At 45.3% G+C, this 144,179-nt stretch overlaps 3 protein-coding genes and 1 pseudogene across 5 annotated transcripts; 2 read left to right on the forward strand and 2 right to left on the reverse strand.

Moving 5' to 3' along the window:
• The first annotated feature begins 9,858 nt into the window (after positions 1–9,858).
• On the forward strand, positions 9,859–36,543 carry LOC136577904 (carboxypeptidase O-like). Its single transcript, XM_066577821.1, has 10 exons — positions 9,859–9,957; positions 13,655–13,779; positions 15,151–15,265; positions 19,712–19,813; positions 23,174–23,278; positions 27,182–27,289; positions 30,939–31,029; positions 31,750–31,952; positions 34,987–35,071; positions 36,254–36,543. Exons 1-10 carry the CDS (start codon positions 9,859–9,861, stop codon positions 36,541–36,543), a joined length of 1,323 nt encoding a protein of 440 aa, XP_066433918.1.
• Positions 36,544–40,158: 3,615 nt separating this feature from the next.
• On the reverse strand, positions 40,159–87,239 carry FAM234A (family with sequence similarity 234 member A). 2 transcript variants are annotated; one of them, XM_066576114.1, is made up of 12 exons: positions 87,150–87,239; positions 84,922–85,215; positions 81,263–81,376; positions 80,719–80,910; positions 72,101–72,231; positions 71,760–71,892; positions 71,029–71,176; positions 60,200–60,340; positions 50,958–51,036; positions 45,635–45,787; positions 43,918–44,011; positions 40,159–43,280 (listed from the first exon to the last, which is right to left on the reverse strand). In XM_066576114.1, the coding sequence occupies exons 2-12, from the start codon at positions 85,187–85,189 to the stop codon at positions 43,075–43,077; spliced, it is 1,659 nt and encodes a 552-aa protein (XP_066432211.1). In that variant the 5' UTR covers positions 85,190–85,215; positions 87,150–87,239; the 3' UTR covers positions 40,159–43,074. The 2 variants fall into 2 exon arrangements, with proteins under 2 accessions (XP_066432211.1, XP_066432210.1); XM_066576113.1 differs by having other exon boundaries at positions 87,074–87,215.
• Positions 87,233–119,368, forward strand: LUC7L (LUC7 like). Of its 2 annotated transcripts, XM_066576115.1 has the most exons (10): positions 87,233–87,371; positions 97,854–97,953; positions 105,538–105,632; positions 107,765–107,863; positions 110,134–110,244; positions 111,974–112,117; positions 113,480–113,656; positions 115,417–115,505; positions 116,656–116,840; positions 118,595–119,368. In XM_066576115.1, the coding sequence occupies exons 1-9, from the start codon at positions 87,369–87,371 to the stop codon at positions 116,816–116,818; spliced, it is 981 nt and encodes a 326-aa protein (XP_066432212.1). In that variant the 5' UTR covers positions 87,233–87,368; the 3' UTR covers positions 116,819–116,840; positions 118,595–119,368. The 2 variants fall into 2 exon arrangements, with proteins under 2 accessions (XP_066432212.1, XP_066432213.1); XM_066576116.1 differs by lacking the exon at positions 97,854–97,953 and having other exon boundaries at positions 87,235–87,371.
• Positions 119,369–137,825: 18,457 nt separating this feature from the next.
• On the reverse strand, positions 137,826–138,855 carry LOC136577556 (hemoglobin subunit beta-2-like; annotated as a pseudogene).
• Positions 138,856–144,179: the final 5,324 nt, after the last annotated feature.

Raw genomic sequence — 144,179 nt, forward strand, 5'->3', positions numbered from 1 at the left:
TTAATGCAGGTGGGCTTCGGCCCACACTGCATGCCCCAGTCAGACTGGGGTTCTTTACAAGTGGACACATGTAGGTTACACTCCGTGTGCACCTACAGCATGGGTGGCTCCCTGGAACCCACCGGCGATACACAAAAATATCCCATTGCATTGCCCAACACAGCGGATGTAACGTCAGCTGTAATGCAGGTGGGCTAAAAATTCATTTGATTACACTGTAGGCGAGGGCCCACAAAAATTGCTGTATCAACAGTACTAATGTACATCCAAAAAATTGGCCATGGCCAGCCAAGAGGGCAGGTGAAACCCATTAATCGCTTTGGTTAATGTGGCTTAAGTGGTAACTAGGCCTGGAGGCAGCCCAGTTTAACGAAAAATTGGTTCAAGTTAAAGTTCCAACGCTTTTAAGCGCATTGAAACTTTTAAAAATTGTTCATAAAAATTATTTGAGTGAGCCTTGTGGCCCTAAGAAAAATTGCCCGTTCAGCGTGATTACGTGAGGTTTCAGGAGGAGGAGCAGGAGGAGGAGGAGGAATATTAGACACAGATTGATGAAGCAGAAATGTCCCCGTTTTGGATGGTGAGAGAGAACGTAGCTTCCATCCGCGGGTGCAGCCTACGTATTGCTTACGTATCCTTGCTGTCCGCTGGTGGAGAAGAGAAGTCTGGGGAAATCCAGGCTTTGTTCATCTTGATGAGTGTTAGCCTGTCGGCACTGTCGGTTGACAAGCGGGTACGCTTATCTGTGATGATTCCCCCAGCCGCACTAAACACCCTCTCCGACAAGACGCTAGCCGCAGGACAAGCAAGCACCTCCAGGGCATACAGCGCTAGTTCAGGCCACGTGTCCAGCTTCGACACCCAGTAGTTGTAGGTGGCAGAGGCGTCACGGAGGACGGTCGTGCGATCGGCTACGTACTCCCTCACCATCCTTTTACAGTGCTCCCGCCGACTCAGCCTTGACTGGGGAGCGGTGACACAGTCTTGGTGGGGAGCCATAAAGCTGTCCAGGCCCTTAAAGACTGTTGCACTGCCTGGGATGTACATGCTGCTCGATCTCCGCACCTCCCCTGCTACCTTGCCCTCGGTACTGCGCCTTCTGCCACTAGCGCTGTCGGCTGGGAATTTTACCATCAGCTTGTCCGCAAGGGTCCTGTGGTATAGCAACACTCTCGAACCCCTTTCCTCTTCGGGAATGAGAGTGGGCAGGTTCTCCTTATAGCGTGGGTCGAGCAGTGTGTACACCCAGTAATCCGTTGTGGCCAGAATGCGTGCAACGCGAGGGTCACGAGAAAGGCATCCTAACATGAAGTCAGCCATGTGTGCCAGGGTACCTGTACGCAACACATGGCTGTCTTCACTAGGAAGATGACTTGCAGGATCCTCCTCCTCCTCCTCCTCCTCCTCAGGCCATACACGCTGAAAGGATGACAGGCAATCAGCCGGTGTACCGTCAGCAGCGGGCCAAGCTGTCTCTTCCCCCTCCTCCTCATCCTCCTCATGCTCCTCCTCCTCCTCCTGTACGCGCTGAGAAATAGACAGGAGGGTGCCCTGACTTTCTAGCGGCATACTGTCTTCCCCCGCCCCCGTTTCCAAGCGCAAAGCAGCTGCCTTTATGCTTTGCAGGGAATTTCTCAAGATGCATAGCAGAGGAATGGTGACGCTAATGATTGCAGCATCGCCGCTCACCACCTGGGTAGACTCCTCAAAATTACCAAGGACATGGCAGATGTCTGCCAACCAGGCCCACTCTTCTGAAAAGAATTGAGGAGGCTGACTCCCACTGCGCCGCCCATGTTGGAGTTGGTATTCGACTATAGCTCTACGCTGTTCATAGAGCCTGGCCAACATGTGGAGCGTAGAGTTCCACCGTGTGGGCACGTCGCACAGCAGTCGATGCACTGGCAGCTTAAAGCGATGTTGCAGGGTGCGCAGGGTGGCAGCGTCCGTGTGGGACTTGCGGAAATGTGCGCAGAGCCGGCGCGCCTTTACGAGCAGGTCTGACAAGCGTGGGTAGCTTTTCAGAAAGCGCTGAACCACCAAATTAAAGACGTGGGCCAGGCATGGCACGTGCGTGAGGCTGCCGAGCTGCAGAGCCGCCACCAGGTTACGGCCGTTGTCACACACGACCATGCCCGGTTGGAGGCTCAGCGGCGCAAGCCAGCGGTCGGTCTGCTGTGTCAGACCCTGCAGCAGTTCGTGGGCCGTGTGCCTCTTATCTCCTAAGCTGAGTAGTTTCAGCACGGCCTGCTGACGCTTGCCCACCGCTGTGCTGCCACACCGCGCGACACCGACTGCTGGCGACATGCTGCTGCTAACACATCTTGATTGCGAGACAGAGGTTGCGGGGGAGGAGGAGGAGGAGGAGGAGGGTGCTTTAGTGGAGGAAGCATACACCTCCGCAGATACCACCACCGAGCTGTGGCCCGCAATTCTGGGGGTGGGTAGGACGTGAGCGGTCCCAGGCTCTGACTCTGTCCCAGCCTCCACTAAATTCACCCAATGTGCCGTCAGGGAGATGTAGTGGCCCTGGCCGCCTGTGCTGGTCCACGTGTCCGTAGTTAAGTGGACCTTGCCACTAACCGCATTGGTGAGGGCGCCTACAATGTTGTGGGAGACGTGGTCGTGCAGGGCTGGGACGGCACATCGGGAAAAGTAGTGGCGACTGGGAACTGAGTAGCGCGGGGCCGCCGCCTCCATGATACTTTTGAAGGCCTCCGTTTCCACAAGCCTATACGGCAGCATCTCAAGGCTGATGAATTTTGCTATGCGGACGGTTAACGTTTGAGCGTGCGGGTGCGTGGCGGCGTACTTGCGCTTGCGCTCCAACAGTTGCGCAAGCGACGGCTGGACGGTGCGCTGAACTACACTGGTGGATGGGGCCGAGGACAGCGGAGGTGAGGGTGTGGGTGCAGGCCATGAGGCGGTAGTGCCCGTGTCCTGAGAGGGGGGTTGGATCTCAGTGGCAGGTTGGGGCAGAGGGGGAGAGGCAGGGGTGCAAACCGGAGGCGGTGAACGGCCTTCGTCCCACCTTGTGGGGTGCTTGGCCATCATATGTCTGCGCATGCTGGTGGTGCTGAGGCTGTTGGTGTTGGCTCCCCGGCTGAGCTTTGCGCGACAAAGGTTGCACACCACTGTTCGTCGGTCGTCAGGCGTCTCTGTGAAAAACTGCCAGACCTTAGAGCACCTCGGCCTCTGCAGGGTGGCATGGCGCGAGGGGGCGCTTTGGGAAACAGTTGGTGGATTATTCGGTCTGGCCCTGCCTCTACCCCTGGCCACCGCACTGCCTCTTGCAACCTGCCCTGCTGCTGCCCGTGCCTCCCCCTCTGAAGACCTGTCCTGTGTAGGCGTTGCACACCAGGTGGGGTCAGTCACCTCATCGTCCTGCTGCTCTTCCTCCGAATCCTCTGTGCGCTGCTCCCTCGGACTTACTGCCTTTACTACTACTTCACTGCAAGACAACTGTGTCTCATCGTCATCGTCCTCCTCACCCACAGAAAGTTCTTGAGACAGTTGGCGGAAGTCCCCAGCCTCTTCCCCCGGACCCCGGGAACTTTCGAATGGTTGGGCATCAGTGACGATAAACTCCTCTGGTGGGAGAGGAACCACTGCTGCCCAATCTGAGCAGGGGCCCGAGAACAGTTCCTGGGAGTGTTCCCGCTCCTGAGCATGTGTCATTGTAGTGGAGTGAGGAGGCTGGGAGGAAGGAGGAGCAGCAGACAGAGGATTCGGATTTGCAGCAGTGGACGGCGCAGAATTGTGGCTGGACGATAGGTTGCTCGAAGCACTTTCTGCCATCCACGACAGGACCTGCTCACACTGCTCATTTTCTAATAACCGTCTCCCGCGTGGACCCATGAATTGTGCGATGACTGTCGGGACGCCAGAAACGTGCCTGTCTACTAATCGCGCAGCAGACGGCTGCGATACACCTAGAACAGGAGTTCGGCCTGTGCCCACACCCTGACTTGGCCCTCCGCATCCTCGGCCGCGTCCACGTCCTCTAGGCCTACCCCTACCCCTCAGCATGCTGTATTACCAGTAATTTGATTTCACAGGCAGGAAATAAATTGGCGCAAGACTGCAGGCCAAATATAATTTTTTCCCTTTTTTGAAAACGAAACGCCCCACTGCCTCTAGTGAATGAATAATCTAAGTTTTATAACTGTGCTGTGGCCCTGCTAATGTGTCACAGAACTTGAGGGTAGCAGAGTTATTAACTCTGGCAGAGCAGGTATTTTTTTCCCAATTAAGGAAAGCAAATGGCGAAGCCAGCAGTAAACCGTAGCTGGGTGCGTCTGATTTTTTAACGTTGTACACGCAGCTCACACGTGTCCACAGCCCTTAGGACGGACAGAGGCAGGACAAATAGATTTCTTTTCCCTTTTTTTACACCAAAAGGACCCACTGCGTATATTCAATGAACATGAGAAGTTTTATAACTGTGCTGTGGCCCTGCTAATGTGTCACAGAACTTGAGGGTAGCAGAGTTATTAACTCTGGCAGAGCAGGTATTTTCTTCCCAATTAAGGAAAGCAAATGGCGAAGCCAGCAGTAAACCGTAGCTGGGTGCGTCTGATTTTTTAACGTTGTACACGCAGCTCACACGTGTCCACAGCCCTTAGGACGGACAGAGGCAGGACAAATAGATTTCTTTTCCCTTTTTTTACACCAAAAGGACCCACTGCGTATATTCAATGAATAATAACTGTGTTGTGGCCCTGCCTACACAATTCTTTCCCTGTAGTATCAATGGAGGGTGCAATGCTCTGCAGAGGCGATTTTGAGAAAGAAAAAAAAATGCAGCACTGCTAACAGCAGCCTGGACAGTACTGCACACGGTTAAATATGGCCCTAGAAAGGACCGTTGAGGTTCTTGAAGGCTACACTCACTCCTAACACACTCCCTGCCTATCCAACACTTCTGTCCCTAATGCCGGGTGCAACGCTCTGCAGAGGCGATTTTGAGAAGAAAAAAAAAAAAGTCACTGCTAACAGCAGCCAACACACAGCTATCAGTGGCCCTAATAAGGACCTTTGGGGTTCTTGAAGCCTACACTAACTGCTATTTCTCTCCCTACAGCAGCTCCGGTACCAGCAGCACTGTCCCTCATCTAACTCACAAGGCATCTGAGGCGAGCCGCGGGAGGGGCCGACTTTTATATTCGGGTGACATCTGATCTCCCCAGCCACTCACTGCAGGGGGGTGGTATAGGGCTTGAACGTCACAGGGGGAAGTTGTAATGCCTTCCCTGTCTTTCAATTGGCCAGAAAAGCGCGCTAACGTCTCAAGGAATGAAGTGAAAGTAACCCGAATACCGCATGGTGTTCGTTACGAATAACGAACATCCCGAACACCCTAATATTCGCACGAATATCAAGCTCGGACGAATACGTTCGCTCATCTCTAACCATTAAGTATTAACAATGGCATTTGGCCTGACAATCTGCACATTTGTGCTGTTCCTACAAAAATACCTGCAAATATATGAAAATAGTCAAAATTACAGCACATACTTATCAGTCAGCGCTTAAGGACTGGACAGCCGACTTCTTGGTTTTCTGTGTGATTTGCTTTCATGACCTAAAGCAACAGTCCTTCTTCTTCGTCATTAGTAATAAAAAACCTGAAAATACGTGGTCTTGGAGCACAACCTTGTCGTAGACATAAGAACCTGAAGCTCTGCCCCAAATAAAGGTTTGTTACAAGGAAATAAATTAGAGGGTGTCTTGCCTTATAGTTGAAAGTTGAGTTTTTTGGGTCACACTACTATATACTCTATGTCTTCAGACCTTTATAAATACCTAAAGCTATCTGACTGAGTCATAGCAGTCTTTGTCGCAGTTTCAGAGAAGAAACACTACCTTTTCCTTCACTAAGGGTGCCTTCCCACGAACGTGTTTATGTGCGTGCATACGCACACACAAAAACACGCGTCTATTACAACCACTGCATTCCCTATAGTGTGTTCACATGTCCGTGTTTTACAGGCAAGCGTCTGTAAAGATAGGACATGCGTGCACCATAGGGAATGCACGCATTGCCTTCAATGGAGCCGCAGGTGCTGCCGGCGGCTCCATCGAAGTCAATGGTCTGCCGGCAACACTAAAGTGATTTTCAGAGTATAGCTTTAAGTATAAACTCTTCCCTGAAAATCATCCCTTTTAGTGTAAAAAAAAGTATGCCGCTGCTGTGTCTGCCGTGGGGATGAAGAACACATCTGCCGCATGCTTTAAATATAAGCCCTTCCCTGAAAAGCAAGCCAAACTAGTGTAAAAAATAAAAAAAACATACTTCCCTTCCTTCAGCTGCTGGGGCTCAACTGCGTCCTGTCTCCGCTGTCCCCGGCTCTGCACTGAAGTTCTCTTGCCTGTCATTCATTCATTCCCACAGGGGACACGGCAGCGGCGGACAAATAAGTATATATATATATATATATATATATTTTCTTTTTTTTTTTACATTAAAAGGGATGATTTTGCAGGGAAGAGCTTATATTTAAAGCTCTTCCCTGAAAAACAATTAAGGGGTGCCAGCAGATCATTGTTTTTGTGCGTACAGGGGTGCGCGTCTATGTATGCACCTATGTACACACGTTCGTGTGAAGCCACCCTCATGCTAAAAAAATCATGGCTTTGAAAATATTCCTATACCTCCAAGAGTTTTCCAAGTAACAACTCTTTATATTTTTTTATAGATTTTCACAGGGAGTCCATCTGGCCCAAGTGCTTTCTCAGGAGGCATAACAGTTAACACCTTAATCTCCTATTTTAATATTAAAGATTTCAACATTTCCTTTAGATTTTAACCTTGAACATTGGCCAAATTCAGCTATCTTATGTTCTATGCTGTTCTGCAAAATTGCTGTAAGCTCATTGTATATCACCCCATCACCATCTCCAATGGTCTCAATACAACATGGTTCTTTATTGAATTTTATAATTTCAGCTAATTATTTACTCTTTATGAAGAAAGTCATGGTTGTCAAATCTGTCAAATATCAATGATTTTAAGCCATCAGCGCTGTTTAGTTATTGTTTTGGTACAAAATATCCTGTTGAGTGAAAAGAAAGATTTCAAAAGTGATAGGTTTGAACCATGAAGTACAACCCCAATTCCAAAAAAAGTTGGGATGCTGTGTAAAATCTAAATAGAAGTAAAGGAAAAAAAGAACGCAATGAATCGGAAATTGTTTCATAATTTTTCACAGAACCTCTGATCATCTTTGCTTCTGAGAGCCTCTAACATGCTCTTTTAATACACAAGCACGGGATTTAGTAGAAAGTAGCTATTTTTCATAATATCACATACTTCCCAACTAGAGATGAGCGAGCACCAAAATGCTCGGGTGCTCGTTACTCGGGACGAACTTTTCGCGATGCTCGAGGGTTCGTTTCGAGTAACGAACCCCATTGAAGTCAATGGGCGACCCGAGCATTTTTGTATATCGCCGATGCTCGCTAAGGTTTTCGTTTGTGAAAATCTGGGCAATTCAAGAAAATGATGGGAACGACACAGCAACAGATAGGGCAGGCGAGGGGCTACATGTTGGGCTGCATCTCAAGTTCCCAGGTCCCACTATTAAGCCACAATAGCGGCAAGAGTGGGCCCCCCCCCCCCCCCCGCACTGTCAGCATAAAGATCGTTCTCCTCTGCCATAGCTGTAACAGCTGTGGAAGAGAAGAACGATGTTTGCCCATTGAATTCAATGGAGCCAGCAATACAGCAGGTTCCACTGAAAGCAATGGGCTGCCGGCGATCGCGGGATGAATTGTCGGGAAGGGCTTAAATATATAAGCCCTTCCCTGCAATTCATCCAGAAATGTGTTACAATAAAAATATATACCGGCGTATAAGGCGACGGGGCGTATAAGACGACCCCCCAACTGTCACCTTATACGCCGGGAATACAGCGGAGCAAAGAATAAAAATCATTACTCACTTCACCGGGCGTTCTGCGGTGCTGCTGCAGGCTGTCGCTCCCTCCTGGTCCCCGGCAGAGCATTGCTTTCTGGACGCAGTGGTTGAAATCCCCGCCTCCAGAAACACACGTGCCTTCAGCCAATCACAGCCATTCAATGACATCATTGTCATTGGCTGTGATTGGCTGAAGGCACGTGTGTTTCTGGAGGCGGGGATTTAAAGCCCTTCGTAGAGAAAGCAATGCTCTGCCGGGGACCAGGAGGGAGCGACAGCCTGCAGCAGCACCGCAGAACGCCCGTGGAAGTGAGTAATGATTTTTATTCTTTGCTCCACTGTATTCCCGGCGTATAAGGTGACAGTTGGGGGGTCGTCTTATACGCCCCGTCGCCTTATACGCCGGTATATATTTTTATTGTAACACATTTCTGGATGAATTGCAGGGAAGGGCTTATATATTTAAGCCCTTCCCGACAATTCATCCCGCGATCGCCGGCAGCCCATTGCTTTCAGTGGAACCTGCTGTATTGCTGGCTCCATTGAATTCAATGGGCAAACATCGTTCTTCTCTGCCACAGCTGTTACAGCTGTGGCAGAGAAGAATGATTTGTCTTCTATATGTTCTCAATGGGGTCGGCGCTGCTGCCGCCGGCCCCATTGAGCGCATATAGAGAAGAGAACAGGAATCGCAGATCGCACATAGGTGCGATCTGCGATTTCTATGGTCTAAGAAGGACCGTTGGGGTTCTTGAAGCCTAAAATAACTCCTAACGGTCTCCCTATAGCAGCAGCACTTTCCCTGATTTATGTCAGAATGCATCTGTGGCGAGCCGCGGGAGGGCAGATTTTAATACTCGGGTGACACCTTATCTCGCCAGCCACTCACTGCAGGGGGGTGGTATAGGGCTTGAACGTTGCAGGGGGAAGTTGTAATGCCTTCCCTGTCTTTCTATAGGCCAGAAAAGCGCGCAAATTTCTCAGGGAAGAAAATGAAAGTAACCCGAACATCGCGTGGTACTCGTCTCGAGTAACGAGCATCTCGAACACCCTAATACTCGAACGAGTATCAAGCTCGGACGAGTATGCTCGCTCATCTCTATTCCCAACCTTTTGTCACCTCTCTCCCAACTTCTGTGTTGCTGCCATCAATTTCTAAATGAGTTATTTTTTTTATGAAATGGAAAAATGTCTCCCATTCACCTTCAGATTTGTGTTCTATGTTCTATTGTAAATAAAATGTGGTTATATGAGATTTTTAAATCATTGCATTCTGTTTTTCTTTATATTTAGTTACATTTTACAGAGAGTCAAAAGTTTTTTGGACTTGGGGTTGTAAATAAAATCTGAAAAGTTGAGTTATTTGTGCAAATATGTGTATTTCTTGTTCAATCCAAAAGAAACAAAGAAAGAAACATGAAAAGCAATGACAAACCCATTTTCTTGGGGGTTGTTGGAGTTAATAAAAAAAAATAATGCTCTCCATGCTTAAAAATAATAAAAGATCATATACTCACCTCTCCTGGGTCCTTGCAGCACCAGTCTCTTTTATAACACTGTGTTTACAGGCTGCAGCAGCCTGTGAATGTACCAGCCAAGCACAGGCTTCAGCGTTGAGCTCGTGATGTCCTGTATACAAAGCTGCCTGCAGCCTGTCAACACAGACTGGCACAGAAAATGAAGCTGCAGGGAGCCAGAAGAGGTGAGTACATGATCTTTTATTAATCTTTTAAGCAATGGAGCGTGAATTAAAAATAAGTCTGACAACTCTTTTGAATATTTTCTTGCAATAATTTACAATTACAAAGTTGACCAAGATGTTTACATATGGTCAATCAATAAATGCTTTTTAGAAAATGTTTTAAATACATTCACTTTTTTATTAAACTGATTATTTATATTTAGTAAATTGTTCATCATTATTGTTTTATGAGTAAATAATGGCGTGTTTTTATTATCTTAGTGATCAAGTACTAAAAGTCACACCACAGACAATACAGCAAGTACAGTACCTACAGGAACTGGTAACACAATGGCGGGTAAGATATAATGCTTGTACTTCCTTTTTTCAGTAAATATACATTTTTTTTGGAAGAACACATTTTAAAAAATACTAAAGTGATCTCTACAGGGAGTTCACTTATTTAGCATTTTAAGGGCGAGCACCCACTGGCGTTTGCGTTTTCCGCGGGGAAAAAATGCAGCGTTTTCGCCGCGTTTCCCGCGATTTTTCCGCGCGTTTTTCGCGGCGTTTTCGCGGCTTTTCCATTAATTTCCATTGACTTTCATGGGTGCATTAGGAGAAAAATAAGGACACATATGCAACTGACAGTTCCTATGTTAAAAACGCAAACACAACACAAAAAAACGCCAGTGGACAGGAACACATGTTATCTCTATGCCTGTGCAGGAAAAACGCAAAACGCAGGTAAAAAAACGCCAGTGGGTGCTCGCCCTTAAAATGAATATGTAGTCAACATTCTATGTTAAATATTAGAGATGAGCAGGCATGCTTGTCGGAGCTTGATGCTCGTTTGAGCATTAGCATACTCGAAAGTACTCGTTACTCGAGCGAGCACCACGCGGTGCTCGGGTGCTCAAGAAAATTTCACCCTCTCTTCCCCACATGTTTATTTTTTGCTAAAGTGTATGCAAAATAGTATTTTGCATACACTTTAGCAAGAAATAGACAGTGTAAAATGAGTACAGTCTTGTTATATAGTGCAGATGGACACACTAAATTGTTTTCAATGGAGCGGCTCCATTGAAAATAATAGTCTGTCGGCACCCCTGAATTGTTTTTCATGGAAGGGCTTTACATATAAGCCCTTCCCTGAAAAACAATCCTTTTAGTGTAAAAAAATAAATAAATTAAAAAAAAACATATCTCTCCGCCTCTGCCGTGTCCCCCGCAGGGATGCAGAACACATTTGCCGCATACGGCAGATGTTTCCTTCATTGCCGCTAGTAAAACGAATTCCCTGCTGCTGCACCTGCCACATCTGTGACAGATGCAGCAGAGGAATTCTTCAATTCCCTACCGCAGCTGCCAAACAATTCAGGGGTGCCGGCAGACCATTGTTTTCAATGGAGCCGCCGGCAGCAGCCGCGGCTCCATTGAAAAATGCTCAGACTCCCATTGACTTTAATGGGGTTCGTTACTCGAAACGAGCTCTCGAGCATTAGAAATAGCTTGACTCGAGTAACGAGCACCCGAGCATTTTGGTGCTTGCTCATCCCTATTAAATATATATCTTTTTAAGATTGTGGTGATGCTTTTTTTCAATTGTTCATGCCACTGTCTATATTAAAATAAAACTGAAACCTTGCAGTTTCAGTAATACAGTAACCTCCACTCTAACCACTGAGCCTTATAATAGACTGACACTTTCTGTTCTGTAAAATTCACTTTTCAGTACTCAGCTCATTATCATCACAGCCAGAATTACTGAACAGGACATTTATTATAAAGCTGGAAGCAGGTAAAACAGGACTCAGCTTTGACAAGAGGCGATAATCACAGCTTCTTCTCCTTGCTCAAGGGTCTCTGCACAGGTCACAAAACATGTCTAGAAGTCAATGAGTCTTGTCCAGTCTTCAGGTTACTATGGTCCAGGTGGCAAGTGTAAGGCATATCTTTGAGTGCTGTTACACATTTTCTTTAAATGCTTCTAAACATGTTATGCATTTCAAGCATTTTTATAGCATTTTTTTTTACAAGTGCTTTTGGGACATTTTTTATTCTGTTACATTCCTAACATACTTTTTTTAACCTGGTGTTTTTTTAAATAAATAAAATAAATCTTGGTATTTGTATAGTGCCAACTTATTCCACAGCTCTTTCAGGTAATTATTACTTATTCCCCCCACCAAGCTGGGTTCTCATTTTACCGACCTCGGAAGGATGGAAGGCTGAGTCAACCTTGAGATCCTATTAAGAAACTTTTGGGGAAAATGCCAAGGAGAAAATCTCATACGCAATTTAAAAAATGGATCCCGGGCATAATGCTCAAAATGCATCTACCTTCAGCTGCCAAGACTCTCTATTTTTTCTTAGATGGAGGTGTATGAGAAGCGCTAGGGCAGGGGTGTCAAACTCCTTTTCACCGAGGGCCACATCAGGCTTATAGTGACCTTCAAAGGGCCGATTGTAGGGCCACCTGCAGATGGCCGGGTCGGATCCCGACCCAAGCCTCTGCAGGGACCAGCGCGGCACTCACCTCTTCCGTGGCTCCAGCTCTTTGATGTGCTGGCTGCCGGCCAGCCGGCGCATGAGCAGAGCGAAGCCAGCGGCCGGGGAGTGACATTTCTGTGTTGGGCTCTGCGAGCCCCGCACAGAAATAGAGTATGCCGCGCTTTGTTTTCCGCGCGAGATTTCGTGTGGAGAAATCGCCGCTGTCTGCATAGGATTGCGTTTTCTAATGCAATCCTATGGCAGCTTACACGGGCGTAAATTCTGCGGGAAATCCCGTCGCAGGGGGCCTAAGACAGTATAGTAAGGGCTCGTTCACACAAGCGTATTTGCATACATAATATGCAGTGAATAGAAGACATTGATTTTAATGAGTTCATTCACATGATGTTTATTTTCACACAGCATGACCTATTTTGTTGTGTACTACGCACCCCAATAGGCCATTGAAGTGAATGGGCCGTGCAAATATGTGGTGAATGCGCAGGAAACCGATGTATTCACTGCATATTTGCGCACCATTTCAGTGGGCCCATCTGCGTTCTTTTTTGTGTACGCAAATATACAGGCATAAGCGATTTTCAATTGCGCAAATACGCAGCGCATTTCTGCTAATAGTGACCCCTATAGTGGTCCCAGTAAAAATAACGACCCCCACAGTGGCCCAATTAGTAATATTAACCCCCTCAGTAGTAATACCCCCATAGCAACATTAATCCCCCTCAGTAACAATATTAACCCCTCTCAGTAATAATTATAAGCCCCCCTCAGTGATAATAAGCCCCCCTCAGTAATAATAAGCCCCCCTCAGTAATAATAAACCCCCCTCAGTAATAATAATAAGCCCCCCTCAGTAATAATAATAAGCCCCCCCCTCAGTAATAATAAGCCCCCCTTCAGTAACAGTAATAAGCTCCCCTCAGTAATAATAAGCCCCCCTCAGTAATAATAATCCCCCCCTCAGTAATAATAATCCCCCCTCAGTAGTAATAGTCCCCCCCCCCCATATACTTACCTCCTCCTAGCTGTCAGCATTGCTCCCCCTCTGCTCTCGCTGAGCCCGGATGCATACTGATATCAGTGTGTACGCCCAGCACGCTTCCTCCCCGAGTCCTCTCCTGCGAAACTGAAGAGCAGGGGACTGAGGGGAGGAAGATCCCGGCTGTACACTGATGTCAGTGTGCGCCGGGATCAGCAGTAACAGCGCGATTACCAGCGGGGAGCTGCGGCACCCCAGCTGGTAATTGCTGCAGTGGTGAGCGGCGTCGGCACACCGCGGGCCACATAACATGAGGCAGCTATCCGGATCCGGCCCGCGGGCCTTGTGTTTGACACATGTGTGCTAGGGCATTATCTTAGGGAATTGTAATCTGATAAGTGTTACTGAGAAGACATAACTAACGCAATGAGTCATAGATATGCATCATGCAACATAATATGTCATGAATACTGTACAGTAATTAATAGCAATACATAAATCTGATAAAACGTATGTGTTAACAAAACAATTTGGTTAAATGTTTTAAAATGTTATATTTATCTAGCTTGACTTGTGGAAGCCAGACATCATTCAAGAAATATATCCCGGAAGAGACGTATACGTCCGTGTCCAATTTTCCTATGTGCAGCAGATGAAAGAAAACCTTGTGCAGCAAAATATACCATTCAAGTAATATTTATTGAACAACTCTGTATTTATGCTATTTACAACTTGAACTCGGATATCACCTTCTTAAGCATTTATTGCATATCAACAGAATATGCCACAAATACTTGACAGGAGCAAAATTTCCTCTCTAAAAACACCTGCTTGCTAGTACCCAAGTACTGCAGTGTGCATTCAGTTTAGTGGAGAGCTGGCAGCCCTTGCCTGCAGTGCTTTCCACTAAAGTTGATAAAAGTTCCAGAAAGAACAAAGCAAACATCATCCTTGACTGTAATCGAAAAATGCAATGCAGAACTCAAGATAGAACATATACTGTCAAATCATATAACGCACACTGCTCTTTGCCTTACTTTCTCCAATTAATATTGGCAGGAGTAATAGGTATTTGATTCAACATATTTTTGTGCATCTATGATAACGTTCCTGATGAGTCAATCATATGACGGAAACGCGTCGAACATATAAAATTTAATATTCTGGTCGTCTGAATCCAACTTACGGTTTCTTTCTGTACCTACCTCATCTACCCTCTGAATAGTAGCACTGAGATTGATAATCCAGCTGTATAGGAGGATTAAATCAGCACATCCATTTTGGCTAGATGATCTGGGTTTTCATTATTCAGGGATACCAATAAACCCTAATTGATCATTGCATTTAAATCTGGCCATCAGGATTATCAACCAGCTACTACTATTTTTTATTTTCCATTCTTTGGTCTGTTCAGGTACCTCAGCATATGCTAAATTGATTTTTGTTGGGTGTTACATTATCGGTTACCCATTTAAATCACACCTAGATCCTTCATGACCCATCTATTCGCATATCACAGGGACTATATCTACCGGTTCCTCCATGGAATAAGCCCTGTGCATATATCCTCTTGTATTCCAGAGGACCGTTAGAATTGATTCTTCTAGTTCATCAGACCAGAGAATTTACGTTGTGTGTGTTACGTTTTTTTCGTTTTGTGTGTCTTTGGGGCATCATATATTTTAAACAAATTAATAAAAGTTAATTTTTAGGGGATTACTTCAGTGATTAATTTTCCGATTTTGGTGACCCCTCTGCCGCAGTCATTTGTTTCTGAAGAAAAAATAGGGCCGTAAAACCACCACCTGGGTAAAATCCCTAAAAATGTCTGGTCCTTTAGGACTGAAACACCCTGCTCCTTAAGGGGTTAATAAAGATATTATTTTGTGCTCATACATATTATTTTAGTGCATTTTGTCCGTATGTAAATGTTCTACAAACAAGTCAAGTTCAGACTATTTGCAGGTAGTAGAGCCCTGTATTAAAATAACAATCATTCTTGGTGAAAAGAAAATGGAAATGTCATTTCTGTGTAACGCTTTTGAAATACTTGTTTACCAGAATCATGATTCAAGACGTGCAGAAGCTAATAGATCAATCAAGTGCGAGTCAGAAAAACACTGGGCCAATATCTCTGGAAAACTATGATTATGCAGCGTATCACCCAATGGATGAGGTATGTAAGCAAGTGAAATATACAGAAGAGCTATGCCTTGAGGAGAAAGCAACTTCATGGCAATACAGTGTGATAAAGATAAACATATACGGCTGCAGTAAAGGTTGATTACTGCGAAACCAAGTGACATGTCATAACTGCATATATTGTTATTGGGTTATAAAGTGATGGCATATGGTTAGAATATAGCATCATTTTATGATTATTGGGCATCCGACCTCTGGGAAGCCCACCGATCCTGAAAGATAAGTAGCAGCAGCACTGATGTAGCATTGCATCCTATTCTAAGGCTGTGCAAGAAACTGCAACATATCTACATTTACTGCTGGAAAACAGTGATGGGGATACAGTGCTAAATCAATGCTGTGGTCCCTCTTTCTTAGGCCGCCTGCAGACGAGCGGGTCGGATCCGGCAGCGAGAATTCTCGCCGCGGGACCCGACCCGAGAGCCTGCAGGGACGAGCGCGTACTCACCCGCGCCTGGCGGCCCCGGCTCTTTCATGTGCCGGCTGCGGCGCAGCCAGCGCATGCGCAGACCGGAGCCGGCGGCCGGGTGAGTACGTGTCCCGCACAAAAATAGGACATGCCGCGGTTTGTTTGCAGCGCGAGATTTCGCACGGCCAAACCGCGGCCGTCTGCATAGGAGTGCGTATTGTAATGCACTCCTATGCAAACTTTCAGTGGCGGAAATCCCGCGGGAAATACCGCCACGGGATTTCCGCCCGTGTGCAGGCGGCCTTAGACCGCAGTTTAGGATGATGAAGGGACCACTTGTCACATTGCTAAAGATTGGGGTTGTAAGGCCGCCTGCACACGAGCATTCCGGATTCCGCTAGCGGATTTTCACGCGCGTATGGTACCTAAATGTGCTTGCGGATAGGTGCGGATGCGTGAAAAATCACGCGCGGATATACGCGGATGTGTTGCGGAAAAAAAACGCACAGAAAAACCAGCAGCCGCCCCTTATTGTAAACCCAACCCCTAGAGAACTGCCCATTCCTTGGAAAACAGCTTAAAAACCAACACCCAGACTCCGTTTTGTCCCTCTTGCTTGGGCGAGCACCGTTAAATTATTCTGGCAACATGCTTTCACCCGGTGAGCAGATGTCTTTGTGGGCATGGTTGATCTATGTAACTTTTTTCGGGCACTTCTCCAGCGTGACTTTATTTCAGTCACTGCAAAAAAATTCACAAGAGGAATTCATTACTACAGATTTTGCATTCTTACATCCTGCATTGGCAAGAAATACTACCTATCTCCCTCTACACATTGCGGGTGTCTGCTGAACAAGGCTATTAACCCAATAAATGCCGCTTCAATGGCACCAGTGGAAAATACAACTGTTCCCGCAAAAAACAAACAGGGAGGGATTAGTAACTTGGGCGCATCCTGGCGGCTGATGCACCCGTCTTCCTGCACAAGACGACCGCAATGCAGGATGGACGTCTTTCCACAGTGCTGGAGGAAAGAACACATGTCCGGCAATGGAGCCCGTCATGTGCTCTTTTCTGCCAGCGTTGCGGAGAGTCACCCGTCCTGCAGTGTGACCGTTTTGGTATCGCTGCATCTGTAAAAGTCTGATCTATCAAAGTAATGTATGATTTACCCTGCACAGTGAATGTGGTAAAAAAAAATAAAGAAACTACGCCAGAAATGCACTTTTTCGGTCACCCTATTTCCGAGAAAAAATGTAATAAAAGGCGATCAAAAAGTCAACTGTATGCGAAAATGGTACCAACAGATACGTCAGGAGATACCGCACAAAATGAGCCCTCACACAACTATGTCGCCAAAGAAATAAAAAAGTTATTGCACGCAGAAAATGGACACAGAAAATAATTTTAAAAAATTTAATATCTTAAAAAAAAAAATACAAGTACTATAGCAAAAAAAAATACTATATAAGTGTGGTATTGTAGTAATCGTACTGACCCATAGAATAAAAATATCAGGTCGTTTTTGTTGCACTTTGCGCGCTGCAGAAACAGGACGCACCGAAAGATGGTGGAATGTCTTTTTTTTCTCTCCGATTACAATTTTTTAAAGGTTTTTCAGTAAATTATATGGTACAATAAATAGTGCCATTGCAAAATACAACTCGTCCCGCAAAAAAACAAGCCCTTATACAGCGACGTCGATGGATAAATAAAGGAACTACGATTTTTTTAGGGAGTAGGGGGAAAAAAAGGAAAAAAGCAAAAAAGCTCCGTCACTAAGGGGTTAAAAGTGGGGATGGAAAAAAGCACAATAAAAACAAAAGTAAAACTGCTTGGCCACTAAGGGGTTAAAATGGAAAAAAAAAGGACATTTGACGCAATAGCGAATAATACTCACGCAAGTTCTTCTTTTCCGCTTCTATTGCGTTCGTCCAGGCATCCCCATAAACCTGAGCGGAGAGCTGAAGCCAGGATTGTTCCTTTCGATTCTTGTTTAAGTACTCTGGGGAGTTACTGTCCCATATGCTAGGGAAGTCCTGCATCATTGCGACAAATTTGCCCATGTTGATCATTATTCGTTACGCCTGGTGGCTGCAGTCTGGTGGCTGGTGGCTGCAGGCTGGTGGCTGATGGCTGGTGGCTTGTGGCAGGCTGGTGGCTTGTGGCTGCTGTCTGGTGGATGAGGTGACTGGAAGGACAGTGCTGCTGCTGAAATTTGCCTGTGAAGCTCTGTGCTGTGTGTTGGGACGCCTCCTACCATGCCTACTTCCTGTAGTCATAGCAACCAGTGACTCCGTCCGCAGCTGCACTGCGGATGTACTGCGTGAAAAAATGCACCCATTCACTTGTATTGGAGGCTTCACGCGCAGAATCCGACCCAAATTAGAATAGGTCGCAGATTTTTTCAAGCGCGTGAAAAAACGCGATACAAATCCGTCTGTCTGGGGACAACTGCGGATCCTCATAGGAGTATATTGGCTGTGGTCTGGGGCAGATAATGTGCCTAAAATAACGCGCTAGAAATTCCGTTCGTGTGCAGGCACCCTGCAGCCGGCGCATGCGCAGACCGGAGCCGGCGGCCGGGTGAGTGCGTGCCCCGCACAAAAATAGTACATGCTGTGGTTTGTTTGCCGCGCGAGATTTCGCGCGGCCAAACCGCGGCCGTCTGCATAGGAGTGCGTATTGTAATGCACTCCTATGCAAACTTTCAGTGGCGGAAATCCCGCGGGAAATACTGCCGCGGGATTTCCGCCCGTGTGCAGGCGGCCTAACAGTTAATTGTAACATCCTTGATGCTCTAAGATGGTGGCGGGGGAATTCCTGTCACTATATACTGGATTAAAACATCATTGATGGTCTAGACTGATGAAAAGGTTGAACATAACATCCCTAGTGTTCAAAGGTAGCATCCATAAAGATTAATTAAAGCCATTTTCAACATTCCATCATATGAACATTGCAACTTTTTCTTTTACTTACCTGAGCCTGTAAAATATTCTTTTAAAGTCCCAGTGTGCCTGTATGTTCCACTGAAAGAAATGAGACTAAGACCGCCTGCAGACGGCCGGGTCGGATCCCGCTGCAAGACCTGACCCGAGCCCCTGCAGGGACCAGCGGCTCTCGCGACTCCGGCTCTTTGATGTGCCGGCTGCCGGCCAGCCGGTGCATGCGCAGAGCATAGCCGGCGGCCGGGGAGTGACATTTCAGTGAGAAATAGAGCGTGCTACGATTTGTTTTCTGCGCATGATTTCACGCAGACAAATCGCGTCCGTCTGCCTAGGATGGCGTTATCTAACGCAAAATCACGGTTTTTCGGTGCCTCGAGATTTCCGCGGGATTTCCGTCCCGTATATACCCAACGCAAAATCACGGTTTTTCGGTGCCTCGAGATTTCCGCGGGATTTCCGTCCCGTATGAACCCAGCCTTAGAGCTATACATGAAAGCATTTATATTGTAGACTACATTAACCCCTGATAAGATCTATAGTTTAGATGAAACGTATAGGGTTTAGTAATACTAGATATCAGTCACTGCTCTGTTAAGGATAGTAAAAAGATAAATGAGAAGGGTATAAGGCACATAAGACAAAGACTCTTGTGTGGATTAAAACATTTTCCACAATGAAGTCTACTATGACAAAACAGAGAATGGCAGGAATGGAAGTCAAGAAGGGAAAACTTTTATCAGGACGAGGAACATAGTAGTTCCCCTGAAAAACAGAAAAAAAGTTTGTTACTGTGTTAGCCAATCAGAAGATGTTTTAGTTCCATCTATGTGTGGTACATTCTGGTAAAAAAAGGAAAATGTTTGTTACTGTGTTAGTCATTCCCCTACAAGGATTGTCCATTTATTACAGAAGTACAATACTGCTATTACTTCTGTCAGGACATTCATGTGTACTACATAAAAACACAAAATAAACTGGAAAAAGTAACTGAAGTTTTGCTATTTAGCTCTTTATTCACAAATGGGGTGATAACTACTCATTTTGTCAATATCTCTATTAGATTAATAACTGGATGGAACTGATTGAAAAAAAATATAATAATGTAGTAACAAAGCATGTCCTGGGACAAACATATGAGCAGAGGCCAATCTACTATTTAAAAGTAAGTAAAACATATGATTACAGTATCAATGTATTTGTATAACCTGATTACATAAGCACAATCATGGTGCCATTATGGTAAAGGTGCTATACACCATATACATATGAAGCCTCCACAAAGATCTCCATAGATCCTGTGGTCAGTCAAAGTTCTGGTGCTACACTATCACTAGCTCACTAGTACTTTTTACTTATAACATATTATGATGGCACCTGTAAAAGTAGTGTACTAATATTAGAATTATCATCAGTTCTCAAATGATCAGTCATTAGTGATAGATATCCTCAATGTATGTGACTAGATGGGCATCATTATCCCTTAAGGACGTCCTATTATCTAAATTTACTCAATGAAACACGGATATGAGATGTAATCACCTGTTCCCAATGAATTTAATGTTTGGAGTTTGAATGTCCATTGATCTTCCTTTCGGAAGATGAGGTTTTTCCATTTCCCTTCCTCTTTTGAGTGACTTCACCAGCCCTACCGCTAGATGCTTTGGTCATCTCCATACGTGTTCCCTAATTCATGAATGGAATTGTCTGGTCATCTTGTCCACACAGTTTGCAGGACAGAAGCACATCATAAGATGTGGTACTCCTGTAGATGAATGGTATATAAAATCTCTGATCCTATATTGGTTTTGTGTCACTCTGCTATAGAAAGTACATTTGTGCTAATGAAATTGTAAGGGGAGCAATGACCACATCTAAAATGTACCATTAGGTTTCCTAACAAGCCAAGTGTTCACTCTGTGCATAATGTAATAGATAACTATGCACTACATGGGTCTTTAATTTTTTACTGTCCCGTACATTATTGATGGATAGTCTGTGATGATGTTGTCTGCAATATCCTAAAGGGGTTTTCTGAGTGATAATTACATTGGTGGCACTGGAGGGAGGCATTGCATATAATAAAATAACAGCAATTCTCACCTCCCCAGGCATATTTGGTATTTCAGCCGCACTTCAGTAGCAGTGAGTGATTCCAGCGACCTGATTGGTTGTTGGGTACACACCCCCCTTTGGAGATCTGCCCGAGTGCTACTTCACGAGACCTGCGGGGGGTTAGGGTTTAGGGTTAGGTTTAGGGTTAGGGTTTAGGGTTAGGTTTAGGGTTTAGGGTTAGGGTTTAGGGTTGGGGTTAGTTGCCGACCCTCCTATGGCCCTGCTGCTGCTTATTTAACTGGCCGGCCACTCGTGCAGATCTCCAAAGGGGGGTGTGTACCCAACAACCAATCAGGTCGCTGGAATCGCTCACCGCGGCTGAGATACCAAATATGCCTCCCCACTACCACACTGCTCCCCCGCCGCCGCTCCAGTCTTCTGTTTACTTTAACAGCAGCCATCACATGGTTATTTGTCCACGTGACTGCTGCAGCCAATAGGAAGCCCCAACATGGGATGTCATCAGTGACATCCCATAAACTAGCTGTGACTTCTAGATTAGAAATCCACGTGACTAGTTTATGGGATATCACAGATTGGATGCTGTGGCAACAGTATGCTCCATTATTGAAGGTACATGGTATGAAGACCTCACTGAGGTGTGATAGGAATCAGAGTAAAACAGGTATTCTGATGAATGGAGTGCAACAAAATGATAAGGAATGGAGTAAGACACGTGAAAAATTAAACAACACAGAGATAAATTGGGATAGTAAGAGACAGACAGGAAAAATAATAGAGTGAGACAGATATGATAAAGTTGGCATAGGAGATTATGCAATACTCACATGGATCACTTCAAATAACCTCATTTTTTTAAGAAAAAGAAAGATGAAATGACACAACTGTGCATTATGTCATGGCATTGTAGAAATAAAATATTCCAAAAAAAAAAAAGAAACAAAATAAAGGATAACTTATAAATTATTAACTTCTATACTATATAACTGTGGAGAAATATTAGCTTTATAACCAATTCAGAAATTAAAAACTAATTATTGATTTGGCTGATCCTCTATCCCATTGGGCCAACAGCCCTGTAAGAGAGAAAAACGTAGTACAACTGTCAGTGAGGTAAAGGAAGAGTTAATGTAAGAGAGGAAGGGGAAAACCAGAAACTGAGCCAAGCAATGGAAAGGCAAAAACAAAGGTGGTACAAATAACACAATTACAGGCTTTCAGATTTTCCATTGTCGAAAAAGTAGAAATAGAGGGTAAGTCATCCAGCGGGATAAAGGTAGGATTCATCTGCATCTAGTCAGTAGATTGGAGGAGGGGGCTATTAAAATACCTTGAATCTATAATGGCTGAGCTTATTAAACCTGGTCTAGTTGCATAGAGTGTGTTAAAGTAGTTGTCCAATCTGAGCAATCCCCTCGCTAAGGCTGCTTTCAGACTATTGTATTTTTGCTCCATATTAGGTCCGTATTGAGGGAACCGTAATACAGAGCTAGAATAAATCTATAGGGCTAATCATATGGCGGTAATTTTAGGGCCAATGGAATATAATAAAAGTGCAGAGGCAAATGCACATGAAAAATTGATAATATATGGATGTAATTTCTGTTTAAACATGTTCGCTATATAGATATTATGGACGTGTTTTTAAATACTTGTCGGAAACTGGCGTAAATGGGAACCCTGTGACGATCAGCAGATAGCTGTAAGCCCTGCACATTGCAGTAGGTCATACATTTCCCAAGAAAAGCAGGACTGCCAGTACTCTGATAAATAAGGTATAGGTTTGAATGTACCTTCTTAAAAGATAACACAGTAAGGAGCAGAAGATAAAATGGAACATTTCCACTTCTCCTAAAAGGCCCATTTACATGCAAAGATAATCTTTCAAACGATTGAAAGATTGAAAGTTTTAGAGATCTTTTTGCATAAAGAGCTAATGCCCACTAATTGCCTTTAACACTTTATCATTTTTATTTGCATGTAAAAGGGCCTCCACGAGCTGTTTGCAGAGCCCAGAGTGTGATTAATCTCACGCACAGCTGTGCACACAGCTGCATTGTTCTCGTGGGAGCTGCTGGCAGGTTACAATCTAATCTCCCGGCACCCATGGAGAATACGGCATGTGGTCTATTGAAAGATGCTTTATCTCTCTGCGGCTGTATGAGGGATTTTAAGTTCACCTTAAAATCATTGTTCACACAAAAAGTGCATGAAGTTTGCATGTAACGATTATTGCTCATTTTTGGTTGTTTGAACGAATTTTGAGCGATAATCGTTACGTGTAAATGGGCATTTAGCGTTGCACCCTTCCTCTGCAGGATTATCCCTACTGAAGACTGTACAACTGATAAGAAAATTCATCTCATGTCCCCGAAAACTCAAACTTGACATAAATCTAAGTATGTTTGTAATTATGTATTTGCACACTATCAAGTTTTATGTTTTGCAGATCGGACAGCCATCACAAGAAACAAAGAAAGTTGTATTTATGGACTGCGGAATTCATGCTCGAGAATGGATTGCTCCTGCATACTGCCAGTGGTTTGTTAGAGAGGTACATTATTTGGAAAGACCATTTAAAAAAAAACATTAAGGGTGGTTTTACATCTGCATTGGAACTTCCGGTTGGATGTTCCATCGTAGATCCAGCACAAAGTACCAAAATTCCAGACAGCTAAGTGGAAAGCGAACGAACCCCATTATATTTCTCTTCCCAAGGTAGAAGAGAAAACAAGGGGATCTGTTATCTTGGACCTTATTCTTACCAAACAGGAAATGGTTGAGGAAATAAGGGTGGCTGGGACCTTAGGAGGCAGTGATCATGCTATCCTTGAATTTTGGATAAAAAGAGGAGAAAGACCTGAATAAACTCAGACCTCAAGGTTAGATTTCAGGAAGGCAGATTTTAATGAACTCAGAAAGAGGAAAGGAAGAATCCAATGGCTGGATGTTCTAAAGGACAGAAATGTCCAAGAAGGTTGGGAAATATTGCGAAATGACATTCTCAAAGCACAATCGTTACCAATCCCTAAAAGAAGGAAGAATGGGAAGCATTTAAAGAGACCAGGATGGATGAACACAGAACTTGCACACATGTTAAAAAAGAAAAATAGATTTATCAAAAGGAAAGAGGGGGGAATATCTAAAGAAGAATATAATACGGTCTGCAGAAACTGTAGGGCAAGTGTCAGAAAAGCTAAAGCTAATAATGAATTGAGGCTTGCAATAGAGGCCAAAAGTAATAAAAAGGGATTTGGGAGGTATGTCAAAAGCAAAAGAAAATTCAAAGATGCTATTGGATGCTTACAAGATGAAAATAGTGAATTGGTTAAGAATAACCGATCAAATTTGCAGACGACACAAAGCTAGGAAGGATAGCTAACACTAGAGAAGAGAGAGGGAGTATTCAGAACGATCTTGAAAAGCTTGAACAGTGGGTGGCAACTAAGAGAATGGTATTTAACAAGGAAAAATGCAAAGTCCTCATCTGGGCAAAAAAATGATAAAAAACACATACAGATTGGGAGGAATTGGGCTAAGCAGCAGCACATGTAAAAAGACTTTTGTATACCAAGAGATCATAGACTGAACATGAGTCAACAATGTGATGCAGCAGCCAGAAAGGCAAACACTATTCTGGGATGTATTAAGATAAGCATAGAGTCTAGATCAAGTGAGGTAATTATCCCCCTCTACTCTTCCTTAGTCAGACCTCATATGGAATACTGTGTCCAGTTCTGGGCACCCTGCTTTAAAAAAAAACATAGACAAACTGGAGCAAGTTCAAAGAAGAGTTACCACGATGAGCGGTCTGCAAATCATGTCCTATGACGAACAGTTAAAGAATCTGGGAATGTTTAGCTTGCAGAAGAGAAGGCTGAGAGGAGACTTAATAGCTGTCTACAAATATCTGAAAGGCTGTCACAGTGCAGAGGGATCAGCCCTATTCTCATTTACACAAGGAAAGACTAGAAGCAATTGGATGAAACTGAAAAGGAGGAGACACAAATTAGATATTAGAAAAAACTTTCTGATACTAAGAGTGATCAATGGAAGTGTTTAAACAAAGGCTGGACAGACATCTGTCTGGGATGATTTAATGAATCCTGCATTGAGCAGGGGGATTGGACCCGATGACCCTGGAGGTCCCTTTCAACGCTAACATTCTATGATTCTATCACTAGCCAGGGTCAGTATTACAAAAACTACCTGCCATGTACAGTTTTCTTGTGCAACAGTATAGAGAGTATACCAATGATGTTGTGATCAGAGAAAACATCCAGAGAAAGGGATCCTGTGGATATAAACAGCTTGTCAATAAAAGAAGTCAGAGAAGGATCTCAGGAATCATTCTAATGAACAGGTATTGCAAAATCAAGTAAATTGCAGCCAAATACAACACTGGCGATCCAACTAATGTGTCCAAGCACATATCATTGCTTAGTATGGTTTATCAACAACTTGAGATGACCAGTAGCAGTGCCATTGCTATTTTACAGAAAGGCAAGACTCCAGTGGGTGAAAGAACACAAAAATGGGTTCACTGAGCAGTGGAAAAACATCGCCTGGTCAGATGAATCCAAATTTCTGTTGCACCATGCTGATGGGACAGAATCTGGCACCAGCAGCATAAATTATTGAACCTCTCCTGTCAGCTGGTCATTGCATGTCAGTATCTGAATCTAGTTTGCAGCAAGAGCAAGAAGTGATCCTATCCACATGGGCCAGTATTTCTGCAGAACATTTTCAACATCTACTGGAATTTAAGTCACATTGAACTGCTGTGGTTCTGAAGGGCAAATGAGGTCCATGTCTCTAATAAAGTGGCAACCTGAAGAGTGTTTGGATGTACTATTTGGGAACGATCATTCTGGAGGGGGCACCTCATTAGTTTTTTCTTCCCCACGTGTGTGGCTAGAATTGGTGTGCCGCTGGCTATCTCTCTTTGTGTTACTATGTTAAGATCACTCCAAGAGCACAATGGGCAATTATGAAAGAGGTGATAAAGAATCCAAGGCTAACAGCCAAAGTTCAACACCAGACTCTACAAACTGCAAAAACCTGCATTCGAGTGTCTATTAGGAAGACACTAAACAAGAATGGTTTTCATGGAAGAACACAAGATAGGAAGCTGCTGCAGTCCAGGAAGCAAAAATATTTGTGGACCATCTTAAGTTTATCTGAGAGCACCTTGATGTCCCACAATGCTTCTGGGAAAATGTTCTATGGACAGGTAAGAGAACAGTGGAACTATGCTATGTTTGGAAGAAAAAGAACGTTGCGCACCATGCCACAGACCTGAAAAGGGCCGTGCACACAAGTCATCCCAGATGTATTGATGAACTGAATCACATTTGCAGAGAGGAATGGTCCAAAATTCCTCCTCAAAATTATACAAATCTTATTTGGAGCTATTGCACACGGTTGACGGTGCTTGCTAAAGGGAGATCTACAGGTTATTAAATTCAGGGGTTCATTTACTTTATCTCTATGCGCTGTGGAGGTTTACTCAACTGTGTGTTATCAGTGCAGTTAGGTTGTGTTTATCCATAACTGAAGAGGTGATTTTCAAAGGGATTGGCACTGATTGGTCTGGCTGCATCTAACCTTTGCCATCCTCGGAGAGTCGACGGTGAGTGCGCAAGCTTCCCCCTTCCCGGTGCGCATGAGCAATCGCCGTCAACTCTCCATGGATGGCAGAGATAGGACGCGGTCAGGACGGCTGGATGCAGAGCAGGATGCAGGTGAGTATACATTGTCTTTATTTTACTCACAGAACCCCTTTAAGGTCCATTTAGATGGGACAAATGTCGGGCACACGATGCCTGACACTCATCCCCACATGTACTCACTTCCGTGCCATTGCACGGGAGCTAGTATCGCTGGCTCGCTCACAGAGCGGCCAGAAGGTGGGGCAGGGAGGCTGCAGGAGATTTCTTATCTTGCTCACCCCAAGCCCTCTCCATTGACTTAACATAGCGGCCATTCAATACTGAACGGCTATTTAACTGAACGCTCATCATTCAGCTCATCGCCCATCGTTTCTGCAGCATAAACGATGGACGATGATCTGAACACACATTGTTCAGTGTAAATAGCAGCCGTTCAGTGTAAATAGCAGAACTAATGGGCCTCTATGTAAGTCAATAGAGAAGGGCGGGAGAGAGCGAAGAGAGATATCTTCTCCTGCCGCCCGTTGTGAACCAGCGATACTAGCTCCTGTGCAGCAGCATGAGAGTGAGTGTGTGCGGGGACAAGTGTCAGGCATCGCTCGCCCGACATTCGTCCCGTCTAAATGGGCCTTTAGATTACAATCAGACTATTTTTTATTAGTAATCAATGTAGATAATTCCAAAGGATTCACTTGCTTTTTTGCAACTATACATTTGACTACTGATGATATTTGAAAATAGTTTTTTTCTTTCTATTTTATACTAATACATTGCTTCTTTTTTAGATTCTAGCAAACCAAAGTAATGGTTTCATTTGCAAGTTACTCAGACAAGTTGATTTTTATGTTATACCTGTCCTAAATGTTGATGGATATGTCTATACTTGGACAACGGTAAGGTTCGGAAATAAGACCAATGATGTAAGAAAGATTTAATAAAGATACAAATTTTCAATATGTTATTCAATTCTGATATCAGCAAAAGAGAGACCATTATTGGACTCAGATTCTTTACTTGTAGAAATAGAAGAATAGGGTCACTCTTTCACAGTCAAAGTTTATTGCATTATCTACTTTTTATGTATTTTTAATTAACACTTTTTAGTTATATCTTTTAAAAATAAACACATTTTTGTCTGAGAAGCCTTTTTTTTTACCTGATTAGGCCTTATTCTAATAATAATCCTTATTTATATAGCACCAGCATATTCCGCAGCATATTATACTTCAAAGTGTAATGTAGAAGAAAAAATCAAACACTGCAGAGTAACAAACTAATTAACAATTCAAACAATAGGAATTATGGCCCTTTTCACAAAAGTTTACAATCTGTGAATAAATAGAGGCTTCATTGTAGAGTCGCCACCACTCCCTTGTTGGGCCAGCGGGTTTGCAGCCTGCAGACCTGGTGGGGACTGGGATCCAGTCCATGAATAGGAATAATTGGGCAGCACTCAGTACATCTTGGAGATGGAAATGCAGCCTAAAGTAGCCTTATCACCAATCCTGACATGTCTGTTTTAGCAAAGACTTCAAACGGAAACATAAAAGCACTAATTTTGTATCAGAATAAACTAAATATTAAAAGAAAGTATCACAGAAACCTACAAGAACACAATAACCTTTTAAGTAATGAATTTTAATGAGGACTTGTTGTCACGTCTCCTCACATAACTGTTTTTGTAAACACATCTATTCCTCAGAAAACAATTCTGAACAATATTTTCTTAGAACCCTTCAGTTATTCTTCTTAGAAATTTATGAGTAAAGTGAACACTGGGTGTTACCATGCTTGACAAAGGGTGTATCACTGCAGCATCCGAGGAGCGGGCCCCAGCCTAGGAGACAACGGGGATTAGATGTAGGTCTGGTCATGGTGGCTCTACTGTCTCCCACCTGGAGGGTAACCAGGGACACGTCCAAGGGGCCGAGTGCAGGCTATTAAATTAAGTTAACCTGCTGAGCATTTACCTTAGTCCACTTTGTCACAGGTGACACCACTGTTCCTTCCTTCGCGGTGATCTCTCGGTGTTAGAATAAAGAGTCCACATGCAGGGTTAGGTTTAAAGGAAGAACTAGGAACAGTTCTTAAAGCCGTTTAATTGAACACAACTTGCAAACAAAGTTCAGTACAGTCCACACTTAACATCCACTGGCAGATTAGGCAGTGCAGGAAAACACATGGTGTGACAGGGAGGCAAACACAGGAGAACAGAGTGAATTACAAAGTCCAAGTTATCTGTGAATCTCTGGTCTCGGACACTTTCTTACAAACACACCACCGGCTCAGGAGTGCCCATAGACTAAAAATGTCCAGGTAGTCCTAATCTCTCTCTCTAAGTATGTTTTAAAACATAGTTAAAGAGAATCCCCCTAGAGCCCCCCACACTGTGTAGGAGCTCTGTGGTCTTCATGTCTGATGACAGCTGAGATCATAGGGATTTGCCTGGAGACCAATCAGCGTGGTCTCCAGGCATGTGATGGATGTGAAAATAAATTGAGTTTGGGAATATTCTCCCAAATTTGAAAAATTACTGCTATATTTATAAACCTCATAAAGTCCGAAAAAAATAAAAAGGAAAGTTAAATAATGATACCGACATGACATGGACATATAGTAAATGTTATTTATTAATTATTTTGTGTGGTATGGCTATCTGTATTACAAGCAGAAATTGTCAAATTTTGAAAAATGCAAATTTTTCCAAATTTTCTCTAAATTTTAAACTTTTTTCTAAATAAATGGAAAATATACCAACCAAAATTTTATCATGGATATACAGTAAAATGTGTCACAAAACACTCAAAATCACTTGAATAAGTAAAAGCATTGCAAAGTTATTAACACAAAGTGAAACATGTCAGGTTTGAAAAATTGGGCTTGGTCACATAACCACTTGTGCCCAAGCCAGTTTTGGCCTAACAAGTCAACTTACTATTCTCAGTGATAGTGTAAAATGTAACAATATATAGCAGTGTAGCTACTTAAAGAGTAACTGTTCTTTAATTTTGTTTAATGTACAGAATAGGCTACTCTATGCATTTTTGTAATAGGGTTAATCAGCCTATTCTGTACATTCTTCATACAAAACCCCTATTCAGCTGTGTATCTGTGCTGCAGACAGCTTCTCCTCACAGTGTGCCCTTTCTCTGCCAGACCCGTATCACTGTCAGGGTCTCAGTACATCAGATGTTCAGAACATTTATTAATAAACTGTTATAAGAGTGTTAACACAAAGTCCTCTCTCCGACCACCTTCATATTGGTCCGTGTGGAAACAGGTCCAGACCGAGTCCTTAGGCTTTTTGTATTAAGCTGTAGCCACTTGCTCACAACTACTCATACAGCAGTAGTAACACTTTTCTCACTACTTCAGTCGTCACTGCGCACATGTGCAATCCCCACCTTATATATCTCTGCTCATGTTCCACCACTAATCTGCAAGGTTCCCAGCTATACTACTCCAAAAAACCACCTACTAATTAAAACAATATTAACAGTGTAAAAAATGAAGATGCAAACATAAAAACAACAACCATGTTACAACACGAAAGGTAAAAGTTATTGATTTGTACAATGATGCAGGCATAATTTATATTATATAGGGAAATGTACATAAAACTGCATGAAACAGTCACCCAGCTGGTCAGAGGTTCTTGGCAGCAGCACTACTCAGCAACAGCTCCTTTGCTTAGTAATTAGCACAGCTGTCTCCCCTGGACTTTCCACCAGCCTTCTCATTGTGCAGCTCACCCCTCTTACATAGTTCCTTAGAGCTCTTTTCAGTGCATTCCTATTGAGCATGCTCAGACAAGTCCAAAGAATATAATGGCTTCATTGACTTCTACTGGCAATAGTTTCTGCCTGTATTGCCTCTAGTGGCCAACTTTAATATTACAGTTTGCATCACTATCTATTAACTTTAATATGGCTGGTTTCATACTAATTGTAGCAGGGGCAGCATGTCACCCTGCTACAGAAACACAAGAAAATCAATATTTGAAAGATTCAGCTGCAGATAGCGAGAAGACATGATGTTAGAAACAGCTGACAATCACTGATACTTTGTAGTAGTGCAGGGTTGAGGTCACGGGAAAAAGAGGAGAGGATCTAGGACTCAACTTTGATGAAACCCAACAGAAAAGGGAAGAGAAGCAGAACAAGTAAATGACACACTAAACAATAGGGTTAGGTAGGAAGAAAACCAGGAGAGAGCAGTCTCTATATGGTCAATAGAGTGATGAGTAGGAGTTGGTGTTCTATAGTGTAACAAACTGCAGGGAGCTCCAGAAGGATCAATAGCGCATAATTGCTGTTACCCTTGGCAAAGAAGGATGCGTACCTCCACCTTTCCTGTTCTTAGGTCTGAGAGTATGAGAAAAATATAAATCACCATAAATTAGAGCAGCAAATGAAGAGCTGTCAGACTGTGACAGTCAAGTTCTCAGAGAGCCAGTGGGTTGGAAGGGTGGTATTTTTTTCAGAGAAGAAAGAAAAACATTTCACGAAGTTGAGGTTTTCATGTTTTTCTTTTCCAAACTAGGATCGTCTGTGGAGAAAGAATCGTTCCCCTCAAAATAATGAGACTTGTTTTGGAGTGGACCTTAACCGTAATTTTGATGTACATTGGTGTAGTAAGTTCTACTTACAGATCTTTCATGATTAAAATCTATGGCTTAAAATCTATGCCCTACCCCAAAAATAAGCCCTAGCTGCATTATATATTTTTTAAAAGGAATACATTACCTAGTAAGCTCGGTCCAGATCCCTCCCGCTGCTTTTCGGAGCTGGATCCTCTGTTGGCGGCCAAGGCCTACAAGAAGTGCGTCGAGCTCCAGAGAGCAGCTGGAGGACCCAGACTGAGCCTGCTAAGTAAGTATAATAAGAAATCCCCTGAAAATAAGACCTAGTGACTCTTTTGGGGCAAAAATTATTTAGAGACAGGGGCTTATTTTCAGGTAAACACTGTGTGCTGTTAGGGCTTCCCAATGTGGATCTTATCTCACACAGTAATCGAGCAAGGTAATCTTGGCCTCAGTTGAGTGATGCATACAGTTTATATGTAATGTGTTGTAGTTCATTTTTGTATTATTATCACCCATTATTTATTAATTGCTTTTATCTAGATAATAATCTGTTAATAAAAGTTACCTTTTATTAATGCTACCATTATCCACATCTAGAATTAAAGATATTAACTTTTGATTAGATACTATAGAAAGTGACATCCACAGTGAAGGATTGTTTAATACTGTGATTTATTGATCTTACAAGTGCTTATGAACAGGGACAGGCTGATTGTTGCTGTTAATCTGCTACATTTTGCTTATTTTTTTCTGTCATTGAATATTTAGGTGTAGGAGCAGCCAAATACTGTGAAGATGTGACATTCTGTGGCCCAAGTGCTGCTTCAGAACTTGAAACGCAAGCCGTTGTCAAACTTTTTGAACAGGTCAAAACAAATATGCTTATGTACCTTTCAATTCACAACTTTGGAAAATTTATTCTTCTTCCTTATGGATACAAAAGTGATCCATCTACAAATCATCATGAAATGGTAAGCATCTTTAAAACATACAGTACATTTTTATTGTTTTTTTTTCATGTTAACAGAGCAAAGCCCTCTAATTTTAACTCATTTTACACGCATGTCAAGTAGTCCGCCGGGTGCATTAAAGGGATCCTCCAGTCCTGGACGAACAAAGATGGCTCCACCGCTTCTCTTACTACCGGATGTACACTGTGCATTAGTATTCATTGGTAGTCTAAGACACCACATGCTGCTCGGACTGGTCAGCACTGCTCATGTGGACAGCACTGGTTAACCAAAGCAGGTGTAGTGTCTTAGACCAACGATGAATACTAATGCACAGTGTCCATCACATAGTCAGAGAGTTTGGTGAAGCCATCTTTCTATGTTCAGGCCCAGAGAGTAATTTTAAGTTTAGGCTATAATACTGTAGTGCAAAGCAGGAGAATGGCAGAGACGGTAAGTATAAGGGCCCCTTCACACGAGCATAAGCGTAATTGAGCATGCCTCAGTGAAACATATTTGCGCACTGAACGAGGCTTAATTGTGTGCGTATTGGTGTATTGTACTGTACTTTTTCTGCCGGCAGGGCATGTTTATTTGGACATGTCAAACAAATGGACCGATTGAAATGGCTAATTAGTTAGAGATGTTTTTCCAGTGCAGTTATGCATTGTTTTATGAATGTCCTTGCATATTTTGTGCGCAGTAGCGCAATTTTAGCTCACTTGTCCTTAGAAAACCACTTCAACTGTTATATTGGTGGGTCTCCACCCATGAACTGCTCACTTCAGGTCCTTTCACCACATTTCTGTAGTATTAAGGTCATAACTTTGATTTACCCATTCCGAAACTTTAATTTTATTCTTCTTCAGCCATTATTTGTAGAACGACTCATGTGCTTTGGGTCGTTGTCTTGCTGCATGACCCATGTTCTCTTGAGATTTGGCTCATGGACAGATGTTCTGACATTTAAAACTCATTGTTGCATGAAGGATGACAAGCCATGCTGGTTCAGATGCAGCAAAACAGACCCAAACCATGATGCTACCACAATCATGTTTCACAGATGGTATGAGGTATATAAGCTGTAATGCAGTGTTTTTCTTTCTCCAAACATAGCGCTTCTCATTTAAGTCAAAAAGGTACTTTGGTCTCATCTGTCCACAAAACATTCTTCCAAAAGCCTTCTGGCATTTCCAGGTGATCTTTAGCAAACTGTAGACATGCAGAAATTTTCTTTTTGGCGAGCAGTAGCTTTCTGCTTGCAAACCTGCTATGCACACTGTTGTTGTTCAGTGCCCTCCCGTTGGTGGAATCATAAACATTAGCTAAGGTGAGAAAGGCCTCATTGAATTCATTGAGAGCTGCGCCTGCATTTACAAGCACCGGCCATTACACAGGGGTCGGAGTAGTGTCTTCCGCTCTGACCCCGGTTTATCCCAGCTCTGACAGTGGGTGCTGTCTGGAAAACTCCTTTAATGTTTATTATCATACAGAAATAAACAATTCTATAAGACTACTTGTTTTTGCCTGTTTGTCAACGCATGTATTCCAACTGATGACCACTCTAGTCTAGACTGCAGGTAACGTAAAGCATCACGGATGATTTCATTTGGTATTTGTGTGCATTCTTGTTAAGTGGCTGCCCTCAATTCATTGACTTTTGCTGGGTTTTTTTTGCCATAAAGTTTATCTTTTAAATGCCCCCATAAACAAAGTATAGTGGCGTGAGGTCTGGTGAATGCAGGAGTATCCTTCAAAACCTCTAGGTCTAATCCATCTGTTTGGCAGATTGTCATCAAGGTAGCCCTTACATCATGATGGTAGTGTGAGGGTAATCCATCTTGTTGGAAATACAACTTCTCATCCTTGAAGTCCTCTTGAATGTGTGGCATGACAGCCTGCAGAAGCCGAGTTCAAGTAAATGGCTCCAATCATCCTAGCGTAATAAAAGAATGGTCCTATTGTCAGGGAAAATTTCTAAGTACAGCACCAATCAGGCCCACCCTACTTGCCCCGCTGCCGGCGGTAAAGAAAGAAACACCACACACGGAGGTCTGGTATAGTTCCTCACACGGGGACATGACTGCGCTGCGCGCTTTATTACAGATTACATGAGATCTTATACCCTTTGGTCTCATCACTAGAAATGGGTGATGGGCTCATTGGCTCAAATTCACCGCATAACCATATATGGGAAGTCCGGATTTCCGGCCTGAGACAGTGAAAGCTACATACGTAGTTGAACAGTCGTTATCTGGAAACGGCGCTTCTGGGAAAACAGCCAAGTACGCGTCCTTCGTGTCTGGTTCGGTATCAGCTCTGAATTTCTGGACACATCTCTCTCGGCCTTGCAAACCTTTGGAATATCTGATGTAAGGCGAAGTATTAAGTTTTTCATAGAGTTAGTACATATGAGAATAAAGTTAGTATACATATAAAAAGAAAGGCACATAACTATATCTATATAAATGTATATATTCCAGTGTTTTCTTTTCTACCTACAAGGATATATATGTATCCTTCTCACTATTAACCTCTTTGTTGATAAGCTGCACCACATTGTAACGCCTGGTAAATTAACCTGATCCTCAGGGCCCCAGTAGGTGGAATGGTTGATGCTAACTGAGCCATTTACATTTTTAAATGTAGCCTCATCACTCCAAACAGTTATTCCTGTAAACTTTGCATCCACTGCACATCGTGCCAAGTACCACTCACAAAACTACACGGTCTGGTCTGGATCATCTTCATTGAGAGTAAGGACTACTCTTGGAATGTAACTTTTCCAATGACATTGCTTCAAAATGTGATGGACACCAATCAGGTCTTTGCATTCATTTTTGAGAGGTGGAATCTGATTGGTTGCTATGGACAGTTAAACCAGTTTTTGTTTACACTAGTTGTGATTTATCTTCGCCAGTGAGTTATAAGCTGATAAAGTGTGTGTACATGTTTTAGGGACACCCTGTACAGTATATATAAGGCTTGTTGTCGTTCTCATAGTTTTCAGTAAAACCTTACCTTGTTTTCATGGGTTTTTTACATTTTTATCCAGGAATCAGCTGCCAATACAGCTATTGAAAAGATGAAAGAAAAACATAATAATGAATACATAGTGGGATCTTCATCTATAGTATTATGTAAGTATCCCTTTTTCTAATCTTGGAAAACCCCTTTAACTCTTCTTGGAACTAAATAAAAATCTAAATACTGCTTCAACACACCGGGAGTTTCATTTTCAGTAGGCTGTATATAAAGTGATAAAAAGATTGGTATTAAAATATATAAACTAACAGGGAATTAAGGTGCGGAGGCTCCACAACACATATTCTATGCTCTTCTAGGTGCTTCCCTTTACTGATGGCCAGTAAGCTATAGACAGCAATGGAAGCTGCCTTTTCCTGGACATGTAGAGGACCCCCAGCCGGGGGTACCTCAGGAAGGAACGACGATTGAATGACTGCCAACCATGGGGACTACTGGGTTCATTAGGGACTCTAGATGTGACTTTACTTCTTTGGGGAATTGGCTAGTGAAGTCTGGCAGCCGGGCCGCCCCAACCCGCAGTCATGTTTCTTGGCATCTAGACACAGACACCACATCTTGTGCAGAATGGTGAACTTTATTAGCAAAAAGTAGCAGGTGTTCACTCGGTACTGGTATCGACCAACAGATGGTGCATAAGAGGGAGGAGAACCACTCTAGTCTGTTGAAGCGCTCTGGAGTAAAGTAAGCTATCTCAGATACTGGCCTCTCTCTCATCAGCAGCCCATGGAAGCAGGATACACTCCCATACACTCCCTTCTGCTTGGCCAAACTCTCAACATTACCCTCATCACCCTTCTGTTCCTCTCCCCCAGTTTATCTCATCTATCATCACTTGCAAATGCAGCAGACTTCCTCCTCCATTCCCAGGCTGCACCACCTGTCAGACACAGAGTGGCACCTGCTGTTACCAAAACAGTATAATATATTCTGGGGTACATATTCTATTGACAATTCACCAGTTTTATGATGCAAATTGCACCAGAAAATTTTGTTACATTTTTTGCACCACATTTATATTGTGTATTAGACACTTTTGTGACACTTTTTTCAATGTCAGAAAAAGGGCCATGGATTCATGGTTAAGGGGCATGGTCTAAAATGCTCAAAACGACACCAAATTTTCACTAAATTTTTGTTGTATAAACGAAACCAAGTACAGTAATAGGTGGTATAAACAAGACAGACTAAAAATGCGCTCTCCCCCATGTAAATACGACCTCAATCTGCCCCCTTATCTCTTAAATTTCTCATATCTGTCTTTTCCTTTATTTCAGATTATACTTCAGGATCTTCAGCAGACTGGGCCATTGACAATAACATTAAATTTGCATACACCTTTGAACTTAGGGATGATGGTGAATTTGGATTTCAACTACCAGCTGATCAGATTAAACCTACTTGTGAAGAAACAATGACCGCAGTGCTGTCCCTGTTGGGACACTTAAATCAAAGCTATCTAGAGCCAGTTCAATATCTGGAGTGCAGTGCAGTTTCTATTCGTTCACTATGGCTATATATACTTCTTCCATTTGCTGTCAACATATTCTATGCCATCTCTTGTTAATTAGGCATGTTTTCTCTCTTAAGGCTGCTATTACACAAACGCCGTTAGCGCTCATGTAACAGCGCTAGTTGCCAGGTTGCACCTGAACTTGCAGGTTCAGCCTGGCAATTGTAGGGAAAACAGGAGTGCTAGCAGCAGCCACTTGCACTTGTGAAATAGCAGCCTTAACTCGCATTCCTTTTTATGTTATCCTATTGCCTATGTTAAATCAAAAATAGTTCATTTGCCATGTTTTAATATACCGTTAATTCTGTCTGTAATAATGAAATACATATTGTTTAGTACAGAGAACCTACTCAATAATCAATTACAGCTTTGCTTTACTGTATGTTCAGTGACAGAACGTTCTGAGTCTGTTTATAATATACTCACCCTAATTTAAAAACAAATGTATAGAATTCTGTAATTGGTTATTTAATTTCACATTATTACATTCTTTAACCATTTCACTGCCCCCTCCCCTATTTCCTCTGTAAAAAACACCTAAAGTATCTTTACATGGGGGGATTATTGTTAAAACTAATCGCTGGAAACAGTGTAATAATCATCTCATGTACAAGTGGCCACGGGCAGGGCACTGAGCAATAAATCACTCACTTGTCAGAGTTGCTTGGTTTTTAGCAGAACAAAAAAAAATAAATGAGTGCCAGACGGTGCAAACAGGAATTGCTTAATCTTTGAGTGACTGCCTGTTTGCAGTGAATGGAGGAGGGCGGCCAGAAGTATCTTAGGCTTGCTCCATCTCCATTCACAGAACAACTATTACACATGTGTAAAGCAAAGGAGTGATAGTTGCTGGAACAGCTGTTGGACGCTTATGTGCCTGACAGTCCTTCCGTGTAAAGGTGCTTTTATTCCCATCTCACACGAGTGTATGTGTATTTGTGTGCCCCTGAGCGCTGTGTATTTGCAGAATGAACTATGCTCTTTTGGTGCATGCAGTATTTTACTGCACTTTTTGTGACTGCAAAGCATGTTCATTCGCGCACGGCAAAAAGAAAAACATGCACCCATTGAAACTGCAAAATTGTCTAATGAATTCCACGTGTTTTTTTTCCTGTGCAATTACATGGTGTTTCACACATCTCCTAGCATTTGCGCCCACTTGCCCATTCCCATTGATTTCTACAGGGTCTTTGGGTGCACAAATGTGCAGAAATATAGAGCATGCTGCATATTTTTTTTGAGCGCGAATTATCCTCATCCTTATGACCCATTTACACCCAATTATCACTAAAAATTCATTCAAATGAATGAATTTGAGCGATAGTGTGCAGTTTAAGTGCAAAAAAACTGGTATGAAAATCGCACAAGATGTGTGTTGCGAGAAGCACAAATCTTGCCCAAATATGAACCCCATTTTTTTTTTAATGGGTTCATTCACATTAATGATGTTGTCCTGCATGGCACCGCAATGCGATGCGGGAGAAAAAAAATTGCGACATGTTCTTTCTGGCTGCGTGATCTCGCATCACAGTCACATTATCAATAGGAAAATTGAAAGCCATGTGGGAACTCGGCAGCGGCTGCGCAGTGATGCAAGGCTGTTTTCACATGGAAACACCTCACGTGTACAGGGCTTTCACATGCTGGTAAGTGCGATATCGGGACGTGATGCACGACCTGATATTACCCTCGTCGTTGTGAAGGAGCCCTTGGGGTGGGATCGCAAATAGCCGATTTGATGCTGATTTTGGGGGGGGGGGGGGGGGTTGCAGCAAATTCCACCCTTTCCACAGAATTCAAACTATCAGGGTGAAATCTGCTGCAGATCTCCACCAAAATCCACGACAAAATCTTTTAACTAAGCAGCTATGTGTGAATGCACCCTCAGGGTATACGCACATGTGGCAGATTAGCTGCAGAAGTTTTTGCAACTGAAAATCTGTTCCATTGATCTGAGTGGGGATGTTTCTGTAAAGAGCAAACTGGTGGAATCACCGGTGCATGTAGCCTCTCTCCTGCCTGAGGCGAACAGTGAAAGGGCATTCCATAAAAAGAATAAATAATTATAAAGACTGAATTCCTATTCACACCGGATCCCAATGAACTGTTGATCTATTATTTGTACCACAATTTGAGCAAGCCGTCATATGATGAAAGATAATTACTGTAAAGTCAAATAAAAAATATTTTGAAAAATATCAGAGCAAAAGAAGAATTTATTGCGAAAAACAGAACACTGTTGTACCGCCTTTAGTTTAGATACAAGATGTGATATGGGCAGGTATGGAGGCCCTTGTACCCTGTTGTACCACCTCTAGCTTAGATACAAGATGTGATATGAGGGGCATGGAGGCTCCTGTGCCCTGTTGTACCGCCTCAAGCTTGGATACAAGATGTGATACGGGCGGGCATGGAGGCTCTAGTACCCTGTTGTGGCACCTCTAGCTTGTATTCAAGATTTGATACAGGCGGCCATGGAGGCTCTAGTACCCTGTTTTACTGCTTCTAACTTGGATACAAGATGTAATACAGGTGGGCATGGAAGCTCTAGTACCCTGTTCTACCACCTCTAGCTTGGATACAAGATGTGATACGGGAGTGCATGGGGGCATACTGGTTCCATATGGTATCCTGCTAATGGGTCCACATTTGCTGTAACTGAGCCTCTAAATTCTGCAAACTTGTAGGCTGTCGAAGTTGGCGTCCCAGATGGTCCCAAACATTTTTATTGGCGATAAATCTGGCAACCGGGCAGCCATGGAAGTGTGGCAATCTTGTGGAGACATTCCTGTGACACCTTTACTGTGTGTAGCAAAGCATTATCCTGCTAGAAAATGCCTCTTGGAAGCCATGAGAGGAGCACATGTGGCTGCAGGATGTCCTGAGCATATCACTGAGCCGTCATTGTCCTTCGTACTACTACTAGAGGTGACCGACTGTCGTATGTGATGGCCCCCCAGACCATCACACCATGACAAATGAGTCGCCCATATACTAGGTAAGGCAAAGTCTGGACAAGCCTGTTTAACTGGTGTAGGGAGAAAACTGACATACAATATGTGAAAATATAATTGGGAGGGTGGCTGCATTTTTTGTTGGAGCAGAGGTTTTAGGACTTATTCAGACAGGCGTATATCGGTCAGATTTTCATGCCCGGCCGATATACGCTGTCCCTCTCTGCAAGGGGAGGACGCGGGCCTGGCTGGGAGCTCGCGCACGGAGCTCCCGCCTTTTCTCCACTGTTTGCTATGGGAGGGGGCAGGACAGAACTGAGCTTTGCCCCCGTCCCCCCCTCCCATAGCAAGCAGTGGCGAGGGGCGGAAGCTCAGTGCACTGCTCCCGGCCCAGCCTGCCTCCTCCCCTTGCAGAGAGGGGCAGCATGTATCGGCCGGACGTGAAAACCTGACTGATATACGCCTGTCTGAATAAGCCCTTAAACCTCTGCTCCAACAAAAAAATGCAGCCACCCTCCCAATTATATTTTCACATATTGTATGTCAATTTTCTCCCTACACCAGTTAAACAGGCTTGTTCGGACTTTGCCTCACCTAGTATATGGGCGACTCATTTGTCATTGGTGGAGAGCTTTTTGTTATCTGAACACACTATAACCCTAGAAGTTATCCAATTTGTTGCTTCAGTCATACCAAAAAAAAACAAACTACAAAGCAAGAAAGGTAACAGTTGATGTTAACAATAATTTATTATACACAGCAGACGTACAGTGTTCTTTCAGATCCTCAGTAATATGCACACAAGACATTAAATATAATTATATCAGGATTGTTCAGCTCTGATCCTCAACTTATATCACTCTTACTGATCCTTCAATTATGTCATAGTCATATCAAACAATTACGACCTACACCTCATAAAAGAAAACCAGTGAAGGGTATTTAGAAGAAGAAAAAGAAGAAGTAGAGCATGTGTAAAACCCTGATATACAATATAGTATTAAAGGGGTTGTCCAGGATTAGAAAAACATGGCAGCTTTCTTCCAGAAACTGTGCACATAGGTCCATAGGTTGTGGACCTGCAGTTTAGCACCTATGAAGTGAATGGGGAGGAGCTGCAATACCACACACAACCTGAGCACAAATGTGGAACGGTCTTCGGAAGAACACTGCTAATGTTTTTCTAATCCTGGACAGCCCCTTTAAATCAAAGGCACATCAAGCACTGCAATTTGTATCTCAACACTTTATTTCTCATGGTTATTTTTTAGACAGCAGGTTTGTAGATTTCAAGTATAGCGCATCACCTTAAATGTAAATCTCAATTAAATAACATGAAAAATAAATTAGGTTCATTAATTTCACATTGCACAAAGTAATTAAAAATGGAGTGATCTAGGATGGATATTTTACAGCTTAACAAAAGAGTTTATTATCTAGTTATCCGAAACTGGTAATAGATTACGGTGCTAATACAACTACATGGAAAACCCAGCACACATTGGCCATTAACAGGTCTTGCCTGCATTTGTACTTACTTTTATAGCAAACCTATAGCTCAAGAACAGCTGACGTAATTACTAGAAGGCTTCATACAACATAAATCTGGGACATATCAATCCACCTCCTCTTTGTTGTATAGAAGGAGAATGCTTTATAAAAAGTGAATACTCATGTTTCAACATCATGTAGTTTTAGGTCTAAAGCTCTCGGCGTAGATATAGAGTTAAAATACTATTCCGACCGCCAGGACCCACCTATAGAAGGAGCTTGCAATGCAATAACACAGAGCAGTAAGCTCCTAAGTGGTGTCTGCAGGAAGCGAGAGTATTTTTTTTTTTACACTAGGTCTACATATACAATTTGGTACTTTGTATCAGTAAAGCACAACTCCAACCATTATAATTCAAATTAAGGAATTAGCATGGAATTTTAAAACCATTTACATTAAAAAAAAAAGCAAACAAACTAACAAAAAAAAAAGAAACACACCAAATACGGTGTTTAGTGGTGGGCATTCACTTTAACAGTGAGTCAGTCAGCAATTCAATAGAAAAGCCCTCTTGCTTTTCTCCGTTATATTATATATTCATCTATATCTACTTTTAATGCTTGCTGTTAATAAATAAAAATGTGTTCCATATTTGCTATTGGCCTTTTTAAACGCAGTTGAATTAGAAAATAAAATGGCTAAAATCTTTAATCCTGTTTACAGTAAGATCATTGGCATCTTTCCCTTTCTTACACGTAGTTAAGATTTATGCTTATATATACAGTGTATGTTTAGTGTCAGAACTAAGTTTACCCAACTGTTCATATACACCGATTGTCCACTTTACTAGAAACCCCTGTCCTTTCATGATTGGAGCTTTCCTGTATGGAAATTAGACAGACGATCCCGGAGTACAACATAAAATAAAAGTGTGCAAGTTTTCATTGGATGAGTTTGTGTGAATTCACATGAGAATGGGAAAATTCAGCAATCTGAGCATCTTCAAAAAAGGCATGATCATCGGTGCCAGACTAGTATTTCAAAAACTACCAATCTTGTAGAGTTTTCTCATGTAATTGTGTCAACGGCAAACCAAAAATGGAGTGTTCGAGAAAAAACATTCAGTGAAAAGGGATCTTGTGGATGAAGACAGCTCGGGGTCAGAGGAGGCGGTTGTTCTGTTGAATAGGTGGTGCATAGTTAAGAAGACTGAAACTTAATATAATGCTGGTGTTCCAACTAGCGTGTCCAAACACAAGACTCATCCTTCCTTGGCACAGAAATACTAGAACAGTTGATGACCAGTCTGAGTGCCAATAGGCAAAAATTGGATGAACATTAGTGGAAAAACATTGCCTGGTCTGAGAAATCCAGATTTCTGTTGCTTCATGGTGATAGGATGGTCAGATTTAAGCGTAAGCACCACAAATATATGGACCTTCCCCTTTATGTGTCAACAGTTCAGACTGGTGGAAGAATGATGTGAGGAATGCTTTCTAGACATACCCTAGGTCTTCTGCCACCTGTGGATTGACATCATGCCGAATTTCTGCCGTTCTGAAGGGGCCCAAACACTAATTTATTGGGGCCTCTAATAAAATGGGCATTCAGTGTAGACAGACTTAGTGCTACATCAATGGATCGTTGTACCATGCATGTCAATCTCTATCTTTGGATACAACAATAACATTGTTTCTGCCGATAGGGTTACCAATCACTACAACACTACTTGTATACGACTGGATGAGATTTTACTTAGTTATAGAGAGTGGTATTTAGAACTATGAATTTGAAGAAGAGCAGATGCAAGAACCCCTTGTTGTAGAAGTTAACGATCACAGGAAGTAGACATAATGAGTTTACCTATTTAATCTCAGTGTAGTCTTTGGCTGCAAACGCAAGGCTAGTTAGAAGTTGTAAAGGAAATGTATAGCAGCTTGCAGAACCAGGTTTGCAGAAGGACACCAAATCCTTTGTATCAGAAAATGAAGCAGTAGTTCCGCACACAATGTTTCTCCTTAGTAGTGAAACTCTTCCTTGCATCTGATATTATAAAGGCATTATACTGAATGTCTTCAAGGTGTAAGCAGTGAAGTCATACAGCAAGTTATATGTGTTCACTACATTGGTTTCTTCATGCTAGTGACTAGAGTATCTTATTCTAAAATAGTCATCTCTTATCTTCTCAGTGTTGACCTCTTCAGTCCCAAACCATAAGATTTTTCCAATACCGATGGCTTCCTTTAACTTTCGTTTAGAAATGGTCAAAGTACCAGGGTCCTCTGTTGTGTTGGGACCGGTTATCAAAATGTAACAAGAATGCCGGCTGCGCTCAAACAGGGCGGCTAAGAAAAACATCAAAATGAAAGATGGTTAGGAAATAGAAAGATGACATGTTTCAACCTACATTTAATCACACCTGGTGTACACAGATCTGTAGATAATGTCATCGGAATGCAAGAGAAAATTGAAGTGGATGTAACACATTGCTATACTTCATCCAGCATGCCAATAAGCAATTATATTGCTGAGATATTTATGTTAAAGGCTTTTCTGCTCTGGATATTCCCTAGAAACGTCCTCTGATAAGCTAGTCAGAAGCCAGCAGTTGGGATCTGCAGTGAACAGCTCTGATCTACGGAAGAACTTGGAAGCAGGTGTTCAAATTCCCTGCAGCACCACCACAGGGCAAAGAGAGAACTACAGTTCTCACTGAAATCAGTAGGATGTCAATGTAATGAATGGTCCTTACTGCAAGAGATGTTCTTTATAGCCACTGACCATTCTGGCTAATAAATGATGGTCTAATAAGAGATTTTATTTTTATTTTTTAAACAAAGCAGCCCCTTTAACATTATAAGTAGTGAGCTAGTGGTAGTAATATGCAAATAAGGGAGATGGAACAATACCTCTGCAGCGCCACCTATTGGGGGCAGTAATGTAATGGTCACTTTTTATTGAGGGTTTAGAACATGAACTTACCAGTGAACAGGATTATATTTTCAGTATGGTTGTTCAATTGTAGAAGGGCATTTTGCTGAACTGGGTGAAACATGAACAGGTTTTCTTCCAACTCCTGCACAGGAAAATCAATAGATTTTAATGCATTTCTGTCTTATGAAAACTGTTCTATTAGTGATATAAAAACAACCCGAGGATCACAAGGCTATAAGAATACAAAACATAAATTGTGACAGATATTCGATAGCCTTCATGCCATACTATTATTGTGTTCACTTTTATAGAAATGTTTATAGTATTATCACCGTCCTTGAGACTGTGTTTTTACAGCTAAAGCCTCTTGTGGACGAAACTCCACCCACTCGCAGCAGACAACAGCCTCACACCAGCGTCATCAGCAAGGTCATGCGGCAATTGTCTGCCGGAGGTGGCCAAGGTTGTAGCTGCAAGCAGTTTTTGCCTGGTGGAAGCACAGCCTAAAGCCAAGCTCTACCAGTGATCAGCTCTACAGCTGTTTTTACTTATTTTTGGTTATTATTACATATCTATTCAATATGTAGTTGCGCATTAGTGTACTATTTAGAAAGGGAATCTGCTTTTATTAATACCTTAAAGGGTGCATGTTATCACCTTTAACCCCATAAACTACATCATAGGGCTCAAAGCTGAGAGAACGAGGCAGTCCATGGGAGCTGTGTTTCATACTCACGGAGTGCCCACTTCCTGCACTATGTCCTAGAGAAGTGGTCGTGCTCTGAAAATGCTAGAATTGGAATTCTGCAAATACCCTGATAGCTAAATTACTCCCACTATACTTCAAATTCTAGTCTTAAAGAGGTTATCAGGTACATGCCTTTTTCCAAAAGCTGCTCAGGATGCAGGACTAGCATACAAGATATACTCATATTCCACTGGCGCTGGCCTTCATCGGGTGCAGGGAGCTAGCAATAATGTCACCGGGGCTATCTGACCACTGCAACCAATTACTGCCTAACTTCAGCCAGTGATGAGCTGCAGAGAGCATATGACCTGGTGTTGGGACATCATCACTCCATAAGTGAAGACCAGGGGACCGGAGAAAGAGAGGATACCTTCTTTTATGTTGGTGCTACATTCTGCACAGTTTTGAGAAAAAGAAACAGTCCTTAGACAACCCCTCTGATTTGTTTACTACCCTTTCTTTTTTTAATGTATGTGAAAGTTTATAGATTCATTTTAGACTTTAATCTGGTCCGGTAAATCTCGGATCTTTCTCGCTTTTTTTTTTTTTTTTTTTACAAAACACCTAATTAAACTAAAATACAATTACAGCCTGTGGGCTTCCCAGGTATTTGGGTTGCAGAATACTTTTTTTGTTTTCTGTGCATAATTTTGCAGAGATGAATGAAAATTCCTTGTTGTAATTCTATTATTATTTGTTAATTAGTTGTCAATTTTTTTTTTTTTTATAAGGTATTGTTGATCTTCCATTAGAAATATCTAAGATGACATATAGCAGGGCATAATACTCTCCCCTCGATATCAAAGTTCCTTCTGTAAATATTTCAAGTTTTTCAATAGTTTGTCTTGTGAAATTTTCCCGATTTATATTTGGGACATATATAATTGCAAACTTAATTACTTAATGTATTCTCCCACTACTCTTGCCACCATTCCTGAGATCCCTAATGCCCATTTTAAGTAAATGGGAAGCTACTATAAACTAGTTTTGCATAGGGATGAACAGACAGACACTTACACTATTGTTGGAATCCGGAGGGTGCATTCCCCAAAACAGAAATGTTGAGCGATGGTCTCCTGTATTGAGCACGGCAGGGTTTTGTCTGGCAATTCCCAAATTCAGTTCAATCTCCCACTGGATAGCCCCACTCCTACTGTCTACAATAAAGACCTGAACAAAAGATTATTTGAGATAGGATAGAGATTTAAAAAAAAGAATGATATTATTATGAATACAATAATATAAATGTTAAAGGCATAAAATATATTATCAAATACTGGGGATTTCAATGGTCTGTCGTTCATTGCAACCAATGACAACCAATGATGAGCCATCATCTTTCAGTCTAAATGCACCTCAAGTACTCCTGCCATACTACGTATAGAATTTGAGGAATACTTTGCATGTGCTTCTACACACTCAGAAGCGGGTTTAAGCACGGACAACGGAAAGGCGAGGAAGTAACGTATAAAACGCACATCACAAGTAGCTGATAGAGTATCTCTAAGGAATGATGATTTATCGCAACCAAAAGTGGTAAACGAATTCTTCATGATCCAACTTAAAGTACTGGGGTTGGGGAAAGGAGGGGGGGTTAACTGTTTGCGGCTCATAGCAACCAAACACAAGATAGCTTTCATTTAACTACAGCTGCTTAAGGAATGATGATAGGTTAAAATGTGTAACAAAGTTTCTCGCTCGTGTCATTGGGGTACACAGCAAAGACCGTGGGATATAGCTTCTGCCACTAGGAGGCGACACTAAGCACAAAAAGTTAGCTCCGCCCTCTGGCTATATCCCTCCTGCCGACAGCAGGCTAATCAGTTTTTAGCTTAGTGTCTCGTAGGAGGACGGTCGTGCCCGTTAGGGCTGCTTTAAGGGCCAGGGTTAGACGGAGAGGCAGGACGCTCCCCATCAAACCCGGAGAGGAGGGCGAACAACCTCGGGTTTGTCCAGGTTGCTTCTTGCCCGGCCCGCCTCAGAAGAAAAGGTGGCACATCCGGGTCATATATATCCGCATGTGGCCCGCCAGCGAGAGCCCCCCATGTTTGGTGCAGAGGTCCGCATCCCCTTCCCATGGGCAGGCGATGTTATAGGGGTAGGCTGCTGGAACTGGGGAGCCGCTTTTTCTTCCAGCAAGCACGCAGGAGGTAAGTATGCGCTTGCGACATCCCCCCCTCTCCCTCCCTCCTTCCTGGCTCTCCCAGTATGTCGCTTTTTGCACGCGTACCTTGTGAGCTGCAGCGAGGCGCAGGGATAGGCGCAGGCGGACAGACTCCTTTTCGTCAGGAGTAGTATACGCCATGCATGGCTGCGGCAGCGGAGGGCATTATTTGCTGGGGCATTCCTGCATTCGGCTCCCCTTGAGCTTGCAGGCGGGGTGGGGGTGGGCAGGTGAGTTCACCGTGGAGGTATGGGCTCACCTGATATTCAGGGCGCTGGTTCCAGGCACAAGCCGGTGGGGGGGCGTGGCCTCGCGGGCATGGTACTTCAGGGCAACAACTCTCAGTATGCCCTGGCCTTCTGGCTCCCTGCAGGGGCTCCCAGCAGGAGTTCCTGCGATGTGGGGGCTCAATGGAGAGGGCTGCACTGCAGCCCCGGGCGCGGCAACGGCGGAATCGGAGGGGGCGTGGCCTCACCGTGTGGCCACGCCCCCACGTGACGCGAGGGGCGTGGCTTGCGGCAATACCTCCGTGGATGGGTGTGGCCACGCCCCCCTCAATGACTCCGTGCAGGGGGCGTGGCCTCATCGGCAATGCACGCCGCCCTGCCCCTCCCTCTTCCTCCCTCAGCACAGGTGAAGGGGGATGACATCAGAGAAACAGCCTATTGGGGACAGCGCGCCAGGACTTAAAAAGCGCCCTGCTGCTCCACTCCTTGCTGCCCTTTTCTGCTCAGCTTATATGCTGTACAGCTAAAGCTCCAGGAAAGAAAGCCCTTCAGCACCTGCAGTCTCCCAACCCAGCGGCTCACTGGACCTCTTCAGACCTCGGCAAGGACCTGGGTAAGCTCTGCCTGGCGGCTAGCTCCCCTCTTTCGCTGCGTATCCCTCCTGCCGGCGGTTGGCATAGCAGAGGATAGCTCGCAGTTCTCCTTGCCCGGTGAAATCCCAGCACCATGTCCGACCCCAGAGCCCTGGAGGCTGGACCAGGGACAGCAAGAGTAACGCACTTTGCTTGCTCGCGCTGTAACCTAAAGTTCGCATGCGGACAGGCTGAGCCCTTTTGTAGAGATTGTCCCCCTGCGAAACAGGCGGCTGTGCAGGGCACCCATCCCCCCATTCAGCCCCCAGCTGTGGCCGAGCCGGAGTGGGCCCGCTCCTTGTCACTGGCGGTGTCTGACCTCTCTCGGGCATCTGGCGCGATTTTGGAAAGATTAGCGCAGAACGCCTCCAGTCCGCGTGAGGAGCGCGGCCGTAGACGAAAACGGGTCAGGCCTTCGGACTCCCGGCGGCCCTCCCGGTCATCATCCTCGTCACTTTTGCGCTCTTCTGGTACTAGGTCACGGCGCCTATTGGCAGAAGATGGTTCGGACGAGGAAGGGTCTGAATCCTCCTCAGACTCTGTCGTGGAGGAGGATCAGGTCCCAAAATTTTCGGCTATGGTGGAGAGCTTAGTGGTTGCGGTGCGTGACACTTTTCAGCTCACTGAACAGGAACCACAGGCATCTGGGATATCGTTTTCTTTCAGGCAACCTAGACGCTCTCCAAAAACCTTTCCTCCTCATGAGGACTTTGACAAGGTCCTATCTAAGGAGTGGAAGGCACCGAATAAGCGGTTTTCCAAGATGGGTTTCTTGGACGGGAAATATCCCTTCCCACAGGACTTAGTGGAGAAGTGGTCGGTCCCACCGCTAGTGGATCCACCCATTTCGCGCCTGGCTAAGCATACCGTGCTACCCACGGCAGAGTCCTCTTCCCTCAGCGATCCCAAGGATCGAGGAGTCGAGGCCTTGGCAAAGACCGTTTTTGAGGCGGCAGGGTCAGCTCTTAGGCCTGTGTTTGCCTCGTCCTGGGTCAGTAAGGCTGTTACTGACTGGGCAAAGCGGTTACGGGAAGGAATCCTCGAAGGGGCGTCAACCGAGGATCTGGTGGGCATTACACACCAGATTGAACAAGCAGGCATGTTTCTCTGTGAGGCCTCTATGGATACAGCCAGGCTGGCGGCCCGAGCCTCCGCGGCATCGGTGGCGACTCGCCGGACCCTATGGTTAAAATCGTGGGATGCGGATGCTTCCTCCAAGGGGTCGTTAATCAGTATGCCCTTTGTAGGATCTCGTCTTTTCGGCACCAAGCTAGACAAGCTCATCTCAGAGGCTACAGGTGGGAAGAGCTCACTTTTGCCACAGAACCGTCCAAAGCGGTCATCTCCGCAGCACAGACGTTTCCGTTCCTATCGCCGGATGAGTCCTCATAGGGTGGAGAGAGAGGGTCCACAGGAGCGGGAACAAAGGAAGGTTCCTTCCTTTAAACCAAGCTCCTCTTGGCGGGAGCCCCTGCCCACAAAGGGCTACCAATGATTCTCATAGCCCAGATGGGCCGCGAAGAACGCGGAACTCTGAGCTCATGGACATGTTAGCAGACGCGCCCTGGCGAGTACCCCTACAAAAGGATCTACTCTCTCAGGGGAACCATTACCGGAAGTACTGTGGCGCTTGCTGTCCTGGAAGGTCGCTTTCCTGGTGGCGGTTACCTCCCTTCGTAGGGTTTCGGAGATTGCGGCGCTGTCGGCAAAACCACCCTTTACGTTTTTTTCACCAGGATAAGGTGGTGTTGCGACCGGTGCGGTCTTTTTTTCTAAATTTTATCAAATACATACGTTTGCGTCAGCCGACGCTTCACTGGGTCGAAAGGTTTTACAGACGGCTGTAAACTGACCGCATGCGCTTATGATTTATTTGTACCCACCCTTGGGGACTGCTGTGGGACGTCCCACGGTCTTTGCTGTGTACCCCAATGACACGAGCGAGAAAAGAGGATTTTTTACTCACCGTAAAATCTCTTTCTCGTCTCGTCATTGGGGGACACAGCACCCACCCCTCTTTCTTTACATGACACAGTGGTGGTCCTGGTCGGACTCCGGATTCTGTAAGTCGCACATAGTGCTGCGTGTTTTTCATTACAGTGACATTTTTTGTTAACGTGTCATATGACTAACTATTGTTGTCTCTCTGGTCCCGCATGGCTATTCCAACTGCTGGCATGACAAACTGATTAGCCTGCTGTCGGCAGGAGGGATATAGCCAGAGGGCGGAGCTAACTTTTTGTGCTTAGTGTCGCCTCCTAGTGGCAGAAGCTATATCCCACGGTCTTTGCTGTGTCCCCCAATGACGAGACGAGAAAGAGATTTTACGGTGAGTAAAAAATCCTCTTTTATTTACACAATAAATAAGGCCTATTGTGTGACATATGGTAAAATAAGGTGCTTTGTGATTCAGCGTGGTGAATAATTTAGACATATGGTGGATCCAGAATGCCTTGAAAAACCCCTTTGGACAAATCCAACCAAAAGCAAAACACTTAAAATTACTGTAAGCAAGTGAACAACATGATAAATGACTTCAGAATGAGCGGAAAAAAGCCAGGACATCAAGGGCTGCAGAGACCCCAAAAGAACATGAGGACAAATTCAAAAAGAGAAAAATACAGCCAATGCATCAAGGGTGGCAAGTAGAGATGAGTAACTGCATTCTTGTATGAGCAGGCTCGGGGGGGGGGGGGGGGGGGGTAGCGGGGGAGAGAGAGAGAGATTACTCTCCCCCCCCCCCCCCCCGAGCAGGCTCGGACAAGAATGCAGTTACTCGAGAAGAGCGAGGCTCGCTCGAGTAACTGGCTTATCCGAGCGTGCTCGCTCATCTCTAGTGGTAAGACATTCTAATTTATTGCTGGAAGGTTTCTAATATGATCCTCACAGGGACTATGATCAACATCTCAACGTTATTATTAGACGTGTGGACCAAATATGTAGCTAGCGTCACACCAAGAAAATTTTAAAAAGAGGCTCCCGGAATGTGCTGTAGGAATGGAAACCGGATATATAAGCTATTAATACTTATATTTTAACAGATCTGGGCTTCAAGTCAAGATCAATAATGTTGTGGCTGGGACAACCTCTCAGAAAGAAGAGTATTAAATACTGAAGAAAAAAGAATTGCATAGTAAAACCTTGGACAGAACAGAAAATAAATTTTTAATTTTGAGCATCTTCATTAGGCCTTCAGTATGAAGCCCAAAACGCTGCAGCTAAGATCATAAATGCCTACACAGCAATGACCAGCAATATACTGTACAGTAAAGAGAAGAAATGCAGAACTGGGATGTATACGTAAAATAACTACAAACCTTCTTTTTGTTCCCGTCGGTCTCCACCTCCATCATTATAGACAAGACATCTTTATTGAAATACCCCAGAGCAGGTTTGCTAGAAAAATAAAACAATAACTTGTTTACAAGATGGTAGTACAAAGTAGCATATACACGTGTGTGTGTGTGTAAAATTTTATATAACTGTGTACAGAAATACAGATGTTTGTCCTTTATTCCTAAATGTTAAAAATTAACTTTATTAACTCTTATTTTGTGTGACAACCCATTTCACATAAAGCTGGGTTCACACCAGCATTACAGGCTCATTTACACTTAACGATTATTGCTCAAAATTCGTTCAAACTAACGAATTTGAGCAATAATCACTCAGCACGAATACAAAAAAACCCACAAAACGCTCACTTGTCGTTAGTGGTTGTTTAAGCTGACTTTGCAGTCTGCTTAAAAAAAGTTGTTAGCTCGCTGAGTTGTCATTCCGTGTCAATGCTCTGAGCTCAGTGCTTCCCATAGGAGGTGAAGCGGATGAGAAGCCAGCGAGTGACTGGCAAGTCTTTCTGTTTGAATGATCTGCACGAGCGCTGACAACCTCAGCAGTGAAGACAGCACCCGCGCAGTCGTCAAAACAATTGTCGGCCCATGTAAAAGGGACTTTACTCTTCTCATTGTTTGGCTATACCCTAGAACTTAAACAGAAGTGTTGGATCTAGCACATTTCATACCTGAACGGCATCAAATGGACCGCAAAGACTATAGTTGGGTTGGCCCAACTTCTGGCATGTCAGCAGGAATTTTCCCAAATGAAATAGTCAGAGCAGCAAGTAGTGTCTTAGACTACCGATGCAAACTAGGTGTGCATCAGGGACTCAGAGAAGTGGTTTGGTCATCTTTGTTTCTCCAAGATAGGAGGGTCACTTTTTTTTTTTTAACTCGTTTTATTGAAAACATTGTATTTTATACATCAACTGAATAAAAAAAACAAAAAACTTTTGGTTACATCATTAGCTCATTACATTCCTAACAAGTGTTTTAGTACATTCTATTGACATATTCCTTTGTTACATTTTCCCCTGGTAATATAGTTTCTTTGTGGTGTCGGCGGAGGGTGCGTTCCTTTGTTGGTTCTACTAAGTGTTTCTAGGCGTCACTGTTCTCAGCAAGTTATGGAACTGGTTCTGTGTGTACACCGTATTTGATGACCCACACCATCTTTCCCACACTTTATCGAATTTTTCAGGGCATTTTCTATTTTTATATACCATTTTTTCATATGGCAGAACGGCGTTGATAATGCTCTGCCACTTTGAGTGTCGGGGGGCGCCTGTCCATCCAGCGTAAGGCTATTACCTTCCGGGCGTAAAATAGAACCTTTGTAAGAAATATCTTGTCATGGTACTGCCATTGTTCTTCGTCTAAGATCCCCAACAGGCACACCGCAGGGTCGTGTGGTACTGGTATTCCCAGTATTTGTGTTAGAAACTCTATGATCTCTCTCCAGTATGTCTGAATATCTATGCAATTCCATATTAAATGGTTAAAGTTTGCATTGGGCATTCCACATCGGTGGCAGCGGTTGGTGGTTATCCGATTCATTTTATGAAGTCTGCTCGGTGTTAGATAACACTGATGTAAGATATATAGTTGTGTTAGTTTGTTGTTTGCCGCCGGTGATACTGTGGTGTATATGGACATGGCCGTTTCCCAATCCTCACTAGTGAGGGTGGGAATAAGTTCTCTCCATCTCTGCATTACTGTCATTGGTATGTCGGGAATTTTAGCGTGCAGTAGATGGGTATACAGCACTGAAATCAGACCTTTGGGTCCTTGTGTTCGCAGTATACCTATTAATGGATACTGAGAAAATATTTGTCTAGGTCCTGGAAACTGTGCGGTCAGTGCGTGTCGGAGTTGCAAGTATCTAAAAAATCCCGCCCTTGGGATCTGGTACAGCTCTTGCATTTGTTCAAAGGAAACCAGCGTTTGGTCCCTATAAACATGCTCTAGTGTGGTGACTCCTGAGTTTATCCAGAATTGTTTACCTGGCAGATTCATCAAGTGTGGTAATGCCCTGTTGTCCCACAGGGGAGTCTCCAAGGGAGTACTCTCCTGTTTTGTTAGTGATTTGCATATCTGCCATACGTTCACTGCCAGTCTGTGGACCGGCAGCATTTGTTTGGTTACCAATCTTGGTTTTTCCAGGAGAATCCACAACGAAGTCTCCCCTAGGAAGTACATGAGATGGTGCTCGGAGTTAGGGAGAGGCGCACCCGACAGCCAATGACGGAGATACCTGACCTGTCCCGCCAAATAATATAGTTTAAAATCTGGCAACGCCATACCTGCAATTTCTTTAGGGCGTTGTAGGGTATCCAGTCGTAGTTTGGCTCTAGAGTTTCCCCATATGAATGACGTTATTAATGAGTTAGTTTTTTTAAAGAATTTCTGTGATATAGTTGTTTCTGTATGCTCTAGGCAATATAAGTATTTAGGGAGTATTATCATTTTTATGAGGTTTATTCTGCCTGCTACAGATAGTGGTAGGGTGCTCCAGCTTTTCAACTTTTGCTGCAGAGTTGTCAGTAGGGGAGCAATATTTAACTCGAGGCTCTGGGTGTGTTCTCTGGTGATATGTATACCAAGATACTTAAATCTGGGAGTGATTTGTAAGTTACAAAATACATCCCCCGTCTGCCATCCCTCTGATCTTAGGGGCATGAAAGCGGATTTTTGCCAGTTAATGCATAGGCCTGAAAAAATTCCAAACCTGTCTATTAGAGATATGGCCAGCGGTAGGGTATTTCTAGGATCTGACATATACAATATTATGTCGTCCGCATACAAGCCTATTCTATCCTCTCTGGGTCCGATCTGAACGCCTTTGTATGAGTTGTGTTGTCGAATTCTCAGGGCTAGGGGTTCGATTGCAATTGCAAATAAAAGGGGGGAAAGTGGGCATCCCTGTCGTGTCCCCCTGTGTAGTGGGAAGGAAGTGGAGACCAGGCCGTTTACCGTTACCCTAGCGGTCGGGGCTTTATACAGGATAGAAACCCATTTTATAAACGTTTCTCCAAACCCGAATTTACGCAGCACCTCTATCAGGTACTGCCACTCGACGGAGTCGAACGCTTTAGCCGCGTCTAGTGAGGCCAGGGCCCAGTCTGATCTCCATCTCCACCCCACCTGTGTGATTACCTGTGTTCTTCTGATATTGTCCGATGTCGATTTACCCGGGATAAAGCCGGACTGGTCCGGGTGTATAATTTTCCCTACTATTTGGTTTAGTCGGGTCGCTAGTATTTTAGTAAGGATTTTATAGTCCGTGTTTAATAGAGAGATCGGCCTATACGAGCCGCACTCCTCTGGGTTTTTGTCTGGTTTGAGTATGAGGACTATGTTGGCCTCTAGCATCGACTCTGGGAGGTGACACTTATCAAGGATGTATTTGTATAGGGTAAACAAGTGTGGGATTATTTCTTTTTTGTACTGTTGGTAGATTTCCACTGGTAGCCCGTCCACTCCCGGGGTTTTGTTTTTAGCCATCTCATTTATTGCTTCTTCAACCTCTTCCACTGTAATGGGAGAGTCAAGTAGGGACTTATAATCGTCTTGTATTTCTGGAAATATTATGTCATTTAAGTAGGTCTCTAGTTCTGCCGGTGTGTAATTTACCCTTGATTGGTATAAGTCATTGTAGAATTGCTGAAATCTATCTAGGATTTCTTTCGGGTCTGTAAGCATTACTTCCTCGGTTGATTTAACTCGCAGTATGGTTGGGGGGGCAGTTTCCTGTCTCGCCATATAAGCAAGTAGTTTACTGGATTGGTTTCCTTGTTCAAAAAAGGACTGTCGAGTAAAGAAAAGATTCCTCTGGGCTTTCTCTTTCAGGTATAGTAAGTAGTCTCTGCCTGTCTGAAGCCATTTATCTCTTTTAGTGTCTATAGGGTCAGCTATATAATCTCTTTCTAGTTGTTGGCATTGCTCTGCTAAAAGTTCACCCTCCCGTGCCGTGGCTCTTTTGACAAATGAAATTGAGGACCTTAAACAGCCTCTAAGGTAGGATTTAAATGCCTCCCATACTAGATTTGTATCTCCATGCGTCTCATGTGCCTCATAGTATATTTGGATCTGGTCCGGTATGCGGTCATTAGGTCCAAATAATGAAAGCCAGAATGGGTGCACCCTTGGTCTCTTGATTGTGATTGGGCCTGGGTTTTTAAGGGTCATACGTATTGGCGAGTGGTCTGAGATACCTCGAGGTAGGAACTCTATTGAGTCTATTTTAGGGAATAGTGAAGGGGATCCGAATATATGGTCTATTCGACTGAGAGCGTGGTTGTGGGCTGCATGGCAGGTATACTCTTTTTGCTGCGGATGAAATGTTCGCCATAGGTCTAGCCAACCCGTTACCGAGATAATAGAGGCCAGGCGAGTCTTGTTCGCATCTCCCTCCCCCCGAGCACCACCCCCAAATCTATCCAAGGTGGGATCCATCACCATGTTCATATCTCCCATACAGACGACTGTTGCGTCTGGAGAGAATGATGCAAATTGAATGCCGTCTGCTAGGATGGTTGTTGTCGCCGGTCCTACCCATAGTAGGACATATGGGTCATTGTTGATTTTAGCTCTTACAAAAATATATCTGCCCTCTGTGTCTCTCCTAATCTGTTCCACCTCCCATCTAAGTGTTCTTCTTATTAGTAGAGACACCCCCCTGGAGTATGATGTGTGGTATACATGCGCGGACCATTGTACCCATGGCTTCAGCAAGACTTTTGTGGTTTCAGGTGTAAGGTGGGTCTCCTGCAAGCACAGGACATGTGGTCGCCAGGAGCGCAGCAACGTATTTATCGCCGCTCGCTTCCTGGCAGACCCCATGCCCCTGACGTTCCAGGATACAAAGACTATCTCCGCCATGGGCTAAGAGATGTTAATCTGATCCGGATACAATTTCCCATGTTATTCTGCCTGTCAGGCGACCCCCCCCGACACTCAATTACATTTTTATCATATATCATGTAACAGTACTTCAGCACATTCTCAATATCATCATAGAGCACTTGATGCATACAACTTAAAAACATTTTGATAAACTACTATCAACTGTAACTCTCAATCAACTTGTAATTAAACAGATTTTAAGATTGTCTTCTCTGTCACATACGTATTCGTGGCAACCTGTATTTAGGGGGTACCTACATAGTATAGCTTACTACAAGACTATACTTGTGGTATTGTTGTGTTATTAAATCAGTTGTGTGGACCGGCATTGGTTTGGCTGTCATTTTCTGGGTGGGTCCCCTTGAGGATAGAAAGCATATGGGGAGGGGGTTCTAAATCACCCTGCAAGGCCGCGACGAGGGGGATCAGCGGAGGAGGGGAGGGGGGGGGAGAAACGGGTGAGTCCCGCCGGGACCGCAGGAAAGGGAGACTCGTCATCTTCTCCTGGGCGTCGTAGATTACTTGTCTGCCACAAATAAAGAAAGTCTCAGTTCTGTGCCATTTGGCTAGAGTGTTCTTGTGGCGTGTTTAGAGGATAGTCTCTAGTGTGCAGTTAGGAACTATAAGGGAAATGTTCATCTTTGTGTATTGGTCTCTGCACCTAGAGAGGGGAAAATAAATGGTTATGTATACATTACGGCCCTTCTGGTCGTCGCCTGGTGTTCAGCCAATTTCCTGCTTCAATTGGTGTGGAGAAGAAGCGGGTGCGGTCCCCGTCGATCACTCGCAGTCGAGCCGGATACACCATCGAGTACGGGAGCTGCAGATCTCTTAGTTGTTTTTTGACTCCGAAGAATGTTGCTCGCTGCTTTTGGAGATCAGCCGAGAAGTCCGGAAAAATGGACACAGTGGCGTTGTCATGTCGCAGGGGCCCTCCCTTTCTGGCAGCTTGTAGGATTATATCCCTATCACGGGAGTTAAGCAGCTTTGCTAGTAGGGGTCTGGGTGGGGCTCCTGGTATTGGTGGCTTCATGGGCACTCGATGCGCACGTTCAATAACAAAGACTTGCGATAGTCCAGCATTGGGAAAGAGTTCTCGAAGCCAGCGTTCTATAAATTCTTCAGGTCTTTGCCCCTCGGCCCGCTCTGGTAGCCCCACTATACGCAAATTATTTCTTCGCGACCGATTTTCCAGATCGTCCGCTTTTTGTCTCCAGTATTCAGCTTTTTGCGTAAGATCTCGTATTGCATCTGTCATTGGGGCGACAGTATCATCTAGGGTAGATATTCTGTTCTCTGTGCTGGCAACACGTTCTCTTAGATTTTGGAGATCTTGTCTCAGCAGACTCACATCCATTTTAACTTCATCAATTTTGCTGGTGAGAGTGGCTGTAGATGTTTGTATTGCGGTCAGAAGCTGTTCAGACAGTTGTTGCAGTGTTTGCACCGTTCCCTCAGTTGGATCAGGGTTGTTATGCTTTGTTGCTGCAACTCCCGCCACAGCGGGTTCAGGGCTGGGCTCCTTCCGGGTTTCTCCTCTTGCGAAGACTTTAAGTTTGTCTACGGATGAGCTTTGTCTAGTGGGACCCATGTCGCGGTTGTTTGGTTTTCCGCTATAGAAGTTGAATTTTCTATAGGGGTCTGCTGTTGCCCCTGTTCTGCCCCTTCCCCTGGTTCTCTGGACTGTATGGTGTTTAGTCCTCTTGTAGGTGGAGGGGGGGAGGCCTCTCTCTATGTCCCCTTAAATGTGTCTTCTCACCGCTTTGCTTGCTAGCAGCGCTTGTGCACTTAATGGTCACTTCGCTGCGGGTCTGGGGGCGTTGTTCACTGCGCTGCCTGTGCCTTCTATGTAACTCTGGTGGCTCTGTCCTCTCCCTTCCCACTGCAGCGGTTCTATATTGGGCCCGGGGGTGGCTTTCGGCCCTGTTTTTGGACCTTTCTGTGTTGGTGCCACACACAAGATGGCCGCCGCAGCCGCGATTTCGTGGTCTTTTCCCGCCAGCAGCTTTTCTTATGCCCACCTCTCAGTTGCACCGTCCGGAGCTCGACCTCCTCTTCTTCCTCTCCGCACGACTCCGCGCCGCGCCCGGGAGCAGTGTACTCCGTTGTTCAGGGCCCTGCACCTCCGCCGCTGCCCCCCTCAAGATGGCCGCCGCAGCCGCGGTTTCGCGGACTTTTCTCCCGCCGGCGGCGCCCGCTATGTCCGCGCCTCAGACGTCCCTCCGGGGGTTTGTCCACCTCCTCTCCCCCCCTTTTCGGGGCAGAGTCGGGCTCGGAGTCCCCGCCGCCAACCGGTGTCCTCCGCAGTATGGCCGCGGCGGCTATGGGTCTCCGCTCTCCCCGCCGACGGTACCTCAGCTGTGGCCGTCCGGGAGTGCCGTCAGGGGCTCTATCCTCTCCTACCTCCCTCCGTCGGTGCTATTCTGGGTCAGGGGACCCTCAGGATATCCTCAGGATAAAGGTTTTTGCTGGTAAGTGGAGGAGCGCTCCTCACATGCGACCGGTCAGTTCAGCTGCTTGGCCACGCCCCCCCAGGAGGGTCACTTTAAAGAAATTCTCCCCATAAAAACTGGTGATCTCAATGCCTGATTGGTGGGACAAGCTGCCGTAGCCGTACACACTGGGCTTATGTAATCAACGGAAAGGATGAGTTGTAGTACCAGGTATAGCCGCTCATACAGAGGAGCTAAGCTTCACTGTGCTGACTGCTGGTGAAATGGAAAGTAGATCTCCAATTAAACATTAATAGCCTATCCTTCAGAGAACCTCTTTAAAGGTTATGGACACCTTTGTTTTTTTTACTGAAATGCATATATTCTTAGCTAAAAATTATTTTTGTAATTAGGTTTCTATACAAAATCTTGATCTGTCTGACTTCTGCTGATTCTATCTTCTAAGTTGATATATAATCAAGTCCTAGTACAACTTCAAGCTCAATCTGAAGAGGAGTGAAAGGGGTTGGAGACTGAGCCAAGAGACAGCCAGTCTGCTGACATCTGCAGCTTGAAATGCACCGTACTACTCAGAAGCTCTATGTTGGTAAGGTTGAAAGGCGTCACGTCATGCATGTATAGAAGGAAGACTGTAACATCTCTGTGTAGTGTGATCGGAAGTTGCCGACACAATAAATAGTGCACAACTGTATTGTGTAGAGATGAGCGAGCGTACTCGGAAAAGCACTACTCGCTCGAGTAATTGGCTTTATCCGAGTATCGCTGTGCTCGTCCCTAAAGATTCGGGTGCCGCTGCGGCTGACAGGTGAGTCGCAGCGGGGAGCAGGGGAGAGCAGGCGGGAGAGAGAAAGATCTCCCCGCTCTCCCCTGCAGCTCCCCGCTCCGTGCCGGCACCCGAATCTTCAGGGACGAGCACAGCGATACTCGGATAAAGCAAATTACTCGAGCGAGTAGTGCTTTTCGGAGTACGCTCGCTCATCCCTAGTATTGTGCAACCAAAATTGTCATATAGCCCAAGCCTATGCTGTTAGCCTTACTATCTATTATGGTTCATAAAAGGATACCTTTGGTACATATTCACATATCCCACCACTATTCTGTTGCTTCATTGAAGTGGTCATTACTGTATGTGGTGTGATCTTTTTTATACGTGCCATCTTTTTTATTTCTCTTTATGAGCTAACAAATACTTACGCCATTGTCTGATACCTGTACAAATTTACGTACGACTATTTTGCAGTCCTAAGGGCTCATGTCCACGGGCGATTTTGCACCACTTATTACGCATGCGATGCACAGCCACATGAGACGCAGTGAATGGAGTCAATGAAAGTCAATGGACATTCATTGATCCATGCACATGTGTGTGTAGACACTGCTTGTAGATACGCACGAGAAACAGATTGCAAAATGCTGTATTTCTCTGCGAACCGCACAGCGCAGGACCTATTCTTTTGTACAGGCAGCGTATGCAAATGCTGTCCATACACAATACATTGCGTATGGACAGCGTTTCATGCACAACCAAGCTTTGAAACAAAGTGGGGAATTTAAATAAAAAGCAAGAGTCACGCTGCGCATGACCTTATGTGTGTGATAGGCGGGCATGTGCAGTACACTCACAGCCGTATGCGGTCTCTCTGCTGGCAGACCTGGTATTTACAAACACCGGTAAAATGCTGCAGGCACACCCCCAGTGTTTTACCGGTACAGCCGTGGTCCAAGTCTGCGTTAGAAGGACTGTATAGTTATTGTATTGCTGTATACATTGTGATATTGGTTTCTAAAAATTGTATAAATAAAAACTTACAGTACTTTGGGAAAAAAATACAAGAAGCAAAGCGAAAAAAACCCTGAAAGTCTCACCTCAAAATGTTGGTTGTATTCACAGTCCACAATGTTTCAAACTTCTGACCATCCAACAATTCTGAAACTTCACTTTTCACAACTAAAATGTTGTTATAGTATCTTCCAGGAACATTTAGGATGTGAAGAATTTTACCAGAGCTACACGAAAAACAAGAAGAAAACAAGAAGTATCAATGTAGAGGAATAATGCTATCTAGAGAAAACCCTGAAAAGGTTACAGTGCTAAGAGGTCACATTAGAAGGCCTCGGTGAAAAAAACGATCAAAATCCACTTTTACTGAAAAGTGATCACTTTCATTTGAAGGTTTAACAATTCAGCGAGCCTAAAGTATATAATGAAATGTGTGGAACATTTCTAGAGCTGAAAACATGGCTGAAAGCTATAGAAAATACATTTTCTTTTTCTTAAGAGAATTTTTGCCTTTTAAACTCAATATACTAATGCAGGAGTGATGATGATTTAAACAGCACCATTACCTCTGTAGACTGTGGCTCCCATCTCAAGATGTAGCGGCAGAAAGGCTTCCCGCACGGATTGCTAATTAGCTTTGGAGCATCGGTTGGACGATTCACATCTGCCAGCGGTCCGAGCTCGCTCCCTCCCTCTTCTGCTTAAAAAAAATCCACCTTCTCAGTTGATGCACGTCCGGCTCCAGCCATTGGAGGAGTCATGAGTTTCTCATATGGACTGCCTGCACCACATTGAGGCATCAGGCGCCTGCACTGTGACTCCTCCTTGGCTGGAATGACATCACGCACTTGCACCATCCTCAGTATGTTGCATCATGCAAGAAACGCACGACATCTTCAGTAGCTGGAGACATCCATCAACACAGAAGGGGGCTTTTTTAAGCAGGTGAGGCAGGGAGAGAGCCCAAACCACTGACATATGTGAACCACCCATGGGAATGTAGCTTTGCCTTCAATGATGTCCTGTAGCTAAAGGGAAGGTTTCCACCAATATGCTAGGGAATAGCTGAGAAATACTACAGAGTTTTGTATAATTAGTATTTACTGTTCATTTCACAGAAATCCAAGGCTGTTTTTACATTCTGAGGTTGAAAGTAATTTTCACAGCAAAACCCAAGATCCAAACATAACAAATGAACACGGAGCAAATGTGGAAAAACTCTGCAACTCACAGTTTAAAAATTCCATCTCTGACTCCTGGTCATGGGCTGTGGGGCTCCTCGGCAATGTGCACCTTCCTCTACAGAGGCGCACTCAGTGAGTAGGGTGTGCCTACAGCGAGCTTATAAACTACACCGCGCTAACATTTAGTGTTGGGTACAATGAAAGGTAAGGCCTCCTGTCCACACCCCTCCTGTTACTAGCCCCCAGGATCCAGCTGGCCCCCGTTGTACTAGCTTGTCTATTACCACCAGCCAGACTATGGAACTCACTTGGTTTCCTAGTATTTTGAAAAAAAGGGAAGTAAGCTTCTCAGAAAAGAGCACATTTACACAATATTACACCAATACATTTGTATCTAAGGAGGATACAAAGCCTAAACAGTGACTTTAACTTTGGCTGTAGACTGTGAAACTGTAAAGTTAGAAGGATTTATATGGAGAATTTATCATGGAAGAACTCCCAACCCAACACTGAATTGCTTCTGAGATCAGATTAACAAAAGTGACCCTAAAGATCAGGTTTCAACTAAGCAAAAAAATCAGGGAGTTTTTATTGTATGACATGAGCAAATACAAAGCTATTGCCTAAATAAATGACTAAGAGCGTAAAGGTGTCCTATAACGATTCCTCCACATAAGGATGCAACTTGTAGAAGATAAGTTACCTCCAATGGAAAATTGGTAAAAGAATCAATTCCCTGGTGTTGCTCCTAAAATACATACCTCGTCTGTTCCTCCATCTTGTTCTTATGAAATCCTCAGGTTTCCACAGGTATTCTCTATCATAGATAACTTGTTGAAGATGCATAGTGAGGAAAAAGAGTCTTTGTTTACTGATCTTCTAATTGAAGACCACCCAGCAGGATCTGAGATCACAGGCCAGAAGCTAAACTCAGAGGCCATAAGCCAAAGGTAAAAACCAAAGAGTCATAAGCTGGACCCAGAGGCCATACGTCATAGGCAGAGTATAGAGCCAGAAGCTCTGCGACCACAAGCCTATAGACTAACATGTATAGGTGAGGGCCAGAGACCATAAGCAAAGTACCAAAGCTACTGTTTTTCGCTGATAATAAGACCTACCCTTTTAATAAGCCCCATCCTAGTTTTCGAGAGAGGCTTGAAATATAAGCTAACCTACATGGGAAAAGAAAAAAAAAATCAATACTTATCCTAGTCCGTGATGTTCCAATGCCTCGCGATGATCTACGGCGGTGCTGCGGCAAGCTGCAGTGTCCTCCACCTTGACATTTCAGTTTCTTTCTGGTGACGGAGCTTTGAGTACCCCACCTCCAGGAAACAGATATTTTTGGTATAACTTACCGTAAAATCTCTTTCTCGTCGCGTTCATTGGGGGCCACAGCCTAGACCATGGGATATAGCCACTGCCCTAGGAGGCGACACTAAGCAAAAAAGTGTTAGCTACTCCCCCCTGGCTATATCCCCCCTGCAGGCACTCAGCTAATTAGTCTGTCTGCAAGCAGTAGGAAACCAGTGGGAGTAAAATTATACATATTATGTCTCATACATACCCAAATATATATTTTTGGCATAATTTCTGCCAAATGATGACCGAAAAACAGAAAGTTCCAGCAACCGCTCAAATAAACAAGGGGTGGGTGCTGTGGCCCCCAATGAACGCGATGAGAAAGAGATTTTACGGTAAGTTATACCAAAAATATCTGTTTCTCGTCCATATCATTGGGGGCCACAGCCTAGACCATGGGACGTCCACAAGCAGTCCCGAAAATACATACATTGGGTGGGCATTTAAAGTTTCACCATGTGGTCAAACGACCGCCGCCTGCAAGATCTTCCGGCCGAGTGCGGCGTCCGATGATGCAGATATGTGGACCTTATAAAACTTTGAGAACGTGTGTAAGGAGGTCCAGGTGGCTGCCTTACACACCTGAAGGGCTGAGGCTCCTTGACGGACCGCCCAGGAAGCCCCTACCGCCCGTGTGGAGTGGGCCGTAACCCGGAATGGTGGCGTGCGCCCTGAGGTGCGATATGCCTCTGTTATCAGGGACCTTATCCATTTCGATAGGGTGACTTTTGAGGCTGCCGAGCCCCTTCGGGCCCCCTCCGGAATAACGAAGAGGGTGTTGGTTCCACATAGATCTTTAGTGCCCTTACCACGTCCAGGTGGTGCAGCGTTTTTTCCCTTTTGTGTACTGGCGCTGGACAAAAAGAAGGCAAGACAATTTCTTCGTTAATGTGAAACTGCGAGACCACTTTTGGTAGAAACTCAGGTGACGGTCTCAGTACCACTTTGTCTTGGTGGAAGGTCATATAGGGGGTCTGTATAGACAAGGCCGCCAGCTCCGAGACCCTACGAATAGACGTGAAAGCGATGAGAAATACTACCTTCCAGGTCATTAGTCGCATGGAGATCTTTTTCAGCGGCTCAAACGGCTGGTCTGTCATAGTGTCCAACACGAGATTAAGATCCCAAGTTTGGACTGGGGGTTTAAACGTGGGTGTCGTATGGGCGACTCCTTGCAAGAATGTACGCACAGCCATTCTGTTTGCGATTGGCTTTTGAAACAGCACAGTTAGTGCCGACACCTGCCCCCTTAGCGAGCCTACCCTTAATCCTATTTCGAGCCCTGATTGCAGGAATGCTAGTATTCTGGCCACCGAAAATTGCATCTGTTGTACTCGCCTCTCCTCACACCAGGTGAAGAAACGCTTCCAGACTCTGTAGTAAATAGTAGACGAGGCTGGTTTTCTGGCCCGTATCATTGTCTGAATAACCTTCTCTGAATAACCCTTTCTTCTCAGCACCTCGGTCTCAACGGCCAGGCCGTCAAATGTAGAGACCTGGAATCCGGGTGTAGCAAAGGCCCCTGGGATAGTAGGTCTCTTCGATCCGGAAGGTGCCATGGTGTGTCGGTCAACATTTCTATGATGGTCGCGTACCAGCTTCTTCTTGGCCAGTCTGGCGCTATTAGTATCGCTGGTCGCCCCTCCTGCTTGATTTTCCCTAGCATTCTTGGTATGAGAGGGATTGGTGGAAATACGTACAGGAGTTTGTATTCTCCCCACGGGATGGTCAGTGCGTCTGTTGCCACTGCTTGCGGATCCCGCGCTCGGGCCACAAATGGAAGCAGTTTGTAATTTAATCAGGATGCCATGAGGTCCACGTCTGGTGTACCCCATTTCAGGCATATCATCTGAAACACTTCTGGGTGCAACCCCCATTCGCCGGGATCCACCGTTTCCCGGCTTAGGTAATCTGCCACCCAGTTGTCTACTCTGGGAATGTAGACTGCGGATATGGAGCCCAGATGATTCTCCGCCCACGCTAGTATGCGTGCTACTTCACTCATTACTGACGTGCTCCGTGTGCCCCCTTGATGGTTGACATAGGCCACCGCTGTGGTGTTCTCTGTCTGGATGCACACATTTTTCCTCTTGAGACTGGACCCGAAGTGCCGGAGAGTCAGGTAAATGGCCCGCAATTCTAGGATGTTTATGTGCAACCTTGTTTCTCTCTGAGACTAAACTCCTTGAACAGACTGGTCCCCCAGTGTTCCGCCCCAGCCCAAGTGGCTGGCGTCTGTCGTCAACACTACCCATTGATTTGGGCCCAAAGACCGTCCCGCCTGAAGCCTCCCAGGTTTCAGCCACCACTTCAACGCATCCTGGACTTGAGGAGTTATCTGGATTCGCTGTTCCAGGGTCAGTGTGGACCCGTTCCAGCGAGACAATATCAAATGTTGTAGCCTCCTTGACCGGAACTGGGCAAAGGGAACCGCCTCGAAGGCTGCCACCATCTGGCCCAGGATAGTCATACAGTGTCTGATAGTTAGCGGCTTCGCCCTCATTAGGGACCGAACACTCTGCAGAAGCTTGTCTACCTTTGCTTGAGGTAGTAGGACCCGGTGCTGGCTGGTGTCGAATATCATGCCTAAGAATTCCAACCGTTGTGCTGGTATTAGGCACGATTTTTCGCGGTTCACTATCCAGCCGAATTCTTCTAAAATTTCCATCGTGACGCGTAGACTTCTGATGTTGCAGTCCCGTGACGGTGCTTTTATTAGTACATCGTCCAGGTATAGAATGGCCGATATACCCTCTGCATGGAGTAGCGCCATCACTGCTGCTAGTACTTTCGTAAATACTCTTGGGGAAGTTGACAGGCCGAATGGCAGAGCCGTAAATTGAAAATGCCTTCCCTGCGTCTCGAAACGAAGGAACTTTTGATGTGCTTCCCGAATCAGAATATGGAGATGAGCGTCCTTGATATCTATTGAGGACAGAAATTCCCCTGGCTGCATGGAGGCTATCACGGATTTGATTGACTCCATCTGGAAATGCTTTGTTCTGATGAATTGATTCAGCCTCCTTAAATCCAGAACTGGCCTCACTCTGCCGTCCTTCTTGGGTACAAGAAAAAGATTCGAGTAGAACCCTTGCCTCTCTTGTGCCCCTGGCACCGGTTTCACAACCCCCTGTGCCAGAAGATTCTGCACTGCCTGTTGTAGGTCGGCTACTCCTTCCGGGGTGGTGGGCACTCTGGACCTGCAAAACGAATTCTGTGGCAGAGTCGTGAATTCGATTGCGTACCCGGATGCCACAATCTCCTGCACCCACTTGTCGCTCACGCGACTCCACCATGTCTCCTGAAATTGAGACAGCCTGCCCCCCACCCTGGTGACACTGGGTGGGGGCAGCGCCTCATACTGCGTTCGTTGATCCCGCCGCCTTAGACGTTGCGGGCCGGGATCGCCATGCTTGTCTTGTCTTGAAGGATGGGCCCTTCCTTGCGTCCGTCGGGGTTCTCCTAGATTGGGACCACTGCCCTGACCCAGGACGGGACGAAAAACGTCGAAAGGACCTAAAGAACGGTTTCCTTTTCGATGGAGCCTTCTCCTTTCTTGCCGGCATTTGTGGTAATGACGTGCTTTTGCCGCCTGTGGCGTCCTTTATCAGGTCATCCAACTTAGGTCCAAAGAGTCTGTTTCCTTCAAATGGCAGCTTTGTTAGAGCCATCTTGGATGCTGTATCAGCTGACCAGCTTTTCAGCCAGAGGGTTCTCCTTGCCGCGACCGACTCGGCGGACATTCGAGCTATGAACTTGGCTGCGTCTAGCTCTGCTGCGCATACAAACTTGCTTGCTTGAATGATATTGTCTGTCACTTCAAGTAATTCACTCGGTGGAGCGCCTGCCGAAATGTCTCTCCGCAGCTGTTTGGCCCAGGCTATGGACGCTTTACTGACCCATGCGGCCGCAAAGATCGGCTGCAGGGCGGTGCCTGTGGCTTGAAACACTGATTTCGTCAATGTATCCAGCTTTCTGTCTTGCGGATTAGCCAGAGTTGCTACCTCGGCTGTTGGCAACGCCGTGCTTCTAGATAGTCGTGACACTGGTGGATCGACTACCGGAGGTACCGCCCAACCCTTTTTCAGATCTCCTGGGAATGGATATGTAATTTCCCAGGTTTTCCCAGGTTGTCTGAATTTTTGGTCAGGGTTTTGCCATTCGTTATTAAGGACCTCCGAAAAATCCTGATGGTCTGGGAAGATCTGTCGTGATCTCTTCTGCCGCCTAAACGACACCATAGAAGGAGTCGTCTCAACTGGTTCCTCCGTTACTTGGAGGGTTTCTCTAACGGCTATCACCAGGCTGTCCATTAGACTGGCCAGGCGCGACACCTGTTCCTCGTCTAGGTCCGAAGCCGACGAGACCGTGGAATGATCGTAGTCTTCAGACCCACTGCTCTCGCCTGCTGTTTGGGCCGTATCCTGAGACGCCCGCGAGCACGATGCTCGAGGGGAGTCACGGCGGGTCCGGGCCGGTTTTGCAGAATACCTGGACCGTGAAGAATGCCTTGATCTGTGGTAAGTATGAACGGATTCCCTGGACCCATGAGAACCATGAGAGTCTCTGGATCGCCTGGACTTGGAGAGTCTAGACGACCTCCTGGTGTGGCGAGATTTGTGGGGAGTGTCCTCGCTGCTGCGGGACCTCCTTCTTTTGCGTGCCCTCCCACGTGAATATTCCGAAGAGGACACGTCTGAGCTGGATTCTAACTGGCATAAAATCGCAGCAGAGGATGTGGCTAAGCCAGAAACGGCAGCGGCCAGGGACCTCGCCCATTGGGGTTAGGGCCCTGGCTCCACAGGGGCGGAGGGGGGCACCGGGGTCCCTGGAATTGCGCGTGCCGTGGCACATTTAGTGCAGCGGGGGTCGACTTGACCGCAAGCAAACTTAACGCTGCAAGACGTACAAGTGTAATGCTTCACCCTCCCCTTGGCCGGGCTGGAACCCTCTGATCTAGGGTCAGACATGGCAAAGAAAACAAACTCCGGGTAGCGGAGAAGCTACGTACTGTTACAGGAGTACCTGCAGGGGGGACAGGGGAGGGAGAGGGGAAACACCGCGAAGTGCTGCCTTGGGCAGGGCCTACCCGGTCTAGCAGCTGTTTTAGCGGTTCCCCTGGTCCAGCTGGAGCCTCTGGTCCTGACGCTTGACTGCTGTCGGGAGTCGACGTGGGTCCACCACACGAACTAGTAGTGCTGGTGACCCGGCAGGTGATGTGGCAGGAGCTGCTGCGGTGCTGTTACTGCTGCTGGTGCCCGAGACAGAGGTTGCTGCTGCTGTCCGGGTGCTTCCTCTGTAGCAGGAGAGTCTGCAGGGCTGGATGGGGCTGGCTGCCTGTGTGCTGCTGTGCTGCCGAGAGCTGTGCAGTGCTGGGCTCAGACGTGCAGGCAAAACGGAGCGTCTAGCTGCTGAGAGCGGCCATTCCTCTGCCTGGCCGCTCCTTTTAAGCTTGCCGCGGTCGGAGGGGGCGTGGCTTGCCCCGGAAGTGACGTTTTCCGGCCGTGCTGACGGCGCCCCGCCCCCCGGACCGCTGCGCCCGGAAGTGACCTGCCAGCCAGCGCTCCGGCATCCTGCAGCATGCCGTGCTCCTACCGATGCTGCCGGGAGAGCTGCTGCTGCCGCTGCCATACTGATGTCCGCAAGCTGAGGTCCCTTGTGTCGTGCCAGGAAGCTACCGCCGCTGCTGCCATCCTGGAGTCCTCCTTAAGGTACCTTGTCCTTGTCCGGGAAGCCACAGCCTGTCCGTGCGTCGACTATCTCCAGCAGTGCAGCCCCCTGTGCGTCACCAGTCAGACAGTGAGCTACTCCAGGGAGGGGGAGCCCTATAGCTGGCGGGTAACCGACGCAAATGCGCATTGCATGGTCGGGCCCCTTTTTCTTCACTGGGTGAGACGCCGCAGTGGTGGTGGAGACACCCTCTGCCTGCGTCTCCCCCGGGAGGCCAGTAGAGCCAGGGAAAAGCCCCGACTCCCCGGATTCCCGCGAATAGCCACGTCTGCCTCCTAGCAGACACTAAGCTAAAGACTAATTAGCTGAGTGCCTGCAGGGGGGATATAGCCAGGGGGGAGGAGCTAACACTTTTTTGCTTAGTGTCGCCTCCTAGGGCAGTGGCTATATCCCATGGTCTAGGCTGTGGCCCCCAATGATACGGACGAGAAAGCTAATGCTGTGATTGGATCAAGTGCCAGCCAATCGCAGACGACCTGTGCGTCGCGAGCACGCTAGAGCGGCCCCTTCAACGGGACAGAAGAGGCAGACTGCGCAAGCGCGTCTAATCGAGCCAGGAGAAGGATTCGGTCGGTGCCAGGGAGACGGGGACGCCAACACTGGAGGGGGGACCCCCCTGTAGGTAAGTATATAACTTCTGTATGGCCAATATTTAATGCACGATGTATATTACAAAGTGCATGTATAAGGCCATACAGAAGTGTTTAACTTTACTTTATTTTGCGGGACAACCCCTTTAAGCCTTGGTATTAGGCAAAGTACAAGTGCTATTAAGCCGAGCACACCCGGCCGTACAGACCCCAGCACACCCGGCCGTACAGACCCCAGCACACCCGGCCGTACAGACCCCAGCACAACTGGCTAGTTTGCCAAAACACAAAGACTGAAAACCCAGAAGGCTATCAGCCATAGGTGAAGCTCAGAGGCCATCAGCCCCAGGCACAGGTCATACAAGTCCTGGGTCTGGGTATTAGTGTACATAGAACCATGTTCTCTAATAATTCTCTCTTCTAGGGTTAAATTAAAGGCAGAATCCAATCCCTTAGGCCTCCCTCACACAGGTACTTTTCATCATGATCAACGTGGCGTTTTCAGCCCGTGCTAATCGCGGTATAACACGCCTATTGTTTTCAATGAAGCCTCTCAGGCAGCCGCTAGAAAGTGCTGTAATTTTCTAGGAAAGTCTGTTTTATTTTTGATGTGTAGAGCACCTCATTCACGATGAGGTAAGATAAACTCCGCTTTCAGCCGAAGGGAGCTGCGGCCGAAAGGTAAAGTAAAATTGCGGCGCTTTGCCGAACGCCTGTGTGAGAAAGGCCTAAATCAGGGTAATTCTACTCTGGAATGGCACCCAGTTTATTGCCCCCTGAATTCCATATGTTGATGGAAGCATGAGATTAAACAGAATGTCTCAAACTACAAACCTCAGCTTCAGGTGCAGCAACACAGGGAGAATGCCATCACTCTACCAGAACTATAGAAGGACCCCATGAGGTAGAGAAAGGAACTTCCCATCATCACCTGCAGAGACAGTGGAGCCCAGCACCATCTGCAGGAGACAAGAGGATGATCCTAGGCTTTCACAGTTGCTAGACATGGAGACTTACACCGGACATGCCAGTGAGTATGGGAGCAAGCCCTGCAGTCCGCCATATTCAGAGATCTGGAGAAATCCTTAAAAGAGCAGAGGTAGCCATACAGGATTTTGCAACCTGTTCCTTGGAGGAACTGAGGAGGTGAAGGGTGTTTCCGCTTCCTGTCCAGATGGGAGGCGGTCTTTCATGGTGTTGTAATGGGCATTGGGAAACACTGGGTAAAACTGACATGGAAAAGGACTTGGAGGTTTTAATTAACTGTAAACTAACTGGAACAACCAGTGTCAGGCAGCTGCTGCAAAAGGCAAACAGGCATCAGAAGAGGTCTAGGGGCGCATGACACTTTCAAAAATAGAAGTGTTAGTATCAAATAATAAAATACAAAGTGAATGAACAAAAGGGGAATCCAAATCATAACAAAATATTTGGTGTGACCACCTTTTGCCTTCAATACACCATCAAGTCTTCTAGGTACACTTGCACACCATTTTTGAAAGAACTCAGCAGGGAGGTTGTTCCAAACATCTTAAGAGAACTAACCACAGATCTTCTGTGGATGTCGGCTTGCTCAAATCCTTCTGTCTCTTCGTGTAATCCCAGACAGACTTGAGGATGAGAAGATCAGGGCTCTGCGGGGGCCACATCAGTACTTCCAGGACTCCCTGTTCTTTAAGCTAAAGAGAATTGTTAAAGGGGTTTTCCCATGGTGAATACTATTGATGACCCATCCTTAGTTGATCGGCTGAGGCCCCTGGCTCATGACCTCGATAGATCAGCTGATTGTGTGCCCGCTGACAGCGCCGCAAATAACACAGGGGTTGGAGGGGAAGTCTCTGCTCCGACCTCTGTGAAGTGGCCGGCGCTTGTAACTGCAGGCATGGCTTGCATTAATTTCAATGAGGATAGGTCATCAATAATATTTTCCCCAGAAAACCTCTTTAATGACATTGGATGTATATGTGGGGTTATTGTTTTAAAATCCTTACTTTGCAGCATTTTTTTTTATACCCACCGAAAACTTTTACACATTTCTTCATGTATTACCTGGAAGGAGCTATTAGGGAAATACATTCTGCAGTAATATTCCTGTGTGCCTCCCAGTCAGAGTCCTGCACAGTGGATAACTGCTTTGCTTCGGGTCCTGCAGTATGTGAAGACAGTTCGCTGACAGAATATGCAACAATGGAGCCCCCTGTTGGAGAGTGAAGCTTGTTAACTTGTCAGTCCACCATTCTACAAGGCTAAATATATACCTATAGCAAACAAAAAGAAATCAACAAATATTTGAGCTAAATTATACACTTTAGGCTGGGCTTACATATCCGTGAGAGTATAATGCTGCGGGGCTCCCGGAGCGGTTTATGGCTGTGAACCTGCGTACTCATGCAGGTGGTCCTGTGCAGTACACCTGTCTTATTTTTTTTTTCAGTTTATATTTTCTGCGCCGCTGCATAGTGATGACGCATATACATTGTGTATAGGATGCGGGTATATACGCAACCATTGAGAACGATGCGCTCTAACTTGGATATATACTCGTCAAAATAGAATATGCGCTTACACAATTCTAACACGCTAATGTGAGTGGAACTGCGTAAGGCAATTTAATGGATTGCCTGCGAGCTATTGAGTATCACACAGGCGTACAGAGCCCGTGTAACATGCAATTTCAATATGATCGTGTGAGCCCAGCCTTAAAAGGAGGTTGGTCAGATAGGTCAAAACATAATCATTTATAAGAATGTATTTATGGCGATTTTCTTTAATTATTTCACCTTTGTAGAACAGGACATATTGCGCCTTTGACTTTGTGACGTGTGTGTAATAACCACTTGGTTGCTCAGTACCAATCCTCCATCTTTGTCCGATATGGTCTCCATTTTGTCCTGAAAATATGGCACTCTGTAGCTGTAAGAACAGAACATAGAAATAATTAATTTTTCTATAACCCAGTCCCCACTGACATCAATGTTTATTATACCAAACAAAGCCTTTAAGACTGGTTATAAACAAATGTAAGCACAGCTTTGTTGAGTACTACAACCCATTTGTATTGCATTACCTTCTACAGTAGAAGAATACATAATAACCTGATTATATTGTACATATTTTTTACCTCATTTTCCACAAAAAGAAAAACCATAATATCTTCTACTCCATCCTTATCCACATCTGAAATTTTCAGCACTGGCTGTATAACAGCGGACTCAGCTGGAAATCCAGTTGGCTTTTCCCACAAAGTATGTCCTGCAACACAAGGGCTGATATGTGACAGGCGAACAAGAGGATCCTATGGACGACAAAGCTCTTCTGACAGCTTTGATTTAGTAAATACCGTATATACTAGAGTATAAGCTGACTTTTTAAGCACATTTCTTATGCTGCCCCCCCTTCCCCTCGGCTTATACTCGAGTGAGGGTCCCCGGTGTCTTATTTTCAGGGGGTGGGTGGGCGTATACACACCTCGCAGACGGCGATGGTCTCTCCGGCGGTGCAGCAAGCTGCTCTGTAGTTTTTCCCACTAAACGGGCTTTGAATTCCTCCGCCTTCAGCAAGTAAGCACTGTGATTGGATTGAGCGCCAGCCGACGCTCGAAGAACCAATCACAGCCACTCCGTGATGTCAATCACTAACTTCTTTGACATTGGCAGCCTTTTATAGGCAGGAAGGCTCCACTCCAGGTCCTGGAATTGGTGGAAGGCCTCCCTCGGTGGTTTCTCGACAGCTCAGGCTTGCTGCCAGCCTCTCTTCGTCCTCCGCTGCCTTCCTTCACAGGCCACTCCCACTTGGCAGTACAAAGAGAAACCCCTGAGGCGGTGGACAGACGCCAAAATTGAGCCCCCGGCTTCAGGCCACTCTTACTTGTGTAACATTGCCGCTAATGTAAATTCTGCAAATTGTCCATGCAGACACTCCACAGGAAAATCTGCCTCTGTAAACATGCCCTAAATCACACATGGAACAATGGAAAGTCCTAGTGGACTTTCTGGGGTTCCTTCAATTTGCTTTCCTATATCAAGAGATTACCCTTCAAAATCCCGGTTCAACTATGTTCATACTGACCTGGTCTCAATGTTTCAGTCTATGTCCCAGCCATAAGCATTAGCTTAGAGATAGAACAGTAAAAGCCGAAGGACATCTGCACTTGAAACGGCCCTGGGAGAGACCCTTTGTTCCGGCACTTGGCAGAGGTCCCAGATAACTTCCATCAATGCAAATTCCTGAAGACGTTTGTTCCAATTGGAAGGTTACTTTATTGCGGCCGGCAATTCAGAAGGGACTATTTTTAGTAAAATCTTCAGTGTTTTGGGGGTTTATTAACAAAGTAGCATATATGGGAGGCTGTCAGACAGAACTGAACATTAACCCCTTAACGACTGCCCCATCGGGAAACTACGTCCTCAGAAAGTGGGCTTTAATCCTAGAGGACGTAGTTTTATGCATCCTCTTTGGATTAATGCCCACTGGCCTGAGGACGTGACAGCTCCATGCTGTCGGTGCCCGCAGGTAGCCGACAGCATGGAGCTGTCATCCCAGGATGCGGGCAGTCCCCCCAGGTATTGCAAAAAAGTAAACAAAACTGTGTTAAAAAGTAGTAATTCAGCTGCTCTGATGGATCGGATCCATCAGGGCAGCTGAAAATACTCACACGGCTTGTCGGCGGTGTCCCCCAGAGACCCGCCGGCGGTCTTCTGTGCATGCGCGCCAGACGATGACGTAACACGCACACGCAGAAGCCCGGGTGTCCCCGGCAAATTTAAAATCTCCTGGCTCCCGGCTCCTGAAGGTAGCCGGGAACCAGGAAGTGTTACCGGGGACCTTACCCCAGCTTCTGCGCACGCGCCCGTCGCCAATATGGCAGGCGCATGCGCAAAAGCCGTGGCAATTTAAAATCTCCCTGCTCCTGGCTACAAAACTTAGCCGAGAGCCTGGAGATTTCACGGAGGGCCGCGGTGAGCGGTTCCTGATCACATGTTCGCCGTTATCCAATGAATAATGGCGATCACGTAAAAGTTAAAAAAAGGTGAAGGTTCATCTCCCCTCACCGATGCGATCGGTGAGAGGAGATGAAACTTTTTACCGGAGGCCTCCGTATTTGCACCCCGACGCAATCTTCTTCCATGAACTTTCCCGTATTCTGCGCATGTGATCGCCGGCAAAACACCGGACACATGCGCAGGAGTTGGGGAGCCCAGGAAATTTAAAATCTCCTTGCTCCCAGCGACCAACGGTCGCCGAGAGCCTGGAGCAGTGACCTTGTTGAGTGATCGCCGGTCACGTGAAAAAAAGGTAGCGATCTACCTTTGGTCGGTCTCACAAGACCGGATAGGAATTTCGGATTCGGCATGCGTCTGATCCGCGGTATTACGCAGATCAATCGCATTGGATTACACAATTCCGCTCACATTAGCGGGTTGGAATTGCGTAATCCACTCGCAGAAAAGAGAACGCAGCAGGTTCTATTTTACCGCGGATATCCGCAACATAGAGCCCATTGTGCTCCATGGTCGCGGATATACCCGCTGCCCATATGCAACTACCTTGCATACTGGCTGCTGGTACCCGCTAAGCGACGGTGCGGGAAATACAAACAACAAAAAAAAAAGTGTACTGCGAATGACCGCCTGTGTGAGTAGGCAGTTATGCGCAGTACATTACATGGCCGTACGCAGGGTCACAGCCGGGCTCACAGCTGGGATCCGCTGCGGGACTCCGCAAGCGGATTCCACCTACGACTGCGTGAGCCCGGCGTTATTCAGACCGCTACCTGTAATCCGTAATTTACAAGAAGCCCCGGGAACGCTCGCCTTCATGCAGTTCCAGGAGCAGCTTGTTGAGCATCTTCTGTGTGAGACCGCTGCACCTGAGCAAGCTTACGGAGACTCACAGAGCGCCACTTTTTACACCCCATACCCACCACTGAGGTCAAGAAATACCCCCAAAAAGCATGAGAGGAGGGGGGATACCGGTTTTATTGCCCCATGTACCCATCCCAACCAGCCTCCGTAATTACCCCTGTCTTTGGAAATACTACACAGTTCACATTATAACTTTTATCTAAGATTTGGGGAACGCGCGGAGGGGGGGTGATATTTTTAGTGAGTCAATTTTTATTCCGTACAAATGAGCAATGGGGCCTGGAATTTATTCAGTTGTGCCCTGCAATCCAACGGGTGTTCCCTCCATTACAGGCCTTGCCATGTTTCCTGTAAGTAGATTAGGGCCACAATGGGTATGTTTTTGAACACGGGACAAACGGGGGGATCCATTTTGGGGTGCAAGTCTTCATTCCTATGTACACTGTACAAAAAAACCAGTTTTTAAATTGACAAAATTGCCAAAAAAGAGAAAATCGTAATTTTTTCCTTCTGCTTTGCTTAAATTTATTCAAATACTGAGGGGTCAAAATATGCAGTACACCCCTAGATGAATTCGTTAAGGGGTCTAGTTTTTAAAATGGGGTCATTTGTGGGGGTTCTTTATAGTTTTGGACGCTCAATGACTCTATAAGTGGGCAATGGGGCCTGGAATTTATTCCGTTGTACCCTAAAATCCAACGGGTGCTCCTTCCATTATAGGCCTAGCCATGTGTCCCTTAAGTAGATTAGGGCCACAAGGGGTATAGTTCTGAACACGGGACAAACAGGGGTATCAATTTTGGGGTGAAAGTCTTCATTCCTATGTGTGCTGTACAAAAAAAACAGTTTTTAAATTGATACAACTGCCAAAAAAATGAAAATTGTAATTTTTTTCCTTTTGCTTTGCTTCAATTCATTCAAAAACTGTGGGGTCAAAATGGGCAGTACAACCCTAGATAAATTCGTTAAGGGGTCTAGTTTTCAAAATGGGGTCACTTGTGGGGGTTCTCCTTGATTTTGGCCGCTCAAGAGCTCTACAAATGTGCTATGGGGCCTAAAATGCCTTCATGCTAAATTTCTGTTCTGAAAGCCACCGACTACTCCTTTCATTTTGGGCCCCGTTGTGCATCCAGACAAAAGATTAGGGCCACAATGGGTATGTCTCTGAACACGGGAGAAACAGGGGTATCCATTTTGGGGTGAAAGGCTTCATTCATGTGTGTGCTGTACAAAAAAAGCTGTTTTTAAAAAGACAGAATTGACAAAAAAAAACGAAAATCACAATTTTTTCCTTTTGCTTGGCTTGAATTCATTCAAAAACTGTCAGGTCAAAATGGGCAGTACACCCCTAGATAAATTCGTTAAGGGGTCTAGTTTTCAAAATGGGGTCATTTGTGGGGGGTTCTCTATGGTTTTGGCCGCTCAAGAGCTCTACAAAAGTGCTATGGGGCCTAAAACGCCTTCAAGCAAAATTTATGTTCTGAAAGACACCGACTACTCCTTTCATTTTAGGCCCCGTTGTGCACTCAGATATAAGATTAGGGCCACAATGGGTAGGTTTCTGAACATGGGAGAAACGGGGGTATCCATTTTTGGGTGTAAATCCTCATTTTCATGGGCTCTATAGGAAAAAAAATGTCTTTAAAATGACATATTTGCAAAAATATGAAATTTTATTTTTTCTCCCCTAAATTGAACTAATTCCTGAAAAAAACTGGTGGGGTCAAAATACTCATGACACCCCTCAGTGGATACATTAAGGGGTGTAGTTTTTAAAATGGGGTCATTTGTGGGGGTATCTATTATTCTGACACTTATGAGCCTTTTTCAAACTTGGCTTGGTGCAGGAAAACAAAGTGCTCCTCAAAATGCTGAAAAGTAATGTTAAATTTGTACGTCCTCTAAATGGTTAAAAAAAAAAAACACAAAAGTTTTTCAAGTGTGCATTCAGAATAAAGTAAACAGATGGAAATACATATCTTATCAAAAATTTGTACAGTATGTTTGGACATATTTGAGATATTATGGTTGAAAATGTGAAAAAATGACAATTTTTTCAAACTTTTCCCAATTTTGGCGCTTTTAATAAATATACACAAATGATATCGGTCTCTTTTTACAACCTAAATGAAGTACAACATGTGGCGAAAAAACAATATCAGAATCACCTGGATATGCAAAGCCTTTACGGAGTTATGCTACGTTGAACGACGCATGTCAGATTTCCAAAATTTGGCTCCGTCACTAAGGCGCAAACAGGCTTCGTCACTAAGGGGTTAAAGGGGGAGCCCCATCACAGCAAGTTATACCCTATTCACAGGATAGGGGATAATTTGCTGATCAGTGAGGGCCCAATCACTGGGACCCTACGGTTCCCGAGATCGCAGCCTTGTGGCATCCAATAGTGTGGGCAGCAGTAGACTCGTATATATATCTACACTCTATTCACTTCAATGGGACTGCCAGTGGTGGCTGAGCGTTTTGGAGGTCCCTTTAACCCCTTGAGTGGCGGGTTTCCTACCACCCTGTCGTGCCCACCAGGGCAGGTTTTTTAAAATGGTCTAATCATTGAATTTCAACTAATTTTGCAGTTGCGTCTCAAGAGCCATAACTTTTTCATTTTTCCATTGACATGGCCATATAAGGGCTTGTTTTTTGCGGGACAAGTTGTGATTTTTTTAAACGGGGGAGGAAAAAAAAAATGGGGAAAAAAGAAAAAAAGGGGCCATGTCATTAAGGGGTTAAATAATGTATTAACTTCCTTCTCTGGGTCATTACGACGCATGGATACCACATGTGTGATTGTATTTTTGATTTTTTACAAAGTAAAGGGAGACAAGTGTTTTTATTATTTTTTTTATAATTTTTTAACTTTTTTATTTTTTTTTTTTATTTTAATTTTTTGTCCCTTTAGGCCTCCTTCCCACGAGCGTGACGGGGTCCGCCGCGTAATATTACGCAGTGAAGCCCGTCACGGCGCCCCCCAGAGCCCCTATACTTACCTGTGGGAGATAGCGTGAAATCGCTTCCCCGCCCACCACCGCCGTGTCACCGCCCGTCACCGCCCACCACTGCCGCGTCACCGGCCGTGTCACGTGCACGGCCGGCCGTGTCACGTGACGCGGCCGGCCGCGTCATTTGGCGTCATATGACGCGCGGCGGTGGGCGGGAAAGCGTTTTTTCACGCTATCTCCCGCTGGTTACAGCGGGAGATAGCGTGAACGGACGGCTTCCATTGACTGCAATGGAAGCAGTCAGCGCGTACAGCCCGTCCTCACCCGCAGAAAATAGAGCATGCTGCGGGTGAGGACGGGAGAAATCGCGGTGCGTAATTCCGCGCTGGAATTACGCATCGTGAGCATTGTGCTATTAGGTTCAATAGAACCTAATAGCTGCGGGCAACGCAGCGGATTTTCGCCGCGAATTACGCGGCGGAAATCCGTTCGTGGGAAGGAGGCCTTAGGGGACTTCCACAGGGACCCATCAGGACCCCCTGATCACATTCCGGGGGTCCGATGGTGACAGCCCTTTACATGCTGCAGTCACATAGACTGCAGCATGTAAAGGGTTAACACAGCAGAGATCGGAGGTTTTCTCTGATCTCTGCTGTAAGAGCTAGTACCTAGCTGTCCTCTCACAGCCAAGCACCAAGCTCTCCCTGCCACAGAGACCATCGGCTTGCTTCTGACAAGCCGATGGTCTCTATGGCAACCTGTAAACAAAGCAGGACATTGCCGACATGTCGGCAATATCTTCTGCTGTTTTTTCAAAGCCCTTGCACTGCTCTGTGTGGGTCTGTGCAGGCAGAGCACGCTGTCACAGCTTGTGGCACTGTGCTCTGCAGCTCCCATGGTGATACATAGCCCGGAAATCTTCCGGGCTATGTTGCTATGAGCAGTGGAGCTCGTCCCGGAAAGTTTCCGGGCGTGCCACTCAAGGGGTTAAAGTAAATGGAGAAAAGATGTGAAAAAGTGTCCACTGGCCACACTTCACCACAGAAGTACAGAATAGCGTGTTCAACTACAACATACTCCAAATACAATGGAACCAATTGGGAACCTTGTAAAAAGGATACCAAAGAGGTGTCTGATTTACAGTAAAAGTGAATGGCTCCCTTTGTTTCTGTTCGGGGGTTCCGTCACAGCGCGGTTTTCAACAGACATCATGGAACCCAAGCGTTAGTCTCACCGCATGTACAATAATGCCGTGGGAACGCTCCCTTAGCATCTGTAGTGCTTTATGTGCCTTACAGGTAGAGAGATTTCACTGAAACTGCACTTATCGGTTGTTATATTTTACAGGCGGAATAAACCCTGCTATTACTAGTAAATAATCTAGATATATAAAATTGAATGTATGCGTGTCTGTCTGTCTGTGTGTCTGTCTGTGTGTGTGTCTGTGTGTGTGTCTGTGTGTCTGTCTGTGTGTTTGTCCTTTATGCGCTACTACATCATTCATCCGATCACCATGAAACTTTGGGAAGTTGTTGAGTACACTCCTGGGAAGATTATAGGCATAGTACATTTATGCTACGATAATTGGCGCGCGTGCGAGCGTCGTCGACAGTTACGACCCCCCCACATAGATCGTTCGATTTCCATCATTGCCACTAATTCTCTCACTTCCCGATGTTGTAGAAACATGAAATTTAGCACGAGCATTGATTATGTCATAAATAGGAAAAGTTAATGGGTCCCAACTCGATTATTCAATTCTAAGCGCCAAAGAATTAGCGTCCAAATTTTACATACGCAATCTAATTTTCTCGCTTCCCAATGTCATAGAAACGTGAAATTTGGCACGAGCATTGATTATGTCATAAATAGGAAAAGCTAATGGGTCCCAACTCCATTATTCAATTCTATGCGCAAAAGAATTAGCGTCCAAATTTTACGTACGTAATTTAATTCTCTTACTTCCTGATATATATAAATGAATGTCTGTCTGTCTGTCCTTTATGCATTACTACACCATTCATCCAATTGCCATGAGACTTTGGGAAGTTGCTGAGTACACTCCAGGGAAGATTACTGGCATAGTACAACTATCCTACGGTAGGTAGCGTGCGTGCGAGCATCGTCGACAGTTATGCCCCCCAGACAAAGATCGTTTGATTTCCATCTCAAGCACGAAAGCAAAAGGCATTACGAGCAATGGGATGCGTGTTCAACCACAAAATGATGCATCCGCCGAACGTTTCGCAAGACAATTGCTGGATATTGAGAATGCTGAGGTAAAATGAAAGCTGTGCTGTGATTGGTTGCTATTTCTTATACTGCTGAGGTAACATGAAAGCTGTGCTGTGATTGGTGGCTACTTCTTATACTACTGAGGTTGCATGAAAGCTGTGCTGCGATTCGTTGTTATATATTATACCACTGAGGTAACATGAAAGCTGTGCTGTGATTGGTTGCTATATATTATACCGCAGAGGTAACATGAAAGCTGCGCTGTGATTGGTTGCTATATATTATACCGCAGAGGTAACATGAAAGCTGCGCTGTGATTGGTTGCTATATATTATACCGCAGAGGTAACATGAAAGCTGCGCTGTGATTGGTTGCTATTTTTTATATTGCTGAGGCAGAATAAAAGTTGCGCTGTGATTGGTTGTTATTTCTCTTACTGCTGAGGTAACATGAAAGCTGCGCTGTGATTGGTTGTTATATTTTATACTGCTAAACTAACATGAAAGCTGCGCTGTGATTGGTTGTTATATATTATACCAATGAGGTAACATGAAAGCTGTGCTGTGATTGGTTGTTATCTAGATATATAAAAACGAATGAATGTATGTCTGTCTGTCTTCGCAGCAACGCGCGACGGGTAAGCTAGTTATTTATAAAATCTGTTAAATTACATTACTGAATCTTACCTGTTCTTGAATCAACTGCCAGTATAAATCCGGATTTCCTTATAACCAGGCAACCAAGACTGTCCACACCGCCAAGGTTATGGATGCTGCAGTCCACTAAGTGCACATCCCCATCAGACACAGGTCTGACCCAGAGTGCGCTTCCATTTATCCCAGACAGGGCAGATAAGAAGAAGCATGGTGACTGGAATCCTGCAGAGATGGAAGACACCTTTTATATTGATGCACCAGTAATCTACTGCTGCTGGTCCTCATTGGTCCTACGGTCACTGATGAGACAACTCTTTACAGGGCCACTGCTACTAAATCACTAGTAAGGCGCATAGAGAGGGGTTGCCATCCTTCCCGTCTAAAAGGGGGATAACTTTATGAAATCAAGTATTACTAAACTTTTAAAAAACTTTTGACAGGTCACTCAGATGAGTGATTCTGCCCATTTGTTTTAGTGATCAGTGGGGGGCTCTCATCAAAGTTTATGACGTGTCAAAAGTATGTTAAAAAGTCTATCTGCCCTTTAAGCAGCATCAGACGTGGGACAATTTACCTTCATCCACACAGGATACATTGAATCCACTGGCATTGTCCGTTTTAAAAATGAAAAGAACATCTTGCACATAATCCTTGTTCACATCTTCTGTAGCCAGAAAAGGATACCCAACTGTTCCCAAGAAAAGAAAGAGAGGTCTATGAATATGTAACACTCAGTTCACTCACTGATACATTACATCAACTGCTGTCTTTACAGAATAAGAAAACTAAAATGTAAAGGTGTTTTCTGGGATTTATAAGGATCTTTACACACTATGTTTTTACTGTCCAGTGCTGGTTCTGCCCTGGTTTCCGTCTCCTTATGCCTGAGGAAGAATCCCGAGAAGTTGGAAAGCTCGCTATAACATCATGTATTTTTGTTGGCCATTAAAAGGTATCATGTCTACAAGATTACTTGGTTTCTCTTACTGGGGAAAAAAAAAAATCACGCTACGCAAAAAAAACATGAGACAGAAACCAGGATAGAATCATAAGAGCCAATACATGAAACCGAGACCTCTTTGGTCTTCTTTTCACATTTTTTGTATGTCACTCTTTTAAAGATGATAGATCAATCTTTTAACCCTTTCCAATCCACTGTCTGATGTCTAAAGACATTCTGATTGAAGGCTGTACTGTTTCAAATGTCGGAAGACGTCCAGCAGGGTATCCTTACTGTACATTACTGGCCGCTCTTCTGTCAGGGGCCTCTGCAGCATGTCCAATACCACAGTACTGGCTCTAGCCAGCAGGTGGCACCATTGTATAATGGCAGAAAGAGAAAACCCCCTAGGAAACCCTGAATCCAAAATTGGATTGCAAAGGGTTAATAGCCAAAAATAATAAAACAGCATATACTGACCTGTCCTAGCTCCCAGCAGCACTGCATTTCTATTCTCCCAGCTGGGTTTGTATTCACAAGCTGCAGTCAGGGTCTTTTCATACTAATGCTTTCATTTCCATTTGCTGTTTCGTCATGGAAATAGCAAAACATAAGAAAAATATTTCAATTTGGCAGCCCATAGCAATCCACTGAAACATTTTTCACACTGGAACAAAAGTGCAGACTGAGCTACTATGTTTGTTCCTCCTTCTCTGGAGAAAGCGAAGAACAAGATAAACTACAAAGAGAATATACAAACTCCACACAGACGTTGTCCTTGGACAGATTTTGGCCTAGAACTTGACTGCAAGGCAACAATGCTAATGACTGAGCCACCATGCTCCTTCTTCCTTCTCTTTCAGATAGAGAGAAGACGAAGAAGAAAGTGAAGGAGGAGAAGATCCTCCGGAGAAGGAAGAAGGAGAAGAAGCTTGGTAGCTCAGTGGTTAGCATTGTAGCCTTGCAGTGCTACTGTTCCAGGTTCAAATCTGACCACATAGACAACATCTGTATGGAGTTTGTATTTTCTCTTTGTGTTTCTAATTATTATTATCCTCCTCCTCCATAGAAGGAAGAACATGGTGGCTCAGTCATTAGCACTGTTGCCTTGCAGCACTGGAGTTCTATGTTCAAATTTGAACAAGGGCCACACCTGTATGAAGGTTTTCACAGTCCATGCAGATGTTGTCCTTAATGAGATTTCATCCTAGGACTTCAGTACTGTAAGGCAACAGTTCTAACCACTGAGCCACTTTCATTGAAGGCCTTTTCAATGCTGTGAAGCAGAAATGGATGGAAAGAATTATATCCATGTTTTTATAGATCTGTTTAGGAAATCCAGAAAAAAAACCTAAAGGAATGCTTTCTCTTCCACTTCCAGTTTTGCAGATTTCTGTTTTTAGTAAAACCGGATCAGTTTAAAAAAGGCTAGTTTAAATGTAGCCTCAGCCCGTTTATGTGATGACACAGGCTGCTATAGCCAATCACAAACCTCAGCTACTGAATGCTGAGGTCCATGATTGGCTGCAGCAGCCTGTAAGGTCCGGTCAGCAGGCTGGCTGCAGCCTGTAAACACAGCTCCAGAGGGGAAAACGGAGGTGTGCTGCTGAAGCTTTGGGGAGCCAGGACTGCTGAGTAAAGGCTGCCTCATTATTTTTGGCCATCGGCAGCTCATTTTTTACGTATAACTCGGAAACCTCCTTTAAACTGAATAGAAAAGTGTCATCCTTAGTCGTAGTTGTATTCATCCATTCGATACCTGTGGTCATGTGACTGTTGACGTGACCCAGAGGGTAGGGACACTCAGTAAGAGGGGGGAAACGAGAGAATACTCCTCTCACTGTATGGAGGTGGAGCAGAAAATGCTGAGAAAAATTAGCAACTACAGAACGTCCTGCCATGAAGGAGTGTTGTATTGTTGTATTGTTTTGCATTTATCCATGCCTGAAAGCGCTGCGGAATAAGTTGGCGCTATACAAATAAAGATTATTATTATTATTATTATTAAAGGTCCCACAGAAGTTTATTAGAGAGTTGGGAAGGGATGGGTAACTACTTGCCCAGGGAGGCATGCGGGAACTGCAGACAGTGGAAAGCATACCACAACTTGTCAGGTCATCCAACTGTGCTGGTTAATATAAAGACTGGCTGATGCCAAAAATCTTAGGCACAATACCATTGTTCTGTAGTTATTATGGAATAAGATTGGGGAGGGTTAACCCTTTGCAATCCAATTTTGGATTTTGGGTTTCCTAGGGGTTTTTCTCTTTCTGCCATTATACAATGGTGCCATCTGCTGGCTAGAGCCAGTACTGCGGTTTGAAACATGCCGGACAGGCTCCCCCTGACAACAGATCGGCCAGTAATACACAGTAAGAATATCCTGCCGGACGTCTTCTGACATCGGAGCTGTACAGCCTTCAATCAGAATGTCTGAAGATGTCAACAGTAGATTGGAAAGGGTTAATACAGTCACTCCATATGACATGTAATGTGAACGACAAAAGAACAAAAACTAAGAAACACAGTTAGTTGTGTCACTTTTTACAATCCATCCCAACCAAGAAGGAAAAATAGAAAAAAAAATGAGAGCAGGTAAAGAAAAAAGGGGGAGGACTGGAGGACTGGATACCGAAGCCACATATATTCAGATGAACTTTAAAAGGCTTTATCGCCTGGATAGACCACCTGATAGCTGTGTGTGTTTGACTTCAGATATTGGAAGCTCACCAGAAGTTTGCAGCATGAATGGAGGGAAATACCAAGTGAAGTGTATCAGACGTTAGTAGATAGCATACCATGGAGAGTATCCAGCATCATTAGGGTCAGAGGAGACCCACTAAGTATTACCATATGTAGATAAATCCTACTTTAGATTCTAGCTCAGGTGTCCAGTTACGTTTGGTAGCAGAGTAGAGATGAGCGAACCTACTTGGCCACGCCCCTTTTTCGCCCGAGCGCCGCGATTTTTGAGTACTTCCGTACTCGGGCGAAAAGATTCGGGGGGCGCCGTGGGTGAGTGGGGGGTTGCAGCGGGGAGTGGGGGGAGAGAGGGCTCCCCTCTGTTCCCCGCTGTTACCCCCCGCTCCCCCACGCCTCCCCCTGCCCCCCGAATCTTTTCACCCGAGTACGGAAGTACTCGAAAATCGCGGTTCTCGATCGAGTAATTACTCGAAACAAGTACGTTCGCTCATCTCTATAGCAGAGTGTACATTATGATATAGGTAACCAAGGGAAAAAGTAACCTTAGCTTTACACACAGTACTGAACTATGGAGAATATGAAGGATTTACCAGAGTTGTTATGCTGTACGCTCCACGTTTTCTCAGAGATCGGTCTCTCTGGGCAAGGAATGATGAATGAAAAGGCAAACACTACTGTAAGGCACAAAAATAAGGAGATAAAAAACGCGGCCGTGCGAATCTTCGATAAGCGTGAGAGCCCGCTGTGCTTCTTAATGCACACATCCTTCTCTCCACTTGCGTCATTATTGTTCTCTGCAGCCCTTCCTTCATTATTATTTAAAGGGTTGTCTTCTCCATTCACATCCTTGTTGCTCATGGTAGTGGCAGCAGGCGCGCTCGTCTCTGGGAAAGAAAGACGGAGATTGATTATTATGAAACACAAGACGTTTGCATCTTAAAGCGCTTGATCCCATCCATTTAGGATAAAGATGGCATCTTTAACACAAAGCAGGAGCCACAGTCTGTGCGCTGCCAGCACATGATGCCAGGCTCAGTCAGCAGTGCAATGGCAGAGTACAAGATGCCAGAAGAGAACCTACTGGCAATGTACTCCATTACGCATCATATTCTATTTTGCCATGTATTATGTGTGACAGAGCCCGTTGTTCTCTATGAGAGCGTATATACCACTGCGAAGCGACAGCGCAGGAAATTGAAACAAAAAAAAAACCAGGAAACTGTACATAACAGTGTGCGCGAGATACGCTGTCATGCGCAGTGCTATAATCGCAACTGTATGTGACAATAGACCGGCTCACTGCCAACTCCATAGCGGTAAAACCCTGCGTGACTCACACAGCGTCTTACACATACGGTCGTGTGAGCCCGGCCTTAGGGAACTTGGATAGTAAGCTCAGTTGAGATTGGAGAGGACATGGGTGATTACACTGTACACACCACACTGGGGCAGCGGCTGCAATCACTCAGTGAATATAAACGATGGGGTCTCTCGACCACGAAGCCCTGTACAGTCTCAGCCACGCTAATTTAGTGCTAAAGGGAATAAGAGTATTTCACATCAATATTTTGATTTATAAATATTTTTAAACCTTTTATCACAATGATGGGTTCATTGCCGAAAATCGCGGTGACTTTAGTGTTCTCCCGCGGCGGCAATCTGCTGTGTTAAAACGCAACGCCCGTGGACAGGCGGCCTAACACACAGTGTAGAGGTACGGCAGGTTCGGTGATTGTTGTGTCATGTGATGTCACAGGTAATCATGTGACAACTGCAGCCAATGAGAAGCTGCAACGTCACTGGTGGCATCGGAGCTCCCACCCTGAGCGCCATGATGCCAGGAGTCCCAGAATGTGAGATCATCGGTCACAACAATCCCCAGGACCGCAGCGTTGGATCCCCTTCTTTTGCCGGATGATTGCAGCAATAGAAGCGGATCGCGGCCTAAAGATGGGGCAAGAGCGAGCTTTTGTGGCCGCACATAAACGTCAGCGTATGTGTTATCTTTTCCGATTTTACGTGCCAGAAAAATCGCCCATTGTGCTTTTCACCGAACGTTTAATCGTGGCAAAATAGCCGCAATAAAACGTTCGTGTGAATGAGGTCTAAGCCAACGTTATCTACCGTGTTCAGCTACTACAATCCCATCCACACTGCTCAGTATTGCTGCGTTCACAAAAATAGCGTGTGGAATTCTGTATCAGGTCCATCGTCGGTCACGCACACAAAAACAGGTGCTGCAAATGGCGCAACTTCCTGGTTTATTAATTCGTTTTTTTTCCTGCATCTGGTATCGAATCCATAAAACACGGACGCGCGGCCCTCACTGACGTGAATGGAAGTTTGATAAAAATGGCGCAGGACGTTATTTTTTTTCTCATGTGGAAAGAAATGGACGTGTGACTGGGACACTGACGAATGTGTTGGCGCCCGGTCCATGGTAGACGCACGCGGACTGTCAATTAGGCCTGAGAGACAGAAAAGACCCAAGGAAGAAGGGAGATGATGGCGCCCCCTACTTATTACGTCACTGCAGGCCGTATATAACGCCTAAGTACAGCCATATTCGGGGGGGGCACTTGTACCAGAACACTTCCTGCTCCCACACACTGCGTCACTTCCACACAGCTCAGGAGTAACCCCACACATTCCAGTCGCTGAAGGACTACAACTCCCAGCACGCCCTGACTGGGCATTATATATCTATATCATCTCCTGTACTCCCCGCGGCGTCCCGCTCACCTCAACCTTCCCTGTACAAACGGCAGTCTCCTCCCTCACAGCCGAGACGGGAGGGGCGGAACGAAGTTCAGGTTACCTTTTTGCTACACGGAACCAGAAGAGGCTGGGACCTCTACTTCCGGTCTCTCCGTTTTTTTTCCCCACAATCCTCCGCGGAGGGTCGCCTGACTAGGTTGTGCGAGGACAGTCGTCAGCGAGGAGTGTGTGCGGGCAGGCGGGAGCCTCTAAGCAGCAGTCATGTCGGCTCAGGCCCAGATGAGAGCCCTGCTAGACCAGCTGATGGGCACGGCGCGGGATGGTGAGTGTGGGGGCCGAGGCCTGCGGGCAGCACAGGCTGTGGGGAGGGATGCTAGGGGGAGTAGTGCCGAGGCCTGCTGCACACGTAGTGCCCGGCTCTGCCGGCGGCGGAGGGGGATAACGACTACTGGATCCTCCTGTGGTAACGCGTGAGGCGCGGGCGGCGCTCGGGTATTGTGCTGCGCCACCTGGCGGCCATTGCTTTACTACACGTGGAACTAACAGCTTCCAGCTGCTCTATTGTCGGGTTACACGGGGGGCACGGATGTAGCAGAGCTGAGTGTGTCGTTTTTAGTTGTTTTCCACTTTGTAGTGTGATGAAGTCCTGAGAGGATGGAGGTGTTGTGAGGACAGTATGTGTCACCGTGTGAGGGGGGTCTGGATATCTGCTCTATTATGGGGGCAGGGAAATGGCACCAAGGGGTCGGAAGGATCCCTCTTATGGCAGAAGGAATGGGTGTCTAACCGATCCCGTTGACTATAAAGGTTCGGTTCAGTTTCCAGCATCTGTCTGGTATTTGAGAGGATAGAATGGCGCAGCGCTGTCATGTCCTGTAGTTTAATGGAATCTAACCTCCAACGTGCAGGTTGTGACCGTCCCCGGGGCGGCTGACCCGCCGTCACGTGACCGGTCCGCGGGGCTGATAGTTGCCTATGGCTGGGAAGCAAATCTTAGTCTCCTGGAAAGACGTCAAAGCACGTCTGCGCTGCCATATGGTTGCCTGTGGACGCACGCGGTTTACTACAACACCAAAAATGACCCCCTGTGTAAATCACATTTTGGTGTTAAACATATTTAAGAATTGTTGATACATTTTTTTTATTCTTGTTCTCAATAGATTTAAAAAAAATTCCTAAAATCCTGTATTTTCACCCCGACCACAGAGCGTAAGGCTCCTTTTAGACGAACCGATGATCGTTTGACCGAGTGATGTCACCGGTAGCTCGTTGGCTCTCGGGCGGCTTGTGTAGACGGGGAGATCCATCGTCGGCTCGTTCTAACGAGAATTGTTCACATTCGCTGTATCAGTGGCTGAGAACAACGGACGGTATTTAAACCAAACGGTTAGCGAATGAGCCAACGATTTTTTTTTTTAATGGCTGCAGAAACTAATTGGCGAGCAAAAAAAAGGGGTGATCATCGTTGGCGGCGTGTAGACTGAACCACTGTTCACCTTCACTCGTTCAAACAATAATCATTCCACCTAAAAGACGGATGGGCGCGGATCATCTGCGCGTGATAGAAATCCAACCCTTCCCCCTCCAAGCCGTTTTTTCATCTTACTAATTAACTTTGACCTTCAAAATGAATTTGCGGATCTCCTGTACATATCAGCGGGCCCATCTGACCGTAACATGGAGCATGTTGCGTTTTTTTCCCCACATGTGAAATCCGCAAATTGAAATAAATCCCATCCGCGGCCAGTAAATTAACCGCGGATGGTCAATGGTTCCCTATGGGAAAAGGGATCTCCAGATTTCACGTGCGGATTGGCTAAATGAGTTATGCCCGTGGACACGAGACCTGAGGCCCAATGTACACAGGGGAAATCGATTTATTAAATCCGCGCGGGTTTCCTGCACGCATGATCTGCATATAAAATGGCCCATAGGATCTCATTAACCACCTGCGGTTAATTAAATAGCCAGCGATGGTATTTTTAAGCGATTTGCGGATAGCCCACGCGGGAATTAAAATGCAGCATTTTAACGCGGATCGCTCGCGGATGGGCTCAATTGTCCCCTATCTCAATTAATCTCCCGCATGCAAAAGAAAAAAAACAATACTGCCTCTGCTGTGGAAATCCGCATGGGCCATATTTTCCCGGTGGACATGAGGCCCAACTCATCAAGGAGAATTAAAATGCATCTTTTGCGCACTAGCTAAAAACATAATTGTGTTCTTAAAATACTCTCGCTTCTCGTGTACGTTTGTCACATCTGTGAAACATGTTTGCCAATGCCGGTCTGGGCGGGGCTTTATTATAGAAGTTGTCGATCAGCGGTGCGTAAAGAGACCATGTGTTTTGCAGCCAGCAAGGTCCACTGATGTGATGGGGTGGTTTCTATGATGTCTGTTAGAACACGTATGACATACATGTACTTCTGCATATGGAGATCTCACATGACTTCCATCTGGTCCCACCAGGCAGAAGGTGCTGAATCCCAGGAGCCACATGGCCAATCTGCCGGTCTTCTCTCGGTTGTGTCCGTGGGAAGGTTCTTTCCTGTTCTTCAAGGGTGTTGCTACACAATTGGCGCAGTGACGGCTCATAAAGGGGAGGCTTAATAGTCAAAATACAGCAGCTTTCTGGAGCAAATTGTGCCTGAGAACGGCATTGCATGCTTGGTGCCATGTCTTTTCAGACACTTTTTTTTTTAACTTGCCCAAATTGTTGGACTTTGCTCCAAAAATGTAGCACAATTTTTGACGTAAACGAAGGCAACTAATAGGCCAAAACTTAGACTAGACAGTCTTAAAATTCGAGGGAGTTATTCAGCAAAGCTACTGTGTAACTTGTGGATACGAGGGGTGACTGAAAAGTTCTCGGCCCACCAATAAAGACTGTCAGTAGTCCAAATGTTTATGGCTACTTTTCAACGTAGTCCCCTTTTAGGACCACACACTTTTGCCACCGGTGCTGCAGGCCCATTATACCCTGCTTGAAGAATGTTTCTTCCTGCATGGCAGCCATAATGTCCTCATCTGATCGAAAATGGGTTCCAGCTAGATGTTTCTTGAGCTTTAGGGAAGAGATGAAAGTCAGAGCGGGCCAAATCGCGTGAATAAGGTGGGGGCTGAAGCAGTTCGAAGCCACAGGACTCGATGGCAGACATCGCAATGGCGGACGTGTGCGTGAGCACATTGTCCTGATGAAAGAGCACTCGATTTGTCAACATCCCAACGCGTTTCACGTTGATGGCCTCCCTCAAGCGCATTAGATGAGCAGCATAATATGCTCCATTCACTGTTTCACCTTTTTTGATGTATTCAGCCAGAATAATACCCCTCGAATCCAAAAAACAGAGACATCACCTTGCCAGCTGATGGGACTGACCTGAACTTGAACCTTGGTTTTGGGTTGAAAGTGGTGAACCCATGCTTCATCCATTGTCACAAAACTTTTGAGAAATGTCACAGGATCTGCCTCAAAAAGGGTCAACTTTAAGGGGGACATGATGTGTCTCTGGTGTTTGTTTTCTGCTGTCAACACTCTTGGGACCCATCGACATGAGACCCTGTGCATGTCAAGTACAACTCTTATGTGTCCAACACATTCCTGAGATATGCCCACTCTCAGCAAGGTAGCGTTCTGTCACGCCGGTCTGCCCTGATGATATGATGGATTGACGTTTTCCTCCGTACTGGCCATTGCCGGTCTTTCACTGCGAGGTGCATCCTGGACAGAGGTGTTCCCCAGCTTGAATTCCGCCACCCACTTTTTCACAGTGGAATAGGAAGGGGAATCCTCCCCTAATGTTCCCATCGTGTCATTATGGATCTCCTGTGCGCTCATGCCCTTTTCCAGCCGGTATTGGATGACCGCACGCTTGCTGTCTTTCCATTTTTCAGGATGTGTACACCTCGGACACTTCAAACTCCAATATCTGAAACAAAAAAAAGATATTAATGAAAAATTTGGTGTGTAACCTAGCAAAGGAATGTACTATTAGTTGCTAAACTGGCATTCGACTCAGAGAAGTATTTCATGTGTGGGCCGAGAACTTTTCAGTCACCTCTCGTAGTATTAGTACATAAGCCCCATGGTCTGGGCTCTGGGTGATGAGCCGCTTGTATCATGCTGCACTTCTCTAGTGCTGTAAGACCTTTCGGTATTATTGTATCTTGACGTTACCGGAAGCTAGGGGTATGACAGGGCTTGCATGGAGGAATGACGCTGACACACCCCTAGCTCCTGATTGGCTGAATTCCTGAAGGTCCTTGCAGTGTCTGTAGTGATTTTTGCATCAGTAAAGGGGAGATGGGAGGCCGGTGTCTGGTACTGCTCCCCTGCCTCCTCTACCTTCAGCGCCTGTCAGCACTGTCCCTGCTTAGAGGCAGATGGGGAGCTGAGTAGCTTCCTGGTCAAAGTATCTTCCCCGACGGCTGCCCGGACAACATTCTCAGTGACTGGCAGGACCTCTGAGGCCAAAGAAGGGGAGGCAGCTGCCAGCCAATCCGGAACAGGGGGCATAAACGCCCTGTCAAGCTTGTCTCCACCCCCTACTTCCTGCTGGTAACAAGATGCTCAACAACCCGAGGCTGACCCCGCTCTGCGCTTTAACACAGGGGGGGGGGGGGGGAGTGCAGCCGGTAAAGGCCCTTTCCAGTGTGGCAATGCGCTGCTGGCGCTGGGGGACCTGCATTGCAAGTAACTGATGTGAGTGTCAAACTTGACTCTGCAAGTACTTCCTGGTGGTGTCAAGATGCACCAGTACCGTGAGCAGCTGTACAGCCTTTATTACAATGTACAGAACTCAACCTGTTCCTAATTTTTTTACTAAAGGAACCGGTTTGTACCTTAATGACCAACAAACCTTTCTTCCCTCTTTGTTTTTCCCCTATCGTCACATTACTAGAATCATAACTTGATTTTTTTTTCTGCTGACAGCCATATGAGAACTTGTTTCTTGCAGGACAAGAAATTCGGCCATTGTTTGCATTGTTTGTTGGATTTAATTGTTCAGCGTGCAGAATGTATAATGTGATCATTTGTTTTCTGGGTCAGCACTATTCCTGGGATACCAAGTTTATACAGGGTTTTATTTTCCATGTTTGTAGTACAAAGATAGCAAAGCACTCCGTATTCCAGGAGCCATAATAATTTACCATCGCTGGATCTCTATAAAGGCTTTTTGGCAGGATGAGCTGAAGCCTTCATTGATCCCTTTAATGGGAACATATATTTTGATCACTTTTAATTTATTTTTTTCCTAGAACCTGTAATTCTGGCACGTCTTCATTTGTTTTTAGTTCAGTGTGTGTGGTATAAATACTAAGTTATGGTTGGTTTCACACCAGCGTTGGCGCCTCCGGTCGGAGGTTCTGTTGCAGACTCGGCGCAAAATGCGGACGAAAAAGTGCTGCATCCAGCCGGGTGGAAAGTTAACGGGGTCCGTTTGGTGCTGTTCGGTTCCATCCTGAGATGGAGCCATTCGGCTACAGAGATTCCCTGTCCTGCTCCCTGAACAGAGCAGGAAAGCAGTGCCCCCTTTAAGGCCCGGCTCACATAAGCGTGTCGGTGTTGCATATTTCACGCGTGTTTTGCGAGTGGAATATGCTGTACCAAAGTCCCATAGGCGGCCATGTTACCGCTCTCACAAATTGCATGAAATATGCATGCGAGAAAAATCGCAGCATGTTCTATTTTGGCGCAGTGTAACTGCTCCTATATCTGTCAGCCGGCACACTGTGGGATTCGCTCATGTGAGCCCGGTCTATCTGCAGGTCAGTAATGACTTATGTTGATGGTACCATTTGGTGATCAATACGGCTTTTTGGTTACTTTCTGTTTAGTGGTTTGTGAGGTTTGATAGGTAAGATATAATAATAATCTTTATTTGTATAGCACCAACATATTCCGCAGCGCTTACATAGACAGGGGATAGAGAAAGACAAAATACAAAAAATTACAGAACCACGGTTACATAGTAATCAGTTGATGGAAACAATAGGGGTGAGGGTCCTGCTCCAACAAGCTTACATACTACAAGTAATGGGGTGATAGAGAGGGTAAAGGGGCTGGAGATGTGCATGGTATGGCGAGGTGGAGAGTGAGGGGTGATATACACAGACAATGGTCAGACATTTAGCCGTGTGACGGCAGAAACAGTATGACTGCAGGACCTGTTTATGATGGCTAGCAGGGATTGCAGTCAGTAGGTCAGGGAGCATGTTATCAGGCGGAGTACAGAGGGGTTTGTTTAGGGAATGTGGTATGCCTCCCTGAAGAGGTGCGTTTTTAGAGCACGCCTGGAGTTCTGCGAGTCCTGGATTGCTCGGGTAGCCTTTGGTAGTACATTCCAAAGGACTGGTGCTGCTCTGGAGAAGTTTTGGTTAGCTATTTTCGGCATGTTAATGTTGATGGCGTGTGCCGTGCGAGTTAAATGTACAGATTTGTTGTAAGTGGCTCATTGTGAAGGCTTTAACCCTTTCCAATCCAATTTGTATCCTGGTTTTCCTAGGGGGCTTACTCTTTTTCTGCCGTTATACAACGGCGCTATATGCTGGCTAAAGCCAGTACTGCATGAGGTGACACGTTGGATAGTCTCCGACAGCAGAGAGGCTGGCAATATACAGTAAGAGAACCCTAACAGATGTCTTCCAACATCGGAGCTGTACAGCCTTAAATCATAATGTCTTTAGACATCAGACAGTGAATTGGAAAGGGTAATACCAAACTTATGATTTGCCATCCTAAGGCCGCCTGCACACGGGTTTTCCGCCACTGAAAGCCTGCATAGGAGTGCATTACAATACGCACTCCTATGCAGACGGCCGCTGTTTGGCCGCGCAAAATGTCGCGCGGCAAACAAACCGCGGCATGACCTATTTCTGTGCAGGGCTCGCAGAGCCTCGCACAGAAACGTCACTCACCCAGCCGCCGGCTCCGGTCTGCGCATGCGCCGGCAGCCGGCACATGAAAGAGGCGGGGCGCGGGTGAGTACGCGCTGCTCCCTGCTGGGGTCGGGTCCCGCGGCGAGAATTCTCGTCGCCGGATCCGACCCGCCCGTCTGCAGGCGGCCTAAGAGAGGAAAGGTGGGATTTTGACTCTTTTTTTTTTTTTTTTTTTTTTTTCATATTTTTAGCCAATTTAAAGTTTGGTTGTTTTTTTAATTATTGTCCCACTAGTCCTAAGAAGCTCAACCAGAGGCCACTGTAAACGGCAGACCGTGGGCGGCAACTTCAAGCCTCCAGTTCACATAGTGATTACATTGCGAGGCCCCCACGGGTGACAGAGAGAACCCTGTCAGCTTTTTACATGACATAGTCGCATTGACTACAGCATGTAAAGGGTTAAATGGTGTTCCTGCTGTCGGAGCAGGTGCCAGGTTGTCACCAGACAGCCAGGCCCCCACTCCTGTGACTGGAGATGTGTGCCAGGCTTCCAACGCAGTGTCATAAAGAGGCGGATGCATCATAAAAAGGCCCTTTAACGAGCAATGTAAAAAGGAGTTTAAGGGATTAGGGCATTGGCCGAAATCTCAAGACTATGCATTGTTTTCTGAAAATTAAAAAAAGTGGAATTGGACTCGCCAGTAATCCGGTTTCCTGGAAGTCTCCACGATGGTACCATCTGAGAAGTACCCACGAAACACAAATTAGGGAGGGACTACTACAGAAAGGACATTCTGTCCAAAGGCCAGATCTTCATTTGCTCGAACATATAACCTATAATGTTGTGTAAAAAGTGGGTCATTGTTTTTCCAAGAGGCAAGTCTGCACATTTGGTCAATAAAAGCTGAGGTTTGTTGAACCCAGGAGGTGGACATAGTCGAACGGGCCTGTAGACGCTCAGGAACTGGTTTAATGATGGCCTTATGCTTCAGTGATTGCTAGACAAATCCATCTAGATATGGAGCTCTTAGCCACTTTCTCTACTTTTTTTTTTTTTTTTTTTGAAAAATTTCTCTCCTGATCTAGGGCCGCCCTTCTTGCTTAAAAACAGTAAGAACTAAGTTCTTGATAACTTTTCGGATTGTCACAGAAGAAGTGAATTACAATGCCTTGAGATCTATGAAAGGATGAAGCCACTTTGGTTAAAATGGCCCTTGAATAGTTCAGGCCTGGTTTTCTCTCTCGGTGCTGAGGCTATTGCAAATAGAAAAACTGTCTTCGACGTTAAGGCTCTGATTGAGATGGAATCTAAGGGCCCTTTTAGATGAGCCAATTTATCATTGGAACGAATGACGCCGTCGTTTGCCTAGACAACCTGTTTAGACAGACCGATGGCTCGTTGACTCGTTCAATTCGCTGTGTAAGTGACTAAGGACTGAACGAACGCTATTTAAACCAAACGAGCCAACAATGATTTTTATAAAGTGAACGACGCAGAAAGCAAATTATCGTTCGTCTTTCACTTGCGTTTAGACTGAACAATTGTCATTCCCTCATTTGGACAATGATCGCTCCGCCTGAAAGCACCTGTTAGGTTCAAAAGGAGCTGATGATAAATCTTTAAAGACTCCATTTAGATTTCAGGTCAGAGATAAATTTTTAATCTTAGGTTTTAATCGGTCTTGGCTTTTCTACTAGACTGTATTACTCTTTTTGATGGCCTTTTTTTAGACGGATGGACATTTACACTTCTCATGAAGAAACGTTTAGAGAACCCTGGGAATTAGGTGAATCGGATGAAACCCATTAACCTGGCTCCTGGCCCAAGTCCTGTACCAACGCATCCACTGCAATCGATAATCCCAGGGATTGAGTGAGAACTACTTGTCTACCTGGGGAATTTGCCATTTGTTAAGTAGGCTTTGGGATATTTCTTGGGAGAGGGTCTGTTTCCCTAGATCTAAGGTCTGGCGGCTGAGGAAGTTTTGTCTTTTGTGTTCAGGGATCCTTTTAGGTGACTCGCTATAATGGATAAGACATGGCTTTCCACCCTCTTGAAGTTTTTGAAGAGAAGTAGATCTTGTTCCACCTTGGTGTCGAAAGGTCATCTATCTGAGCTCTCCAACCGTAAGAACTTGCGTCCGTCATAATGGGTTACTGGGTTCTGGAGCCATCTGACCCTCTTGTTTAGATTGTTCATCAACCAGCAGCGTAAAGAATCTTTCACAGTTTTCCCTTATACCATTCTTCTGTCTAGACAAGTCTGAGTTCTGTCCTACACTGAAGAACTCTTGTATGGTGTTGGGCCCAGCCTACCGCTGGATTGTAGGAGGTTAATTCCCCTAGAAGAGGCATGGCTGCTCAGATTGAGCAAGCAGCTTCACAAAGCTTTCTATTTGAAGCTGAGGATTCTGTATTTTTTGGCAGGTTTGGGAGTCCTTTCTGATTTTCCCCTTCCCTCCCCACTTGATTATCCAGCCTAGAGAATAGAGAAGATGGGTAGAGATTAATATTTGGGAATTTAAGAGTTCCTCAGATTCTGCCCCAATTAGTATGTTGTCTACATATGGAATACTTATCAGTCTTTTCCCTTTAAAGTACTATTTCCGACATTACTTTTGTGAATATATACAGGGAGCTGAAGATATCCTGAAAGGTAGACACTAGAAATGAGTGTTGGGATGGTGTCATTGCTTTGATTTTTTTGGTCTTCTTTTTGATTTGGCTTAAAGCAGAATTTTCTTCCTTTGTCCCCTTTTGCATAGCTCCATTGACTCATTTTGCCTTTGCGTCTGGAGGTTGACCTGAGCTTCGAAAAAAGGCTTCCCTTTTCTGCATTTTTTTTTCTTTTTGACAATGGAATGGTAAAGAATAAAAATAACTTCAGGACCCCCCAACCAGGATTTTAGCCAGAGTACCCTTTTAGTGGAATTAGAATCACTGGTAACCGATTCTGCAATGACCTCTGCCAAAAAAAACAATGGCCATGTTAAGGACTGACAGTCTACAATTTGCTCACAAGGTGCTTTTGTTTTGAATGTGCATTTCTGTTTGAGTTAACCAAACATTAGTGCCCAATGCACACGGCCGGATTTGCATTGCAGAATCCGTAGTGGGCGTCCGCAGTAAATACCTGCCATAAGCATATAATATAAAAGTGGGTTTTCATGCCCATTAGCAGAAATCAATTGCAGCATGCTCTATTTTGAGCTGGCTTCCATTGAATTAAACAGAAGCCATCTGACCCACGGCCCTTCCGCAGTCATCATTGCGGGATCCTTGTCATCACCTAGCGATGGCATCATCCTGTAATGCACATGTGCGCCAGTCGGCATATCCACAGTACAGATCAAGAAGACTGCGGAAAGATGCGCGGAGGTCACCGGCCAGCCACAGGGTTGGATTCCCCTACGGAATACGACCTGGCCGTGTGCATTTGGCCTAAGAATTCTGAAGAGCTGACTGTTTTTTGTTGTTTTTTTTTGGAGGGGGGGGGGGGGGGTTTAAGAAGTTTTACACTTTACGATCCATGGGATCTTTTGTGTGGCATTAACAAATGGTAAGGCAGCCAGTGGAAGATCCACCTAGGGATGGTCTCCCAGTTCACACAATCATCCTCTGAGAATGGATAACTCATTTTAAGGCCCCTTGAAATTAAAAAAACTATTCTCCTTTATTCCATTCCTCTTTGATCCATTTTGTGTATATTTTCATGTACTGGGAAAGTATGTTTACATCTTTCCACTAAGCCACCAAATATTTCATCTTGTATAGTTCTAGGCCTTTTAGATTTGTCCATAATGGGTATTGGCTTTTAACCTCTTATTTATCTAAAACTGTTTTTGTGCTGAAAAATCCCCCTAAAGTGCTTCCTCCCTTCCCCCTACTTTGCTGTTCACTCTCACATGATTGACGGGACGCTAGGACGCAGAGCAGAGGGACAAGTCATCCTGCTCATTGAATGGTATGCAGAGAGGAGGGGGAGGGAGAGACTCTCACACAGACGTGAATCCTCGAGCTAATGGTGAGTTATCTGCTGCTTATGCATATACACTACTAAATCTCTCTATACACTCCTACATAAGGTTTGTGTCTGTAACAGAGACAAGAATCTCTGCAGCTTTCTGTGCACAGTCTATAGAACACAGCACAGTGGCAACTCCTCCCACCAGTTTTGAGAGGATGGAGAATCCGTTATACACCCTGCAGATGGGGAAAATACAGAACACCAGTCATATAATGACCAGAAAGGGTGATATTCCTTATGTACACACACGGCAGCTTATTCTGAAGCATGCTCGGGTATGCTTAAAGAGGCGTTTTGTGAAATCGGCCGTGTGAGTGTTAAAATAAAAACCTTTTTACATGCATTTAGTAACACTTAAATGCCTTAACGACCTGTGATTGATTGAACATTCACGAGTCACATGGGGTTGTATGAAGTGGACTCGGGAGGCAGGCTCACCTCATGCTCGGCGGCTATCGGCTGTTTTCACATCATCCAGTCATAACAGTACACATGGAAATTGCCTTCTGTAGGGACAGGAGAGTTTAAAAGCACTTCTTCCCCACCCACCTCCTGGCTCTGCAGTAGACACAGGAGAGTTTCTTTTGCGGGGGCTGCGGCTCTCCTCTGGCCTCGGCAGCCTAAAACCCTCTGTGCATCCCTTAGCCTTCTCTCGGTGGATAGCGAGCTGTAAAGCGACTGTAAGTACACCTATCCCGGTGTAGGATCGCCTGGTGCGCTCGGGACCGTAGCACTGCGCATGAACGCCAGGCCACAACTGCAAAAACTTACGGAAAGAGGCTTCTCTGGGGCAGAAACAAGTGATTGTCCCTTTCAGCTGTGCACGTAAAAGGCTTCCAGAACATAATGGTGGACTACTTGAGTCGGCAGAATCTGGACCCTGGAGAGTGGTCACTAAACAACGAGCTCTTCAGCTCCATCATAAATCAAGGGGGGCAACCTCAGGTAGGCCTATTGGCCACAAGGAGAAATGCCAAAGATTATTTTCACTAAATCCTGGCGACAACCCAGCCGGTTTAGATGCTCTTGCAAGAGTAGAATGGACCTAGCATATGCCCCCCCCCCCCCCCCCCCCCAAAAAAAAACACAAAATACTACCACCATCACTCGCTGCCCCTCATTCCCGGAGTTCTGCAGAAGATAAGGAGTGATACTCATTGCACCATCATGGGCAAGCAGAGCTTGGTTTCCTCTATTGATATCGTTCTCAGTCCAAGACACCATGCTTCTACCTCCTAGGCAGGATCTTCTAACCCAGGGTCCAATTTGGTACCAGGAATTCAAGATGTTAAAATTGACAGCTTGAATGCTGGAAAACATACTCTTAGATCAGTGTCTCTCCAACTAGGTAATAACCACCTCTTCGAGAAGTACAAGTTTCTGCTCTTGGAAACTTTTTTTGACCTCCATCTAGCAGAACATCGATTAATCTGGAGAATCCTCAAGGTAGCAAATAGGCTTCTGCCTTTTATTAGGAAATCTGTTACCTCCTAGGATCTCAACCTAGTCCTATACGGTCTGTGCAGTCCTCACTTTGAACTTAGAGAGATTGTCTTTGAAATTCCTCACCCTGAAGGATATATTCCTGGTAGCCATTACATCTGCTAGAAGGGTTAGTGAGATCCAGGCTCTTTCCTGCAGAGAGCTCTATCTCTCAACATTAGAAAATAAAATACTCACTCGATCCCTCCTTCCTTCCCAAGGTGGTTTCTACGTTCCCAGGGAACAGGAAATAACTCTACCTTCATTCTGTCAGAATTCCAAAAAACGAGAGAACAGTGCTCTCATAAATTAGATGTGAGATGAGCCATGCTGACATACTTACAGGCTTTAGAGCCTTTCAGGGAGGGTGGTAATCCTATTCTTTCAACTCCAGGGTCCAGGTAGAGGAAAGGACTCTATTGCTAGATTAGAATGGCAATCCAGGAGGCATATAAGGCTCATGACAATATTCCCTCCGAGAGGGTCTTGGAGCTTATTCTATGATGGCTCTCCTGTCTTGGGTAGAGGCTTTAGCAGAACAGATATGCAAGGCGTCTGCCTGGTCTAACATTCACACCTTTACAAAACATTACCGACTGGACTTTTGCACGGAAAGTCCTCTAGGCTGTAGTCCGTCCAGGAGAATATAATATGGTACTGCCCCATGTGTGCTGTCATTAATGGATGATGTGGAATATAGGAATTATGTCCTACCATTATTTCACTTTGCACAGGTCCATGACAGCACCTCTACTTGCCCTCAAATTGTAAAATTAATACACGACGCAGCGTGTTATAGATTATTTCTGTTAATAAATTATGAAGTCTACATCCGTTAGTTATTAGAAGTCACTGGAGGTGGAGGGGGGGGCTTACTGTCTTCCTGTTCCTGCAGAAGTCAGAGGGCAACCTCCATAGGTGCTGTCATGACGGACTCATGGAAACTGAATTAACGACAGGACATAATTCCTATATTCTCGGCTGTGTCATTGGGGACGCAGCAAAGACCTTGGGTATAGCTTCTGCCGCTAGGAGGTGAGCACTATGCAAAGGAAGAGTTGACTCCTCCTACCAGCTATACCCCTCTTGTAGCCACTTGGCTAAATCGGTTTTAGCTTAGTGTCCATAAGAGGCAGTCCTTCCTGCTGCAGGTCTTCAAGATCCAGGAGTTTCATTGACTTTTTGGGTTCACAGGGTGACAAAATTCTCTTACTACCCTACTAAGGAGGGACACCAGGGTTGCCACTAACTTCCCTGCTTTTTCCCTACCTCCTGAAGGCTAGGTGACACGGAAAAGCATACCTCTTCTGTGACCTGCCAGCAAAGAGCCTCTTGCTTGGATCCTGGGGCGAAGGATCAGGCTGGAGTTGATGCCACGACATGTGGCCCTTCCCCTTCAGGGAAGGCAAGTATGGGGCCCTTCATTCCTATCTGCTCCCATCCCTATTTCTGGGCTCCCACTCCATGCGAACAGATGCCTTGCGTTATGGAGACTTCCTATCACTTGTTCAGGCCCAGCGATCGCCTCGCCATTTCCGGCACCACCTCTTGCACTCTGTTTTTGTTCACTCACAAGAAAGAAGTGTTCCCTTTTGTGCAGGGAAAGTGCTCGCCACTGATGGGCGATTGAGTTTGGCCTTCCTACGATTCATCTCGACTCCCTTTCATGGGTGGGATTTCCACTACTGGTGATCAATCCTGGCCCCAGGTTCCTGTGCCTCTTACCTGAATGCCATTTTTTTTTTTTTTTTTTTTTTTTTTTTTGCTTTTCCTCTGCTCCACAGGCGATGGGGTGATCTCCTGGACCTGAGTAAGATGTGCCGTAGGCAGCTTCAGGACACCCTAGCCTTGATATTGTGTACACGTTGCAGTTAGGCAAATTTTACCCTGCACATACAGCTACAGTGCCTGTTTCTAGTGGGGAACTCAGTCATCCGAGCACCAATCCGAAGACCAATATTCCTCTACTACCACAAGCTCCTCCTGCCAATGTCCTAGATGTTTGCTATAACATTCCCCACTCACGTGGGTTTTAAGGAGGTCATGGCCAAAGAATGCTCAACCCCAGATATACGTTACTTCAAGCCTAAGCTCTTGATCGTTCTGTTCCTTGAGGAATCAGTCAATTTTGAAGTGATCCCCTTCACAGTTGGTGAACGGTCCAGTGTTTCGCCTGTCCAAATGCGCTATCCTGCTCCTGGCAGATGCATCATCCTTTTAAGGACCAGCATGATAGACGGCTGGAATACTTTGCCAAGTCATCCTTTGAGGTGACTGAGTTGGCCCTTCATCTGCTCTTCACCTCATCATGGGTCAGTTGGGCCACATCCAAATGGGCAAAACAACTTTGCTGAGGTGTCCGATGCCGTGCCTTCCAAATTGCGCCAGTCCCCTCAGGGCCGCAAAAAGCAAACCTCTTTTTTTTATACCACGTACAGTTAGGGCCAGAAATATTTGGACAGTGACACAAGTTTTGTTATTTTAGCTGTTTACAAAACATGTTCAGAAATACAATTTTATAATATGGGCTGAAAGTGCACACTCCCAGCTGCAATATGAGCGTTTCCACATCCAAATCGGAGAAAGGGTTTAGGAATCATAGCTCTGTAATGCATAGCCTCCTCTTTTTCAAGGGACCAAAAGTAATTGGACAATGGAATCTAAGGGCTGCAATTAACTCAGAAGGCGTCTCCCTCGTTAACCTGTAATCAATTAAGTAGTTAAAAGGTCTGGGGTTGATTCCAGGTGTGTGGTTTTGGATTTGGAAGCTGTTGCTGTGACCAGACAACATGCGGTCAAAGGAACTCTCAATTGAGGTGAAGCAGAACATCCTGAGGCTGAAAAAAAAAGAAAAAATCCATCAGAGAGATAGCAGACATGCTTGGAGTAGCAAAATCAACAGTCGGGTACATTCTGAGAAAAAAGGAATTCACTGGTGAGCTTGGGAACTCAAAAAGGCCTGGGCGTCCACAGAAGACAACGGTGGTGGATGATCGCCGCATACTTTCTTTGGTGAAGAAGAACCCGTTCACAACATCAACTGAAGTCCAGAACACTCTCAGGGAAGTAGGTGTATCTGTCTCTAAGTCAACAGTAAAGAGAAGACTCCATGAAAGCAAATACAAAGGGTTCACATCTAGATGCAAACCATTCATCAATTCCAAAAATAGACAGGCCAGAGTTAAATTTGCCGAACAACACCTCAAGAAGCCAGCCCAGTTCTGGAAAAGTATTCTATGGACAGATGAGACAAAGATCAACCTGTACCAGAATGATGGGAAGAAAAAAGTTTGGAGAAGAAAGGGAACGGCACATGATCCAAGGCACACCACATCCTCTGTAAAACATGGTGGAGGCAACGTGATGGCATGGGCATGCGTGGCTTTCAATGGCACTGGGTCACTTGTGTTTATTGATGACATAACAGCAGACAAGAGTAGCCGGATGAATTCTGAAGTGTACCGGGATATACTTTCAGCCCAGATTCAGCCAAATGCTGCAAAGTTGATCAGACGGCGCTTCACAGTACAGATGGACAATGACCCCAAGCATACAGCCAAAGCTACCCAGGAGTTCATGAGTGCAAAAAAGTGGAACATTCTGCAATGGCCAAGTCAATCACCAGATCTTAACCCAATTGAGCATGCATTTCACTTGCTCAAATCCAGACTTCAGACGGAAAGACCCACAAACAAGCAAGACCTGAAGGCTGCGGCTGTAAAGGCCTGGCAAAGCATTCAGAAGGAGGAAACCCAGCGTTTGGTGATGTCCATGGGTTCCAGACTTAAGGCAGTGATTGCCTCCAAAGGATTCGCAACAAAATATTGAACCAAAAAATATTTTGTTTGGGTTATGTTTATTTGTCCAATTACTTTTGAGCTCCTTAAATGTGGAGTGTTTGTAAAGAAATGTGTACAATTCCTACATTTTCTATCAAATATTTTTGCTCAACCCTTTAAATTAAACGTTACAATCTGCACTTGAATTCTGTTGTAGAGGCTTCATTTCAAATCCAATGCGGTGGCATGCAGAGTCCAACTCGCGAAAATTGTTACTGTCCAAATATTTCTGGCCCTAACTGTACTTCCTGGCACTCTCGTCCTCAAACAGCTAAGTTGTCCTTAGCATGAAAGGGCAGAGGGGCATTCTTCTGCTATTCAAGGACATGTGGTTCAATCACTTCCAAAACTCTTGTGTACGTGAGTTGTCTTTGGGTTATGCAATAGATTTTCATTCTGCTCCCAGAGCATGTTTATTTTTTCACTTCTTCCCCACCATGCAATCTGCCAGACTCTCCCATTACCTTCAAGACATTCAAGATTTGCTTGACTAAGGCACTGCCTCCATTCCTTCTCACAAACCTTTTTTTACTTTATTTGGCTTCAACCTGTTTGTGTTCCCCAAAAAGGACTGATCGATTTTGTTCAGTCCTATATCTAAAGCTCCTCAACCACTCCGTTAAAGTATGTCACTTTGGTATGGAATCCATCTGGGCAGTGTTGTTTCCATGGAAGACATTGAAGAATCCTCTCTCCACCTCCTGATTCTCCAGTCCCACTAGTGCTTTCATTCAATCTGGCAATAGCCCCCTCCCCGTCCGCTCTTGTGGCACCACTTCATTTCCAGGGGATAGTGGTGATCCCTTATCTGGATGACCTACTGATCAAGGCTCTGTCCCTCAAAGCCAATGAGAGCCTCAAGATAGTGCTGGACACTCAGGCGATTCTAGTGGATCATCAATCATTCTAAGTCCAATCTGATCCCATCATGGCAGCTCCTCTTTCTTGGCCTTTGACATGGTTCAGGTGAAGGTACGGGTACAACTTCTGAGACAAGCTCGCTCTTCTACAGTCTTGAACTCCCATTTCCATCCACCATTGTATGCAGGTACTGGGGCTCAAAGTAGCTGTGTTCCAAGTAGTACCTTACATGCAGTTCCACACTTGCACACTTCAACAAGCCATCTTAGCTTGCTAGAACAGATCGCGCAAGTCCGTGACTCTACCCCCAGTCGGTCCATTGTTCCCTACTCCGATGGCTGACTACACTCAACCTCTCACAGAGAAGGTCCTACCACAGACTCCAGACGCCAGCCTCTCAGGCTGGGAAAGGGGTAGATCCTAGACACCCTGACCGTGCAGGGACAATGGTCCAACCCTGACTCATTCTCTCCACATCTATATAGCACCCACCCATTGGTTGGGGGGTACTGTCCGTTTCTCTGCTCTAATCTTCCCCCTTCCCTTTCATTTAGTTGTGCTGTTTTCAAGGTATGTGTGTGTTTATAAACTGATTTAGCAGTGTCTGTAAGAGGGGTATATCTAGTAGGAGGAGTCAACTCTTCCTTTGCGTAGTGTTCGCCTCCTAGTGGCAGGATCTATACCCAAGGTCTTTGCTGTGTCCCCCCAATGAACATCCGAGAAAAGGCTTTTACGGTGAGTAACAAAAAAATCCAGTTTTCTTGCTGCAGTTACTAGTTTTATTTGCCTTTTTAGTGTACATCTCAATCATAATGATGTCTCTAAGGCTATGGACATCCTTTTGGGGCAGTTTTATTTCAATTTGACTATTTCAGCTGAAAAAATTATTTTTGCAATAGTTTTGCACTGTTTTTGTCTTCTGTAGCTTCAGCATATAACTATATATAGTGAGCTGCTGAAGACCAAGCCCTTCAGATCATCTGAAGCCAGACTGATGGCTTAAGGTCCTTTTACACGGAATGATTACCATTCAAACGAGCAAAAATCAACGATAATCGTTCAGTGTAAACACAGCCAACGACCGACTGATAAATTTTGCTTTTCGTTGATTTTTATGCAGGCATAAAAATAATCGTTGGCTCGTTCAGTTTGACTAGTGCTCCTTCAGTCGTTCTCATTCACTTACACAGTGAATGAATGATTCCTCATTTGAATGAGCCATTGATGTATCTGCCTGCATAAACGGGCTGCCTAAGCAAAGTGACACCGTTCACTCGTTTAAGCGAGAAATTGGCAGTTCTAAATGAACCCTTAGTTTCTCTCCTCTCCTGAACGTTACCGGCTGATATATGACCACAAAAGGTATAGTTGAAGATGTCTGTTTTAATTTGTCTTGCAGGTGATGAGACCCGGCAGCGAGTAAAGTTTACAGACGATCGTGTGTGCAAAAGTCATCTACTGGATTGCTGTCCTCATGATATTCTTGCTGGAACGGTGATTATCTTTGCGTTTGCTTGTTTGTTTTTTTTCTATTTTGTTTTTTGTTGTGGTTTTGTTTTTGTTTTTTTCTTTTTTTTTTTTTTTTTTGTTAGGCCTCATGTCCACGGGGAAAATCAGGCCCGCTCCGGATTCTCCATGGAGAATCCGTAGCGGGTCCCTCCTGCCCTGCGGACATGAGGGCTGAAAATAAGAATAAATAAGAATAAACTTACCTCCCGCCCGCTCCGGATCCTTCCTTCGCTGCGGCGTCATCTTCTCTGCGTCGCGGCCGGATCTTCTTTCTTCGGCCCGGCGGATGCGCAGGATGACGTCGGTGACGTGCCCCGCGCATGCGCCGGCCCGAAGAAAAAAGATCCGGCCGCGACGGAGAGAAGATGGCGCCGCGGCGAAGAGAAGAAACGGAGGGGGTAAGTAAATTCCGATTTTTGTCTCCCGCGGATCCGGACGGCTTCCATAGGCTTCAATAGAAGCCCGCGGGAGCCGTCCCCACGGGAGACCCGCACGAAAATGGAGCATGGTCCAGATTTTTTCATGCTCCATTTTTTTTTAAATCACTTTTATTGACGATCCGCGGGTATTTATCTACCTGTGGGTGGTCAATGCATCCCTATGGGGTGCGGATCCGCGGGCAGGAGAAGAGTTAAAATCTGCTGCGGATTTAAATTTTTCTTTTGCCCGTGGACATGAGGTCTTAGGGATTCTATTGCTTTCCTATTTTTTGTCATGCAAGGTGTTGTATTCTACATTCTTAACTTTATAGCTAGGTACGATCTTTTTATTCCTTATCCGGTGGGGCTCCCATTCCTGAGAGCCCCACAGATCATGAAAAAAAAGAAATTTTTTTTTTTTAAGTTTCCCACATGAGCGGAGGTTGTGCATGTGTGCTGCTGCTCCATTCATTTCAGTGGTACTGAGATTGTACTTGACAATTTCTGACACTCCCATTGAAGATAATGAAGTGGCAGTGCACTTGCATGTCCCCCGATCTATTAATGCACAAGCCTTTAGGATCACTGGGTCCCAATAGCAGGAAACCTACCAATCCTATAAGGTTATCACCTATTCTGTGGATAGAAGATGACTTTATCACTTGGTACATTTCTCTGTCCCATGATTAAATTAAACTTTTTTTTTTTGTTAGCATGAAACAGATCAATAAATAAATGTTTAAAAAAAGCTACTGATCCAGCATCTAGATATTGCTGTTACACACTTGTTGTGGCACCCCTCTGCTACTGTTCTTGATTCCCTGTCGGAATGCCCCGCTAATGCATCCAGTGTCTGAGAAGAAGTGGTTCCTAAAGGGGTTCTTACAAGTTATTCTCTACGCTTCCGAGACCTACTACCCATCTCGAGAACAGGGATTGTGTCCCCGTTACTGCACCACCTCCCCCCCCCCCCCCCACAGTTTGGAGGAGACTAAGTGGGGCAATGATCGACCATGCACACTAACGCTACATTCACTTTCAGTGGGATTGCAGGGATAGCCGAGTGCTCAGGTATTTCCATCAGCCCCATAGAAATGGATGGAACGCGTTCTCGATCAGTGGAGGTCTCAGCCAGTGGTCGGCTGAATGAGAGCTCTTAGCTGGGCTATCTAATGTATGTGTGGCCTGTACCATAGCAGGAATCTCTCGGAGGCTCTTGTGCAAGGTGACCTGGACGATGGCAGTGAGACATTGCGCACGTGTCATCACCTGCACTAGACACATCCGATGGAGGGAATTAGACAAATAGCAAGGGACTCTTAACCCTTCCCAACCACATAACTTGAGTATATATGTCATGCTGTTGCAAAGGGAGTGTTGAGCGGGCTCAAGAGCAGTGTCCACTCCGCACCCGGCAGCCATTGGCTGCTTTTGACAGCAACTGCAGCAATCTGAGTTGGCTCCAAACTCCGCAGTCACCCATTTAGATGCCGCAATTAAAACTGTCCACGTGCCTAAAGGGACAACACTATTTCTGGGGTACTTCTATCGTTTCTAGGTTTAGTGCTCCTTCCAGCAGGTATCTTCTATTTTAAAGCATAATGTCTGACAACCGCTGACGCGTTTTGGTTGATTAGCTTTCATGATGTTAATCCAAAGCCTGAAAATGTCTCTCTATTGTTGTCTCTTGTTTCCTAGAGGATGGATTTGGGTGAGTGCACCAAGATTCATGACTTGGCACTGAGAGCTGATTATGAAATTGCAAGTAAAGAAAAAGATCTGTTCTTTGAGCTTGATGTAAGTTGTTTTTGTTTCTTTCTATGTGTTGTACTGAACTGTGTGGATGCCTGTAAAATCACTGATATAAAGAAGTGACTAAATGCCTGTCTTGCTGTTGATTTCATTTCCACGTAAGTTCCTGTGGGAGAAGGGAAGAGGGGTGGTCCGAAAGGGGTTGTACATTGGAAAGATTTTTTTCATGTAACTGCTGTCATTCTACCATTAATTTATTATTCTGGTTAATATTTTGGTTCCACTTTTTTTTTTTTTTTTTGTTTTTTTCCCCCTCTTCACCAGCTGTGTGACTATCCCAAAATTTAGCTAGAGATTTTCAAAATATGCTTGCATTTCAGGAATGTCATCCTTATCAGGCGGACATGCAAGTTAGGAGCAGAATATATAAACAATCTGAAGGTCTTCGATCATGGCACATAGAGCCCTTTTACACGGAACGAACTGTCGTGGGAGCAAATGCCCGACGGGTCATCCCAGCGATAATCGTTCCTGTGCTTCTACATAAGAACGAAGTGGAGTGGGCCAGGGATTGTTCTGGCCCGCCAGCCTCCGTTCACAGTTAATAGGCAGTCACTCATAAATGAACGATTGCCTGTTTTACATGGGCCGATCCAGCATTAAGTTTTCTGCATGCAGAAACTGAACAATGAAAGAAGTGATTCGCCGTTTAGTCGGACATACCGGTCAGATTCCCACTGAATGCAGGAAACTGAGTAATTTATCAGCCAGTGTAAAAGGGCCCTTAGCGATTATTGCTGCAATTCAACGAAGAGTGTCTGATTGTACTAATAATTGCTAAATGTAAATAATTATTGTGATTGGATTCTTCAATTTCAGCCGTCATCTGACTAGTAAAACGGTAAATGACAGGAAGGAACTACCCATTAAGGAACATAACATTTGTTTTGCTATGATGGTAGTAAATTGCTAGAATGGAAAAATGGACCGCGTCTGCTTCTAAATACAGGGATCTCACACTAGCTGCAGTAGAAGTTTTAAACTTGAACTCTCCAAGGACAGAATGAAGGTTGTGTAGCAGATTTGTTGCAAAAGGTTCTGCTACCTTTCCATAGATCTGAATAGTGACAACCTATAATCCATCAAGCTTTATACAGTTGATTTACAGAAACTTCCACTTCATAAAAAAAACTGCAGCGAATTGATGTAATCAGCAAATGAACTGTTGAAACTTTTGTTAATCATATATCTAGTGGTTTTTTTGTTTTTTTTTGGTTTTTTTTTTTTCTAATCTTTCCTATCTATATTAAAAATATTCATAAAATCTCGCTGGTGTCACTCTGAGCCACAATAGGCCGACTCTTCCTGTTCCCGAGAGAACTTTTTAGTAGTCACAGGCAAGAATACAGTGAAGGGTAACGCATATATAGATAATACAGCATTCACCATTGGCAATAATCACAACTTGCCTCCAGCCCCCTCCCTGCAGAGTTACCTTTTAGCATACAAACCTTCCCCCATAGACATCAGTGCTCTCCAGGTTCCTATGGTCCATGCGGCTGCTGTAAAGCATAAATCATACCGGAAGTAGAATTTTAAAAATCTACCATCAAAAAACAAAAACAGATTAGTAAAAAGACTTGTTTTAATTAGTAAAAATGAAATAGCTGATACATTTCCCTCTTAAATACAGCTTGGTTCACCACAACTAGCAGCGGTTCAGTTTTCTAAACCTCGTCTTAGCTTTACAGATCTTTTTTATTTCCGTTGACTTTATATTGGACAGTAGGGACTTTTAGGCAGGTTCCTTTTCCTGTTGTGCCATGTTTGTGAAAATGTTAAATCATGTTATTGCTATAACTCCCTTTTTGTATTATTTTGTACAGTGCTGGAGAAGATGTTATCTGAGCCGTGTGCAGTGTATCCAGCAGCTGGCTGGTTAAGTGTATTTGTTGGGGGATCAAGTGTTGGGGCTTAGACGATAGGAAGAAAGACTGTAGCGTTATACATACCTCTTGCTATAAAGCAGTTACTTTTTATACTACCGTAGTTTTGTCCTAAGTTTTAGTTATGTGCACTTTTATACATTTGTTTTGATTGCATGGAAACTGTGATACGATGTTGTACATAAGCAGTAGTACTCCCCTTATGCCACTAAGTAAAATGCAGTTCTAAATCTGATAGTGGATGCATTGAGGATCTCATTGATGTAAATACCTGGAAGTCACAGTTCTGTTGTCTGTCTCTCTTTTAATGCACATGTTAAAGATACGTGTAAAGAATACAACTTATTGGTGTACAATTTGGTGTTTTAGGCTGTGGATCATTTGGAGTCCTTCATCGCAGAATGTGATAGAAGAACTGAATTTTCAAAGAAACGTCTTGCTGAAACTCAAGAGGAAATTAGTGCAGAAGTCGCAGTAAAGGTATTTTCACTTTAATTATGAAGGGCTAGCGATGAGCAAGTTAAACTGTGTGACTGAGGTTTTGAAGATGCAACAAATGTGCCGTGTCTGAACGTGGCATCTGACAGTTTCCATTCTGTTTCTGCATTTTTGCTAGACAGAATAAGTCTGTCATTTTTAGTCATCCATACGGAGCAGAATCGGTGTCCCAGCACAATATGAATGTAGCCTCAGATGGGCTTCAGTTCTGTGATGCTGCTCAGGAAGCTATTTTTTTGATCATCTTGTATATAGTCCAGTGACTTTTCCTAGTATAATTAAAAGCTGAGAAATTTCGCTAGATTAGCAGGGGCTCAGCTAAGCCCCTGCTTAGTAGCAGGCAGCATCTGCTGAATCACGTCTGTAGGATCTCCATTCGTGAGACAAAGTTGCAAAATTTAAAGAGGTTTTCCAGGGAAAATACTGTTGACCAATCCTCAGGATAGGTCATCTGCTGCGGTCCGCCGCTCTGGATCCTGGCCGTTCAGCTGATTGGGGCATCCGCTAACAACTCCATAAATAGACAGGGCTCAGAGCAGAAGCCGCTGCTCGACCCCTGTGTAGGGGCCAGTGCTGGTGACTTCGGCGCAGCTCCCATTGATTGCAATGAGACCCCAACCTGCAGTTACAAGCATCAGCCACTATACAGGGATTGGAGCGTCTGCTCCTGCTCCGACCTCTGTGTATTTGCAGAGCTGTCTGTGCCCAATCAACTGCCAGGGTCCAGAGTGGTCTAACTATTGATGACCTATCCTAAGCTCAGCATACTATGTATGTCATCAATAGTTTCCCTGGAAAGAGATTTTAATGCAAAACCTCTCCGTATCAAGGTACATATTTGACATTTGTCAAGCAAGATATAAACTAAGCAATGGCAGGACGTTTAATAGAACTTAATGTAGCCTCACCTTATATTGGACTACACAAGAGAATGTACTCCTCTACAACACCTTGTAGTTATGTGTATACTAGCCAGGAGGCGCTGTCTTCTCAGAACTGCCCCCTGTACCAACAGGGTTATCAGCATCTCAAAGACTGCGGTGGAAAAACTTAGACGCAGGCAACCTTTTCCAGAAACTAGAACTCAAGTTCAGGGAATTCAAACAGGATTGCTCTTTGGTAAAATTCAAGCCTATTTGTCAAGGCTCAGAGCATCTCTTCTTCAGATGACTGGCTGGGGTTCATACAGTTCACACACAGCAGTGTAAATGCTATATGATGCCTAACCTGTTGTGGCACTCAGTCCATTCTTAAGCACAGCAAGCTTGGTGTGGCATCGTCCAAGAGGATAGAATTGCTGGGTGTTCTCTCTGACTCTTGAGTCCTCTGTAATGATCAGTTATAGTCTGAGGAGTCCCAGCAGCATTTGATGCTGGAGGAACAAACTGGGGCAATTGCCTGGGTCCCCCTTGCACTGTCCCGAATTCAATGGGAACAGTTCTTGTGTTACCAATTTGGGCTGCTGCAATGTTTACAAAACTGTCTGCTTCCTGCACTGTACACGGTGACAGCCGCCGGGAGAACACTGATCAGTCGGGGTCCTGGCTGCTTCCAATCAACTTCTGGTGAGCTATAGTGTAGAGGTGGGCAAATTTAATAGGGGATTCAAGAGAACTAACAATCACCCGAATGCTCATTTTGTTGACTGTTAAATTTGTCATGGCCAGGTTTATGGGTTAGATTTATTTAGTCTATTTTCATATTTTTTAAGGCTGAAAAAGTTAATGAGTTGAATGAAGAGATTGGAAAGTTGTTGGCAAAAGCTGAAGAACTAGGAGCTGAAGGGAATGTCGATGAATCTCAAAGGATTCTAATGGAGATGGAGAGAGTCAAGGCCCGGAAACGAGATGCTGAGGTGGGTATTCTGTTTCCATTTGTACATCTAAAACATCAGACCCTGTTATCTACTCTGTGCATGTCGCCTTTCTCTTTACACTGGATTATCCTTTTTTCACTTTACCAATAATAATGGGTTGCCTTGCATGCAAGTGCACTTCAGATCATGCAACAACTTCTTGTTAAAGGGGTATTTCTATTTCGGGTTTTCATAGTCTAGATGGGAAACCATTTCCATGGCTACCAGCCACCCAGCTGGAGCCTATGGAGAGAGCAGAGCACTTGGCGCTCTTTCCATAGATCTCATTGAAGTAAATGGGAGCTATGGAAATGGTGTTGCACAGCTCACTACACTGTCTGTCTAACGTCCGTAAGGAGAGTTGGAGAGAGAGAAGCCCTTTTTAAGGTTAAGGCCATAACTCTGACTTGTCTACTCCAGATTGCTAACATTTCAACTATTCTGTAGTGGCTTTACTTGAGTAATGCAACAAGAGAATGACTCGAAAGCACACAACGTCGCTTCAGCTTGAGATCATGGACTACTGCCCCAACACTCTCCTGTAACGTCTTAATACACCTTAGAATTCAGGGTCCAAACCCCGGGGGTTTATTCACACGAGCGTACATACACAGCTATTTACCTGCGTAAATACACCGGGCCATCTGAATGAATGCATTGAATCCGTGGATGCTTTGTAGTGTTCTTCCATGAGCAAAAATTCTTCTTCACCTTTTTCTAATAGTAGATAAATGAACAGAGGGTTTTGCAGTTCATCTAAATGGGACATTAATCAGTGTTCTCAATAAAAGACCTAAATAGTTCAATTGTGCATTGTTAATATAGTTAAGTCACAATTGTAGATAAAAACCCAATCTGACCTCATTTAATTAGTAGTCACACCAGAAATCCAAGGAATTCTAAATGGTTAACTTGCAAGAAAAACTAATTGTATATGCTTGGAGAAAAAAATGAAAAACTGGTTTTAAAAACTGGTCCTGGCTGTGGTCACAATTTTAAATCTCCATTCATGGCACTAACAGTGTAGGTGTCATGGGGGGCAGCTTAGGACCCCCAGTATTTTCCAGTGTATTAAACCACCATTCTCAAGCCATCTGTGCACCTACCTGTGGGCACAATCCTCTTTCTCTCCTTCATCTGATTGCCATTGGTGCTACCTTCTCAACTACCCATTAATTGAAGACCATGAAGTATTGGTATTCTAATTTAGAAGTCTTTTCCTAAATGGGGTCTACCCCCTCTCTAGAATCCCACTCCGGACGTCGCTGTTCATGCAGTTTTTTTAATCTTGAGATTTTGAAAAATTAATTTTAGTTGCCGTTTCATGATCTTCTAATCCATGTCCTCCTCCCATGTTCTCAGGATGAATATCGCAATTCAATGCCTGCGTCCAGCTTTCAGCAACAGAAGCTGCGGGTCTGTGAAGTGTGTTCTGCATTCCTTGGATTACATGACAATGACCAGCGACTTGCAGATCACTTTGGAGGAAAGTTGCATCTAGGCTTTATTCTCATCCGAGAGAAACTTGATCAAATGAGAGTAAGTATTGCTTCTTTTTTGTTTTTGTATTTCTTACTTGAGAAATACAAACTGCGTTTATCTTATACGTTTATCTTATACAATGTATGTAGCCCCATAACTCGGTTTAACATTTATTAGAATATTTTAGTGTTAAATCTAGCTTTCTCTTTCGTCTCTTGGACATACAGGACCTCGGTTATAGCAATTACAAATTTTAATATTTTTTGTAGGGTTCAGCGACTAATCGAATTTGATTTAATTTGCTTTCTAGGGGCTTCTTGATTCTGTTTTTGAACAGAATCAGAAAATTTGATTTTAGTTTCCTAAAGCGTAGAGCGCTGCACAGCCATGTAGATCTTATACTGCGTACATTTCCATAAACTGATAACTCTGCCCCAGCTGCATCTTCAATACGATGGGACAATTCTATCTACAGCAGCAGTTGGCTGGAGACGGTGCCTCGGTTTTCTGCCTTTTCTTATGCCCAGTGCAGGTTGCCTGTCTGTACCACTGCCGCTGCTCAGTGTTAGACCTCGCTGCTGCCGCTCTGCTCATCTCTCACGGTGTCTGCTCTGCTGGTCACCTTACTGCCGCCTGTCAGCAGTAGCTGTTGTGGTGCTGGTAGCGGCAGGGAGCGTTGCAAGAAAAGTTAATCTAGCAGCCCTCGACCCACACAGTGACTTAGTAAATGTGCTGGGCAGCTCTGGGATTAGTTGATTCCTAACATTAACTGAGTGCTGCTTTCAGTGCAAGGAATCCACTTGATGCCACAGGCACCCAGCACATTTACACAGTCCTAGATGAACCTATCACAGTACGTTGTGTGATGATGAGGGATCTGGTAAGCCTTGGTATCATTCTGTATGACCCTCTTCGGGATCTCTTTATACCCTACTGACCAAGTACAGTGTCTCTTGCTTGCACCTCGGGTCCTCGCTTTACCCTGTTGGTTGGTGGTCCGCAAGGCTCTGTCCTAGGCCCTTTACTCATCTGCACCTTTGGCCCAGGGCAGTTCATAGAATCCAAGTACCAGTTTTACATCATTTTGTATAGAAAACTGGTCCATCTAGTCTACTTAGATTCCCTTTTTATTTCTTTTAGGATGGGTACATGCTTATCCCAGACTTACTTGAATTTGTTTTTCAGTAATTGGCAGTATAATAGCTAGACGTCAGGGTGGATGAGCTGGGCTACAACCCCACATGAATATACTAGATTTAACTCTTGCTAGGAGCTGCAGGAAAAAGCTGTAAGATCTTCAAGGCCCTATAAGTGATCACGGAGATTAACAAGTCGGTCACTACTTTTTACTGCCCTACAGTGAATGCAGAAATGACAGGTTCCATTTAAAATAAATAAATGTGGCTCACAACTAACCACAAGGGTAATCTCTGCTAATTGTCCTAGGACTGAACTGAAATGTTAAAGTAATAAATTAAAGCCTACAGCCCATAACACTTACCTGGAGGTAAAACCGCTTTAAATCACAACCAGCTCCTTGTGGGGCACCTAAAAAGCTATTGAGCAGGAAGTATCCTGGCTATAGGCGTTTGAGGATTTTCTTGCCACTAGATGCATTTATGATGTATGGTTGCCATAAATATCTGGATTCCTAGAATGGCCACTCTCCATCTCAGTTAAGGAGAAATGTGGAAATTACACTGGTCAGAACTGTTGTTCTCCGGAGAATTGTCGGTCTCAGAGGTTGGACTCCTGTAGATCTAATGTATTGCTTATACAACCTAACTTTGTCTTGGATTTTTTTTCATACAATATAGAAAACTGTTGCCAGTAAGCAGGAAAAACGAAACCAGGAGCGCTTGCGGAGACGAGAAGAACGAGACCGAGAAGAAAGGGCAGGAAAGCGGTAAGCGTTTAGCCACTTAATGACCACCAGGGGGCATACAACAACAGTTAGTGGTGGTACTGCTGATACACTGCCTTTTACTGCTGAAGCTGATTGTAGTGCTGTGTGCTCTGCCTGGACATCGGAGACCAATAACATTGTTTTAATTCCCTAAATGCAAGTTCTGGAACATAAGGAACTTGACAAAGAGGATTCCCTTCTTCAGACCAGCTTCCACCCCTGATACTGCGATCACGGCAGGACAAATGCATTACTATAGTGTCTGTATGTGTGTATAATCCCACAAAAAAGCCATTATACACATCTTGGGAGTGAAATTTGACAAACAACTCTTAAAATGTTACAATGTTATAATGCCTTTTGTTAACACACACGAAAAAAATGTGCAATAGTACTTTAAAAAAAAATTGTACTGCCAAATTCATGATAATGCCTGTAATAGTTATTCATTTTACCATGTGCTAAACCACAAAAACAGAAAATATTGCTGTCTGTCTGAGGGATTTGGGCTTTTTCTTGAATTTTTTTCTTATTTTTTTGGGTTTTCATCAAAAAAAAAAAAAAACTGGCCAGGTTCTGATGTCCGTAATCTGCTGTGTGCTGCCCACGAGAGGCAAGTGCACGACACACAGCAAGCATGCGATGACATCCCGTATTTGCTGCGTGCCGCCCCTCGCTATGCACTATCTTGGCCTGTATGCGCGCATACTATGCGCCAAGATAGAACATGCTGCAATTGTTTTTTGTACAATTCATATGAGCGGCAACATGGCCACCTATGGAAGATTGGTATAGTGTATTCCGCGTGCAAAACACGCTATACCAACACGCTCGTGTGAGACTTTGTATGTACTCCAAAATGGTGCTGTTGATATTCGTCCTGCACAACTGGATCAAAGGGAAAATTAAAGTTATGGCTCTGGAAATGCCGCCAAAAGAAGGTTGCTTCATCCTGAACTTTAGAAATGTACAGTATTAAGGGGTTAAAAACAAAAGCTTATTTACTTCCTTGACTATCAGAATTGAACTGTATGTTAATTGCCAAAAGAAAAGTTAGCATGTTGCTGTTTTGAAGCAAACTTAGTGTCTGTATAAAGTTTTAAGTGTTTTTCTCTGGCTTTTCAGAATTGTCGTTGTGTTTTAATTGCAGCTCACGGTCTAAAGAGAGGAAGAGACGACGATCGAGATCATCTTCTCGTGACAAACGAAGATCAAGGTCAAGGGAACGTCACAGGCATCACCGTAGTCGCTCAGGAAGTCGTAACAAGACGCACCAAGGCAGTTCACGTGATAAGGAGCGTTCAAGGAAATAACTACTATGAAGCAGTGTAATAGGTATTGTCACAGGGCTGGGGGGCATTCTGACTAATTAGCTATATCAAGGCAAGGTTCTTACTTTCTACTGTAGTTCTTTAACTTTTAAGACTACATGTTTCTGCTTGTGCGCACACCACCACTATATTATGGATCTTGACCAATTTAATATGGAGAAAATCATGTGGAGGTAACGTACCTTCAGGTGCTACTGGATTTTTTTCACAGTAGGGCTTTTATACACAGTCCGTGCTATAATGAAAAATAAACATTGTGTAATAACTCTGTAGGTTTGTTGATTTTTTTTTTTTTTTTTTTTTGCTCCGTGGAAACTGAAAAATGGGATCTGTGGATTCTCCGTGGGTACTTTTTAAACTACAGAAAAATCACTGGGAAACATTACTTTCAATGTTTTCTCTTCTTGTTTTTTTATAATTCCCATATTGAAAATCGTACTGAATAACGACCTCTACACTGACCTAGTGCAGTGTGTTCGTACAGAATGCTGTGCTTTACCTTGTGTTCATGAGGCCTAGCTGGTCTACATTTGGAATGTGCTTTGACTAATAGCAATTTACTAGTAGTAGCCAGAATTATACACTTGCAAGATAAAGTAAGTGAATCCTTTGGAATCAGCTGGATTTTTGCTTTGATTACTAATTAAATGCAGTCAGATTGTAGTCTTTTACACGCGTATATCGGCTGCCATTTTCACGGCCGGCCGATATACGCTACGATCTTATGCATTGGATTCTAGTGCATCAGATCACATGGCCGCATTCCCACGGCATAAAAGCACTTGGCCGGGCCAATATAGCGCTGGGCGCTTTCACACCAGGCCGGAAAGATAGTTCTGGAACTATCTTCCGGCTGGAATACGTCGGCCGTTGCAGGGGCTCCTATGGGAGCCAATGACAGCGGCCAGAGAAGGGAGGTGGGAGGGAGTCTAGCAGCGTGACTTCTAAAATCCCTCCCTCCTCCCCTGTGGCTGTTTGGAATGGGAGGGGGCCTTGCCACTGCTGGCTGCGAATAAGGGCTGGCTTTGCTCCGCCCCTCCCTTTGCTGGCTGTGAACAAGGTTGGGGGGGGGGGGGATGCTTAGCTCCGCCCCCATCCTGCCCACTCCCATCGCAAAGAGCTGGAGAGGGGAGGTGGGAAGGGGGGGCAGCGGCATTGCAGCCTTGACATATATGCGCCGGGGGCCGGGGCGATTGAATGAGCACACAGACGTTAGATTTGTGCACCTGCTCACGTGGTTTTACGGCATTGTCAGGTGCACATGCGTAAAAACGCCTATGGCCATATGAAAGCGGCCTAAGGCTGCTTTTACATAGAATAATCATTCAGTGTAAATGCATGCAGTAACTGAACGAGTATCAAGAACTCGTTCGTTTTCAGTTTTTGTCAATGTATCTCTCAAATACATTTGCTTCAACAAATCTTGAGCGATGATCATCCAATGTAAATGGCTTGTAAGTTGTTTTGGACCTCCCTTTTGAAAGGGATTATCTTAGGAGTCTAAGAAGCTACCCTAAAAGCAGAAAACTTGTTTAAAAGATTGCTTGCCTTCTATACCACTTACCCAGCACCACTTTTGAGTGATCCCTATTGCTCTTAATCTTCCCAGGGCAGTGACATGTGACTGCTTAGGCCAGTGATTGGCTGCAGCAGTCATGTGGATGTAATTACTGGCCTATGCAGCATAGTAATTATTGTGATAGTTGACTGTTTTGCATTGTAAATGGATCTACATTTAACTTCTTTTTTGTATTTTAGATCTGCTGGAATTACACAACTACCGTGTTTCAGTCCTGAAGTCTGATTTTGCATATGGGGAACTTGCAGTACTTCAAATAACATTCTTTGTGTTGTATTTTTAAGTAATCAAGCAATGTTCTATACATGATAATAAAAGCTTTTTTTCTTACTGAAAACTCAATTTGATAAACTTTTATTAATTTTTTTTTTTCTTTTCAAAATAGCAATGTTAATTTCTGCTTGCCCTCAATTTTGAAAATAGTTGGAGGATAATTAAACTATTTGTTTAGTGTACAGCGTTTGTTCGTCATGGTTGTGTTTTTTATTTTAGGAGATTTAGATGGGAGTATAAGATACCAAAAACACCTGCTATATGAAGATAAACCTACTATCTTGCCACATCAAAGTTATATTTCATCAGTTCATCCTTATTACAATTTTGTATGTATACTAGACTTAAAGTTACCAGGTTCATGTGTTAGTATATTCTATTAGAGAACTCGGAAACCTTGCATTTGGCTAAAACAAAAACCCCATCCACTTGATGTCGGCTTTTCCACTCTGCCTTGCAGATGATTAAACAGATTTAAGAAGAAGTAAATGGGATGTCACCACATTTTTACTTTTTGTTTTTTTGTCTACACTTTCCAAGTAGTAATGAGCAGATAGATTGTGTTAGCTGAAGCTACATAATATGGATCAAAACTGTTTGTATACTCTGTGGTTAAAGCTATGTAGACTCAACTGTTGGCTTGGCAAATAAAAAAAAAAATGCTTTTTATTCAGTACAAATCTTTTGAGTGCTATCCTTATTTAGACCCGCTGCTTTACATGCTTAGGGAACATAAATGTAGACACTAGATTTTTTTCCACCATATTTGCACCGTTGCATAAAGAGCATAGGTTAGAGGAAAGGGCTCTATATTTTAAGACCTCAATACGATGCTCTGATATAAGGGCTTATATACACAAGTGTACATCGGCTGGCATTTTCACAGTCGGCCGATATACGCTTCCATCTAAGCAGTTCCCTCACCATCTCTCTCCTCCTCTTTGGTGTTTGCAATGGGAGGGGACCGTGCGAAGCTAAGCTTGCATTGCTGACTATAGACAAGTGGGAGCTTGGTTTCGCTCCGCCCACTCTCATTGCAAACCGCCCAGACGAGAGCCAGGGAGGGAAGGGGGAGAACTGCTTAGATGGACGCGTATATCGGCCAGCTGTGAAAACTCTGGCCAATATATGCCTGTGTAAGTAAGCCCTAAGGAACATAATAGACCCACAAAGACAAGACCCCATTCCCCTGATGTGCTGATCTTCGATGCGGCAATGATTTCCACAGCATCTAGCTGGCTGATGGCCTTGCATGATGATGCCTTTCCGTTGCTCAGGTTCTTCCAAAACTAAATAAACAGATTTAGGTGCCCCAACTAGCTTCTCTTTAGCATAACCTCTCATGCATGTCCTAAAATAAAGCGCTCTAGTAACAAATGCTCTTTATTATTGACAAAATGAAATCCTATAAACCTAGAAAGGAATAGAAGATATACATGCCTGCAGTGTTTGTCTGCCTGTTAGATTCTGTGCATGTGCCTGAAAGTTGTGGCCTGATCTCATCTTTTTTGGTGTGGGATTAAATGGTTAATGTCATTTCAACATGCTTTGAACAAATAAAAATGCAGATGAAGAAGAAAATTTATAATTTTTTTATTTTTTTTCTGAGAAAATGCCTTTCTTCATTTAATCAACTCCTTTCCTGCTTACTAAAATCTGTCTTGGCTGTCTTACTAAAAAAAAAATCATAATTTTGCTGCCTATAGAAGTCTATGTAGGGAGGAGGAGCTGAGAGTGAGCAAAGTAAAGATGCACACACATTTTACTGCAGCTAATCACCGCTACCAGAATTATAGAGCCTCGTGTGGCGCAGAGTGTTAAGGCAGCTCTCGCTCACGGCCTGTGTGGTTCAGGGTTGACTCGGCCTTCTATCCTTCCAAGGTCCGTAAAATGGGGGGTAAAAAGATGACTTGGGAAGGCAATGACAAACCACCCCGCAAAAACAGTCTCCCAATAAAATATGACGATTCGGTGCTTGCAGGGGATTAGACACACAGCTCTGCTGCTGTCGGGCAGCAGAAAAATCACCCATGTAAATACACGCATAAAACTCGTACGATTTTTTTTTATTTTTTTTCCCTCGGCCGTGTGAATGCAACCTTATGTGGGGAGTGTAAAATTCCTCAACTAGAAGGGGAAAAAAAACTACTATGGGCTTCAGCTCTTAAATTGAGGGTACATCTAACTGATAGGGGGAAGTGCAGTTGAACGATTGTCCCGGCAGTATTTATCAGAATGAACTTGAGGGGTCAAGGACCGTGGATTGTATTTTGAAGAACATTCCTTGAGTTCTAAAGAAAGCTTGTCCCACGACTGACTCTCGTCCCTTTTTAGCTGATGAAGTCCTGGTGGGGTTTGTTTTTTCTTTAGAATTGAAGAGGGGAAGATTTTGACCTCAATTGGCATATTTTGTGACTTGGACTATCAACTAGTTTAGTTATGATTATACATTGTAGAGTTACCCAAATATAAAGGGAACATAGAGGTTGTTCATTATTGGAAAAAATATAATTTTTTACTTTTTGTATTTTTTATTTTTGGCCCTCATGTAAAATTGTTCTAACAGTCAGTGTTACCCAGAGCAACCAATCCTATTCCCACTTACATTATTCAAGGCATTGTTGAAAATTTTTTTAAAAATTGCTCTTCTTGGTCATGCTAGATAATAGCTCCTTTTTATTGGAAAAGTTTTTCTGTAGACTTGGGCTACACTGTGACTTTGGTCACATAACCAAAGATGGCTGTGTAGTCCTGCAACCCCACCTTCTCATTAAGGTTAATGGAGTCATGGTGCCACTTCACTGAGATTGGATCCTCCTCAATCGAGTTGAAACTACTTGCAAGTCAAACTGCAGTCTGAAGTGGGAAGGCAGAGTTCCCGTGTAATCCTAGTCTCAAGGTGGTTTTACATGGAGCGATTATCATAAAAACACATAAATGCGCTGGTTCATTCGAAATTGCATGATGATCGCTCAGTGTAAATACAGCCAACGATAACACTGGGGAACGCAATTTTTTTGTTGACTTAGATGTTAGAACTTTTTAGGGGGAATAGATTCTGAAAAAGACATTGAGAAAACCTAAATCGGGTCTGCTCAAGATAAGAAATGTCCATATAAATGTAGAATACAATATGTATAAATGGATACATGTAATGACTGCCAATCAAAAGCTGAAGGTGCAAAGATAAATCCCAAGAAGCCTAGAACACGAACAAAACAAAAGTTTCTTCATTGATGTCGATGAAACTACAGTTCTATGATTTCCTGCAATTAGCTATTCCTGGACATTCGCCCTGGATGTTTCACCAGTAGTCCGCTATCATATGCGTATCCCATCTTCCACGGTCCTTATTTCCTGGTGAAATTGTTCACTGTGATAATCGCTTACATCGCCTAGACCAGTGGTGGCGAACCTATGGCACGCGTGCCAAAGGCTGCACGCAGAGCCCTACCTACTGGCACGCGCCGCCATCGGTCGCTCACCGCTTGTGAATACCACAGAGCTAGCAGAGCCGATCCTGGCGCACACTGTGACGTCAGTGTGCAGCCGGGATCCTCCTCCCCTGAGCATATTACCTTTTTCCACCAGACTTCTGCCCTATTCAGCAATTGCTAAATAAGGCTTCTTTCACATGAGCGCATATCGGCCAGCCGTTTTCACGGCCAGCCGATATACGCAATGTTGGGGGGCAAAAAAACTGGTTAACGGGCACACAAATCAAACGTTTGTGCGCCCGTTCATATGGCCTGGTGAGGCACTAGTTACAGAACTGTTTTGGGCTCGACGTAAAAACGCCCAGCGCTATATTGACCGGCTGGGCGTTTTTACGTCTGGCAAATACGCCCATGTGATCTGATGCATTGGAATCCAATGCATCAGGTCCCAGCGCATGTCGGGCAGCAGTGAAAACGGCCGGCCAATATGCGCTCGTGGGAAAGAAGCCTAAGGCAGACGTCTGGTGGAAAAGGTTAATATGCCTTCAGGGGGGCACTGGTGTATTATGTCGGAAGTGAGGGGTGGCGACATAATACACCTGTCAATTAACTGATTCATGCCCCCAGCTTCTGTTTGGCTGGGGGCGGAGGACCGCGGCGAGGCTAGAAGCGCCGTCACAGACAGCGCCAAGTCTGGCCAGCGGCCCCGGCATAGAGGACAGCGGCGAGGCTGAAAGCTGAGGCGCAGGAGGAGAGCGCACCACAACAGTGAGTGATGGAGGGGAGGTTACTATGGGATGTCGCTATTACGCTAGGGGCCACCGTGGGGTGCTGCTTTTACACTGGGGCCGCCATGGGATGTTGCTATGATCCTAGGGGCTGCTGGGGGATGTCGCTATTACACTGGGGGGGGGGGGCACTGTGGCCGCTGGAGTGGGAGTGGTGGGGGGGGGGGTCACTATTATTGCTGGGCGCTGTGTGTGTGGGGGGGGGGTCACTTTTAACGCTGGGGTATGTTTACATGTGGTGGAAATGGGCAGGGCTGTTCCAAAATAAACATTGTGCAGATTTTGACTGTTTTTAGATGCTGAAATGCTGCAGAATTTTCCACAGACATTTCCGCTGAGGACATTCTGCACCATTTACGCATCCAAAAAGCAGTCAAAATCTGCACAATGTTTATTTTGAAGCGGCCCTGTCCTTTTTATAATGCCCTGAGTAAAGTCATGCGTCATGATAAGCCCCGCCCCCTGACGTGTTGGCACTTTGCGGTAAATAAGTGGGTTTTGGGTTGCAGTTTGGGCACTCGGTCTCTAAAAAGTTCGCCATCACTGACCTAGACCATCTGTAAATCATCCAAAATGACTGCAGGTCATGTTACAACCAAGTGTTCAGGAACAAAAGTGAGCGTATTCTCCCAAGTTCATCAGAGTTTGCGGCCTTACAGTTCCCAACAAAATGCCTTACAACCCTACAAAACTACAACTGTGCACGTGCCTTAAAGTTGTCCAAGTCTTGGAAACCCTGGTCTTCATGAGTTCCCGGATTTGTGGTTTATTGAATTTACCTGCTTTTAGCTTCTCCATGCTCATCGTCGGATATTTTCTACATTTGTAGCCGAAAAACGTTCAATTTCTCTTCAATGTGTTTACAAATTGTTTCATCAACCCAAGTTTGATGTGCAGTAGTGGTAATATGTACGATATGTACAAATAGTAAGCAAATGCTGGCGGAAAAATGAAATAAATATAACAAAAATTGATACTGACATCAGGAATATGTCAAAAACAAAATGGATGATACGTCCGGAATCGTCGGCACAAAATTATCCAGAATAAAGTCTAAAATTCCAGGCACCAGGGGAAAAAATGTATTTTGTTCTGCAGTGTAATTCGTTTGGGTATCATTCATTTCATACATGAAAACCATTATTGGCTGTTCACTAATTGTTTGATTTGATCGTTCAGTCATTCCCACTCACTGGTACAGGGGTCTGAACGATCCTATAAATAATTTATCTTTGTGTTTAACCCCTTAATGACCAAGCCTGTTTGCGCCTTAAAGGGGTTGTCCCGCGCCAAAACGGGGGTTTTTTTTTTTTTTAACCCCCCCCCCCCCTTCCGTTCGGCGCGAGACAACCCCGATGCAGGGGTTAAAAAAACAACCCGCACAGCGCTTACCTGAATCCCGGCGGTCCGGCGTCTTCATACTTACCTGCTGAAGATGGCCGCCAGGATCCTCTGTCTCCGTGGACCGCAGGGCTTCTGTGCGGTCCATTGCCGATTCCAGCCTCCTGATTGGCTGGAATCGGCACGTGACGGGGCGGAGCTACACGGAGCCGGCATTCTACACGAGCGGCCCCATAGAAGACTGCAGAAGACCCGGACTGCGCAAGCGCGGCTAATTTGGCCATCGGAGGGTGAAAATTAGTCGGCTCCATGGGAACGAGGACGCCAGCAACGGAGCAGGTAAGTATAAAACTTTTTATAACTTCTGTATGGCTCATAATTAATGCACAATGTACATTACAAAGTGCATTAATATGGCCATACAGAAGTGTATAGACCCACTTGCTGCCGCAGGACAACCCCTTTAATGACCAGGCCAAATTTTGGAAATCTGACATGTGTCACTTTAACATAAAATAACTCCGTAAAGGTTTTGCATATCCAAGTTATTCTGACATTGTTTTTTGCCACATGTTGTACTTCATTTAGGTGGTGAAAATAGTCCAATAGAATTTGTGTATTTTTATTAACAGTACAAAATTGGGAACATTTTTATGGCAAACATAATGTAGAAATTTTAGATGAGATATATATTTCCATCTGTTTACTTTATTCTGGTTGCACATTGGAAAACCTTTTTTTAAACCATTTAGGAGATGTACAAATTTAACATTAATTATTAACATTTTGAGGAACACTTTGTTTTCCTACACCATGCCAAGATTGCAAAGACTCATAGGTGTCAGAATGATAGATACTCCCACAAATGACCCCATTTTAAAACCTACACAGCTTAATATATTCACTGAGGGGTGTCAGGGGTATTTTGACCCCACAGTTTCTTTTCATGAATTAATGCAATTTAGAGGAGAAAAATATTATTTTTGCAAATATGTAATTTTAATTTCTATAATGCACATGAAAATGAAGATTTGCACCCCAAAATGGATACCCCAATTTCTCCTGTTTTCAGAAACATAGAAATTGTGGCCCTAATCTTCTGTCTGCACATCTGGACCAAAAATTAAGGAGCAGCCGATTGCTTTCAGAACAGACATTTTGCTTGAAGGCGTTTTAGGCCCCATTGCACACTTGTAGAGCCCTTAAGCGGCCAAAATGATAGCGAACCCTCACAAGTTACCCCATTTTGGAAACTCGACCCCTTAACGAATTCATCTAGGGGCATGCTGTGCATTTTGACCCCACATTTTTTGAATGAATCTAAGCAAAGCAGAAGGAAAAAGTTAAAATTTTTTTTTTTTTTTTTAGCAATTATGTCATTTTAAAAACAGTTTTTTTGTACAACACACATAAGAATGAAGACTTTTATCCTAAAATGTATACCCCCGTTTGTCCTGTGTTCAGAAACATACCCTTTGTTGCCCTAATATGTTGCTCCCGCCCCCTCTCTGCCTCCTCTCCGCCCCTCTGCACTATTTGCAATGGGGAGAGGCGGGATGGGGGCGGGCTAATTCTCAGAATTTATCCCCACCCCATCCCGCCTCCTTTCATTGCAAATAGTGCAGAGGGGCGGAGAGGAGGCAGAGAGGGGGCGGGAGCTCAGTTCCTGCTCCTGGCTCTTCCATCCTCCCCTCCCCCCTGCAGATGAGGATGACGTATATCGGCTCGGCGTGAAAACCGAGCCGATATACGTTCATGTGAATGCAGCCTTAGTCCGAGGAGATGTTTAATGTTGTATGTAATGGGTTTAAAAGTATCCATTCTACAAGAGAAGCACTGAATTTCTCCCAAGCAGGCTGAATTTGAGAAAATCCCAGCAGATCCCAGTTTACTAGCTAAGATGATGACCAGAACGTCAGCCACGTGCCTTAAATAGATAATGAGACTTTGTAATAAATCTCTCTAACATTGTGCTACGAGTACAACAGAATTATTATGGTTACTGAAAATCACTATTCAAATCACTATTGGATGCCAATCCACCTCCCTAAATGTTGCTTCCTAACACTAATTAACTAAATTGGTATTTTAAACAACTCAATGATTTGTATCTAGGTAATATTTTTTCATGTGACTAGTTTTTCTTTTTTATGAAAGGGGTTGTCTGCTTTTAAACTATTGATGGCCTATCCTCAGGGTAAGTCATCAATAGTAGATTGGTGGGTATCTGCTGCCTGGCACTCTCCCCTCCTCCTACCAATCACCAGAGTGCTTGCCAGAATGCTTGTGCAATGAACTGATTTCTGCAGTGGCGAAGCTTGGTATTGCAGGCCAAGTTTCCATTCATTTCAATGGGAACTTATCCTGCAATACCAAGCTCTACAATAGGAACAGAGCTGTCTACTTCTTGCAGAATTCAATTCAGTACATGAGTGTACCAACTCTGATTGGCAGTGGGCCCCAGCAATGAACACCTGACAATCTACTATTGATGACTTATCCTGACTTTACAACTGGACAACCCCTTTAAAGGTAATTTATTATTGTACACTGAACGATCACTGCATTGAGAACAGCTGGTAAATGACATCTTGTGATCAGTAACGTGGTCCCACATGATGATGACCAACGTCATGATCTGCTCTCAAATAATGTATTAAATTCTCCTCTGGTTAGCAAAAGGCAATATTTGGTAATCATGGGTAAATATGGTGACTTTCACCGCAGGCAAATTGTTGGTGCCCGGAGTTGTGGTGCCAGTATTTCTGAAAGACTCGCACCTGCTGGCTGTTCCCAAACCACAGTATCAAGAGTGCACCAAAGACTGGTTGAACGATGGATTGACAGGCAACAAAAGATCACACAGTGGAAGGCCACATGTGGTTGATCTTAGAAGTGAGGTTTGGGTGGCACATCTGGTATCTCAGCAACAACATGCCAGAGTGGACCAACTGACCCAGCAGTAGAACAGCAAGGAAGTTAGACAAAATTTCCACAATGACCACGTGGCATAACTTGCATTGACTGGGATTCAAAATCTAAAGACCGATACGGGTGCTGATGACCCCATATCATCATTAATAACACTTTGAATGGGCCCAGAAAATACATCAATGGCCCTTGTATAATGTCAGAAGGTTGTCTGGAGTCATGAGTTCCATTTCCTGCTGAACCATAAGGATGGCTAGGTCCGTATGTGGCGTAAACAGCATAAAGCTATATTCCTTAGGAGCACCACTAGGGTTCAACAGGGTTGTAGTAGCGGTGTAATGGTCTGGGGAATGGTTTCCTGGCATGGCCTAGAACTGTTAGTCATTACCAAAATCCTTAAATGGTGAATGCTACAGAGACCTGTTGGCTGACCATGTGTACCCCTATCTTCCGGAACTCTTCCCCGACCACAATGCCATCTTTTAGCTTGTCATTGAACTTGGATCACTAGGGAGTGGTTGGAGGAACATGACAATGAATTCTCTACACTGTCCTGGCCCCAAACTCACTAGACTGTAACCTCATGAATATGTTTGGGACATGCTGGTAAGGACTGTGAGATCTGCTTCCACTGATCTGCAAAATGAGCACCCAGTGATGGAATTGCTGCAGTGGACGTGGGTCAATTTGAGTATGGAGAATGTTGTGGAATCTGTTCCTGATGTCTGAAGGCTAAGATCACCCAAAAAGGTGGACCTACCCATTAGTGAGTAGGCATTTTTAATGCATTGATCGTTCAGTGCATATTAATCTTTATCAATAGCATGTAACACTAATAGCATAAATTAGATGGAGAAGGTAAGTAAGTGCTTTGATTCTGCTTTTTTTTTTTTTTTTTCTAATGTTCCACATTGGGAAATCTGCACGAAAATGGTGTGGATTTGTTTGCTGCGAATGCTCTGCAGATTCGTTGTGGAAAATCCAGTTGCATTTGCTGCGACAAATGTGCCCTATGTACATACATAGCCTTAAACCTACAATTTAACACTCTGTGTTCTATCCACCCCTCTCCGCAGAGTGTATCATGATTATAAGGCTTTATTTATAGCCAAGGCCTGCAGGATGAAATGTCACCAATGCAATCAGAAAACGGCTGTCACTAGCGCCTGACATGGTATCATGTTAGTGAATGTGGAGGGACAACAGGAGTCGTGTGACTATGAGAAGAATGAATAAGATACTGTAAGTAAATTGTAACATTGTAAATATATATAGTAAGTAGAGATGAGCGAGCACCAAAATGCTCGGGTGCTCGTTACTCGGGACGAACTTTTCGCGATGCTCGAGGGTTCGTTTCGAGTAACAAACCCCATTGAAGTCAATAGGCGACCCGAGCATTTTTGTATATCGCCGATGCTCGCTAAGGTTTTCATTTGTGAAAATCTGGGCAATTCAAGAAAGTGATGGGAACGACACAGAAATGGATAGGGCAGGCGAGGGGCTACATGTTGGGCTGCATCTCAAGTTCCCAGGTCCCACTATTAAGCCACAATAGCGGCAAGAGTGGGCCCCCCCCTCCCAACAACTTTTACTTCTGAAAAGCCCTCATTAGCAATGCATACCTTAGCTAAGCACCACACTACCTCCAACAAAGCACAATCACTGCCTGCATGACACTCCGCTGCCACTTCTCCTGGGTTACATGCTGCCCAACCCCCTCCCCACGACCCAGTGTCCACAGCGCACACCAAACTGTCCCTGCCCAGCCTTCAGCTGCCCTCATGCCACGCCACCCTCATGTCTATTTATAAGTGCGTCTGCCAGAGGAAAAGCAGGCACACACTGCAGAGGGTTGGCACAGCTAGGCAGCGACCCTCTTTAAAAGGGGCGGGGCGATAGTCCACAATGCTGTACAGAAGCAATGAGAAATCCAATCCTGTGCCACCTCCATCAGGAGCTGCACACGTGGGCATAGCAATGGGGAACCTATGTGTCACACACTATTCATTCTGTCAAGGTGTCTGCATGCCCCAGTCAGACCGCATTTTTTTATAAATAGTCACAGGCAGGTACAACTCCGCAATGGGAATTCCGTGTGCACCCACAGCATGGGTGGCTCCCTGGAACCCACCGGCTGTACATAAATGTATCCCATTGCATTGCCCATCACAGCTGAGGTAATGTCATGTTTAATGCAGGTGGGCTTCGGCCCACACTGCATGCCCCAGTCAGACTGGGGTTCTTTAGAAGTGGACAGATGCAGTTACAACTCCCTGTGGACCCACAGCATGGGTGGCTCCCTGGAACCGACCAGCGGTACATAAATATATCCCATTGCATTGCCCATCACAGCTGAGGTAATGTCATGTTTAATGCAGGTGGGCTTCGGCCCACACTGCATGCCCCAGTCAGACTGGGGTTCTTTAGAAGTGGACACATGCAGTTACAACTCCCTGTGGACCCACAGCATGGGTGGGTGCCAGGAAGCCACCGGCGGTACATAAATATATCCCATTGCAGTGCTCAACACAGCTGATGTAACGTCAGCTGTAATGCAGGTGGGCTAAAAATTCATTTGATTACACTGTAGGCGAGGGCCCCCAAAAATTGGTGTACCAACAGTACTAATGTACCTGGGAAAAATTGCCCATGCCCAACCAAGAGGGCAGGTGAAATCCATTAATCGCTTTGGTTAATGTGGCTTAATTGGTAACTAGGCCTGGAGGCAGCCCAGTTAAAATAAAAATTGGTTGAGGTGAAAGTTTCAACGCTTTAATGAGCATTGAAACGTATAAAAATTGTTTACAAAAATTATATGACTGAGCCTTGTGGGCCTAAGAAAAATTGCCCGTTCGGCGTGATTATGTGAGGTTTCAGGAGGAGGAACAGGAGGAGGAGGAGGAATATTATACACAGATTGATGAAGCAAAAAGGTCCCCGTTTTTGATGGGGATAGAGAACGATGCTTCCATCCGCGGGTGCAGCCTACGTATTGCTTAGGTATCGCTGCTGTCCGCTGGTGGAGAAGAGAAGTCTGGGGAAATCCAGGCTTTGTTCATCTTGATGAGTGTAAGCCTGTCGGCACTGTCGGTTGACAGGTGGGTACGCTTATCCGTGATGATTCCCCCAGCCGCACTAAACACCCTCTCTGACAAGACGCTAGCCGCAGGACAAGCAAGCACCTCCAGGGCATACAGCGCGAGTTCAGGCCACGTGTCCAGCTTCGACACCCAGTAGTTGTAGGGGGCAGAGGCGTCACGGAGGACGGTCGTGCGATCGGCTACGTACTCCCTCACCATCCTTTTACAATGCTCCCGCCGACTCAGCCTTGACTGGGGAGCGGTTACACAGTCTTGCTGGGGAACCATAAAGCTGTCCAGGGCCTTAGAGAGTGTTCCCCTTCCTGTGCTGTACATGCTGCCTGATCTCCGCGCCTCCCCTGCTACCTGGCCCTCGGAACTGCGCCTTCGGCCACTAGCGCTGTCGGATAGGAATTTTACCATCAGTTTGTCCGCCAGGATCCTGTGGTATAGCATCACTCTCTAACCCCTTTCCTCTTCGGGTATGAGAGTGGAAAGGTTCTCCTTATACCGTGGGTCAAGCAGTGTGTACACCCAGTAATCCGTAGTGGCCAGAATGCGTGTAACGCGAGGGTCACGAGAAAGGCATCCTAACATGAAGTCAGCCATGTGTGCCAGGGTACCTGTACGCAACACATGGCTGTCCTCACTAGGAAGATCACTTTCAGGATCCTCCTCCTCCTCCTCAGGCCATACACGCTGAAAGTATGACAGGCAAGCAGCATGTGTACCCTCAGCAGTGGGCCAAGCTGTCTCTTCCCCCTCCTCCTCATGCTCCTCCTCCTCCTCCTCCTCACCGCGCTGAGATATAGACAGGAGGGTGCTCTGACTATCCAGCGACATACTGTCTTCCCCCGACTCTGTTTCCGAGCGCAAAGCATCTGCCTTTATGCTTTGCAGGGAATTTCTCAAGAGGCATAGCAGAGGAATGGTGACGCTAATGATTGCAGCATCGCCGCTCACCACCTGGGTAGACTCCTCAAACTTTCCAAGGACCTGGCAGATGTCTGCCAACCAGGCCCACTCTTCTGAAAAGAATTGAGGAGGCTGACTCCCACTGCGCCGCCCATGTTGCAGTTGGTATTCCACTATAGCTCTACGCTGCTCATAGAGCCTGGCCAACATGTGGAGCGTAGAGTTCTACCGTGTGGGCACGTCGCACAGCAGTCGGTGCACTGGCAGATTAAAGCGATGTTGCAGGGTGCGCAGGGTGGCAGCGTCCGTGTGGGACTTGCGGAAATGTGTGCAGAGCCGGCGCACCTTTCCGAGCAGGTCTGTCAAGCGTGGGTAGCTTTTCAGAAAGCGCTGAACCACCAAATTAAAGACGTGGGCCAGGCATGGCACGTGCGTGAGGCTGCCGAGCTGCAGAGCCGCCACCAGGTTACGGCCGTTGTCACACACGACCATGCCCAGTTGGAGGCTCAGCGGCGCAAGCCAGCGGTCAGTCTGCTCTGTCAGACCCTGCAGCAGTTCATGGGCCGTGTGCCTCTTATCTCCTAAGCTGAGTAGTTTCAGCACGGCCTGCTGACGCTTGCCCACCGCTGTGATGCCCCGCCACGCGACACCGACTGCTGGCGACGTGCTGCTGCTGCTGACACATCTTGATTGCGAGACAGAGGTTGCGTTGGAGGAGGAGGAGGAGGGTGGTTTAGTGGAGGAAGCATACACCGCCGCAGATACCACCACTGAGCTGGGGCCCGCAATTCTGGGGGTGGGTAGGACGTGAGCGGTCCCAGGCTCTGACTCTGTCCCAGCCTCCACTAAATTCACCCAATGTGCCGTCAGGGAGATATAGTAGCCCTGCCTGCCTGTGCTTGTCCACGTGTCCGTTGTTAAGTGGACCTTGGCAGTAACCGCGTTGGTGAGGGCACGTACAATGTTGCGGGAGACGTGGTCGTGCAGGACTGGGACGGCACATCGGGAAAAGTAGTGGCGACTGGGAACTGAGTAGCGCGGGGCCGCCGCCGCCATCACATATTTTTAAAAGACTCCGTTTCCACAACCCTATACGGCAGCATCTCCAGGCTGATAAATTTGGCAATGTGCACGTTTAACGCTTGAGCGTGCGGGTGCGTGGCGGCGTACTTGCGCTTGCGCTCAAACACTTGCGCTAGCGACGGCTGGACGGTGCGCTGACAAACATTGGTGGATGGGGCCGAGGACAGCGGACGTGAGGGTGTGGGTGCAGGCCAGGAGACGGTAGTGCCTGTGTCCTCAGAGGGGGGTTGGATCTCAGTGGCAGGTTGGGGCACAGGGGGAGAGGCAGTGGTGCAAACCGGAGGCGGTGAACGGCCTTCGTCCCACCTTGTGGGGTGCTTGGCCATCATATGTCTGCGCATGCTGGTGGTGGTGAGGCTGGTGGCTCCCCGGCTGATCTTGGCGCGACAAAGGTTGCACACCACTGTTCGTCGGTCGTCTGCACTCTCAGTGAAAAACTGCCAGACCTTTGAGCACCTCGGCCTCTGCAGGGTGGCATGGCGCGAGGGGGCGCTTTGGGAAACAGTTGGTGGATTATTCGGTCTGGCCCTGCCTCTACCCCTGGACACCACACTGCCTCTTGCAACCTGCCCTGCTGCTGCCCTTGCCTCCCCCTCTGAAGACCTGTCCTCAGTAGGCGTAGCAAACCAGGTGGGGTCAGTCACCTCATTGTCCTGCTGCTCTTCCTCCGAATCCTCTGTGCGCTCCTCCCTCGGACTTACTGCCCTTACTACTACCTCACTGATAGACAACTGTGTCTCAACGTCATCGTCCTCCTCACCCACTGAAAGGTCTTGAGACAGTTGCCGGAAGTCCCCAGCCTCATCCCCCGGACCCCGGGAACTTTCCAATGGTTGGGCATCAGTCACGATAAACCCCTCTGGTGGGAGAGGAACCACTGCTGCCCAATCTGAGCAGGGGCCCGAGAACAGTTCCTGGGAGTTTGCCCGCTCCTCAGAATGTCTCATTGTAATGGAGTGAGGAGGCTGGGAGGAAGCAGGAGCAGCAGCCAGAGGATTCTGAGTTGCAGCAGTGGACGGCGCAGAACTGTGGGTGGACGATAGATTGCTGGATGCACTTTCTGCCATCCACGACAGGACCTGCTCACACTGCTCATTTTCTAATAAAGGTCTACTGCGTGGACCCATTAATTGTGCGATGAATGTGGGGACGCCAGAAACGTGCCTCTCTCCTAATCCCGCAGCAGTCGGCTGCGATACACCTGGATCAGGAGCTCGGCCTGTGCCCACACCCTGACTTGGGCCTCCGCGTCCTCGGCCGCGTCCACGTCCTCTAGGCCTACCCCTACCCCTCAGCATGCTGTATTACCAGTAATGCAGAAACAGAACGCTGTAATTAAATGTGCCGCTTATTGGCCTGTGGTTGGAGGCTGACTTCGCTTACGGAACGCCAGGAAATAATTTTGCGCAAGCCTGCTGTAACACTTAGCTGTCTGCGTATGAATTTGGAGAACTACTACACCCAGCAGAGACCCAGAACACTGAGGACACTCACAGGCAGCCCAAATAGATTTTTTTCCCCAAATGTATTTGCAAAGGCCCACTGCCTATATTCAATCAATAATCAATATGTCTTCTGTCCCTGCCTAAGCGCTTCTGGCCCTGGAGTATGTCAAAGAACTGCAGAGTGTTGCACTGTGAATTGCAATACAGCGGTGATTTAACAGCCCAGACAGAGCCAGGAAATAATTTTGCGCAAGCCTGCTGTAACACTTAGCTGGCTGCGTATGAATTTGGAGAACTACTACACCCAGCACAGACCCAGAACACTGAGGACACTCACAGGCAGCCCAAATAGATTTTTTTCCCCAAATTTTTTTGCAAAGGCCCACTGCCTATATTTAATCAATAATCAATATGTCTTCTGTCCCTGCCTAAGCGCTTCTGGCCCTGGAGTATGTCAAAGAACTGCAGAGTGTTGCACTGTGAACTGCAATACAGCGGTGATTTCACAGCCCAGACAGAGCCAGGAAATAATTTTGCGCAAGCCTGCTGTAACACTTAGCTGGCTGCGTATGAATTTGGAGAACTACTACACCCAGCAGAGACCCAGAACACTGAGGACGCTCACAGGCAGCCCAAATAGATTTTTTTCCCCAAATGTATTTGCAAAGGCCCACTGCCTATATTCAATCAATATGTCTTCTGTCCTTGCCTAAGCCCTTCTGGCCCTGGAGTATGTCAAAGAACTGCAGAGTGTTGCACTGTGGACTGCAATACAGCGGTGATGTAACAGCCCAGACAGAGCCAGGAAATAATTTTGCGCAAGCCTGCTGTAACACTTAGCTGGCTGCATATGAATTTGGAGAACTACTACACCCAGCAGAGACCCAGAACACTGAGGACAGTCACAGGCAGCCCAAATAGATTTTTTTCCCCAAATGTATTTGCAAAGGCCCACTGCCTATATTCAATCAATATGTCTTCTGTCCCTGCCTAAGCGCTTCTGGCCCTGGAGTATTACTGCAGGGCGCAATGCTCTGCACGGCCGATATACCAAAAAAAAAAAATGTGCAACACTGCAAAAAGCAGCCTCCGCAGTACTGCACACGGTTAGATGTGGCCCTAAGAAGGACCGTTGGGGTTCTTGAAGCCTAAAATACTCCTAACACTCTCCCTATAGCAGCTCCACCAAGACAGCACTTTCCCTCATCTATGTCAGAATAAATCTGTGGCGAGCCGCGGGAGGGGCCGATTTTTATACTCGGGTGACACCTGATCTGGCCAGCCACTCACTGCAGGGGGGTGGTATAGGGCTTGAACGTCGCAGGGGGAAGTTGTAATGCCTTCCCTGTCTTTCTATTGGCCAGAAAAGCGCGCTAATGTCTCAGAGATGAAAGTGAAAGTAACCCGAACATCGCGTGGTACTCGTTACGAGTAACAAGCATCTCGAACACGCTAATACTTAAACGAGTATCAAGCTCGGACGAGTACGTTCGCTCATCTCTAATAGTAAGGCCTCATGTCCACAGGCGTACCAGTAAAGGCCCATTATGACACAACGAGCATCGCTCAAAAGACTGCTTTTGAGCGATAGTCGTTGTGTGTAACTGCACTGACATCGTGCAGTTCTCGTTAAGCAGTTGCTGATTGCTGATCTTTTAGTGTGCTGAAAAATAATGATCTGCCTTATCAGGGATTCACAGCGGGATACAGCTGATACTATTGTTTCAGCTGTATTCCGCTCCCTGAACACAGGAAGGGTATGAAAAACACAGCAGTCCAGCTGTGTTCTACATACTCCAAGCAGAAAACAGCTGGATGCAGAAGACAAGCAGCCCCACTTGTCTTCTGCATACCCCACTCGGAGAGCTCAGCTGTATAACAGCCAGGCGCTCCGAGTGGAGAACAGCTGGATGCAGAAGAGAAGCGGCCCCACTTGTCTTCCTCATCTCCTGCTCGGAGTGCAGGGTGATCGATCAACATTTGAGCGACCACCTTGCGCTGTAAAGGCACACAACAATTATCGCCCAAAAGTCGCTCAAAAGACATCTTTTGAGCGATAATCGTTGCGTCTAAATGGGCCTTTAGACGCTGCAGGTGTTCCTGCAGCGCTTTACCGGTGTTTGTGATACTGGCTGTACTGGCAGAGCCCGCGTATGGGCAGCAAGTGTACTATTCATGCCCACGTATGTCATGGACGCAGTATGACTCGTGTTTCATAGCAGGGTTGCATTTTAATTGCTGCCCAAGCGCAATGTATTGTGTAAGGATGAAGGTACATAAGCTACCCATACAAAACAATGGGGCTCCTGCTGTGTGGTATGCCAAAAAATAGAGCATGCTGCAATCCTTTTTTCGCACGTTTCTCCACGCGGTGTCTACGTGCTCATATGCATGGATCAATGAAAGTCTATTGACTTTCATTGAGTCCATTCAGCTCGTATCATGTGGCCGTGCATCGCACACGTAATACGCGGTGAAAAACCACCCGTGGGCATGAGGCCTCAGTTGTAATATATATATAAATATCAGCTAGAATAAAAAACAGCCATTTTCTTTATGATGCAGTATATCAGATATTGTCTTTCTTCCTGTGTTGATATTTGTGCAAGGACAATAAATATTACATTTTACTTGGAGAATCTGTATCATCTGCACATTGCTTTATTGTTACTTGTGACTGTGTGTTGTTTGGAATGTAATCAGCATAAGCAGCTTTCTACAAAACTCTTTAGATGTCTACGTGCAAAAAGTGTAAATGGCCTAGTAGCATTATCACCATGAGATGCACACATTTCAGTACAAGATAAGAACATGTAAGTCACCACTGGGAAGCAAACAACTTGCCAGTTTTCATTGCATAATTTAAATATTATACACTTAGGCCGGTCTTACACGACCGGTTGTGAATTGCGAAATCCGCAATCGTGACCCACGCGGACGCTCCGTGGTATTCCACATTCATTCAAGAAATAGAATATTCACGTGTCTGCTCACATGAGCAGACAGCAATTGTGATTTCCGCTCACGGAAATAAAGTCGCAGCGTGTTCTATTTTTGTGTGGATTCCGCACAGACGGCTTCCATTGAAGTCAATGGAAGCTGTCCGACCCACGGCCGATCCGCAATTGACATTGCGGATAGGTCACAGGTCCCCGTGTCACTGCCTAGCGACGCCGCGGGAAAAACACAGATTTGAAAAAAATATGCTCTGCATGTTTGACGGCGAGCCACCGTGGCCATCCACAATACGGAATCTGACCCGTCCGTGTGAGACAGGCCTTACAATCAAAATTATTCAACACCCATTGCAAATGAATGTGAACAAGCTTTACCCCATTGCAAGTTAGGTTTATTTGCCAAATTTCTAAACTTTCAGCTGTTTATAAAAAAGAAGTAAACAAGCATAATTTAAATAGCCCAACACAAATGACACTTTTAGGCTTTATTCACACGGGCAGTACGTTTTTCAGCTTGCCGCATCGCAGCCAAAACCGCATGGCAATTAAGTCGCAGCTAAATTTTAGCTTGAGTTTTTAGCTAATACCTGACCAAGGCTACTGTGACAGACCGCATCAATGTCAGATCTCAAGAGCAACATTCATCAGCATGTTGTAGCAATCAAAGCTGACTCACTGTGTTCAGCGGTGGAAAACGTGGTTTTATTGAACATTTGTAGCGTGATTTGCACACCCTACAGCACCACCCATTGGTGCCTTTCTTTTACTAAAGGCCCATTTAGACACAACGATTATCGCTCAAAAGTCGTTTTTTGAGCGATAATCGTTGTGTGTAACTGCACTGACATCGTGTAGTTTTCATTATGCAGTCGCTCATCGCTGAGCCTTATCAGGGACTCACAGCGGGGGACAGCTGATACCATTGTTTCAGCTGTATCCCGCTCCCTGATCACAGGTTGGGTATGAAGAACAGAGCTGTCCAGCTCTGTTCTCCATACACTGCACGGCTGTTATACACCCCGCTTGTCTTCTGCATCCTCCGCTCGGAGCGCTCGGCTCGGGCGCTTGGAGCGGGGAAAAGCTGGATGCAGAGAACAAGCGGGGATGCCCTGCTTGTCTTCTGCATCCTCTGTTAGCGCAAGGTGATCCCTCATCCTGAGCTATCATCTTGCGCTATAAATGACACAATGATGATTGCTCAAAAGTCACTTAAGCGACATCTTTTGAGCGATTATCGTTGTGTCTAAATCGGCCTTAACATTTTTTTTTTCCTGAGTGCCCATTGTCCACATTTTATCTCATTTGTAGCAGAGGACACCCTACATAGACCTGAATTGAGGAGGTTTCATTTTGCTTAACCCTGTATTCATGGTGTGTTACCTTGAAATTCTCGGGGTCCACACAGAGCTTCTTGGCATGGTACTTGCTGAGGTCAGCCAGGTAATGTTTCATATCATCCAGGTGCTGGATAGCTTGGCCAACTGTTGTGAGCACCAACTTGCCATGAGCCTTGACTTTGGCATTGGCAGAGATGGCGGCAACACTGGACAGGTCTCCAAAGGAGCCGAAGTATCTCTGTGTCCAGGGGTACACAACCAGCATTCTAAAGTTTAGAAGAACAATAAAGGAGAACACTTTCATTGATTCACACTTACATCAGATTCCCATTAGAATTTAATTTAATGGAAAACCAAGGGGAAAAACATGTTCATTCTCTAAGCTAAATATTTCCAAAAATGTCCAGGGTTATATTCTGACTTAGTCATGTATGAGTTCATCTAATCTAAAATATTATAGTTGGCAAAATGGATAACCAAAAAGGAGTTCAAAAACTGAACTCCCCGGAGTCTCTGGAAGTAGAGACTTGCCTGCTCCCCAATATTTTGATATATACCAAGAAAGATTGTTACTATGTGATACAATGATGATTACACCTTTCATATAGAATAGATTTATACATATGTAATTATGCTCTATGCATTAAATTACTAGGTAATATGTATTACCTGGTCAGAAAATCATGGCCATCCTGTTCAAGATTGACCTGAATGAAGTGATGATGGCTCTCTCTTCATCAGTCCAATGCACCATGATGGCTGTCTATCACTACTGTAACAGATCATTCTTTAGTAAGAGATTTTCCTCAGATCCACCCATTCTCCACTACTGCCGTGTCATTCTTGCTGCGTACATGGAGCTAAAATTATATAATCTATGACGTAAATACATTGATGGTCTAAAGTGTATGCAATAAGTGAATTCTGGTAGGTTGTAGTTCTACTGTAGTTACAGCAATCATATCGCAAAGTCTAAATCCGGCATGTAAAATTCCACAGCAGATTTCATGTATAATTTAATAAGACGTCTTATGAGATTTTTGTTGATTATGCATATTGATAATAGTTTATCAAATGAGTTTCCTGGCTCTATGATATTGATAGCCTTATCCGAAACCTCACATCTCTGCCAATCAGCTGACCGAAGGGGCTGCAATGCATTTATTGATATACTAGAGGCTGTGTCTGGTACTGCAACTCACTGCTGCTCAGCCCCACTCAAGCGAATGGGACTGAGTTACAATACCAGACACAGCTACTACCAAATGTATGGTGCTATGTCTGGTAAATAGAGATGAGCGAGCGTACTCGGAAAAGCACTACTTGCTCGAGTAATTTGCTGTATCCGAGTATCGCTGTGCTCGTCCCTGAAGATTCGGGTGCCGCTGCGGCTGACAGGTGAGTCGCAGCGGGGAGCAGGGGAGAGCGGGCGGCAGAGAGGGAGAGAAAGATCTCCCCTCCGTTCCTCCCCGCTCTCCCCTGCAGCTCCCCGCTCCGTGCCGGCACCCGAATCTTCAGGGACGAGCACAGCGATACTCGGATAAAGCAAATTACTCGAGCAAGTAGTGCTTTTCCGAGTACGCTCGCTCATCTCTACTGGTAAACAATCAAGGATAAGCGTCTGTTACCAGAGCACTGTAACCCAATGGCATAGCTGTAGGGATCACAGCAGTTGCTGTTGTGTCTGGGCCTGAAGCCAAACTACCATCAAAACTGTGACAAGTCTACTGTCCATAGGGCTAAAACTCCAACTGTACTCATGCTGCTGACCCACTCACCATGGCGGGGTGCATCTTTCGGCTCCCCCCCTCTGTCTTCTGCTCATAGAGTAGGAGCTCGAAAGAGCCAGACAGATGGAGGTCGGAGGAAGAGTATAAACTCTGCTGAGGTGTCAGGCAGCAGAGGTGCAAGTAATGAAGTTTGTCCTGCTGCACGTCTTTGGTAAGGTCCGGCGGCAGTGGACTGCATTGCTTAAAGGGGCATAATTTCTTTAAGGTGCACATAGGGTCACTGTTACTTAGTGGAGGAACAGAAGGCCACAATTTCTTTGTGGGGGCACTATGGGGTACATTAGGTGGGGGAGGGGGGTGCAGCAGGTTAGAGAGAGTATACAGAGACAAACCTTGACTGAAAGAATTCTTCATGGAGGTCTGGACCTGAATAGAGAGGAAAAGGGAATGAGTCCAATCACAGAAGACGTCAGTGGAAGTTACTGTACTGTATCTACTTTTGTACTGTGTACAATTTGTATCTGAGTATTACTTGATCAGTACATGGAGCTCAGCCACTGTGTCTAAGCCTACTGTGTTATACAAATTTTCAAACAAGTCATGGGGATTTTGCTGGATTGACCATAGCCAGCAGCCATGAATAGTAGCATGGTGGGGAGGAAGGGAGAAGGGGGGGGGGATAAGCCATCAACAGCATTGTCCGGAAAACCCTTTTCAGTGATCATCTCCATTACTCTATTCTTTGAATCCATTGGGGTGGTGCCTTGTTGCTTCTTATTCTTTACTCATTGCAAATCCAACAATTAGGAATCTACGATACTCAATAGTTTGGGTCCAATGTCAGGTCAATAGACCCACGCTCGGGTCAGGACACATGTCTGCATTAAGGCACCCATAATATGCTAGTGTGAACCTGGCCTTTCATGAGCGGGTGCCCTCTGGAGCTGCAACAGGTGTTTTTGTAAATGGAACTTTTCATCTTAGGTCTCCGCCACATTAGCGCTTTTTTCATTGTGTAGTCCGTTAAAAAAATGGACTACATGCAGACAGCATAGGGAGTCATGTTATTCTATGGTGCAATACACACTACAGAGGTTTTTCACATAGACATAAATTGTGTGAAAAAACTCATTACATGCACTATTCTGATCCGTTAGGGGTGAGACTCGACAATTTAAGGCAATGGTGAGAAAAACAAACAGCACATGCACGCCATTTGTATGCAGTCTGTGTGCTGTCCATTTTTTTATGATGCAGAAAAAAGTTTTGGGCTTGTTTCACTTTTTTGTAGATGTGAAAAACACATGGCATACAGAGAAGAAAAAAATCACCAGATACAGAGACCACACAGAGCTGCAAACATATGAAAAAATGTTTTGTTTTTTTTGTGGATATAACACTGACATTTTGTGAAGTAAGTGTGCACCTAGCCTTTGCATGTGCAAATACGTTTGCCGCTACGGAGCACATGAACAAGTTAAAAGTCCTCATCAATGTGGCTGTTCAAACCCCGCACTATTGCACATGCAGAAAACAAAAAAGGTCTGTCTTTTCTAGTACTCAGGAATTGTGGTTGTGAGAATGAAGCCATTGACATCAATGGCTTCGCTTTATTGCATTTGGTGGATGTGATTCTCATGTGCGCATAAAGCTCTGTAAACACGTTCATCTGTTTAAACCTTAAGGCCTCATGTCCACGGGGAAATTATATTTATCAAATCTGCGCGGTTCTCCCACGCGTAAAATTCGCATATCCACATCCCAGAGGAAAGCATTGACCATCCACGGTTAATTAAATAGCCGCGATATTAATGAGCTGATGGGAAGATACTTGTGTTACACACAGTACTGCAGTGATGTTCTATATACTTGTCTCCCTCCCTGAGCTCGCCTGACGCTGCAGTACTAAGAACTTATCAGAGGCTGCAAAGACTTGTGGCAATCAGCGGGTGTGAGAGTCATTATGTATCTTATCTATCCTGGCCGCTTTCACAACATAAAGGGGTACAAAGGGGTATCAGGAGTTAAATGCCAGAGCAGTTACACCACCTAAAGTGACCTTAGCCTAATAAATCAGCATTGGAACCCCCGGGGGCAGCCCCCCACCCCATCGGTTGTTGCTGATCAACTTATTCAGAGACTGTTGCCTGTGGCTATGGACTTTTTTGACAGTGTTGAAAATGCTCCCTATTGATTCCATTAGACGATACATCGCAATTACAAATGCTTAAACACCCAAAAATAGAACAGATGGTACTCGAAAATCGCGGTATTAGAAACATCACATTCGAATGCTAATCTGATGGAGGTATTTTACAGTGTTTAGGCTGCATTGGAAACGCTGTGCTAAATGCTGTAAAAAGCGAGCTGTGTGAGAGCTTCCGCCTTACGGCTTATTTACACAAGCGTATATCGGCCGGTGTTTTCACAGCCAGCCAATATACGCTTTCATCTGAGCAGTTCCCTCCTCCTCAGCGGCGTTTGCAATGGGAGGGGGCGGGGCTAAGCTCCACTATGTACGGCCCACTCCCATTGCTGGCTGCGGACAAGGGGTGCTTGGCTCCGCCCACTCCTATTGCAAACAGTGTGGAGGAGAGAGACAGTGAGGGGGAGAGAAAGGGGAACTGCTCAGATGGAAGCGTATTTCGGCCGCCTATGAAAACGCCGGCCAATATACGCTTGTGTAAATAAGCCCTTAGGCCTCCCTCACACAAGTGTTTGCAAAAACGCACTGCAGATTCCGCCCAGTTTCAGCAGCGCTGGCATTCTTTATGAGGGAATGCCCGATCGGCCCCTTTAAACACTACACTTTATTCTCTTGCATCACAAGCCGCCAGGCCTGGCACACAAGCTCCTGAAGCTAATGTCAGGACCTTGTGTGCAGCTGCCGCAGTGTACAGAAGAGGTCCTCTGCTCCATCTTTCTTCAACTAATGTGCCACTCCACGCGGCTTTTTGTCCCCGCCTACTCCTTCAGCGCAAGGCGAATCCTGCATTGTCCTCCAGCAGTGCACTGGGTGATAAATGACCAAGGCTGGTATGGCTTCTCTACAGACTAAGTATAATCAGACACTTAGGCTTCTTTCCCACGAGCGTATATCAGCCTCCTTTTTGACGGCCGGACGGTATACACTACGTTGGGAGTGCTTAAACTGGTGAACGGGCGCACAAATTAAGCGTTTGTTCGCCCGTTCAGAATGCATGGATCCCGGCTAGAGATGAGCGAGCGTACTCGTTAAGGCAGACTACTCGAGCGAGTAGTGCCTTATGCGAGTACCTGCCCGCTTGTCTCAAAAGTTTGGGTGCCGGCGGGGGAGAGCGGTGAGTTGCAGGAGTGAGCAGGGTGGAGCGGGTGGGAGAGAGTGAGAGAGAGATCTCTTCCCCGGCACTTGAATCTTTTGAGACTACTCGAGTAGTTTGCCTTAGAGAGTACGCTCACTCATCTCTAGTCCCGGCGCATATACGCCGAGACTACCATGCCGTCGCCCCTTTTCCCTCCCTTCCCATCGCAAGCTCACCTGTCCTCTTCTCCCACTCGTTCTTTGTAATGGGAGGGGGCAGGATGGGGGCAGTGCTAAGCGCCGCCCCGCCTCCTCCCATTGATGGCTATGGACAAGGGGCAGGAAGAGGGCTGGAACTTAGCTCCGCCCATGTCCCACCCCTTGTCCACAGCCAGCAATGGGAGGAGGTGGGACAAGCTGGCACTTAGCTCCGCCTCTGCCCCACCCATTGTAAAGAGCCAGCCGGGAGGAGAGGACAGGTGAGAAGCAAAACATCATAGAGTGAATAGCCACATACTGCATCAATTCTTGGCAATAATGTATGCATCGGCACGGTCACCCACACATATGAAGAACCGATCAGGTCCCATCTCCTACACCTATTGTGGCCTGTAGTGATAAATAAGCACCCAAGGTCAACAGTCATTTAGATACATGTTTCAACGTGTGGCCAAACAAACCCATCATATGGCCCAATATACTCTATTTAGTGTGTCCCATATCTACATATACTTTCCCTCTTATCAGCCATGTCAAGCTGGGCAGGTGACTGTAGAACAGATGGATAAAGTTTATTACTCTCTGTTATCAGTCATGTCAGGTTTGGGCAGGTGACTGTAGGACAGATGGATACAATTTATTACTCTCTATTATCAGCCATGTCAGGCTTGGGGAGGGGACTGTAAGACAGGTGAGAACACACAGGGATTTTTCTAACAGGTTGATGATCACCTGTTCTACAGTCAATGGGGAGATGCCCCATCATGTTGGCAGATCAAACCTGGGATTTCCTGTTCCAGCTGATGCAGAAAGCCATGTCTGTAGTGTCCAGGTATTAAATCCCTAGGATTGTTTCCTCATGGCAAAAGAATGGGGCCGGACACTTTCCTATGAACATGCTGGATAGCGCTATGATGGCGGTGGCTTAATAAAAAAAACTATTGGTTT

The sequence above is a fragment of the Eleutherodactylus coqui genome, chromosome 8, assembly GCF_035609145.1.
Source record: "Eleutherodactylus coqui strain aEleCoq1 chromosome 8, aEleCoq1.hap1, whole genome shotgun sequence".
Taxonomy (NCBI): domain Eukaryota; kingdom Metazoa; phylum Chordata; class Amphibia; order Anura; family Eleutherodactylidae; genus Eleutherodactylus; species Eleutherodactylus coqui.

Bases quoted from the DNA above. Each gene is read 5' to 3' on its own strand.
- LOC136577904 (XM_066577821.1), top strand. From the start codon at position 9,859: ATGGCGTGTTTTTATTATCTTAGTGATCAAGTACTAAAAGTCACACCA. The intron at 13,780-15,150 runs GTAATATTTATT...CTTGTTTACCAG, and splicing joins CAGCAAAATATACCATTCAA to AATCATGATTCAAGACGTGC. The intron at 31,953-34,986 runs GTAAGCATCTTT...ATTTTTATCCAG, and splicing joins CTACAAATCATCATGAAATG to GAATCAGCTGCCAATACAGC.
- FAM234A (XM_066576114.1), bottom strand. From the start codon at position 85,189: ATGAGCAACAAGGATGTGAATGGAGAAGACAACCCTTTAAATAATAAT. The intron at 72,232-80,718 runs GTAAGATTCAGT...CTTGTGTTGCAG, and splicing joins GGCAGTTGATTCAAGAACAG to GACATACTTTGTGGGAAAAG. The intron at 51,037-60,199 runs GTGAGACTTTCA...TTATTTTTCTAG, and splicing joins AATACAACCAACATTTTGAG to CAAACCTGCTCTGGGGTATT.
- LUC7L (XM_066576115.1), top strand. The intron at 105,633-107,764 runs GTGATTATCTTT...CTTGTTTCCTAG, and splicing joins ATGATATTCTTGCTGGAACG to AGGATGGATTTGGGTGAGTG. The intron at 112,118-113,479 runs GTGGGTATTCTG...CCATGTTCTCAG, and splicing joins CCCGGAAACGAGATGCTGAG to GATGAATATCGCAATTCAAT.